Below are 143509 nucleotides of genomic sequence, written 5' to 3' on the forward strand. Positions count from 1 at the left end.
TGTTGAGTACGGACTGGTAGCCTGAGAAGGCGTGCTACCTCATAGAGACTTAGTCCCCTCTTAAAGGGGATGTTCATTTGTCGCACTTAAACTATGATATTGCTTTAAGATAGGTAGCAATAATGTTTGACGAAAGAAAATGATGATAATGTTTACATGAGTAAGTTATATGTGTTCAACTAGTTAATTGTGAAGAAATGCTGATGATGTTCTCTAAAAAGGAAAAGTGAAAGATAGTAGAAGGATGCAGTGGGCCCGTAGGGGTAGACGTGGTGTCCAGCATGCATGTTAGTGAGAAAAATAATGAGAAGGTTTGATGTTGTATAAAGAAAATGGTTGATTACGTTGATAGATAATTAGGATAGAAGGTAAACCCTGAGTCCTCATAGGAGCCATACAGAGATGGCTCAGTGCTCTTAAACTGAAAGTATGTTATGTTCTATACTGTGTATAGTAGCTGAAAAGACAGAAGGCTCGGGCTGAAAGGAGCGGTCCTGTAAGAAAGGAGAGGCAGTAGGTCTGGCGCCGTTAGGACAGGCGGTCCTGCAGATTTAAAGAAGGAGAATGAAAAAGTTAAATTACCTTATAATGTGATTATAGGAAGGTCTTTAGTGGATTTAGAGTGTATGTCCTTAAAGGCAATGTTAAATTATTGTTCAACAATTTTGCACTTAGTAGAATACCCGGTTGGGTAAGAAAAGTTATTTGTAGCATGTTGCTATGATATTTAACCGCGTTTGTAACGTTCAAGTGTCCTTACCTCCCATAAAGGGAAGCCTGTTTAAATATGCTTATTGTTATTACACTCAACAAAACTGTATGTCTTTTTGCTAACTTGTATTGTTGTTTTCTTCCCAGTCCCGGAGTACTGTGTTTAACCAGGGGGGAGTGCAGCGCCCCAGAGTCCTGGTCGTTGCAGTACTGTGGCTCCGCCACTAAGGGGAGCTATGGTGTGTCTGATGGCACTGAAGGAGTTCATCTGATCAGGTATCACAGACACCAATACATTTCACAGTCGGGCCTCCGGGGGGAGCTAAGGGTTCTATTCACTAGGCCACTCCCCACCATAGTGGGTAAACTGGGGGTCAGGCAGGAAGTTAGATCAGAAAGCTGACTGGGTTGGAACCAGGCAACACCTTGTGGCAGAGGGTGTTGTGGGGGAAGATACAGTAGGGTCTCTGTCAGGGGTGGGATCCTGACAGAGGCTTGGCAACTTGAACGAACGTAACGGGACCGTGCCTGCTCAGGATAGCGGCGGTGCCCAAGGAAGGACTAGAAGAGAGATAGATTGTGCTGAGTGAGAAACGAGATCACGCAAAAGGAGAAATACCAGTAGGGGTCGTGCTGTAAGACCGAGGCAACATCCTACTGAGGCGCACTACCGGTGGCCGGAACGCCGAGGGAGTATCATAACATTCAGCTTCAAGCAATACTTCAAACAGCGGCAGGACAGTCAGTCTAAGGCGGGCTGTCTAACTTAAATCACCTATGCAGTCTTGGGGGGCAACTTGTGGAGAGGGGCGACTCTAGGGTCCCGGAAGAGCTCCGAGCCTACCCGTCAAACGGGTGCCGTCCCAACCAGAACACCAGGGAGGGACGGAGGATTAGCAGAACATCATCTAATTGAGTTGTGAGGGAACTTAAGAAACAGACACAACAGTTGTGGGGACTTTCCGTAAGCACAGCAGGGAAGGACCACAACACATAGCGCTAGAAGGAAGGCACCGATTTCCACCTGTGAAGAGAACTCTGGAGGTGCCATTGGACCGGCCGGACTTGCGCAGCCTGGTGAACCGTATTCTGGACTGAGGACCCAGAGATCTTCAGTAAAGAGGTAAAGAGACTGCAACCTGGTGTCCTCGTTATTTACTGCACTGCACCACTACAGCCTCATCACCATCATCTGTTATACCTATTACACTGTGCGCCCCTCGGCAGGGTCACGGACCGGGCCTAGCCACCGTGACAACCCCGGAGCAGAGACTCAGAGGCCCGGCACCGGGTACCCCTCGGCCCTGCGGCAGTGGGGGCGCTACATTTCCCTTCCCCGTTTTTCTTTTCTATCTTTTATTTGGCAAAGGCTGTTCATCGATATGACAGCCCAATACAAGAAGCAGAGCAAAGAGGCTTTGACCGACCTCTGTGAGCAAAGAGGAATAGAGACGGTCGACAGATCCAGGGAGCTGCTGATACGCACCTTGGATGAGCAGGACATAGATCAAAGTGCTGGAACATCAGGGCAAGGAGACAGCCCACCTCAGAGAGACCCAGCAATGCCAGCTCTTGCACCGGAGATACCTAATGGAAATGCCAGTGGTGAGGAGCCTATGGACTGTACTTTACAAATGGACTTACAACAGCTGGGAACAAGTGATCCCAATCTGCGCATGCAGCTTTTTCTACAGTACCGACAGGCTGCAGAACGCCAGGCTGAGAGAGAGGCTGCAGAACGCCGGGAGGACAGAGCTTTCCAGCTTCAGATGGCTCAAATAGAGAGGGGTATCAGTCCTCCGCTAACCCCCTCCCAGGACATAAATCCGAGAAGACCACGGCTGGAAAACTTCCCTGTGATGGAGAATGATACGGACTTAGATACTTTCCTTCGGGAGTTTGAAAAAACCTGCAGGCAATACCATCTACCCGTGAGCAGTGGGCCCAGTACCTAACCCCAGGGCTGGAAGTTTTTGCTGGCCATAAAAGAGGCCCTGATCAGGAAATACAACCTAACACCAGAAGTGTATCGGAGAAAGTTCCGGAACCTAAAACGTGGATCAACTGACAGTTATGCGGATGTTGTGAGCACCTTGAGGCCCACGTTCCATCAATGGATCAGGGGACGTTCTGTTAACAGTATTGAGACTTAAGGGATTTTATGGTCAAGGATCAATTTCTTCACATGTGCCCCACGGATGTACGACAATTTGTGTGTGATCGGGAGCCACAAACTGCAGATCAGGCTGCAAGGATTGCGGACTGCTATGTGGCTAACAGGATGCCTGAGGTGCGGAAACCATCGGGATTCAGCTGGAGGGGAGGTAAGCCAAACGGGGACCCTTCTCCCTCTATCGGCCGATCACCAGTGCTGTCTAAGCCCACCTTCTATGGGGCCCCGGGAATAGACATTCTCTAGGCGATGCACGCCGGTGCTTCTCCTGCAACAAAGTGGGACATGTTAGCGCTGTCTGCCCTGAAAGGGAGAAACGCCCAACTACAGCCACAAAGCCATCTGTGTCCTCACCGTCTGTCCTCTTTGTGGCCGGCTCTGATGCGAGGGCTAATGAGAACTGTCAATCTGTCACTGTTGGCAATAACGTCACCATTGGTCTCAGGGACACTGGGGCAGAGGTGACCCTGGTGCGTCCAGCCATGATAACCCCTGCCGATATCATACCAGGAAAGACTATGTCTATAACCGGGATTGGATGGGTCAGCCCTGCCGTGCCCATGGCCCGTGTGTACCTGGACTGGGGAGCAGGGAAAGGATTGAGAGAAGTGGGAGTATCAGAGGCTATTCCCACCAATGCGTTGCTAGGCACGAACCTGGGGAGGATGGTGTCCCACTATGTTCCTCCCTTGCAAGTAAATGCTACAGAGAAGGTGGAATCAAGTGACCCACCTGAGATCCTGTGCGAGGAGGGAAAATGTCCCAATGCACAGGACTGTAAATATGTGTCAGCTGTGACCCGTAGTCAGGCTGCGGCTTAGACTCGGGCCCAGAGATTAGAGGATGAGTCTCAGACAGAACAGGAGGCCCATACTGTGGTCCCGGAGCCTCCTCACATGGCAGGCCCACCAAGGTCCCTGATAACAGACAATGAAGACTCAGCTTCAGACCAGCGCCTGGCAGTCACACTAGGCCAGGGCCTGCAGACTGACAGTCAGAGCTTCCAGGAGGCCCTAAGGACAGATGTCAGTCTGGAGAAGCTCAGATGTCTTGCAGGCCAGCCCCCTGCTGCTTTTGGCAAAGAGAGAGTATACTGGGACCAGGGCACAGTGACGTATCCAGGAGGGGCAGCCGGGGTATGTGCCCCGGGCGCAGCCGACAGGGGGGTGCCAGCGGGCCGCCTGATGATGCGGCGGTCCAAGGAGGGTGTTGGCAGGGCCAGGGAGCGGGTGCTGTCTTCATTATACTCACCTACTTCTGGCGAGGTCCCTGCAGGTCCCTGGCTGCCCGGCGCCCCGGCTTCTTCCTGTACTGAGCGGTCACATGGTACCGCTCATTACAGTAATGAATATGCGGCCCCACCTCCCATAGGGGTGGAGCTGCATATTCATTACTGTAATGAGCGGTAACGGTGACGGTTCAAGTACAGGGAGAAGCTGCCGGCGCCGGGGAAGCAGGGACTGCACCGCGCCAGGAGCAGGTGAGTATAACGGGGAAAGTGCCGAGGGCCTGAGCGACGGAGAGGTGAGTATGTGATTTTTTTTTTTTATCGCAGTAACAGCAAATGGGGCAAATATCTGTATGGAGCATCTATGGGGCCATAACATTTGTGCAGCACTATATGGGGGCCATAACGTTTGTGCAGCACTACATGGGGGCCATAATGTTTGTGCAGCACTATATGGGGGCCATAATGTTTGTGCAGCACTATATGGGGGCCATAACGTTTGTGCAGCACTATATGGGGGCCATAACGTTTGTGCAGCACTATATGGGGCCATAACGTTTGTGCAGTGCTATATGAGGGCCATAACCTTTGTGCAGCACTATTTGGGGCCATAACGTTTGTGCAGCACTATATGGGGCAAGTGTCTGTATAGGGCATCTTATGGGGCCATAATGTTTGTGCAGCAGTATATGGAGCAAGTGTCTGTATAGAGCATCTTATGGGGCCATAACGTTTGTGCAGCACTATATGGGGCAAGTGTCTGTATAGAGCATCTTATGGGGCCATAACGTTTGTGCAGCATTATATGGGGCAAATGTCTCTATGGAGCATCTTATGGGGCCATTATTAACCTTTATGCAGGATTATATGGGGCTCCTGATTCAATATGGATATTCAAAAACACTTAACCTACTGATGTCTCAATTAATTTTACTTTTATTGGTATCTATTTTAACATTATGGAGATTCAGGAATGTACCTTGGCTTGGTCATACAGTTTCAAAAGAGTTAAGGTTCAAATGGGGGAGGGTTTTGCCAAACTGATCCTTTGCCCCGGGTGATGGAAAAGCTAGATACACCTCTGCCAGGGCAGACTGTATACAGAGACTATCCCCACAGATACTACAGAACCTTGGGTCTATAAAAAGCGGCTGATCGTCCCTTATCCATTTAGGGAACAATTACAGAGAATTGCCCATGAAATTTCTCTGGCCGGACACATTGGAATACAAAAGACTAAAGCTCGCCTGACACATAACCATACCTCCCAACTTTCGAGGAAGGGAAAGAGGGACAAATTTCGCGGCGTGCACAGCGCACCGTGGCAAATTTTAGGCCACACCTCTGACCACACCCATTTCACAACTAGTCACACCCCAACCACACCCATTTAGCACTTCTGATCACAATGTTTCATAAACAATAATTTTAAACAAAAAAAAATATGGCCACACAGTGCTCCATACTGTATAATGGCCACACATGATGCTCCATACTGTATAATGGCCCCACATGATGCTCCATACTGTATAATAGCCCCAAATGATGCTGCGTAGTGTACTGGCCCCACGTGATGCTCTATACTGTATAATGGCCACACATGATGCTCCATACTGTATAAGGGCCCCAAATGATGCTGCGTAGTGTATTGGCCCCACGTGATGCTCCATACTGTATAATGGCCACACATGACGCTCCATACTGTATAATGGCCACACATGATGCTCCATACTGTATAATGGCCACACATGATGCTCCATACTGTATAATGGCCCCAAATGATGCTGCGTACAGTGTACTGGCCCCACGTGATGCTCCATACAGTATAATGGGCCCACATGATGCTGCATACTGTATAATGGCCACACATGATGCTCCATACTGTATAATGGCTCCACATGATGCTCCATACTGTATAATGGCCACATGATGCTCCATACTGTGTAATGGCCACATTATGCTCCATACTGTATAATAGCCCCACATGATGCTGCGTACTGTATAATGGCCACATGATGCTCCATGCTGTATAATGGCCACACATGATGCTCCATACTGTATAATGGCTACAGATGATGCTCCATACTGTGTAATGGCCACATTATGCTCCATACTGTATAATAGCCCCACATGATGCTGCATACTGTATAATGGCTACATGATGCTGCGTACTGTATAGTGGCCACACATGATGCTCCATACTGTATAATGGCCACACATGATGCTCCATACTGTATATTGGCCACACAGTGCTCCATACTGTATAATGGCCACACATGATGCTCCATACTGTATAATGGCCACATGATTCTCCATACTGTATAATGGCCACACATGATGCTCCATACTGTATAATGGCCACATTATGCTCCATACTGTATAATAGCCCCACATGATGCTTCGTACTGTATAATGGCCACACATGATGCTGCGTACTGTATAATGGCCACACATGATGCTCCATACTGTATAATGGCCACACAGTGCCCCATACTGTATAATGGCCACACATAATGTTCCTTACTGTATAATGGCTACATTATGCTCCATACTGTATAATGGCTTCACATGATGCTCCATACTGTATAATGGCCACACAGTGCCCCATACTGTATAATGGACACACATAATGCTCCATACTGTATAATGGCCACATTATGCTCCATATTGTATAATAGCCCCACATGATGCTTCGTACTGTATAATGGCCACACATGATGCTGCGTACTGTATAATGGCCACACATGATTCTCCATACTGTATAATGGCTTCACATGATGCTCCATACTGTATAATGGCCACACAGTGCCCCATACTGTATAATGGCCACACATAATGCTCCTTACTATATAATGGCCACATTATGCTCCATACTGTATAATGGCCCCACATGATGCTGCGTACAGTATACTTGCCCCCACGTGATGGTCCATACAGTATAATGGCCCCACACGATGCTCCATGCAGTATAATGGCCCCACACAATGCTGGGTACAGTATAATGGCCACACATGGTTACCCCACCCCCATCATTGCCTTCTTTATCACTACATACACACACTCCTTTCACCGCGCACCCTCACAGCAGCCGGCAGCTTCCACTCCCACGGCGCTGAATGGTGTCATCCAGCCGTGCCGCTGACTGCTCACGTCGCTGCAGCTGTGATACGCCACTGATAAAGACCTCTCCGTGTCTCCTGTGCCAGTCAGTGTCAGAGCGAGGAGCAATATCTGCTCCTATCCGACACAGCCAGCGTCCGCTCGGTACACCTCGTACACATGCGACTCCGCTCCATACACCTTGTACACATACGACTCCACTCCATACACCTTGCACATGTGGATCTGCTCCGTACACCTCGTACACACACAGCTCCGCTCCGTACACCTCATACACACACGGCTTCTCCCCATACACCTCGTACACACACGGCTCCACTCCGTACACCTCGTACACACACGGCTCCACTCCGTACACCTCATACACACACGGCTTCTCCCCATACACCTCGTACACACACGGCTCCACTCCGTACACCTCGTACACACACGGCTCCACTCCGTACACTTCATACACACACGGCTCCTCTCCATACATCTCGTACACACACGGCTCCACTCCGTACACCTTGTACACACACGACTGCGCTCCATACACCTTGCACATGCGGCTCCGCTCCGTACACCTCGTACACACACGGCTCCGCTCCGTACACCTCATACACACATGGCTCCACTCCGTACACCTCGTACACACACGGCTCCACTCCATACACCTCGTACACACATGGCTCCGCTCCGTACACATCATACACACACGGCTCCTCTCCATACATCTCGTATACACACGGCTCCACTCCGTACACCTCGTACACACATGGCTCCGCTCCATACACCTTGTACACACACGACTGCGCTCCATACACCTTGCACATGCGGCTCCGCTCCGTACACCTCGTACACACATGGCTCCACTCCGTACACCTCGTACACACACGGCTCCGCTCCATACACATTGCACACGCTGCTCCGCTCCATATACCTTGCACACACACGGCTCCGCTCCGTACACCTCATACACACACGGCTCCTCTCCATACATCTCGTACACACACGGCACCACTCCGTACACCTCGTACACACATGGCTCCACTCCATACACATTGCACACGCTGCTCCTCTCCGTATACCTTGTACACACATGGCTCTGCTCCGCACACCTCGTACACACGTGGCTCTGCTCCGTACACCTTGTACACACACGACTCTGCTCCATACACCTTTCACACTCTGCTCTGATAGGCACACCTCTTACACACATGGCTCCGCTCTGTACATGTCTTACACACATGACTCTGCTCCATACACCTTTCACATGCTGCTCCGCTCCGTACACCTCATACACATGCAGCTGTGCTCCGTACACCTCGTACACACGGCTCTGTACACCTCTTACACACACGACTCTGCTCCATACACCTTTCACACGCTGCTCCGATCCATACACCTCGTACACACACGGCTATGCTACATCCACACTGTAAACACCTCCTGACCTCACACATACACTGCCTTACCCTTGTCCAGTGCCATGACAACCAGCAGAGTCCTGTACACGGAGGTCCTCCCGATCATGTGACCCCGACGCCTCCCATCCTGTGACTTCATCACAGGTCCTGTGCGCACAGAGCAGCCAGTATGTGGTGTGCTGCTCTGCGGGTGCAGGGACTCAGGGAGCTGACCAGGTGATATTACACACCTCCCAACCAGTGCGGGATAACTAATGTCCCGCCCAGGATCGCGGGGCTGACTGTCAAAATCGGGACAGTCCCGCTGGATCCAGGACGGTTGGGAGGTATGCATAACTTCTATTGGCCCAAGATGGAGACAGATATTGCCAATTACTGTCGATCATGTGTAGTTTGTCAGAGAGTTGGAAAGTCCTGGAATATACAGAAAGCTCCATTGATACCACTGCCTGTGATCGATGACCCTTTCCAGCGAGTGGCTCTGGATATCATAGGGCCACTTGCAATCCCTAGCAGCTCTGGCAAAAAGTACATCCTCACAGTGGTGGACTATGCTACCCAATAACCGGAAGCTGTGGCACTGTCCTCCCTCCGAGCAGACAAAGTGGTGGATGCTTTACTGACTGTGTTCTCTCGTGTGGGTTTCCCCAGGGAAATGTTGACCGATCAGGGAACCCAGTTCATGTCTGATCTGATGGAAAGCCTCTGTGAAGAATACAAGTACAGCATTTTGTGGCCAGCGCCTATCATCCCCAAACCAACGGACTCTGCGAGCGTTTTAATGGAACATTAAAGCAAATGCTCAAAATGCTGGTGGAGACTAAAGGGAGAGACTGGGAGCGGTACCTCCCCCATCTGTTGTTTGCCTACAGAGAGGTACCCCAGGTGTCTACTGAATTCTCCCCCTTTGAACTGGTTTATGGGTGGAGGCTCAGGGGGCCACTTGATTTGATTAAGGACTGTTGGGAGGACGACCCCAGAACTACTGGAGTCTCAGTGGTTGAATATGTACTGCAGCTCAGAGAGAGAATGCAAAAACTGAGCAACCTAGCCCATGAGAACGTGACCCAGGCCCAAATCACCCAGAACATCTGTTATGACCGTAATGTCAGACTGAGGGCCTACGAGGAGGGGCAGAAGGTTTGGGTGTTGGTCCCTATGTTACAGAATAAATTGCAGGCCGCATGGGAGGATCCATACACTGTACATAAGCGGCTAAATGATGTTATTTATGTGGTGACTAGGGTTGAGCGAAACGGGTCGGCCATTTTCAGAAGTCGCGACTTTTGGCAAAGTCGGGTTTCATGAAACCTGACCCGACCCCTGTGTGGGGTCGGCCATGAGGTCGGCGATCTTCTGAATCTGGTATCGGAATTCCGATACCGAGTTCCGATATGTTTGCGATATCGGAAATCGGTATCGGAATCCACATTTAAGTGTAAAATAAAGAATTAAAATAAAAAATATTGATATCCTCACCTCTCCGGAGGCCCCTGGACATCGCCGCTGGTAACCGGCAGCCTTCTTTGCTTAAAATGAGCGCGTTCAGGGCCTTCCATGACGTCACGGCTTCTGATTGGTCGCGGCCGCCCATGTGACCGCCACGCGACCAATCACAAGCCGTGACGTAATTCTCAGGTCCTAAGTTCCTAGAATTAGGAATTTAGGACCTGAGAATTACGTCACGGCTTGTGAAAAGGACTGGTGCTTTGCGGTATGGGAGTCCAGGGTTCTAATCCCACCATGGATGACATCTGCAAGGAGTTTGTATGTTCTCCCTGTGCTCAGGTGGTGTGCCACCCATGATGTAAAGACATACATGTATGGAACAGTGAAACAAGTACTGTGGTGTTACCTGTGTCAAGCAGCTAACCTGTGTTTCTGAGGGCTGGAGGAAAATCGGGATTTAAAGAAATGAGGTTTTTACTAAGTGCAAAAAGGACTTTTCACAGCTGAGCTGCATATATAACAGTTCATTTGTTGCTATGCGTCAGAACATTTATCCACTCAGGATACTTGCCCAAAGGGGGGACAGGCAAGCAGCCCTCCTGGATGCTGCTCAGGTGACACATCATTAGCCACAGCACTTGTATGTCTTTTGAGAATGGGTGGCACACCACCTGAGCACAGGGAGAACATACAAACTCCTTGCAGATGTCATCCATGGTGGGATTAGAGCCCTGGACTCCCATGCCACAAAGCACCAGTCCTTTCCACTGGGCTACCATGCTGCTCAGAAGACCACCTTTGCTGAAGTCATTGATATTACTACCATCACCAATGGGAAGATCAGGAAAAACTAGAGCAGGTCCATTTGCAATGGTGGGATTTGAACTGTGGACTCCTATGCTACAAAGCGCCAGTGCTTTCCACTGGGCTACCGTGCTGCTCAGAACATAATGTTTGCCGAAGTCATAAATATTACTTTCAGCACCAGGAAAAACTAGAGAAATTCAATGTGCAATTTCCCATGGTGGGATTAGAACCATGGACTCTCACACTTCAAAGAACCAGTCATTTCCACTGGGCCACCGTGCTGCTCGGAAGATAATGTTTGCCGAAGTCATTGATATTACTACCAGCACAATGAAAAAATAGAGCAGGCTAATTTGGTATTTCCCATGGTGGGGTTTGAACTCTGGACTCCCATGCTTTCCACTGGACTACGTGCTGCTCAGAATATAACCTTTGGCAAAGTCATTGATATTACTACCAGCAGCTATGGGAAGATCAGGAAAAACTAGAGCAGGTCCATTTGCAATTTCTAAATCAAAGCTGTGATGAAGAATTAGGCTAGGTTCACATTGCATTAATGTGTGTGCAGCACCCCAGAGTCCTGGTTGTTGAAGTACTGTGGATGGGGAGCTATGGTACGTCTGATTGCACTAAGGAGTTTCTCTGACCAGGTACACTCACACCACACTTCACACTCCGGCCACCAGGGGGGGTGGTCCTATTTAGTAGGCCACTCCTCACAACTCTGGTAAAACTGGGGGTTGGACAGGAAGATAGTGAGAAGTAGCTGGGAAGAGCTAGTGAGAGGACCTGTCAGGGATGGGATCCTGGCAGACTCCTCAGAGCAGAACAAACCAGTGAACAACGGGAATACAGCAAAGAGGAATTAATACCAGAAGGAGTCGTGCTGTTAGACCGAGGCAACATCCTTCTGAGGCGCAAACAGTCGGTGGCCGGAACGCCGAGCAAGTAAGAGACTTTAAGTACACTGCAAACCACGGCCGGACAGCCAATTATAGGTTGGCTGTCTCACTTAACACCTAAGCAGACAACGGAGGCAGCTGTGGGAGAGGGGCGACTCTAGGGTCCCGGAAGAACTCCAGGCCTACCCCGTCATACGGGTGCGTCCTACCATATCATCTGGAGGACGGAGAAAACGAACATCAGAGACAGACAGAAACAGTTGTGAGGACTATCCCGGGAGCTCAGCAGGGAAGAACTACAACACCCAGCGCTAGCAGGTAGACACTGATTCCCACCTGTAAAGAGAACTCCTGATGTGCCTTTGGACCGGCCGGTCTCTGACAACCCAGTTAACAGCGCTCTGGACTGAGGTCTCCAAAAACCTTCAGTAAAGAGGTAAAGAGACTGCAACCTGGTGTCCTTGTTATTTACCGCGACCTGCACCTCACAACTGCACCGTTACAACACCACTTATTGCATCGGACGTCCCCCACTGACAGACAGGGCCACGGACCGGGTCTAGCCACCGTGACAACCCCAGGACTGAGACCTAGAGGCCCGGCTCCGGGTACCCCTCGGCCCTGCGGCGGTGTGGGGGCGCTCCATGTGCACGCTAACAGTGTTGCACGGCGAAAATGTCGCAATTAACGCCGTGCAACGGGTCCGTTAGCGCACCCATTGACAGTAATGTGAAGTTTCCCTGTAGCGCATCACTAGCGCGTGCCTTTTTCGGCTCGCGCTAGCGATGTGCCGTTCTTCTGTGGCGCGCCTCGGACGCTGCTTGCAGCGTCCGCGGCGCGCCCGAGGTCCGTTCCCCGCTCTCACAGATCGGGGATCTGCGAGAGCGGGGACGTTACCGCGACCCCTAAATAAACATTGCGTTAGCGCAATCCGCTAGCGCTAAACGGATTGCCCTAACGCAATGTGAACCTAGCCTTAGGGCTCCTTCTCACTTGCGAGAAATACGTCCGAGTCTCGCATGTTAAAACCAAGCTCCTGCACCTGCACTCCGGAGCGGAGCGTGCAGCTGCATAGCAATACATGGAGCTGCACGCTCTGCTCTGGAGTGCCGGCACCAGAGCAGGGTTTTAACCTGCGAGACTCGGACGTATTTCTCGCAAGTGAGAAGGAGCCCTTACTCCGACTTCAGTCAGGGTAGAACTAAGGACCAAGAATTGAAAGGTAATCAAGCTAACCACTGAGTCACCATTCTGCCTAAGGGTATGAGCACACATTGCGAATTTCCTGCGGATCCGCAGCGTTTTTTGCGGTGCAGAAACGTTGCAGATCCACAAGTGATTTACAGTACAATGTAAATCAATGGTAAAAAAAACCCCGCTGTGCTAATGGTGGAGAAAATTCCATGCGGAAACGCTACAGATTAAAAGAAGTAGCATGTCGCTTCTTTTTTGCGGATCTGCAGCGTTTTTGTACCCATTCCATTATAGAAATCTGTAGGGGTAAAAAACGCAGTAAATCCGTAGCAAATCCGCAATAAAAACGCACAAAATCCACGACAAATCCGCACCTGCGTTTTCTGCCAAGAGAATCTGCACCAGAAATTCCTAAGCCAAATCCACAACGTGGGCACATAGCCTAAGCATTACTTGATGGCTAGGTCATCAATATCAGTTCCCACCGATAGGTCTTGAAAAGCAAGAGCAGGTTCCCTTGTGGTCACTGATTTTATTTTCTAATATGTCTGAGAGGAGGAATCTCATTGACCTCAGAGTTAAACTAAGAACCCAAGTGTGGGAAGGCAATGGAGGTAACCTCTGAACCACTGTGCTGCCTGAGAGGACTCTCAACATTTATGAGAAGGTCCCATTACAATCACTGACTACAATTTCTAAAATGCACCTGAGAGGAGGAATCTCATCGCCCTCAGTCAGAGCTGAACCCAGGACACCAGCATTGCTAACCACTGCACCATCATGCTGCCTAAGTGCTAACCTCTGAGTAAGTCATCTATATCACTCCCGGCACTGATGGGAAGATCAGGAACATAGACATAGCTGCCAACACATCTATCCAATCTGTTCATTGATTTCAATTTGTAAAGTGAGGTGGAAAACAGGGCCGGACTGTCCATCTGACAATTCTGGCAAACGCCAGAAGGGCCAGTCTGGTCGTGGGCCGCCTTGTCTGCTACGTTAACAGAATTAGTGTTCTCAAGACACCCATACTGTTAAGAGTTGTGATGGCGCACACAGTCGCTGACTCCGTCACTTACCCCAGCAGCCAAGGGTATCATTACAAATATTGGTCTTGCAGTAATTCTTCCTTTCCCCCATCCAGGGTAATATTAGTAATATATCCCATCTGGTTCTTGTGGACGGGGACAACATGGGCCTGTGTGATTTCAAATCCCAGGGCTGATTTTCAGCCCCAGTCCGTACCTGGTGGTCGTCCCCCATATGAATTCAATAACCGCCCCTCCTTATATAGAGTGGCAGCCCCTCATATTAAGTCAATGACTGATCTCTCCCCTTATATTGAGTGCCCCCTCCCCATATATAGTCAATGACTGATACCCCTTAGGCTGGTTTCACACGTCAGTGTCTCCAGTACGTGAGGTGACAGTTTCCTCACGTACCGGAGCCACTGACACACGTAGACCCATTAAAAGCAATGCATCTGTGCAGATGTCATTGATTTTTTGCGGACCGTGTCTCCGTGTGCCAAACACGGAGACATGTCAGTGTTCGTGGGAGCGCACGTATTACACGGACCCATTAAAGTCAATGGGTCCGTGTAAAACACGGACGTTCTCCGTGTGCGGTCCCTGTGGCGTGCAGGAGACAGCGCTACAGTAAGCGCTGTCCCCCCCACATGGTGCTGAAGCCGCGATTCATATTTTCTGTGCAGCGTTTGCTGCATAGAAGATATGAATAATAGTGTTTAAATGAAAGATCTATCTGTCCGCCGCCCTCCCACCCCCTGTGCGTCCCCCGCTGTTCAGAAAATACTCACCCGCTTCCCTCGTTGGCTGTCGCTCCTTCCTGGTCTGGCCACGGCTTCTACTGTATGCGGTCACGTGAGGCCGCTCATTTACAATCATGAATAGTCGGCTCCGCCCCTATGGGAGGTGGAGCCGCCTATTCATGACTGTAAATGAGCGGCCCTACGTGACCGCATACAGTGGAAGCCGCGGTCAGACCAGGAAGCATCGACAGCCAACGAGGGATGCGGGTGAGTATTTTCTGAAGAGCGGGGGGCGGCGGACACATAGATCTTTCATTTAAACACTATTATTCATATCTTCTATGCAGCAAACGCTGCTGCACAGAAGATATGAATCGCGGCTTCAGCACGATGCAGGGGACAGCGCTAAACTTTAGCGCTGTCTCCTGCACGCTCCGTGTGGTACCCACTCGCCACACGGGCGGCACACGTGTGCCGCACGTATGGCCTACGTGAGCTCACGGGCACACGGACACCTCCGGTACCGATTTTTTCCCGTACCGGAATTATCTGGACGTGTGGGACAGCCCTTATATAGAGTGAGTGGCCGCCCATGTACCGTCAATGACTGATCCCCCTTATTTACAGTGAGGAGCCCCCTATATACTGTAAAGTAACTGACCCCCCCTTATATACAGTAAGTAGGAGCCCCCATATACAGTTAGTGACTGACCCCCTTATATACAGTAAGGAGCCCCTATACCCCGTCAGTTACTGACCCCCTTATATACAGTAAGTCGGAGCCCCATATACAGTTAGTAACTGACTCCCCTTGTATACAGTGAGTGGCAGCTCCCCCACCTGTTATACAGGGGGCTACCACTCACTGTATATATCGTCATTGACTGACCCCCTTATATACAGTGAGTAGGATCCCCCATATACTGTCAGTGACAGACCCTCTTATACAGTGACTGGCAGCTCCCTATATATTGTTAGCGACTGACCCTCCTTTATATAAAGCAAGTGGCAGCCCCCATACAGCCAGTGACTGACTCCCCCTTATACAGTGAGTGGCAACCCCCTCGTATACCTTCAGTAACTGGCTCTCCTTGTATACAGTGAACGGCAGCCCCCCCAGTTCGGACACTCAGGAGCGGACTTTTGGGGCTTTATGTGACACTTTTCCCATTAGTAAATGACAGGTCTGTCACCCCCATACAGTGGATTAGAAAAGTATTCACCCCCTTGGCTTTTTTGGAGTTGTGCAGTACGTGCCGACAACGGTGAACATTGGTTTTCTTTTTATTTTGAAGCAAACAACAAATAGGACAAAATAACAGAAAACTTCAGTGTGCACAACTATTCTCCCCCCTTAAGTTAGTACTTTGTAGAGCCTCCTTTTACGGCAATTACAGCTGCATGTCGCGTTGCATAAGTCTCTATGAGCTTTCCACATCTGGACACTGGGATTTTTGCCTGTTCCTCAAGGCAAAACTGCTCCAGATCCTTAGAGGGAACCTGTCACCTCCAAAATCGGAGGTGAGCTAAGCCCACCGGCATCAGGGGCTTATCAACAGCATTCTGTAATGCTGTAGATAAGGCCACGATGTATCCTGAAAGATGAGAAAAAGAGGTTATACTCACCCAGGGGCGGTCCCGGGCCTCCCATCTTCTTACGATGACATCCTCTTCTTGTCTTCAGGCTTCGGTGCAGGTGTACTGTGACTGCCCTGTTGAGGGCAGAGCAAAGTACTGCAGTGCGCAGGTGCTGGGCCTCTCCCGGCGCATGCGCACTGCAGTACTTTGCTCTACCCTCAACAGGGCAGACACAGTACATCTGCACCGGAGCCTGAAGACAAGAAGAGGACGTCATCGTAAGAAGATGGGAGGTCCCAGACCGGACCGCCCCTGGGTGAGTGTAATCTAACCTGTTTTTCTTATCTTTCAGGATACATCGGGGCTCACCTCCGATCTTGGGGCTGACAGGTTCCCTCTAAAGTTCGATGGTTTCCTCTGATGAACGGCCATCTTCACATCTGGGCTGTGACTCGGCCACTCCAGAACATTTACCTTCAAACCACTTGCGTGTTGCTTTAGCAGTATGTTTTGGGTCATGGTCTTGTTGGAAAGTAAACAGGTTTTGCTGAATATCACTGGATTTCGCACTATCCATCTTCTGCTCGACTTGGACCATTTCCCTTTCCCTGCTGCCGGAAAACATCCCAACATCATTATGCTGCCACCAACCTTTTTTTTAACTTTGGGGATGATGAGCTGTGTTGATTTAATGCCAGACATGGCGTTTACCTTGGTAGCCAAAAAGTTCAATTTTGGCCTCCTCTAACCACTGCACCTTCCTCCATACATTTGGAGAGTCTCCCACATATCTATTTGTGTGTAAGTAAAGGTATTTTTCTGAGATGTCACCTCTATGGAGTGTAAGGCTTATTGTGGTCGTATGGACAGATACTCCAGTGTCTGCTTGGGAGCTCTGCAGTTCCTTCAGGGTTCCCTTTGGTCTCTGTGCTCCCTCTCTCATTATTGCCCTCCTTGGACACGCAGAATTTTGGTGGGCGGACCTCTTGGCAGGTTTCTTGTGGTACAATGTTCTTTCCATTTTGATGGGGCTCTGAGTGATCATCAGAGATTGGGATACTTTTTTTATAACCCAACCCCGACTTGTACTTCTCAGAAACGCTGTCCCTGACTTGTTTGTATGGAAAGCTCCTCGGTCTTCATGGCGGCGTTCGGAGATCTCCTCGATCTTCATGGCGGCGTTTGGAGATCTCCTCGGTCTTCATGGCGGCGTTCGGAGATCTCCTCGGTCTTCATGGCGGCGTTTGGAGATCTCCTCGGTCTTCATGGTGGCGTTCGGAGATCTCCTCGGTCTTCATGGTGGTGTTCGGGGATCTCCTTGGTCTTTATGGCGGCGTTTGGAGATCTCCTCGGTCTTCATGGTAGTGTTTGGTTCCTCAGGTACATGGTGCCTCAGCCTCTACGACCTTTCAGAAAAGGTAAAGTGTATATACTGACAGACAAGTGACACTTGCACTGCACGCAGAGGACGTCCTGTCACTAAATAAGGGACTTATGGAGGGAATTGCTTGCACCAGGGGGCTACGAAGCAAAAGGGGTAAACATATGCACATGACAATTTTTTGTTATTTGATCCCATAAATTCAATTTCTGCCTTTATTTTTCTCACTTCTCTTCCCCAACTTAGACTATTCATGCTGATACATCACACACAAATAGGATTACTAAAATATTTACACACAGGCTGTAATGTAACAAAATAGGTAAAAAGCCAAACGAGTGAATACTTTTGCAAGCCACTATGTGCTACTGTTAAAGTTGCACCCAATCTTAACATATCTGGTAGTAGCAGCAGATGAGGGGTTAATTGCAGCTGTGCGGTTACATAAATACAGGCGCACAATGACAGTGTCCCAGCACAAAGCCAGAGCCGTGAGAACCCGTCTCTGAGCTGTGGGAACCAGCTCCCCCTCCCCCATCCTGACCCCGCTGTCCTCCCAGGCCCCACTGCCTACCATCTACGAAGGAACCAAACCCTGGAGGATGCTCCAGCCGCCTGTCCCAGCACCTCGGATACGCACAATAACAACCTGCAATCCGGCACGGGACGCTCGCGTTCTGGATCAGTGGCTAGGGCACAAGGTAACAGTCAGTGCTGCTCCTGCCAGAGGCGGATCATCAGATGCCGGATTATAGGAACCCAGATCCTGCTTCAATAACTTGTATTAGAATGGGAGGTGAGGGGTCCGAGAGGAAGACACAGAAGACACCGCTCAGACTTTAATCATAGAAAACGCAAGCGGAGAGCGCCTGCCATAGAGATGGCACCTGAGATCATCTGATGCCAATCACAGTTACGCCTCTGTGTCGGGGGGACTCATGCTATGTGCTGCCATCTCACAGAGGGAGAAACCTCCGGCAGCCCCAGACACGTCTGTCCTGCCCCCAGCATCTGCTCCGGAGCCTTGTGCTTCTACAGGATTGCACGTCCCCCCGAACCCTACACACAGCGCGAGCCTCTGCAGGTCCTTGGTGGCTGCTAAAGGTTAGGGTCCGGCCTGTGAGGGAGCAGGGATGACCCACAAACGCGTGGGAGACATCAGCGCCCCCTGGAGGGCATCACTGCCCCAAACGACGGTCCACAATGTCCCCGGCGCGCTGGTGTCTCACTTCCAGGTGCTTGTTCTGAACTTTCTCAAAGTGCTGCAGCAGCTCCATGTAGTCTATGCCCTCCGTATCTGCCGGCGGGGAGCTGAGGGGTGCGGGCTCACTGTGCCTGTGGAGAGAACAGAGCCCACAAGTGTTAATGCGCTCTGGCCCAGGAGGGCGGACGTGTGTCCTACTGACACTTACCCTGACCGCATCAGCTGTGGATTGGGGACGCACTGCAGCCGGTGTGACAGCAGCTGGAAGGCACTGCTCTGGGGCAGCAGCATGAGGAGGCCGTAGAGCGCGCGGATCAGGTACGGGTGATTCTCCACATCCAGGAGCTGCAGCCGCAGATCTACAGGAAAAAGACAGATCAGCGCCGATGGGCACCTGCTGCTGCACCGCATCTACGATCACCCCAAATCACCAAACATCCCCCACCTTCCATGTGCCGCAGCGCTATCCTGACTTGCACTCCTCAGAATCCCCCCACCCCGAGTCTCATCACTTCTGCTCTATTTCCCGCCGAGCACTGGGGGTGCTGTATAAGCGGCTGACGCTGGACGCGCTCACATGTGAAGATCGGGCATTCTATCAGCTGCACCAACTTGTCCACTTCAGTCAGGAAATCCACCGTGACCTCCAGGTCCCCACTGCAGGTGAAGAGTCAAGGAATAGGAGCATGAGATCAAAGCGCCTCCCCGCCTGCACCCCACCAGAGAAGAAGCGGGGCCATTCCTCTGTACCCCCCTCCCAGAGCAAAAAGGATACAATTTCTGGATGAGGTGATAAGCGTGCCGGTAATTCTGGGTGAGGAAGCAGAGAGACACGGTAGCCACCGGACTATGACACCAGGAGCGGTACAGGCAGCAGAACAAGTCACAGCTCTCCTGGAAGGAAACAAGAGTCAGTGCACCGGGGAGAGCGGGCACATAACAGGCGGGGGGCACATACCAGGCGGGGGGCAAAAGCTGGGGCTAGGGAGGGCTGGCACTTACTGGGGTCTGCAGATCTTTGAGCTGACTCCTCAATTGGAAGAGTTCAGAAGAGGTCAGTAAGATACTGTTCAGGTTTTGGACCATTGTGGAGGCAAATTTCAGATCCTCCTCCCGCAGCAGGATGTCCGCCATGGAGTGGAAGATGTTCTCAGCATTCAGGAGAAGACACAGCTGTCTGAGGGAAGAAGGGTTAGGAGGAGGACCTGATACCCCCGACAGACCCCCAAAGAAATTCCCCAAGTTCATGCAAAGCAACCAGTGAGGGGAAGCTGTGTGGGGGACCGATACACTGACTCATAGCTAAACTACAGGGCAGTGGTGTGTGTGGGGGGCAGAGACCCCCGACTGATCACTAGAATACGGGGCAGTGGTGTGTGTGGGGGGCAGAGACCCCGACTGATCACCAGAATACGGGGCAGCAGAGTATGTGGGGGGCAGAGACCCCGACTGATCACCAGAATACGGGGCAGCGGTGTGTGTGGAGGGCAGAGACCCCAACTGATCACCAGAATACGGGGCAGCGGAGCCATTGTTACCTGATGATGAATGCCCCCCTCGTCTCCAGGAGTTTGCGCTCGCTGCTGAACCTCTTCAGTAGATTCACCATAAAACGGTGGAAATAGGAGTTCATGGTGGGTGTAGAGGGCGAGATCTCCAGTCCCCGAGCACCTGGCGGAAATCATGAAGTTACACATGGTGCCACCATAGTCTGACTTCACTACTGGGCAGACATAGGGCAGATAATCCCAGCGGCCAATCAGGTCCATTGTTTCAGATTCACACTGTATTCTGATTGGCTGCTCATGTTCACATGTTCATGTTCATGGCCACACAATCCCCCCCCCCCCATGGGGAACCCGGAGACCCAAATAACACAGACGGGACTAACGAACCCCACCAGCTGCGGAGACTTGAGAGGAGGCCGGGTGTCTGCACCCAGCGGACCCTTCAGACACGGAGATTCCCTCCAAATCAGAGGAAAAACAACAACAACCTTGAGATTTTGGCCCTGATTTATGAAGTCGGGGGTCTCGTCTCAATGAATTCTCCACGGCTGGTGCCTGCACCCCGCCACATAAGTCAGGGACTTGAGTAATAGTCCTGGCGTGAGGAACGCCGCAGCCACTATTGGAGAACTTAATGCCCGGAAGTGGACGCCACCTCCATTCTGCCCGGCCTGGCCACCCCCCCATCCTGCCTGGCCGCCCCCCCCTATCCTGCCCTGTATGGCCGCACCCCCCCCCATCCTGCCCTGTATGGCCACCCCCCCATCCTGCCTGGCCCCCCCCTCCCCCCATCCTGCCCTGCATGGCCACCCCCCCATCCTGCTCGGCTCCTCCCAGCTCTGACCATTTAGGCGGAGCTGCTCAAAACTGGCGACAAACCAGAAAAAGTCGCAATGTTCTTGTTCAGCTTTTGTACAAAAATGTTGCAACCTTTTAAAGTGTCTCCAAGTGCTTAGTGAACAGAAGTGAATACCTGCTACTGACCACACAGCTGAGGGTTTGCTACAATGTATCAGTGCAGCCAATCCTGATACATTATGATAAAGCTCAGCTGCGACTCTAGATATCATCACTGACCGCAGAGACGATGACACAAAGGAGACAGAACAGGCAGCAAAAGAAACAGAGCGTCTGCTGCTGACAGTCACTGTGTGTTTTGGGGTCCCGCCCATCAGTATCTATTGTGCATTTTGCCCCAGATAGGAGTTGGGGTCTGTGTAGCCCCTCATGATGCCACCGCTCACCCTCACCACAGCTGCCGGGCAGCGCTCCTCTAGCCGGGGATGGCACCTGCAGCTTGGTGTGGACGGCCGCCGGCTCCTCAACGACTGCATCACTCTGTCCGGCGGGGGAGGAGGCGATCTCTGCTAACACCTCCAGATCCTTCAGGATGACCTAGACACAGGAGTCATCATCAGAGCGGGGACCCGGGACCCCCACCCATCAGAGCAGGGACCCCTACCCATCAGAGCGGGGACCCGGGACCCCCACCCATCAGAGCGGGGACCCGGGACCCCCACCCATCAGAGCGGGGACCCGGGACCCCCACCCATCAGAGCGGGCACCTGGGACTCCCACCCATCAGAGCGGGCACCTGGGACTCCCACCCATCAGAGCAGGGACCCGGGACCCCCACCCATCAGAGCGGGCACCTGGGACTCCCACCCATCAGAGCGGGCACCTGGGACTCCCACCCATCAGAGCGGGCACCTGGGACTCCCACCCATCAGAGCGGGCACCTGGGACTCCCACCCATCAGAGCGGGGACCCGGGACCCCCACCCATCAGAGCGGGCACCTGGGACTCCCACCCATCAGAGCGGGCACCTGGGACTCCCACCCATCAGAGCGGGGACCCGGGACCCCCACCCATCAGAGCGGGCACCTGGGACTCCCACCCATCAGAGCGGGCACCTGGGACTCCCACCCATCAGAGCGGGGACCCGGGACCCCCACCCATCAGAGCGGGCACCCGGGATTCCCACCCATCAGAGCGGGCACCCGGGACTCCCACCCATCAGAGCGGGGACCCGGGACCCCCACCCATCAGAGCGGGCACCTGGGACTCCCACCCATCAGAGCGGGCACCCGGGACTCCCACCCATCAGAGCGGGCACCCGGGACTCCCACCCATCAGAGCGGGCACCTGGGACTCCCACCCATCAGAGCGGGCACCTGGGACTCCCACCCATCAGAGCGGGGACCCGGGACCCCCACCCATCAGAGCGGGCACCTGGGACTCCCACCCATCAGAGCGGGGACCTGGGACCCCCACCCATCAGAGCAGGAACCTGGGACCCCCACCCATCAGAGCAGAGAGAGGGGGGTCCCAGGTCCCTAAACGCAGACCCCCTTTGAGTGCCGCTGACAGACAGTCACTATTATTGACATCATGGTGTTGGTCCGCAGCCCCCCGTCCCGCCGGGTCACATGTCACAGCCGCCATTCTGCTGAACTCGGGAACAGATCCGTAATGGTGAGACCTGCGAGCGCCCAACAATGTACATCTCCCCACAGGACAGGGCCCCCGAACATCAGCTCCAGAGCCCCCCACTGCACAAAGGGATACATGGTGACAAGTAGTGGGGCGGCCATTAACATTCAGGAGCCGCAGCCAGCCTGGTGCGATGCTCTGCAGCACAACCCGGCCTCCTGTCACCATGGAAACAAGCAGGCTGCCCGCAGCTCTGCTACAGGAGGGAGGAGCGGGCTCCAGCGCCATTAACTCCTTCCCGCCTGGACATCGCACACCAACATACAGGGGAAGATCAGCAGCGGGGGGCGCCGAGGAGACTCCAGAAACCGGGCTCTGCCCACTGCGCTAACAGCACCATGGTCACGTTACCGCCCAGTCCTCCAGCACAGAAGCGCTGACACACCGAGACGAGCTCCACTGCTGCTCACAGTGTCCAGTCACTGACAGCAAGCAAAGATCCTGAGCGAGTAGAGAGAACCAATCAGAGTCTATTACGGGCAGCATGGTGGTGCAGTGGTTAGCACAGCAGCCTTGCAGCGCTGGAGTCCTGGGTTCTAATCCCACCTTGGACAACATCTGTAAAGAGTTTGTATGTTCTCTCCGTGTTTGCATGGGTTTCCTCCCACATTCTAAAGACATACTGATAGGGAATTTAGATTGTGAGCCCCATCGGGGACAGCGATGATAATGTGTGCAAACTGTAAAGCGCTGCTTGCTTTGTGAGCCCCATCGGGGACAGCGATGATAATGTGTGCAAACTGTAAAGCGCTGCTTGCTTTGTGAGCCCCATCGGGGACAGCGATGATAATGTGTGCAAACTGTAAAGCGCTGCGGAATATGTTAGCGCTATATAAAAATAAAGATTATTATTACAAGCGCCATAAACCTAAATGTCACCGAGACCAAACACATCAAGGAATGAGACCTCGACCCAGCTCATAGGGGTGCTGCCAGATACTGGCACAGACAGCAGGGGGCGCTGCCAGATATCAGCACAGACAGCAGGGGGAGCTGCCAGATATCAGCACAGACAGCAGGGGGAGCTGCCAGATATCAGCACAGACAGCAGGGGGCGCTGCCAGATACCGGAACAGACAGCAGGGGGCTGTCACGATATTGTATGAAATGTTTTGGTCTCCCATTTCCAGCACCTATAGGGTGGGTGTTGACCCCCCTTTTACTTCAGGATTTAGCTTTTCTTTTCAATGGGGGTAGAAGAGCTTTTAGCCTGAGTTCACACGTAGCAGAATTGCCGCGGAAATTTCCGCGGTAATTCTGCGCCTCCTGCCACGGGTATATCGCATGCAGAATTTGCATGCATATACCCGCAGAAAACTAGCGTTTTGCAAGCATAATTAGCTTGCAGAGTGCTAGCGTTTTCCAAGCGATCTGTAGCATCGCTTGGAAAACTGTTTGACAGGTTGGTCACACTTGTCAAACATAGTGTTTGACAAGTGTGACCAACTTTTTACTATAGATGCTGCCTACGCAGCATCTATAGTAAAAGATAGAATGTTAAAAATAATAAAAAAAAATAAAAAAAAGGTTATACTCACCTCAGCGGCGTCCGTTCCTAATGCTGTGTGTTCAGGACCTTCCATTGACGTAGCGGTCACATGACCGCGGTCATGTGACCGCGACGTCATCGCAGGTCCTTCACACACACCTCGGAAGCCTTTGAGAAGGTCGGGCCGCCAGAAGGTGAGTATATCGCTATTTTTTATTTTAATTCTTTTTTTTTTACCACTTATATGGTGCCCAGTCCGTGGAGGAGAGTCTCCTCTCCTCCACCCTGGGTACTAACCGCACTTGATCTGCTTACTTCCCGCATGGTGTGCACAGCCCCGTGCGGTAAGTAAGCAGATCAATGCATTCCTATGTGTGCAGAATCGCAGCGATTCCGCAATTTTAATGAACATGCTGCGTTTTTTTCTGGATTGCGATTCCGCTCAGGAAATAGATGCACCATGTGCACAAAAAATGCGGATTGCAATCTGTTACATAGGATGCTTAATGTTAGCGTTTTTTTCGCGGTTTTATAGCGTTTTTATAGCGAAAAACCGCGAAAAAAACGCAAAAAATCTGCTACGTGTGCACACAGCCTTATTGCTCTGGCTGTAAATTCCTGACTTTGAGCAACTCACTCTTCATGCCCCTCCCAAAAGAATTTTTACGATCGCTTGTGTTGGCTCAAACTTTCCTCCAGCTAGAACTGGTATAGAAGTCTCCAGAATCCATGAGGGTCTTTGTTCTAATATGATAAGATATTGGGCCAATGGTTTAAGCTAGGAAAATAATACATCCAGTTTGTGAATCTCCATCGGCGGATCTATCGGCCACGGTAAACGCAGGCTTCTAGTTCCAACAGGGACAGAGTTTGGATTTCTCTGGAACTACGCATCCCATCAAACTCAAATTTGGTCTCATTAGAACGCCAATGTTAATACAAGATGAATGCTGGGTGTGTTATGATTCTGACATGTTCTGTAGCGGCGATACAGGCATTAGACAAACTTGTGTTAAATTTACTAAGACTGAAGAGATAGGAGGGTCTGAAGAAGCCAGCCCTGTTCGTGATGTCACAAGGCTGTGGTTATTTAAGTGACTACACTTTACCCAGCCTCCAGAGTCTGTGAGTCTGTCTGAGTCTTATCTGAGGAGTCCTGACTGCCAGTTCTGATGCATTGGGACATATGAGAACTCCAAGCACTAGCCTGGTTGCCTGCAATGTCCTGAGAACATGTGAGTGTTACCTTTTCTCATTTAATCCCTTTGTTTTATAATTACCTTGTACATTTTCAATTGTCTCATTTTGTAACATCTTTTATACCTTTTTATAAACACTGCCTTAATCTTTAATGGAGTAAAATATTTAACATACTAGATTCGTTCTTCATACTCTAAAACGTACCCTAAGGGAGTTACGCTACTGTTTTGTGTTAGCTTCGGACCCGTTTAATCGAAGCTGGTGGCAGCATACCGTGTGCTGTGCCTTCGGGAGTCATTGTAGCGACTGCAGCGTTGATAATTATCATTCCTGCCTGAGTGGGAGTAGTTATATCGCCTCGCTGCAGCGTGCCCAATAGCCAGTGCATAGCAGGCAGCCTTTCTGGCGACTAGTTACTCTAGGTGCAGTACCTAATCTAACCTGAGGGTAAGGGGGGCGCCAGAGAGCTGCAAGTTCTCAAGTGGAACTGTAAAGCGGGATATACATAAATCCCTGCAGTTCGTGGTATATTGAAGAGCAGTGGGATACCTAAAATAAGCCCCTGCTGTAAAACAAGAGGTCAATAACCTTGTGTGTGTTTTTTCATCACATGGTAGCAGTGGAAGGATAACTAAGATAAGCCCCCCTGCACATGTGATAGCCGTCTGTTGGCCTAAAGTCACCCCGATCCGTGACATAGGGGTGACGGTCACGGTGTGAATCGTGACAAATTGGTGGCAGCGGTGTGGATACCTGACAAATTGGTGGCAAGGCGGTGGGATCTTAGAGCATTAGTGATTTGGTTTGAGCAATCATTCCTCTCACTAAAAACTTGCAAAGTTCTTGCGAGAACTCTGCGCAAATAAGTTTGGAGAATGAACTCAGTGTTTATTAGTCCTGAGACAATTGTGTGAACTGGTAATTATCCCTTCCCTTTCTCTTCGTTTTTCTGTCCTATCTTTTATTTGGCAACCATGGTTGTGCTGGGAGAAACCTTTTATGAGCAGCAGACCAGAGACACCCTTATTGCCTTATGCAAGTCAGAGCTCATTGACTTGTAGGCAAAAACAAAGCCCAACTGGTCGCAGATCTGGTGCAATGGGAAGCCGCTCTAGACCACTCGAAGAGCCCAGTGGCCGCAGAAGCCAGCACAAGCGAACATGGTGCTGCAGCAGAGGTCCAACCACTGAATGCCGGCCCGATTAGCAACCAGGGCGGATTGGACCCCCACCTGCTGGCGGCCTTGGAAGAATTCCCCACTGACGACCATGAGGGACGTCGGCAGCTGATTCAGCAATACCGGCAGGAGGCCCAGGCCAAGGCCCGAGCCGAGCGGCAAGCAGAGCAAGAGTACCAGCTGCAGTTAGCCCGACTGCAAATGCAGGGGTTGTCCCAGTCCAGCCGTGAGCCCAACAGTGCTCAGATACTGAAGCCCCGGCCCGATCACTTTCCTGTTATGGAAAAGGATGGTGACTTGGACACTTTTCTGCGGGCCTTTGAGAAAGCCTGCAGGCAGTACCAGCTGCCTACACAAGAATGGGCACGATACCTGACCCCAGGGCTGAGAGGCAAAGCTCTGGAGCGTTTGCTGCCCTCCCTCAAGAACAAGATGGTGACTATGAGGCCATCAAGCAGGCTCAGATAGCCAAGTACCAGCTTACACCCGAGGTGTACCGTAGAAAGTTCCGGAACCGCCAACGTGGCCCACACGACAGTTACAGCGATGAGGCACATGGACTGGGGACCCACTTTGACCAGTGGACCCAAGGACTGTCAGTGACCACCTTTGCACAGCTGCGAGACCTAATGATCAAAGACCAGTTCTTACATCTTTGTCCAGCTGAGGTGCGACAGTTTGTGATGGACAGAGAACCCAAAGACGTGACGAAAGCAGCGCAAATAGCCGATGCCTATGAGGCCAACCGTAGATCGGAAGTGCGGAAGCCAGTCACCACCAGCTGGAGAGGGGGTAAGCCTGCAACCAACGCCAGTACCCCCCTGCCAGCCAACACACCAGAGGTCCTGGTCCCCGTGGCCAACAACATCAGACCTACCACCGAACCTCGCCAGTGCTACGTCTGCAAGCGGACTGGTCATATTAGTCCCCACTGTCCAGACAAGCCAAAGAACCCCTCATCCAAGGCCCCAGGGCCTAATGCAGCAGTTCTTTTGGTGGGTGGTGTGGCCGGGAGGGTGTGTGACAACGTACAGCACGTCACCGTGGGAGGCCATGTTGCTACAGGCCTCAAGGACACCGGGGCTGAACGAACCCTCATCCGACCCGAACTGGCGGCCCCTGAAGAAATCATTCCGGGGAAAACCCTAACTGTCACTGGGATTGGGGGCATCAGCTGTCCCTTGCCAATGGCCCGGATTTATATTGATTGGGGTGCCGGGAGCGGGGTAAAGGAAGTGGGGCTGTCTGATAATTTGCCCACTGAGGTTTTGTTGGGGACTGATTTGGGGAGGATGGTTGCATACTATGTTCCCGACACCGCTCCCCAATCTGCTAATAAGGGTAACGTTAACCCTGATGATGGGAAATTGCATGCGTTACCTGACCATGCTTTATCCAGTAATGATGCCTCTGATAACCATTTTTTCCCTAGGATTGATGGTGAAAATGTTGTACCTGTGCCAACTGAACCTGATAATGATTTTTCTGTGAAAGTTGATGTGTCCATAGGTACAGGAGTGCTCAGCCACGTCACTCTGCGGAGTGAGACGGCTGAGGAACCCCTAGCAGGGGCAAGTGTCGGTGCTACAGGAAATGGGGAGATACATGGGAACCGTGAGGAAGGTGATGCCATGCAATTGACCAGTGCCACCGAGGAAGGTAACTGGCCCATAAGTAGCAATGCTCCTGAGGTAATGGGGGTGGATTGGGAGGTAGAGCCCATAGCAGCGTCGGCTGATGGGTCTGTAGAAATCCCCGGGGAGACAGCCTACGTAGCTGCTGTCACCCGCAGTCAGAGTGCCCGGAACGCAGATAACTGTCTGCCTCCCGGACCCTCCTCAGTCATCATTGTGACTGAACCAGAGGTGGACCCAGAGCAGGTCCCAGAGGGTTCCCGTGGGGAAGGGACCCCGACATCGCTTCTGGCTTCCCCTAGCCAGGAGTTTCAGGCTGCTCTGCGCGCAGATGCGAGCCTAGAGTTTGAGACAACTCGCCGAGACGCCCATCTCCGAGACTGATAAGGAGAGGGTGTTCTGGGAAAGAGGAAGGCTGTACCGGGAGACAGTACCCGGAAAATCGCAAAAGCAGTGGTTGAGGGAAAGACAGCTGGTCGTCCCGCAGCAGTTCCGGGGTGAGTTGTTACGGATTGCCCATGAGATCCCGCTAGCTGGACACTTGGGGATCAGCAAAACAAAGGCCCGGCTGTCTCAACACTTCTATTGGCCTAAGATGGGGACAGATGTGTCAAACTACTGCCGCTCCTGTGTCACCTGTCAAAGAGTAGGGAAGGCGGGGCCTGCTCTTAAGGCTCCCCTGATCCCTTTGCCAGTGATAGAGGAGCCTTTCCAAAGGATCGCGGTGGACATTGTGGGCCCGCTGGTCGTCCCCAGCAGCTCTGGAAAGCAATACATCCTTACTGTGGTAGACTACGCTACCCGGTACCCAGAGGCAGTAGCTCTGTCGTCAACTAGGGCAGATAAGGTGGCGGATGCCCTGTTGGCTATCTTTTCACGTGTAGGATTTCCCAGGGAGATGCTTACTGATCAAGGGACCCAATTCATGTCTCGCCTAATGGAGACTCTCTGTAAGAGAATGCAGGTGAAGCACCTGGTATCGAGTGCGTATCACCCACAGACCAATGGCTTGTGTGAACGCTTCAATGGTACCCTCAAACAGATGCTACGCATGCTGGTTGAGACACAAGGGCGCGACTGGGAGCGGTACCTCCCACACCTGCTGTTCGCTTACCGAGAGGTTCCGCAGGCCTCGACGGGGTTCTCCCCCTTCGTGCTCCTGTACGGCAGGCGAGTACGGGGACCCCTTGGGTTGGTAAGAGAATCCTGGGAAGAGGAGCCGAACCCTTCTGAAGTGTCCATAGTGGAGTATGTCATGCGCTTCCGTGACAAGATGCAGACCTTGACGCAGTTGGTGCATGACAACATGACACAGGCTCAGGCTGATCAGAAGCGCTGGTACGACCAGAACGCCCGGGAGAGGACCTACCACGTGGGTCAAAAGGTGTGGGTGCTGGTCCTCGTGCCAACGGATAAGCTTCAGGCAGCCTGGGAGGGCCCGTACGTCGTCCACCAACAGCTCAACCCGGTCACCTACGTGGTCACACTTGACCACGCTCGGGGTAGGCGAAAGGCCTTTCACGTCAACATGATGAAGGCTCATCACGAACGTGAACCTTTCGTCCTACCGGTCTGCAGCTTGCCCGAGGACGGGGAGAAAGACACCCTCCTGGACATTCTGGCCCAAGCCAAGGCCGGTGGGTCCATTGAGGACGTGGAGGTAAGCGCCTCTTTAACCGAACCCCAGCGGTTGCAGTTGCAAACCATGCTGGAACCCTACCGGGCCGTGTTCTCCAACCGACCTGGAAGGACTGAGTTAGCAGTCCATGCGGTGGACACCGGGAATCATGCCCCACTACAGCGAACACCCTATTGAATCTCCGATAAGGTGCAGCAGGTTATGCGCCAGGAGATTGATGAGATGTTACAGCTGGGGGTGATTCGACGGTCAAAGAGTGCGTGGGCCTCACCTGTAGTTCTCGTGCCCAAGAAGGACCGGACCACCCGGTTCTGCGTGGACTACAGGGGGCTCAACGTCATCACAGCCTCTGACTCGCACCCAATGCCGCGCATTGAAGAGCTGCTTGAGAGGTTAGCTGGCGCAAAATACCTGACCATAATGGATCTGAGTCGAGGATACTGGCAGATTCCCCTGAGCCCCGAGGCGCAGGAGAAGTCCGCCTTTATCACACCCTTTGGACTGTACGAGTCCACGGTCATGCCCTTCGGCATGAAGAATGCCCCTGCCACTTTCCAGCGGATGGTCAATCTCCTGCTTCAGGGACTGGAGGAGTACGCCGTGGCGTACTTGGATGACATTGCCATATTCAGTTCCTCCTGGAAGGAACACCTGCAGCATCTTGAGGAGGTGCTCAGGCGAATTCACCAAGCTGGACTGACTATCAAGCCGGAAAGTGCCAGGTGGGCATGAGGGAGGTCCACTACCTGGAACACCGGGTAGGCGGAGGCACCCTAAAGCCAGAGCCTGAGAAAGTGGGAGCGATCGTGGACTGGCCCACTCCCAGGACCAAGAAACAGGTGATGTCCTTCCTGGGCACTGCAGCGTACTATAGGCGCTTCGTACAGCACTATAGTAGCCTGGCAAAACCTTTGACGGACCTCACCAGGAAGAAGCTACCCCACATCGTCAACTGGACCGATGGCTGTGAGGGGGCCTTCCAGGCATTGAAAACAGCACTGTGCAACGCCCCTGTGTTGAAAGCAGTCGACAGCAGTCGACCGTTCTTGGTACAGACCGACGCCAGCGAGTTTGGCCTTGGTGCTGTGCTCAGCCAGGTTGACTCGGAGAACCAAGAGCACCCCGTGTTGTACCTGAGCCGGAAACTTTTGCCGACGGAAGTGGCCTACTCCACCATCAAGAAAGAGTGCCTGGCCATAGTCTGGGCCCTGCAGCGCTTGCAGCCCTACTTGTACGGTCGCACCTTCAGTGTGGTGACCGATCACAACCCTCTGCGCTGGCTAAACATCATGTGTGGAACCAACAGCAGGTTGCTATGCTGGAGCCTTGCCCTTCAGCAGTTTGACTTCACCATTGAACACAAAACGGGCAGGGAGCATGGCAATGCAGATGGACTGTCCCACCAGGGTGAACCTACTGAGGTGCGCATGGAGGCATAGTGAGGGTTTCTGCCTCCGTAGCGCAGACCAAAAGGAGGTGTCACGATATTGTATGAAATATAATATAAGTTTTAGTCTCCCATTGCCAGCACCTATAGGGTGGGCGTTGACCCCCTTTTACTTCAGGATTTAGCTTTTCTTTTCAATGGGGGTAGAAGAGCTTTTATTGCTCTGGCTGTAAATTCCTGACTTTGAGCAACTCACTCTTCATGCCCCTCCCAAAAGAATTTTTACGATCGCTTGTGTTGGCTCAAACTTTCCTCCAGCTAGAACTGGTATAGAAGTCTCCAGAATCCATGAGGGTCTTTGTTCTAATATGATAAGATATTGGGCCAACGGTTTAAGCTAGGAAAATAATACATCCAGTTTGTGAATCTCCATCGGCGGATCTATCGGCCACGGTAAACGCGGGCTTCTAGTTGCAACAGGGACAGAGTTTGGATTTCTCTGGAACTACGCATCCCATCAAACTCAAATTTAGGGGGCGTGGCTTGGGCATGGAGCTGTGAGCACACATCTCTCCTGAGCTCCAGCGTGCCTGAGGCCTCTGCAGCAATTATATAGCCACCATCAGCTCCACTCACCCACCGATGTCGAAGAATAAGGCCGGGCTCCGCTCCCAGGGAGCTCACAGCAGGTCTGGCAGGCTCTAGTATCACCAGGTACATGTCGGTGTCTGGAAGCATGGGAAAGAGAGCAGCTCCTTCAGCCATGGTGGAGGGGGGAGGTGCCTCCTCCTCCATGCAGCAGCATGCACAGGAGCTCCCCATCTGGGACTGCAGGCACACAGAAGAATGGGGCCACAGCAGAGAAGACACAGGAGAGAGGACGAATGACTGCTGCACCAGGGACCAGCTGCTCACCACAGAAGCTGACAGGAGGGAGCCAAGTACAGAGCAAGGGAGAGGTGAGAGCTGTGACCTGCCCCTCCCCCCTGGACAGACCGTGTCACAGGCTGAGCTGGCTGAGGACCTGTCTCCCCCTATACTACACCCTTATCAGGCTCAGGAAACTGAAATGGGCCCCTCACTACTACCACCAGGGAGACATGAGAGAGGGGCTTCTCCCAGCCTAGTGCCCCAGGACATTGTGCCCACCATCACTGCATCTCATGGCCTCCCCACACAGGCTCCTGTTAGGTCCCTGGGCTCTGATGACTATATAACTGCCTCCGAGCTGAGAGCGCAGCTGAGTGCCTTCCCTACAAAGGCTGACATGGAGGGCTATATACAGCGTCTGGAGGCAGTGTGCAGGAGTGAAGTGGGGTCCCTTAAGGAGGACGTGTCCCATCTTACCACCACTGTCTCCGCATTAGAAGCTAAAGTGGAGTCGCTTTCCTCACAATTGCAGAGTCAGCAGCAGCTTCTGGATCTGCACGCGGAGACTTTCAATGTGGTCCTAGATATGCTGGAGGACTCTGAGAACAGGAACCGGAGGAATAATATCAGGCTCCGTGGGATCCGAGTCCGTAGCCCCACGTGAACTCTCCTCGGCCCTCCATGGCATTTTCAATTCTCTCTTAGGGATGTCACCCACTGAACACATTGAAATTGACAGAGCCCACCGCTCGCTAGGCCCAAAGAACCCCGATACATCCAAGCCGAGGGACATCATCTGTAGGATTCACTACTTCCAAACTAAGGATGACATCATGCGTAAGGCGAGGGACCACGATGCTATTGACTTTAATGGGTCTGATGTTCTTCTCTTGTCTGACCTCTCACGCTTCACCCTGGCTAAACGGAGGGCTCTGCGCCCCCTCCTGGAGGTGCTGTGGGAAAATAAGATCCCCTACAGTTGGGGTTACCCATTTCAGTTACAAGTACGCGGTGATAAAGGATTGATAATTCTGAGATCCCCATCAGATTTGCAGAACTTCACCGCTGCACTGGGCTTACCCATGGTCACACTGGGAGATTGGCCTCGCCTTACTGCGTCTGACCTATGGGGCCCACGCCGTGCTGGTAGTTCCCCCGCTGGGTCACTGGGAAAGAGGAAACGGGGCTCCCACCGTAGACGTGCCTGTTACTCATGCTGATGACACTTGATCACCTAATTCAGACCTTATGATCACTATCGCCCCTTTTCTCTTTTTGCTTTTTTGCCGCCTACATTGTCCCTACATGTTGCCGGGCTCCCACGGGGGGCTTGGTCATGACTTTGCTTTAGCCTGTTAATTGTGGATGGACTGGAGCCACATGTTTTGTAGCGGTGACATTTCTATTTGACTCTACCTGGGACTCCTGAGCGGGGTTCCTAGCATGGTTCATTTTGCACTATTTATGAATGTCCACCTACTTCAATTGACTCCTCATGTACTGTGCTCAACTGTTGCACTACAGCATTAATGTGCTAATGTTATTCTATGTTGGCTAACGCTGCTCTTTCTCCTGAAATGTGACTTTTGATGATACCCCTTCGGGGGCTTGTTATGACTCTGCTTATTTCGACAAATGTTCTTGGCCCACGATCCGCTGTTATGTTCGTTAACAATGTTTATGTTACCAGGGTCGTGGGCCTACTGGGTAGAGTTGGATTTTTGTATTTTCTTTTTTGCTGCAGAGGCTCGGCTGGTTGCTCTCTGCTCAATCACCTCCCCACTAGGGTGTGTCTCTGACACTACTTCTCAGAGTTTTCTCTGATATTGTCCTGTACCCTTGAGGCCTAGTGGCTTCTTGGTTTCTCTCTTTCTTTTTGGTCGGAACCCTGTCTCCCGGCTGAACTACTATCTTTCCTTGGTGCTTTACTTTCTCTGTTTCTATTTTTCCCCACTTTCTACCCCTACTACTCCTTTCTGGCCCGATTGTACCACCTGCAGGCCCGATAGTTCCTATGGCATCCCTACAACTCTGCTCGCTTAATGTCAGGGGGTTTAATGTCCCTGAAAAGCGATCGAAGGTTTTATACGGTATGCATAAGAAACGGGTTGACATACTTCTGCTGCAGGAGACACATTTCCGATCAGACAGAATCCCTAAGATTAACCATAAATACTACACACAGTGGTTCCATGACAGTAACTCTGACTCCAAGTCTAAAGGAGTCAGCATTGCATTGCACAAGTCTTTACAGGCTCAGGTAGTTGCCTCTAAAGCGGATTCTAATGGTCGATATGTGTTTTTGAAGCTTAAAATTGCCTATGATTTGTTCACCATAGCTAACATTTATCTCCTCAATCAAGACCAGGTCCGAGCGTGCAGAAAGTACCTACGGGACCTCTCGGCCTTTGCGGAAGACTATGTGATTATGGGAGGGGACTTCAATATGGTGTTGGACCGCGCTGTGGATTCCTGTTCGGGCAGGTCGGCGGTGTCCCTCTCTCAGCTGGAGAGACTGCGGCGGGCCCTGACGGACTCAAGGTTGGTGGATGTATGGAGGTTACTGCACCCCACTACCCGAGATTATACCTACTTCTCCACAGTACATAATTCCTATAGTAGATTGGATTATTTTTTGATCAGCCACGGGCTCCTGTCTCTTGACCCAAAGTCTGACATTGACACGATGTTGTGGTCAGACCATGCCCCAGTTTTGCTCTCCCTCCGGCTGCCGAGCCTTTCTCCGAGAGAATGGACCTGGTCCTTAAACCCTGGTCTCCTTGGAGATCTAACGTGTCAGGCGGCGGTGCGAACAGCAATCTTGGACTTTCTAGATTTTCACAAGCATGACCCCACGGCCATCCCGTACCAATGGGAGGCTTTGAAATGAGTTATACGGGGAGTATTTATACAACAGGGGGCCCGGTTGAAGAGAGAAAGGGAGACTAACATTGTGGGTTTGTTGACTCGTATCCAAACTCTGGAGTTGGATCATAGACGGACTAGAGATGCTGGGGTGCTGGCTGATCTCCTCCGGGCACGCTGTGAGTTTAGTGCCTTGTTGGACACGACGTTAGCACGACAGAGGGACCGCTTTCATAAATTTCTGTACAAGTACTCTGATAAACCCGGGAGAGCTCTAGCGAGGTTTTTGCACCCCCGTGCCCCCACCACTTATATCCATACCGTGAGGTCTGCTACGGGTGAACTGGTCCATTTTCCTGAGATTGTGGACTCATTCAGAGCATATTACGACTCTCTCTACAATTTAAGCGGCCCGTTGTCTGATATGTTCCCTTCCGAGTTTCAAGCACGGGTGGACGACTACATCCAGGACACTAAGCTCCCGCCTATGTCGGTGGAGGAGTCTGAGGCCCTGGAGAGTCCTCTCTCGGAACAGGAGGTTTTAGACACGATAACATCTTTGGCTAATGGTAAAAGCTCTGGTCCTGACGGATTCTCCGCCGCCTTCTATAAGTTATATGCGAATTCTCTGGTCCCCTTCATGACCAAACTGTTTAACTCCATCTCGGCCAGCTGCCCCTTTGCCCCCCAAAAGTTGATGGCCACAATCACCGTGATTCCTAAACCGGGAAAAGATCCCCTATTGTGTGCAAGCTATAGGCCCATATCCCTCATTAATGTGGATGTGAAGGTGTTCGCGAAAGTGTTAGCTGGTAGACTGAACCCTATTCTACCTGGGTCCATCCATAGTGATCAGGTGGGCTTTGTGCCGCACAGGGAGGCCAGGGATAACACGGTGAAGACGTTGCTTCTGACCTCGTACATGCGCACAGGAGGGGTACCAGCATGTTTATTATCTATTGACGCTGAGAAGGCGTTTGATCGCCTAGGCTGGACCTTCCTGTGCGCAAAAAACTAAGTAGAATGTTCAACTAAGGTTCAAAAAACTAAGCAAAATCAAAGGAAACCTTATATAAGGTTTCCTTTGATTTTACCTTCCTGTGCGCCTCTCTGAAGCAACTGGGAGTGGGACCTAACATGTTGGAGAGGATTTTTGCTCTGTACCATAGGCCTACGGCCCGTCTTAAGAGTGAACGGCACCCTTTCTCTGCCCATTGACATAAGAAATGGGACCCGTCAGGGTTGCCCCCTTTCCCCTTTACTTTATATCCTTGCGATGGAGCATCTGGCAGTGGCATTACGGAAGACACCTGATACTGAGGGTCTGCGGATTGGCCAACATGAGTTTAAGATATCCCTGTATGCGGATGATTTATTGCTGTACATTACCAACCCGACCGTGGCTTTTCCTGTACTCCTCCGAGAGTTCCGTAGGTTCGGGGAGGTTTCAAACTTTAAAGTCAACTACTCCAAGACGGAGGCGCTCAGTATCTCCCTGCCTGATGGTCTAGTCTCTCAGCTCCAGGCATCCTTCTCTTTTAAGTGGAAGACCGACGCCTTAAAATATTTAGGAGTCTTAATACCTGCTGACATTAGCGCAACATATGCTCTGAACTACGTCCTGCTCCTGCAGAAAATTATCTCAGACCTTAAACGGTATGGCACACCTCAGCTATCTTGGTTCGGACTGGTGGGAGTGGTCAAAATGGATATTTTACCACGGTTCCTCTATCTCTTTCAGACTGCTCCAGTGCAGGTTCCGGATTGCTTTTTCAGGCGCCTGCAGTCGGCCATCAATAGCTTTATTTGGGGAACTAAGAAGCCGCGGACTCGATTCTCAGTGTGAGACCCAAGACTAAAGGGGGGGTAGGCCTTCCTGATTTTAAACGTTATTATCAGGCAGTCTTGATCTCTAGGATTGTCGACTGGAGGTTCGGTGATGCTCATAAACAGTGGGTGCTCCTGGAGACACTTTTATCGCCCTTTTCTTTGTACTGGCTGCCTTGGCTGGGGGGGACCGGACGCCCACCTGTGTCGAGTTTTGCTCCACTCACACAGATTGTTTTGAGGTTTTGGGATAGATCCTATGTGAAATTACGCCTGACTTCCCGATTGAGCAGACTGAGTCCCCTTTTTGACAATCCGGCCTTTCCCCCAGCAATCTATGTATCTGTGTTGGTCATGACTTGATGGGGTGGGACTGGGTCAGGTGAAGGATAAGCTTGCGGGGCTCTCCGGCGTGCTGGGGTTACGAGGTTCTGGTCTTACAACACCGCTGTCCTGGCTAGAGTTTCTGAAATTGCGGAGCTTTCTTTCCAGTGTGCCGATTGGGGCGCTGATGCCATTTGAGTCCCTGATGCTCCCTACCGAAGGTCCCTCCCGCGTGGTTTCGGTGCTCTATGGCCTGGTCTTGAATTCACTTCCCCCTACTACGCTTGGATTTATGGAGGCTTGGGAGAGGGACCTGGGGATCACCTTTTCTGAGGCGGATAGTCTGAAAATCTTCACTCTTGCACATAAGATGACGATGTCCAGTCAGGCGCAGGAGAGGAATTATAAATTACTGACACGCTGGTATAGGTGTCCCACCCTTCTCCACAGGATTAACCCGGAGATCTCGAACGCCTGCTGGAGATGTGGCTCCGCCACGGGCTCTATGCTTCATGTTTGGTGGTCCTGTGGTCCCCTGCAACCCTTCTGGAACTCAGTCTTCGATGCCTTTCACTTGATGACTGGGGTCCGCCACGAACCCTCCTCCCAAATGGCCCTACTGTCCCTGATACCCAGTTCGATAGCTTCCGTTAAAAAGGGGATCCTGAGATTTTGCCTAATAGCTGCCAGGGCAGTTATTCCCCGACATTGGAGGTCCACTTAGGTCCCCTCCACAGAGGAATGGATAGCTGAAATGGATAGATTACATCATCTGGAGTCGCTGGTGGCGGGTGATGCTGCATATGACCAGGGACGCACCTGGTTCCTCTGGCAATCCTTCAAGGAGAGCATGGGATTCCTGACTTGGCTGCGTACATAGTTATAATTCTCAATACGTGGGCGTGTACATTGCTGGGTCTTCCTTAACCCCCCCCCCCTTCCGTCTCCCTCCTTACTCCCATTCCCCCCCTTTTTTCTTCTCTCTTTTTCTCTTTCTTTCCTTTTCTCCTATCTCTACAATTGCTTTTCTTACAGGTTCTGTATTCTGTATAGAAGGTCCATGTCCCGAGGTGATTCTCAAGATGAGAAGCATGTACCCTTTATGTGCCAGAGTCCTTGTTCAACTACACTTGTGCTGTGTTCTCAGAGACGTAATGTATAGCTCTGGACATTGTAATGATTCTTTTTATTGTTTTTCCTGTTTAAAATTTCAATAAATATATTTACTGAAAAAACCCCTCAAATTTAGTCTCATTAGAACGCCAATGTTAATACAAGATGAATGCTGGGTGTGTTATGATTCTGACATGTTCTGTAGCGGAGATACAGGCATTAGACAAACTTGTGTTAAATTTACTGAAGGCCCCGTCTCACTAAGCGATTTACCAACGATCACGACCAGCGATACTACCTGGCCGTGATCGTTGGTAAGTCGCTGTGTGGTCGCTGGGGAGCTGTCACACAGACCGCTCTCCCCAGCGACCAACGATCAGGGGAACGACTTCGGCATCGTTGAAACTGTCATCAACGATGCCGAAGTCCCCCTGCAGCACCCGGTAACCAGGGTAAACATCGGGTTACTAAGCGCAGGGCCGCGCTTAGTAACCCGATGTTTACCCTGGTTACCAAAAAAAACAAACACTACATACTCGCCTTTCGGTGTCCAGGTCCCTTGCCGTCTGCTTCCTGCTCTGACTGAGCCGCCGTACACTGAGAGCGCAGCGGTGACGTCACTGCTGTGCTCTCACTTCTCACTGTACGGCCGGGAGTCAGTGAGAGCAGGAAGCAGACGGCAAGGGACCTGACGGACATCAGAAGGCGAGTATGTAGTGTTTGTTTTTTTTTACATTTACGCTGGTAACCAGGGTAAACATCGGGTTACTAAGCGCGGCCCTGCGCTTAGTAACCCGATGTTTACCCTGGTTACCAGTGAAGACATCGCTGGATCGGTGTCACACACACCGATTCAGCAATGTCAGCGGGGCCTCAACGACCAAAAAAAGGTCCAGGCCATTCCGACACGACCAGCGATCTCGCAGCAGGGGCCTGATCGCTGGTACGTGTCACACATAGCGAGATCGCTATGGAGGTCGCTGTTGCGTCACAAAACTTGTGACTCAGCAGCGATCTCGCTAGCGATCTCGCTATGTGAGACGGGGCCTTAAGACTGAAGAGATAGGAGGGTCTGAAGAAGCCAGCCCTGTTCGTGATGTCACAAGGCTGTGGTTATTTAAGTGACTCCACTTTACCCAGCCTCCAGAGTCTGTGAGTCTGTCTGAGTCTTATCTGAGGAGTCCTGACTGCCAGTTCTGATGCATTGGGACATATGGGAACTCCACCCACTAGCCTGGTTGCCTGCAATGTCCTGAGAACATGTGAGTGTTACCTTTTCTCATTTAATCCCTTTGTTTTATAATTACCTTGTACATTTTTCAATTGTCTCATTTTGTAACATCTTTTATACCTTTTTATAAACACTGCCTTAATCTTTAATGGAGTAAAATATTTAAAATACTAGATTCGTTCTTCATGCTCTAAAAAGTACCCTAAGGCTTCTGAAGGGAGTTACTCTACTGTTTTGGGTTAGCTTCGGACCCGTTTAATCGAAGCTGGTGGCAGCATACTGTGTGCTGTGCCTTTGGGAGTCGTTGTAGCGACTGCGGCGTTGATAATTATTGTTCCTGCCTGAGTGGGAGTAGTTATATCGCCTCGCTGCAGCGTGCCCAATAGCCAGTACATAGCAGGCAGCCTTTCCGGCGACTAGTTACTCTAGGTGCAGTACCTAATCTGACCTGAGGGTAAGGGGGGCGCCAGAGAGCTGCAAGTTCTCAAGTGGAACTGTAAAGCGGGATATATATAAATCCCTGCAGTTCGTGGTATTTTGAAGAGCAGTGGGATACGTAAAATAAGCCCCTGCTGTAAAACAAGAGGTCAATAACCTTGTGTGTGTTTTTTCATCACATGGTAGCAGTGGAGGGATAACTAAGATAAGCCCCCCTGCACATGTGATAGCCGTCTGTTGGCCTAAAGTCACCCCGATCCGTGACGTAGGTGTGACGGTCACGGTGTGACTCGTGACAAATTGGTGGCAGCAGTGTGGATTCATGACAGGGGCGCTGCCAGATACCGGCACAGACAGCAGGGGGCGCTGCCAGATACCGGCACAGACAGCAGGGGGCGCTGCCAGATACCGGCACAGACAGCAGGGGGCGCTGCCAGATACCGGCACAGACAGCAGGGGGCGCTGCCAGATACCGGCACAGACAGCAGGGGGCGCTGCCAGATACCGGCACAGACAGCAGGGGGCGCTGCCAGATACCGGCACAGACAGCAGGGGGCGCTGCCAGATACCGGCACAGACAGCAGGGGGCGCTGCCAGATACCGGCACAGACAGCAGGGGGCGCTGCCAGATACCGGCACAGACAGCAGGGGGCGCTGCCAGATACCGGCACAGACAGCAGGGGGCGCTGCCAGATACCGGCAGACAGCAGGGGGCGCTGCCAGATACCGGCACAGACAGCAGGGGGCGCTGCCAGATACCGGCACAAACAGCAGGGGGCGCTTCCAGATACTGGCACAAACAGCAGGGGGCGCTGCCAGATACCGGCACAGACAGGTGGGGGCACTGCCAGATACCAGCACAGAGAGCAGGGGGCGCTGCAGGATGCAGATGAAAGTCATGCTGCCCCCCAAAGGGTATAACACCTCCAGAGCGGACTACTTACCTCATCAGACTCATCAGACAAAGTCTTCAGCAAGATGGGGAACAGGAGATCAGTGTGACGAAACATCTGCAGCAAGACAGAAAAGGGTGAGAATGACTGGAGCCCCCTATAGTGTCTGTGCCCCCTATAGTGTCTGTGCCCCCCATGTACACCAAGCATGTATAGTGTCTTTATCCTGCCGCCCAGCACATAAGGGGAGGGGTATACAGCTGTATATAGGTGCCTGAATATTGGGGTACGCACCTTGCGGGGGGTCTTGATGTACAGGTGATAGATCCACTTCAGCACACAGATCCGGGTCATCATGCCTGTGCTGGGCTCATGGAGGTAGCGGTCTAGGACTTGCACGATTCCGTCCAGGTTAAGGGTCACAGCTGCGGCAGTGGAACTGCGGACCACCAAGTAGCAAAGAGTGAGGATGCAGTACAGGGGCCAGCGCTGCGTATCCTGGGGAGTCCTGTGTATGGGGCGCGGAGCCGCTCACATCACTCACTGGCAGAGCCTCGCGTGCCCCCCGCGCCCCCATTCTGGCGGAGTAGGACGCCACTCTCTGTAGCAGAAGGCTCTGCAGGCTGGAGCACATACACATGGGTAATATCTTTGCTTGCTGCCACCAGATGGAAACAGTCTTTCATTCAGAGGCTAAATACAGACCTAATGTGTGTCAGAGCTGGGGGTTTGTTACACTCCCTCTGGTGCAGAACCTGTGATCCCCCTGGCCGGGGGTCCTGTGTGTGCTGGGTCCTCGGGTGGTCCTGACCTCTCCAGGGCATGGCACAAGTCACAGGCCGCCTTGGGGCTGAGACAATGACCTTCCTCCTCCTTCCTGCTACTTGCACTTTCCAGTCATTTTCTCTCACAGCTGAAGGTTTGTTACTATTGTATTCAATCCAGACAATCACTAAATAATGTGAGAGGATACTGATAACTTGTAACAAACCCTCAGCTGTGTGAGAAGGACAGGTTTCCAGCCCCTGAATGTTAGAATGTTCCTATGCACTGACAGCAAGCAGACATATACAGACGTCTATTAGGAAGCTGCATTATTCTGTGCTTTCCTCACGGATCTGCAGAATCAGCTGTGAAGTCAGGAGCCGAGGACGGGATCAGCGACAGTGGTGATGGGAGCTGTACAGACTGAGCCTCTGTACCCCCTGCAGCCATGGAGGGAAGGACGAGCCCAGATATTCTGCGCCTGAATCGTGCACCCATCTGGAGACGGAGCAGATTTCGGTATGTAAGGAGGAGGATGATGGACGGGGCAAGTGACTGCTCTCCGGCCTCATCCACAGTAATAATGGTGAAGAGCGAGACCAAACCATGAGGAATCCAGACCCGACCACAGGCAGAAAACTACGGCTCTCACTGCCACCTCCTGGCCAGCAGACAGTACTGAAGGGGCATGAACCCAGCCAAGTGCTGGATGCTTGTGTCATTAACCGCTCACCTTCTGGGTGCAAACAAGCTGATGCTGTCCAGAGTGGAGTCGTTGTCTGTATCAGGAGTTCCTGGAAAGAAGCAAAACAATCAATCGCCGCATGAAAAGCCAGACCATTCCCTGGACAATTGCTACACTGTGGATGAAAGATGCATCCAATTCATCCAAACAGCCGATTGGCCACATCGCCAGAGGTGCCACGCAGCCGACTCGCCACATCGCCAGAGGTGCCACGCAGCCGATTGGCCACATCGCCAGAGGTGACATACAACAAACCTATCCAGTCAGCAACCCAACACAATACAAAAAGAAAAGCTATGAGAAGATTGGAGCAGCGTCAGTAACACTTGATTTTGTGTTGTCAGTGAATGAAGTAACCCCTGTGGTGCTGGATTATGGGGGAATGACTGACCCCTGTGAAGACGGAAGCACCGCCGCAGCACCGGTGGGAGAGTGGAAGATTTAGCACCATGGGGAAAGTATAAGATGAACTCATCAGTGTATAGCAATCGTACTCCGGTCATGAATAAGCCAAACACATAGAAAACCCTTAAAACTCACTATTTCATTTTAATCTTAGACTTGATGCTGTACCGTACGGTGCGACCATCACATCCTGCGGAAAAGATGAAAAATAAGACAAAAAAGTGCACGGTACAGCATCAAGTCTAAGATGGATTCTTTAAGGACTCGGCTGTTATTTCACTCCCCCGTATCTATCTAGTAAGGAGACAACAGTCCATATACTAAATGTTGTTCCCTACTTGTAGGGTTATCGCAGGGATCTCCAGGCTACGCAGGGACAGCCGCCGTGGAGCGGGGCGCCATGTCTCATCTACATTAGGGTGCCAACCTCCGCTGCACGGCACACCTAGTGATGGGGAAACGTAGATTTTTATTATGGTTTAGTTATAGTGCTTTGGAACAAAGCACTATACTGTTATTCCATCGTGGTAAACTTTTTCTTATTATAGTGCTTTGGAACAAAGCACTATACTGTTATTCCACCGTGGTAAACTTCTTCTTATTCTTATTATTCAGTCCGCACGTAATGCGGCCCGAACCGCTAAACTCACAGACTCCAGTGAGGTGTCATTTCGAAGCCAGCGTTCCTGAGAGGTGTGCTAAGTATTTTTCGTGCCGATCGGATTTGTAGTTTTTGCGCAATTTGTGTTTGAAAAAAGTCTTTCAATGCGTTTCAATAGGGAAATTGTCCCATACGTTTATAATGGGCTGGTTTCTGAGGCAATTTCTAAAAATAACTGCCACCTGGCTGATTAGCTGATTGATATGCGCAGTCAGACACAGTTACTATGCCAACTCCTATGAAGTCTACATCAGCTCACCAGGTCACAAGTTTTGTCAGATAATATCAGCTCTTAAAGTGACAGTACAGCACAATTCCAAACCACTATCTGTAGTCTTATGATTATTAGACTGTGGCCCGATTCTAACTCATCGGGTATTCTAAAATATGTATGTCCACGTAGTATATTGCACAGCCACACAGTATACAGTGCAGAGCCGTGCAGTACACAGCGCAGAGCCGCGCAGTACACAGCGCAGAGCCGCGCAGTACACAGCGCAGAGCCGCGCAGTACACAGCGCAGAGCCGCGCAGTACACAGCGCAGAGCCGCGCAGTACACAGCGCAGAGCCGCGCAGTACACAGCGCAGAGCCGCGCAGTACAAAGCGCAGAGTCGCGCAGTATAAAGCGCAGAGCCACGCAGTACACAGCGCAGAGCCGCGCAGTACACAGAGCAGAGCCGCGCAGTATACAGCGCAGAGCCGCACAGTACACAGCGCAGAGCCGCGCAGTACACAGCGCAGAGCCGCGCAGTACACAGCGCAGAGCCGCGCAGTACACAGCGCAGAGCCGCGCAGTACACAGCGCAGAGTCGCGCAGTATAAAGCGCAGAGCCGCGCAGTACACAGCGCAGAGCCGCGCAGTACACAGCGCAGAGCCGCGCAGTACACAGCGCAGAGCCGCGCAGTATACAGCGCAGAGCCGCGCAGTACACAGCGCAGAGCCGCGCAGTACACAGCGCAGAGCCGCGCAGTACACAGCGCAGAGCCGCGCAGTACACAGCGCAGAGCCGCGCAGTACACAGCGCAGAGCCGCGCAGTACACAGCGCAGAGCCGCGCAGTACAAAGCGCAGAGTCGCGCAGTATAAAGCGCAGAGCCGCGCAGTACACAGCGCAGAGCCGCGCAGTACACAGCGCAGAGCCGCGCAGTATACAGCGCAGAGCCGCGCAGTACACAGCGCAGAGCCGCGCAGTACACAGCGCAGAGCCGCGCAGTACACAGCGCAGAGCCGCGCAGTACACAGCGCAGAGTCGCGCAGTACAAAGCGCAGAGTCGCGCAGTACAAAGCGCAGAGCCGCGCAGTACACAGCGCAGAGCCGCGCAGTATACAGCGCAGAGCCGCGCAGTACACAGCGCAGAGCCGCGCAGTACACAGCGCAGAGCCGCGCAGTACACAGCGCAGAGCCGCGCAGTACACAGCGCAGAGCCGCGCAGTATAAAGCGCAGAGCCGCGCAGTACACAGCGCAGAGCCGCGCAGTACACAGCGCAGAGCCGCGCAGTATAAAGCGGAGAGCCGCGCAGTACACAGCGCAGAGCCGCGCAGTACACAGCGCAGAGCCGCGCAGTACACAGCGCAGAGCCGCGCAGTACACAGCGCAGAGCCGCGCAGTACACAGCGCAGAGCCGCGCAGTATACAGCGCAGAGCCGCGCAGTACACAGCGCAGAGCCGCGCAGTACAGAGCGCAGAGCCGCGCAGTATACCGCGCAGAGCCGCGCAGTACACAGCGCAGAGCCGCGCAGTATAAAGCGCAGAGCCGCGCAGTGTAAAGCGCAGAGCCGCGCAGTACACAGCGCAGAGCCGCGCAGTACACAGCGCAGAGCCGCGCAGTACACAGCGCAGAGCCGCGCAGTACACAGCGCAGAGCCGCGCAGTACACAGCGCAGAGCCGCGCAGTACACAGCGCAGAGCCGCGCAGTACACAGCGCAGAGCCGCGCAGTACACAGCGCAGAGCCGCGCAGTATACAGCGCAGAGCCGCGCAGTATACAGCGCAGAGCCGCGCAGTATACAGCGCAGAGCCGCGCAGTACACAGCGCAGAGCCGCCCAGTATACAGCGCAGAGCCGCGCAGTATACAGCGCAGAGCCGCGCAGTACACAGCGCAGAGCCGCCCAGTATACAGCGCAGAGCCGCGCAGTATACAGCGCAGAGCCGCGCAGTATAAAGCGCAGAGCCGCGCAGTGTAAAGCGCAGAGCCGCCCAGTACACAGCGCAGAGCCGCCCAGTATACAGCGCAGAGCCGCGCAGTATACAGCGCAGAGCCGCGCAGTATAAAGCGCAGAGCCGCGCAGTGTAAAGCGCAGAGCCGCGCAGTACACAGCGCAGAGCCGCGCAGTACACAGCGCAGAGCCGCGCAGTACACAGCGCAGAGCCGCGCAGTACACAGCGCAGAGCCGCGCAGTACACAGCGCAGAGCCGCGCAGTACACAGCGCAGAGCCGCGCAGTACACAGCGCAGAGCAGCGCAGTATACAGCGCAGAGCCGTGCAGTATACAGCGCAGAGCCGCGCAGTATACAGCGCAGAGCCGCGCAGTACACAGCGCAGAGCCGCCCAGTATACAGCGCAGAGCCGCGCAGTATACAGCGCAGAGCCGCGCAGTACACAGCGTAGAGCCACGCAGTATACAGCGCAGAGCCGCGCAGTATACAGCGCAGAGCCGCGTAGTATACAGCGCAGAGCCCCGCAGTATACAGTGCAGAGCCCCGCAGTATACAGCGCAGAGCCGTGCAGTACACAGTGCAGAGCCGCGCAGTACACAGCGCAGAGCCGCGCAGTATACAGCGCAGACACACGCAGTACACAGCACGGACACGCGCAGTACACAGCGCAGAGCCGCGCAGTACACAGCGCAGAGCCGCGTAGTATACAGCGAAGAGCCACGCAGTATATAGCGCAGAGCCGCGCAGTACAAAGCGCAGAGCCGCGCAGTATACAGCGCAGAGCCGCGTAGTATACAGCGCAGAGCCGCGTAGTATACAGCGCAGAGCCACGCAGTATACAGCGCAGAGCCACGCAGTATACAGCGCAGAGCCACGTAGTTATACTGCCCAGTCACGTAGTATATTGTCCAGTCACATAGTATACTGCATATCCCTGTTAAAAAAAAAAAAAAGAATTAAAATAAAAAAGTTACATACTCACCTCCTGGAGCGGCCGGTATCTGATGGTTGTTGCACCTCCTAGAGCGGCCGGTACACGATGCTTGTTGCACCTGGAGTGGCCGGTACCCGATGCTTGTTGCGCGCTCCGGTCCCAAGAGTGCATTGCGGTCTCATGAGATGATGACGTAGCGGTGTTGTGAGACAGAAAGACGGAAGTGCCCTTAGACAATTATATAGTAGATTACCCCGCTCACCAAATCGGACCCCGAGGGGCCCGGCTCACCAAATCGGACCCAGAGTGACCCCGCCCACCAAATCGGACCCAGAGTGACCCCGCCCACCAAATCGGACCCAGAGTGGCTCCGCCCACCAAATCGAACCCAGAGTGACCCCTTCCACCAAATCAGACCCAGAGTGACCCCTTCCACCAAATCGGACCCAGAGTGACCCCACCCACCAAATCGGACCCTGAGGTGCCCAGCCCACCAAATGAGACCCTGAGGTGCCCAGCCCACCAAATCGGACCGAGTGACCCCACCCACCAAATTGGTCCCTAAGGTGCCCCGCCCACCAAATCAGACCCAGAGTGGCTCAGCCCACCGAATCGGACCCAGAGTGGCCGCGCCCACAGAATCGGACCAAAAGTGACCCCGCCCACCGAATCGGACCTAGATTTACCCCGCCCACAAAATCAGACCCAGATTGACCCAACCCACCAAATCGGACCGCCTGAGGGGCACCCAAGTGTGAAAGTCTTGCAGGGGCAGCCCGGGCACCATTCCAAAGCACTATCTGTAGTTCCTTCAGGAAATACCCATCTAGTTCTTCTTATTATTATTAGGCTTTTTTCCGCAATTAATGCGGCCCGAACCGCTGAACGCACAGACTCCAGTGAGGTGTCATTTCGAAGCCAGCGTCCACGAGAGGTGTGCTAAGTATTTTTTGTGTCGATCGGATTTGTAGTTTTGGCGCAATTTGCGTTTGAAAATTGTTTTCCCCTCATTGGAAAGCATTGTCTCAATGCGGTTCAATAGGGAAATTTCCTCATAGGGTATAATCGGACCCAGAGTGACCCGGGCCACCAAATCGGACCCAGAGTGACCCGGGCCACCAAATCGGACCCAGAGTGACCCGGGCCACCAAATCGGACCCAGAGTGACCCGGCCCACCAAATCGGACCCAGAGTGACCCGGCCCACCAAATCGGACCCAGAGTGACCCGGCCCACCAAATCGGACCCAGAGTGACCCGGCCCACCAAATCGGACCCAGAGTGACCCGGCCCACCAAATCAGACCCAGAGTGACCCGGGCCACCAAATCAGACCCAGAGTGACCCGGCCCACCAAATCGGACCCAGAGTGACCCGGCCCACCAAATCGGACCCAGAGTGACCCGGCCCACCAAATCGGACCCAGAGTGACCCGGCCCACCAAATCAGACCCAGAGTGACCCGGGCCACCAAATCGGACCCAGAGTGACCCGGGCCACCAAATCGGACCCAGAGTGACCCGGGCCACCAAATCGGACCCAGAGTGACCCGGGCCACCAAATCGGACCCAGAGTGGCCTCAACCCTGAGGGGCTACAACTACCAAACCAGCGCCTGAGGGGCACCTAAGTGTGAAAGTCTTGCAGGGGCAGCCCGGGCACCATTCCAAAGCACTATCTGTAGTTCCTTCAGGAAATACCCATCTAGTTTTATTTTGTGACCCGTTTGTTGTTCTATTTTAGAATACATCAAATAAAATATTGAGTTTTAAGGGATTTCTATGTTTTTGGCTTCAAGTATAAGATGAGCACAAATATCATCAGAGTGGACATCTCGTTAGAGGTGCGGAGCTCCACCGGGGCACCGGCTAACGCTCACATCTATAGGGGGCTCACCATGGTCAGTAGCCTCTTGATAAGATGGCAGCTCTTCCTGACTTGGCAACTGACTTGTGTCATCACTCTCATCATCTTCTGGGGTCACCAGCTTCATCAGGCTCAGGTTGCACACATTGGCCACCTCCTTAATACCTGGAGTGACAAGATGTAAGGAAGACGCAGGAGGAGAAGGCATCATGCATGAACAGCAGGGTGCGGTACGCCACAAAGGATACTCTTCTTCCGATCGTCGTACGACAGACATGGCAGCACGGCGGTCAGGATGCCGGAGGAATATGGAAGCATCACTCTGCCGGCCAACTGCAGGAACTCCCGCATCCAGGACATGGCCGTCAGCTGGATCAGGTCATCTGTCAACAGGGACATCGTGGGAGACAGTCGTCACTGCCGCCCACATCCAGAGCCAGGACGGGGCGAGATGGCACTCACCTGACGACTGGCAGTGGATCACCAGAATATTGGCCATTTCTGCAAACTTAACACTGTCTGGCATCTTCTTAATCTCCTTCAGGAACTCGCCCAGAGACACCTCACACCTGCAGGAGCAACAGCCACAGCTCAAGGAGCTCTTAGGGGCCCATGCACCACTACACCCATCATCCTCCTGAGAACAAGCGTCAAATAACATGGCCTAACTCAGTGGAGCCTGCAATGCTGCCGGAGGACAGGGGTCACATGGACGAACAGTGATAGAAAAGCTGAAAGGGAATGTCTACAAAAATAAAAAACTCCTAAGGTCTCAAGAACGAAGGGGGTGACATCATCTCTACAGGACCAGTATGGCCGACCGGAGCCGCGGGGTATGATTAGACAAGTGAGGCAATATAATTGATAACGGCCTATTCCAATGAAAGGACATCAACACCGAGTAATGAAAAATTCCTTTAACACTAAGGCCCCTGTATACAGAAATGCATGATAAGATCCTGTCTGCAGCCACCACTAGGGGGAGCTCCCTGTATACAGAGATACATGATAAGATCCTGTCTGCAGCCACCACTAGGAGGAGCTCCCTGTATACAGAGATACATGATAAGATCCTGTCTGCAGCCACCACTAGGGGGAGCTCCCTGTATACAGAGATACATGATAAGATCCTGTCTGCAGCCACCACTAGGGGAGCTCCCTGTATACAGAGATACATGATAAGATCCTGTCTGCAGCCACCACTAGGGGGAGCTCCCTATATAGAGATGCATGATAAGATCCTGTCTGCAGCCACCACTAGGGGGAGCTCCCTGTATACAGAGATACATGATCAGATCCTGTCTGCAGCCACCACTAGGGGAGCTCCCTGTATACAGAGATACATGATAAACTCCTGTCTGCAGCCACCACTAGGGGGAGCTCCCTATATAGAGATGCATGATAAGATCCTGTCTGCAGCCACCACTAGGGGGAGCTCCCTGCATACAGAGATACATGATAAGATCCTGTCTGCAGTCACCACTAGGGGGAGCTCCCTATATACAGAGATGCATGATAAGATCCTGCCTGCAGCCACCACTAGGGGGAGCTCCCAGTATACAGAGGTACATAAGATCCTGTCTGCAGTCACCACTAGGGGGAGCTCCCTGTATACAGAGATACATGATAAGATTCTGCCTGCAGCCACCACTAGGGGGAGCTCCCTGTATACAGAGGTACATAAGATCCTGTCTGCAGCCACCACTAGGGGGAAATCCCTGTATACAGAGATACAGGATAATATATTGTCTGCAGCCACTCCCATAAGTAATGTGATAAAGGACAAAAACTCAGACAAGATTACTCACATCTTCCGGATCTCTTTACTGTTATCTCCAAGTATTTGAAAAAGACCGTCCAGAATCTCAGGTAGATACTCCAGCAAGTTGATGTCAGGAACATTCTCCAGAACAAGAATCTAGGAAAGAAATATTGTCAGATAAGCCCCAACTAGTGACAGAAATGAGCGATAAGGTCCTGTCTGCAGCCACCACTAGGGGGAGTTCCCTGTATACAGAGATACATGATAAGATAACGTCTGCAGCCACCACTAGGGGGAGCTCCCTGTATACAGAGATACATGATAAGATAATGTCTGCAGCCACCACTAGAGGGAGCTCCCTGTATATAGAGATACATAAGATCCTGTCTGCAGTCACCACTAGGGGGAGCTCCCTGCATACAGAGATACATAAGATGATCTCTGCAGCCACCACTAAGGGGAGCTCCCTGTATACTGAGATACATGAGATCCTCTCTGCAGCCACCACTAGGGGGAGCTCCCTGTATACAGAGATACATAAGATCCTGTCTGCAGCCACCACTAGGAAGAGCTCCCTGTATAAATAAGATCCTGTCTGCAGCCACCACTAGGGGAGCTCTCGGATCTTGCTGCTCACCCAGGAGATGATGAATTGTCGGGCATACTGGTTGTTGGAGTAAATTCTTTCCCTCAGAAGTGGGACAAACCCAATCAAGTCAAACTTGCTGCTTTCTGTCACAATATCCTAAAAGGAGGAAGCAAGTGACATTATAGAAGTACAACCCTCATCATGCAGTCTGCAGTGTATGACTTCTCTGGCCAGTACGGCATGGGGGCTATGCTCATGCTCACACACCAAATGATGATGGGCACTAACCTTCAGCAGTCGGTCCAGGAGCTCGGAGCCACTTTTCACATTGGGGTCCGGATCTGCAGCGAGCTGTCAAATAGAGAGGTAAGTCACATATGCTGGAGAAGCCCCCAGATCCTCTGAATGGAGCCCCCACTGCCTGAGCAGATGGAAGCAGATCACTGTTAGGCAATCCCTGCATGTGTTGTGTGCAGTCGCGGGTACTCTGGCGTGCTCGATAAATATGTTGAAGACATCAGGATTTTTGGGTACTCACAGTATTCTCTATCGCTTCATTGTGGGACACAGGAAACCATTGCGGTGTATGCTGCTGACACTATGCATAAAAAAGTTATCTCTTCTTCCGCAGTATATACGCCACCGACCGGCACTAGGATATTCCGTTAGGGAGAAAGCAGTAGGAGAAGCAACAAATAAAAGAGAAAGGAAACACACAAACTCAAACTGTAACAATAGAATACAGTAAACAGAACTGTTAACCTTGTGAGGGTGCGGTGTCTCCCAATGAAGGCTCCGAGAAACAGATTTTACGGTGAGTAGCCCAAAAATCCAGTTTTCTCTATTCATTGGGGGACACAAGAAACCATGGGACGTCCCAAAGCAGTACCCAAGGGGAGGGAACAGCTGAAAACTCCATTCAGGTCAGAGAACTCACCACTGCCGCCTGCAAGGTCTTTCCACCTAAGGCCTCTTTCACACTTCAGTCTTTTTGTTTCCGTCAAAATCCGTCGTTTTGTGAAAAAAACGGATCCAGCGAATTTGCCCGGTATCCACCGAAGTGTAGGCATGGTCCCTGAAAAATGTGCAAACATGTGAATGGAGGACCAATTAGTGCTCTGCAGAGCTTCATGGCGGAGGTCCTACGAGTACAGCCAGGAGGCGCACACTGCCCAGGCAGCGAGTGCCTTAAACCCAGGAGAAGGCGCTCTGTTCTGACCCAGTAAACCTCCAGTTGCAGTCCAGATCCAGCAAGCAATCGTTGTCCTGGAGGACCTCTATACGCACGAGTCCGTGTTCCAAAAAGAAAGGTGGCGGCCTTAGCCGGATAGACGCACGTCACCCTGACCAGGAAACCCGATGAGAGAATGCCATGGAGGATGAATGTGAGCCAGACGAAAAGGAAAGGTGTGATGAGGGAGCAGCCGCCATCTTGGATACGGGCATACTAACAGAGATTGGCGTGACTCCATTTTGTCTCCTGGTCACAGGTCTGCAGAGATGAGCACTCCTGGCCCCCACCTTTTCTCATGAATAAAGTTCCTTTTAGCATGGTAATGGCATTAAGCTCAGTGTAGCAGGCAGAATGTACTTCAAAGCTCAATGAGGAAGCCACACCAGCAGGGGACAAGGAGGTGCCTGAGGGCTCAATTAAAGCATGCATATCAAGTGGCCACAGGATACACGTCTATTGTGGCCTTCCAGTCAAACCGTCTCCAACATGGAATCATGAATTATGGACGCATCATCCGAGGTACAGGCTCATAAAAAATATCCCCCTCGCCATAAAGAAATTGCGCATCTGACAGTGCAACTCCCGGGTCCGTGGGAGTTCTGGAACCTGAGATATGGAGATCAGCCTCCCACAGCGACCGAATGGGTCCGGGTTTGGTCCCTGTGCGACCGGCAGAACAAACCTCATGCGCTGGTACCACCCGTGTACTGATCCGATCATCCTGAGAGAAGTTATCCCATTTATTAGATATTGGATACAGATCTTGCAGGGAAGCTGAGGGGTGGAGATTCTTAGCCCGCTCAGGTACAGGGGGGAGGGACACAGCAGGGTTAAGAGCTGGGACACTTGGAGAGTGGGTGAGAACAGAGGAAGATGACTAAGGAACTAATGGAGAGGGTATGCCAGCCAGAGGGGAGCAAGCACACGCTTTCTGGGGGCTGCCCGGCAACTAAGTCTTGGATCTGCGTAACGCTGAGCCCCCCGGCTTCCACAAGCGACCTTCAACCTGGTAAATTGACCTCCAGCTTTATACCTCTAAGCCTTGCCTTGTGATTGTTATATTTTACTCTGACTAACTCTTGATATGTTTTAACTGTATATTTCTTGTAATTGCCTAGTGCGCCCTTAAGGAAATTAAATCATAAATTAATTTGGGCTGATCCTTTTACTCTGATTGCGAATCTTAGAATACCCAGCGTGGGTAACAGGGCAGTCTCACCGGCGGTCATTTGTTCAGGTGCAGTTTCCTTATTGACCTGAGAGACAAAGGGGGCGCCGGAGAGCTGTGCCTGTGTAGTTACGTCACGGATTGGTGACGTGGGAGGAACGGGGCTTCCTTCACATTGGTGGCAGCGTGTGGGATCAGAGTAATAGTGTGCGTGGGACCCTACTCCCAGACACTAATGACTACCAGCAGTAACTTTCACTGCTGGGGTCTTAAGGTCAGCCCAGCACTAGACGGTCAGAGTGTACATATAATAAGTTGTGTGCAAGGTCAGGGTTACAGCTGTGTTAGTAACCAGAGGTTCCAAAGATGGCGGATGGCACCAGGAGTGCAGTGAGGGAGCAGGCCAGTGCTATGGTCTATGAGGAGGTCGTGGTGGATGGTACCGTTCAAGGCGAGGGAGAGCTCAGCCCGGACTCCCAAGGAGCTAGCCACCCGTGCTTAGTCCGGCAAGGGACTACCTGCCCCAGCCTGTCCACATCAGAGGCCCTTGTTGCAGCGGCAGTGGCACGTCTCGAGGCGGGTAATGAAGACGCCTATGAGACTCATGGCAGCTGCAGAGAAAGCAGCAGAGGCCGAGCGTGCAGAACGCCATGAAGCGGCGGAGCGAGAGCGTGCAGAACGCCGTGAAGCAGCGGAGCAAGCAGGGGCAGAGAGAACAGCGGAGCGCCAGCACCGACTGGAGATGGCTCAACACGGGCTCCCGCTGGACGCCCCAGCACCACCAGAGTCCAGGGCTTCCAAAGTCCGGGCCGAGGACTTCCCTCTGCTTGAGAAGGATGGAGACCTGGATTCCTTCTTGCTGGCCTCTGAAAGGACCTGCCTTCAACACCATCTGGCCCCGGATCAGTGGCAAGATATCTGACCCCGTTTGATGGTTAAGTCCCTGGTAGTTTTGGGGGACTTACCTGCTGGGGCAGAGCAGGACTACAGCAGCATCAAGCGGGCCCTGATCCAGCACTACAACCTCACCCCGGAGTCCTACTGCAGGAAGTTCCGGAGCCTGCAGCGGTGCCCGAAGGACACCTGGACCGACCACATGCGGGTGTTGCTGAGAGCTGCAGAGCACTGAACCTCGGGTCTAGCGCTCACCACCCGCCAGGAGGTCCAGGAACTGTTCGTCACGGAGCAGTTCTTGTGGAACTGCCCAGAGGACCTCCAGCAGTTCCTCCGTAACCGGAAACCGAAGGGGGCTTCTGCTACAGCAGCCCTGGCAGACGAGTATGCCAATAACAGGGCGCCTGAGCCGAAGAAGCCTGCCAGCAGCACCTGGAGAGGGGGTAAGCCCAATCCTGCCCGTTTCCCCAGCCCCCAGAGTGCAAGGGGTGTACCCCCCTGCTGCCCTCTCCAGGCCAGGCGCAGAACCCCGACGTTGTCATCACTGCAACTAGCTGGGACACTTCAAGGCTGTATGTCCCCAGCGTCTTAAGGCCCCATCCCTGTCCCCGAAACCGTCCGCTGTTTTATGTGTGGGAGGGGGTGGTGGGAGGTCCCTGGACAATTACCAACCCGTCACCATCGGCCGCTCAGCGGTCATGGGACTGCGGGACCAGGCACTGAACGAACCCTGGTACGTCCTGAGGTGGTGTCCCCTCAAGACTTGGTACCGGGGAAAACCCTTTCAGTCTCTGGAATTGGAGGCGTGGAACCGGCGCTGCCTGTCGCCAAGGTGTTTTTGGACTGGGGCGCCGGGAGGGGAATGCAGGAGGTGGGAGTAACGTCAAATATTCCTGCCAATGTATTACTTGGGACCGATTTGGGGCGGCTAGTGTCTCAGTATGTGGCCTCTGAACCCCCAAGTTCGGCTCCCCAAGAATGTCATGACTCTACTGAGAATGTTGATGTGTTGAACGTGCCTCCAACAGTGGAGGAGGGAGTGAAACCTGAGGGTAATCCATGCACTGACACCACATACACAGGGCTCACAGGGAGGACAGGTGAGGAGACTGTAGGGGAGAGCTCAGAGGTGGAGGGAGGGGCTGCTATGGGCAGTGTAGGGCCCCTAAGTGAATCCAGGCTGCCGAGTCTAGGGCCCCCTGCAGGAAGAGGAACCGGCCATGGGGGGAGGGGGAGTCCCGGGAGAGGAGCCACCAGGTAAGACCCCAGGGCAGGAGTTCCCCACACCCGGGATGTCAGGAGTGCAGGGAAGTCTGCCTGACCTGGCGACTTGGTCAGGAGCCGGGGGGAAGCAGGTGCTACCCGTGGGCACAGCGGTCGTGGCCGCTGTCACCAGGAGTGGGAGCGCCGGAGCCCAAGGAGCCTCGTAGAGGTCCGACGGCTTCCCCCTCTCTGACCAAGTGGCTGCCGAGTCAGACAGCGGCCAGGAGACAGATCCCGGGGAGCTGACAGCGGATGTGGCAGTGTCGTCTATTCTCGCCACATCGAGTCAGGGATTTCAGGCAGCGTTGGAAGCGGACGCTAGCCTGAAAGCTCTCAAGGAGCAGGCAGCACAGCCTCCCATGGAATCAGACCGTGAGCGGGTGGTCTGGGACCAGGGACGGCTGTACTGGGTAATGGTCCAGCAGGGTTCACCGAAGGCGTGGTCCAGGGACCGACAGTTATTGGTGCCCTATCCGTTCAGGGCGGAATTGTTGCGGATAGCACACGAGATTCCCATGGCCGGACACCTAGGGAACGCTAAAACCAGTGCCAGGCTAGCGCAGCATTTCTACTGGCCTGGAATGAGGACCGAGGTACCGTAATTGCCTACTGCCGTTCATGTGACACCTGTCAGAGGGTAGGGAAGGCGGGGCGGCGCCCCAAAGCCCCACTGGTAACTCTGCCCATCATTGAAGAGCCTTTCTCAAGGGTGGCTGTGGATCTCATTGGACCTCTGTCCACGCCCAGCCGCTCCAGAAAATGCTTCATATTAACGGTAGTGGACTATGCCACTCGGTACCCGGAGGCGGTAGCTTTGTTGTCCATTGGGGATGACAAAGTGGCCACTGCCTTACTGGAGATCTTCTCCAGAGTGGGGTTTCCCCAGGAAATGCTCACCGACCGAGGGACCCAGTTCATGTCACAGCTGATGGAGTCTCTCTGTAAGCAGATACAGGTGCAACATCTGGTAGCCAGCCCGTATCACCCACAGACCAATGGCCTGTGTGAGCGCTTCAACGGCACCTTAAAGCAGAGGCTTAAGATGTTGGTCGACTCCCACAGGAGAGACTGGGAGCGGTATCTCCCACACCTATTTGCCTACCGGGAGGTTCCACAGGCCTCAACCGGGTTCTCCCCTTTTGAGCTCCTGTATGGGCGACGTGTTCGGGGGCCCCTTGCCCTGGTGAAGGAAGCATGGGAAGGAGATTTGGCCACCCCTGGAGTGTCGGCCATTGAGTATGTTGTGCACTTCTGGGACAAAATGATGGCCTTGACAAGGCTGGTGCATGACAATATGGCCCAGGCTCAAGCTGACCAGAAGCGGTGGTACGACCAGAATGCTTGTGAGAGGACTTACCAGGTGGATCAAAAGGTGTGGGTACTGGTCCCCATCCCACAAAACAAGCTGCAGGCGGCCTGGGAGGGTCCATACCTCGTGCACCAGCAGCTCAACGCCGTCACCTCTCTGGTCACCCTGGACCACGCCCGTGGAAGGAGGAAGGCCTTCCACATGAACATGATGAAGGCACATCATGAGCAGGAGGATTGTGCCCACGCAGTGTGCAACCTCCCCTAGGAAGGGGAGGTAGAAACCCTCCTGGATCTGCTCACCCAAGCCAAGGCGGGTGGATCCATCGAGGATGTGGGGGTTGGCCCCCAGCTCTCGGGAGGACCAACGTTCCCAGCTGGGGGTCACCCTACTCCCCTTTCGGGGGCTGTTCAGCAGCCTGCCCGGAAGGACTGAGGCAGGCGTCCATGAGGTGGACACTGGCAGTCACCCCCCGATCCGGCGTTCAGCATATCGGGTCTCTCTCGAGGTACAGCAGCACAAGCGCCAAGAGATAGACGAGATGCTGAAGCTGGGGGTGATCCAAGCATCCAACAGCGCTTGGGCTTCGCCTGTAGTCCTCGTCCCTAAAAAGGACTTAACTACGCGGTTCTGCGTGGACTACCGGGGGCTCAACGCTGTGACGGTCACCGATGCGTACCCAATGCCGCGCATCGATGACCTGCTAGATCAGCTGGCCGGGGCCAAGTACCTGACCATCATGGATCTGAGCAGGGGATATTGGAAGATTCCCCTGACCCCTAAGGCACGGGAACGCTCTGCCTTTATCACCCCATTTGGACTGTACGAGTCCATGGTGATGCCCTTCGGCATGAAGAATGCCCCTGCCACTTTTCAGTGAATGGTCAACACGCTGCTCGTGGGACTGGAAGGGTATGCGACCGCGTACCTGGATGACATTGCCATCTTCAGTCCCACCTGGGAGGATCACCTACAGCACTTGGCGCAGGTGTTAGGGCGGATCCAGAGAGCAGGGTTGACCATTAAGCAGGAAAAGTGCCAGCTGGGTATGAGTGAGGTCCACTACCTGGGACACTGGGTAGGTGGGGGAGCTCTGAAGCCAGAGCCCGGGAAGGTGGATGCCATCACCTCCTGGCCCTCCCCTAGGACCAAGAAGCAGGTGTCCTTCTTGGGGACTGCTGGGTACTATAGGAGGTTTGTTCCACACTATAGCACCCTGGCCAAGCCCCTGACGGACCTCACCAAGGAGAAGCTGCCCGTCGCAGTCGACTGGACAGTCGCCTGCGAGACAGCCTTCCAGGCGCTCAGAACGGCCCTTTATAGGTCTCCCATACTACAGGCAGCCGACTTCGCACGGCCGTTCGTAGTACAGACCGACGCCATCGACTTTGGCCTCAGGGCTTTGCTCAGCCAGGTCGACACTACGGGACATGAACACCCCATTTTGTACCTGAGCCTGAAGCTCCTGCCGAGGGAAGTGGCCTATTCCATGGATGGAGAAGGAATGTCTGGCAATTGTATGGGCCCTGCAGTGTCTGCAGCCATACTTGTACGGACGCCACTTCACCGTGGAAACAGACCACAACCCCCTCAGCTGGTTACACTCGGTCTCTGGGACGAATGGGAGGTTGCTACGCGGGAGCCTCGCTCTCCAGCAGTATCACTTCACCATTCGCCACCGAAGAGGCAGCGACCATGGTAATGCTGATGGGTTGTCCCGGCAAGGAGAAGGTGCGGAAGGGCGCATGGGGGAACACAGGAATGTGATGCCCCCTCTAAAACAGGGAGGTGTGATGAGGGAGCAGCCGCCATCTTGGATACGGGCATACTAACAGAGATTGGCGTGACTCCATTTTGTCTCCTGGTCACAGGTCTGCAGAGATGAGCACTCCTGGCCCCCACCTTTTCTCATGAATAAAGTTCCTTTTAGCATGGTAATGGCATTAAGCTCAGTGTAGCAGGCAGAAGGTACTTCAAAGCTCAATGAGGAAGCCACACCAGCAGGGGACAAGGAGGTGCCTGAGGGCTCAATTAAAGCACGCATGTCAAGTGGCCACAGGATACACGTCTATTGTGGCCTTCCAGTCGAACCGTCTCCAACATGGAATCATGAATTATGGACGCATCGTCCGAGGTACAGGCTCATAAAAAATATCCCCCTCGCCCTAAAGAAATTGCGCATCTGACAGTGCAACTCCCGGGTCCGTGGGAGTTCTGGAACCTGAGATATGGAGATCAGCCTCCCACAGCGACCGAATGGGTCCGGGTTTGGTCCCTGTGCGACCGGCAGAACAAACCTCATGCGCTGGTACCGCCCGTGTACTGATCCGATCATCCTGAGAGAAGTTATTCCATTTATTAGATATTGGATACAGATCTTGCAGGGAAGCTGAGGGGTGGAGATTCTTAGCCCGCCCAGGTACAGGGGGAGGGACACAGCAGGGTTAAGAGCTGGGACACTTGGAGAGTGGGGAGAACAGAGGAAGATGACTAACTAAGGAACTAAGGGAGAGGGTTAACCAGCCAGAGGGGAGCAAGCACACGCTTTCTGGGGGCTGCCCGGCAACTAAGTCTTAAACCTGCGGAACGCTGAGCCCCCCCCCCCCCCCCCGGCTTCCACAAGCGACCTTCAACCTGGTAAATTGACCTCCAGCTTTATACCTCGCCTTGTCTTGTGATTGTTATATTTTACTCTGACTGTAACTCCTGATATGTTTTTACTGTATATTTCTTGTAATTACCTAGTGCGCCCTTAAAGGGACTCTGTCACCTGAATTTGGAGGGAACAATTTTCAGCCATAGAGGCGGGGTTTTCGGCTGTTTGATTCACCCTTTCCTTACCCGCTGGCTGCAATATTGGATTGAAGTTCATTCTCTGTCCTCCATAGTACACGCCTGCGCAAGGCAAGATTGCCTTTTGTGCAGGCATGTACTAAGTAGGACAGAGAATGAACTTCAATCCAATATTGCAGCCAGCATGCAGCCAACAGATAAGGAAAGGGTGAATCAAACAGCCGAAAACCCCACCTCTATGGCTGAAAATTGTTCCCTCCAAATTCAGGTGACAGAGTCCCTTTAAGGCAATTAAATCATAAATTAATTTTGGGCTGATCCTTTTACTCTAATTGCGAATCTTAGAATACCCAGCGTGGGTAACGGCAGTCTCACCGGCGGTCATTTGTTCAGGTGCAGTTCCCTTATTGACCTGAGAGACAAAGGGGGCGCTGGAGAGCTGTGCCTGTGTAGTTACATCACGGATTGGTGACGTGGGAGGAACGGGGCTTGCTTCACAAAAGGAATCAAGAATGACGGGCAGAGCCATGATGAGAACGTCGGTGAGGTACGGGAAGAGCAGTGAACCTGTGATCCGCAGAATGTGCAAAAACCAGTCACAGTCTCTGCGAAGTCTCTGGGAGTGGTCAAGAGCCCGAAAGGGAAGGCAACAAACTGAAAATGGACCCGCCCATTGCAAAACGAAGGAATCTCTGATGCCCTGAAGAAATAAGAACATGGATAAAGAGTTCCATGGAACAAAAGCACCTGCAATTCCCAGGAAGCAATTACTGAACGAAGAGACTCCATCTTGAGAAAACAAAGATGGACTCCTCAGTTCAGAAATCTAAGATCCATGATGAGTCACGTGGACGAAAATCTACGAGGACAGGTCCTGGTGGATTTACCCCTTGAGTCACGGAAAAGCCCGGAGGATTTAAAGGAAACCTTATTTCTTACCTGGCGAGCCTGTGGCTTCTCTTGGTGGGAAAACTCCTCTGTAGAAGGGAAACATTGAAAGTACTGAAACTCATGTGACAAAGGAGAACAGCAAGGCTTGGCCCGAGGAAGGAGAGAGCTCGTCCCTTCAGTGACCCTCCTTAATAATTTTGTCCAACTTGGAGTCAAACAGATGGGAGCCCTGGAAAGGCAAGTAGGTAAGGGACTTTCAGGATAAGTCTGCCTGCCACGCTTTAAGCCAAACGGTCCTTTGGATGGCCACTATATTGCTGGTCGCCTTGAGCAGCACAGTCCAGGGAGGCGGATACCATGCACTACCCTGCATGAGCAATTTTGTCCGCGAGGTCGGCCAATTCCTCCAGTCGGGCTCCAGAAAGAATGCCCTGATGGAGCTGATTAATCCATGCCGTTATTGACTTGGCCACCCAGGTGGAGGCAAAGGCAGTGCACAATGACTAGGCGGATGCTTCAAAGGCTGACCTTGCAAAGGACTCTATGAGCCTCTCATTGGTGTCCTTGAAAGATGATCCATCCGGAAGAGGAAGGACTGTATTGGTGGACAGTCTGGAAACCGGAGGGTCCACAGTGAGAGAAGTGGTCCAGTTAGCAGTAAAATGGCGACTGCAGGGAGGAAGAGGAGGGCGCGTAGGGAGAAAGTGGGCGCAGAAGGAGTTTACTTCAAAAGCCAGCTCGGCGAGGCTGAAAGTGGGCGGAGCTTAAGGAAGTGAGCAGAGCTAGCGGCTGCAAAGAGGAGGGAGAGAGACGGCGACATCCGGGAACAATGCATGTCCGAGATGAAGGGGCAGAACTAACCGACAGAAAAAGTAGGAGAGGGCGTGCCATCAACGGGTGGGAGAAAAGCCCGCCCAAAGATGCCGAGAAGGGGGCGGAGCTAACTGCTGGAGCTAGGCCGCGCTGAAGCCGGGTCCTAAATTTATATTTAAGCTGGTTTTTATTGAAAAGAAATTCAGAACAATCAAGTAACAAAGGATTCAGCAACATAATTACTGAGTACAAAAAGAAATCTCATTTACAACTGTATATCAAGACCTGGAGCCAACAAGTCCCAAAATAATAACTGAGGCCCCGGACACAGGAGAGGGCGGCGCGGAGGCCCGGACTGCCTGTCAGGTAACCCAGAAAGAAGGAGAAAAACAGGCTCCTTATAGACCAAAAACGGCATATACCTAAAAGGAAGGCCCCTCTAACTACAGACCCTCTAACAAAAAAACTATAAAAAAAAAAAACTAGGGGGATAGGGGGGCAGCAAACTCATCCATCTTGATCTTCCTCCACCTTTTCATTATCTTCATACTTCTGCTTTTCTTCTTGTTTATCTTCTCCTTTGTCCGGATTTTCTCCCCTGACATCGCTGGGCACCTGACAGAGAGAGAATAAAGGGAGATGTCCCTCTCCATCCAGACCTTCACTGGCCGTCCGAGCCTCTTGGGAATGTGGGACGTCCATGTCTCCAGGAGATCGATAGGCTCTGGTGGACCAGTGGGTGGGACACAGTGCCAGGACCACCTAAACACTCTTCTGTGTTAGGGTCCTGCCGACTAGACCTATGAGGATATGGGGTGGCAGTACGCGCTGTACTCATAGTCTCTTACGTGAGAGTACAGTGTGACTGTTCACACTGCATCCCTCCTGAGGTAAGGAAAAGATCCAACTGAAAAAGAAGAGACGCTACTGGAAAACGACGAAAACTGAGGTAGAAATGGGTCTAGTAAGAGATCCACCTCCTACTGTCACCAAACTACACTGATTATCCTAGTGCCAGTCAGTGCACACTGCGGGGGAGGAGAGAACGCTTTTTGTGCACTGTGTCATCCTCCTAGTGTCAGCAGCATACACCCCCATGGTTCTGGTGTCCCCCAATGATAGAGAAACTGGGGTAGCACCAGACCGTGCTCGGATGACATCTTATAACACCTTATCCGAGCTCGCTCATTGCTAATCAGAACCCTTGAAAAACAGAACTCGGGCGTCTGTGCTGACGGGGCCATAGGCTGTAATGGTGCCGGCAGAGCGCATCACTTTCAGACACCCAGCTGTAGCAGACTGTGCAATGTGAACGCACCCTAAGGGATTGTGATCTGACCTGTGGAGTAGGGGACGGACGGACCACAGAGCCGGTGTGTCCGACCCCCACTGATCAATAAGGGTAAGGCCATCAATATCCACATCCTGCAGGATCCCAATAATCCCAGGAAAGAAAAAGGAGCAAAGAAAACATAGCGCCATCACGTGACAGTCATTCACACTGCATGTTGGCAGAGGACACAAGACAGGAAGTCTATTGTTGTTACCATGGTGACCTCAGATCGAGCACAACACACGGAGGAGCCACAGGTCACTGCCCATCTCTTTACCTTACTGAGTCCATCAAACAACACGTTGAAGTGTGGCAGGACGGCGCCACGGGCCACCTTCACGATGTTGTAAAGCGCCTCGCAGGCGTAGTACCGCAGCCGGCTGTCCGCATCGTTAAAGCAAGTCAGGACGGGTTCAATGAGCTCCCGCAGGTACTGGCCCGAGTCCTGCAGTGAGAGGAGAGGGTTAATGCAGGCCCGGCCCCCCACCACCACCATCCTCCGCAGCCCTCACCTTGCCCAGCGCGATGGAGCAGGCGGCCAGCCCGATCAGACCTCCCTTCCTGCTGTGCGGATGCTGCGAGAGCGCAAACTCCTGTGACAGGATCAGGATGACGTGTTTAATCTGCGCCGCATTATTCTGCGCCACAAACTCGCGCACCAACCTGCGGAGACAGAATCAAGACGTGGTCAACGGAAAGACCCCCGGGGGTATCCATTTATCCCCCTATTCCCACCTACTAATTTCTAGTATCCAAACCCCACCAGGGTGACTCGTGTCCCCCCATTCTGTGTCCCACGTGTCTATAGACTCCAACCTCTCTCTCTTGGGCGTCTACAGTGTCCCCCAGTCCTCTCTCTTCGGCGTCTGCATGGCCCACCGCCCTCTCTCTGGCGTCCGCCATGTCCCCCCCTGCACTCTCTGGCATCTCCCGTGTCCCCCCCCCCCCCCGCCCCCTTTCTCGTGCGTCTCCTATGTCTCTCAGATGTCTCCCGTGTCCCCCCCACCCTCTCTCGGGCATCTCCCGTGTCTCTCCTGTCCTCTCTCTCTCGGGCATCTCCCAAGTCCCCCCGCCCTCTCTCGGATGTCTCCGGTGTTCCCCCCGCCCTCTCAGATGTCTCCCGTGTCCCCCCCGCCCTCTCTTGGATGTCTCCTGTGTCCCCCCGCCCTCTCTAAGATGTCTCCCGTGTCCCCCCGACCCTCTCTCAGATGTCTTCCGCGTCCCCCCCTCTCTCTCAGGCGTCTCTCACTTCTCTATCTCCAGCGCCGCCACCTTCCTCTTCTCGTACATTTTGTCGTTCAGCGCCCGCACGATGTTCGGGGTCAGGGGACTCAAGTCCCGCTCCGCGTTCATCTTCTCGGCTCTCACCACAACAACCGGGCACAGCGGCCGTAGTCACATGTCCCGGACACGAACCTCCGTCATGTGACTCCCGACGCGATGCATTATGGGAGATGTAGTTCTTAGATGAAACCTGGTTCTCACGTGACCATGATAGCGGCGAGACAATTGTGTAGACCTGAGGACCATCCCTCCCTAACTGACAACTGAGGATTCCCCCTTCCCTGACCTACAACTGAGGACTCCCCCCTCCCCGACTGACAACTGAGGAACGTCCCTCCCCGACTGACAACTGAGGACCATCCCTCCCCGACTGACAACTGTGAACTCCCCCCTCCCCAACTGACAACTGAGGACCATCCCTCCCCGGCTGACAACAGAGGACCATCCCTCCCCGACTGAGGACTCCCCCCTCCCCGGCTGACAACTGAGGACCATCCCTCCCCGGCTGACAACAGAGGACCATCCCTCCCCGACTGACAACTGAGGACTCCCCACCTCCCCGACTGACAACAGAGGACCATCCCCCCCCGGCTGACAACTGGGGACTCCCCCCTCCCCGACTGACAACTGAGGACTCCCCCCTCCCCGACTGACAACTGAGGACCATCCCTCCCCGACTGACAACTGAGGACTCCCCCCTCCACGACTGACAACTGAGGACCATCCCTCCCCAACTGACAACTGGGGACTCCCCCCTCCCCGACTGACAACTGAGGACCATCCCTCCCCGACTGACAACTGAGGACCATCCCTCCCCGACTGACAACTGAAGACCATCCCTCCCCAACTGACAACTGGGGACCATCCCTCCCTGGCTGACAACTGAGGACCATCCCTCCCCGACTGACAACTGAGGACCATCCCTCCCCGACTGACAACTGAAGACCATCCCTCCCCGGCTGACAACTGAGGACCATCCCTCCCCGACTGACAACTGAGGACCATCCCTCCCCGACTGACAACTGAGGACCATCCCTCCCCGACTGACAACTGAGGACCATCCCTCCCCGGCTGACAACAGAGGACCATCCCTCCCCGACTGACAACTGGGGACTCCCCCCTCCCCGACTGACAACTGAGGACTCCCCCCTCCCCGACTGACAACTGAGGACTCCCCCTTCCCCGACTGACAACTGAGGACTCCCCCCTCCCCGACTGACAACTGAGGACCATCCCTCCCCGACTGACAACTGAAGACAATCCCTCCCCGACTGACAACTGGGGACCATCCCTTCCCGGCTGACAACTGAGGACCATCCCTCCCCGGCTGACAACTGAGGACCATCCCTCCCCGACTGACAACTGAGGACCATCCCTCCCCGACTGACAACTGATGCCTCCCCCCTTCCCCGACTGACAACTGAAGACCATCCCTCCCCGGCTGACAACTGAGGACCATCCCTCCCCGGCTGACAACTGAGGACCATCCCTCCCCGACTGACAACTGAGGACCATCCCTCCCCGACTGACAACTGAGGACCATCCCTCCCCGACTGACAACTGAGGACCATCCCTCCCCGACTGACAACTGAGGACCATCCCTCCCCGACTGACAACTGAGGACCATCCCTCCCCAACTGACAAAAGAGGACCATCCCTCCCCGACTGACAACTGATGCCTCCCCCCTTCCCCGACTCACAACTGAAGACCATCCCTCCCCGGCTGACAACTGAGGACCATCCCTCCCCGACTGACAACTGAGGACCATCCCTCCCCGACTGACAACTGATGCCTCCCCCCTCCACGACTGACAACTGATGCCTCCCCCCTCCCCGACTGACAACTGGGGACTCCCCCCTCCCCGACTGACAACTGAGGACCATCCCTCCCCGACTGACAACTGAGGACCATCCCTCCCCGACTGACAACTGAGGACCATCCCTCCCCGACTGACAACTGAGGACCATCCCTCCCCGACTGACAACTGATGCCTCCCCCCTCCACGACTGACAACTGATGCCTCCCCCCTCCCCGACTGACAACTGGGGACTCCCCCCTCCCCGACTGACAACTGAGGACCATCCCTCCCCGACTGAGTGATTCTATGTCTCTGGCCATTCAGATTGATCGGCGCTTGCGTGAGCGCAGAGTTGTGCACACTATGGCATTGTCTTCCGAGCGGAGTCCTGAGCCTATGCAGTGTGATAGGATTGTGTCTAGAGCTGAACGACAAGGATTCAGACGTCAGAATAGGTTGTGTTTTTACTGCGGCGATTCTACTCATGTTATTTCTGATTGCCCTAAGCGTACCAAAAGAATCGCTAGTTCCGTTACTATCAGTACTGTACAACCTAAATTTCTGTTATCTGTGACCCTGATCTGCTCATTGTCGTCATTTTCTGTCATGGCATTTGTGGATTCAGGCGCCGCTCTAAACTTAATGGACTTAGAATTTGACAGACGTTGTGGTTTCCCCTTACAGCCTTTGCAGAGTCCTATTCCTTTGAGGGGCATTGATGCTACACCGTTGGCTAAAAATAAACCTCAGTTTTGGACACAGCTGACCATGTGCATGGCGCCAGCCCATCAGGAAGATTGTCGTTTTCTGGTGTTGCATAATTTGCATGATGCTATTGTGCTGGGTTTCCATGGTTACAGGTGCATAATCCGGTATTAGATTGGAAATCTATGTCTGTGACTAGTTGGGGTTGTCAGGGGGTTCATGGTGACGTTCCTTTGATGTCAATTGCCTCCTCCCCCTCTTCTGAAATTCCTGAGTTTTTGTCAGATTTCCAGGATGTATTCGATGAGCCCAAGTCCAGTTCCCTTCCACCGCATAGGGACTGTGATTGTGCTATTGACTTGATTCCAGGTTGTAAGTTCCCTAAGGGCCGACTTTTCAACCTGTCTGTGCCAGAACATACGGCCATGCGGAGCTATGTTAAGGAGTCTTTGGAAAAGGGGCATATTCGGCCATCTTCTTCACCATTGGGAGCAGGTTTTTTTTTTGTTGCCAAGAAGGATGGCTCCTTGAGACCCTGTATTGATTATCGCCTCTTGAATAAGATCATTGCTTTCTGATTTGTTTGCTAGGATTAAGGGGGCTAGTTGGTTTACTAAGATTGACCTTCGAGGGGCATATAATCTTGTTCGTATTAAGCAGGGTGACGAATGGAAAACTGTGTTTAATACTCCCGAAGGCCATTTTGAATACCTTGTGATGCCATTCGGACTCTCTAATGCTCCATCTGTGTTTCAGTCCTTCATGCATGATATATTTCGGAATTATCTTGATAAATTCATGATTGTATATTTGGATGATATTTTGATTTTTTCAGATGATTGGGAGTCTCATGTGAAACAAGTCAGGATGGTATTTCAGATCCTTCGTGATAATGCCTTGTTTGTGAAGGAGTCTAAGTGCCTCTTTGGAGTACAAAAGGTTTCTTTTTTGGGCTTCATTTTTTCTCCCTCATCTATAGAAATGGATCCGGTTAAGGTTCAGGCCATTCATGATTGGATCCAGCCCACATCCGTGAAGAGCCTTCAGAAATTTTTGGGCTTTGCTAATTTTTATTGCCGTTTCATTGACAACTTCTCCAGTGTGGTTAAACCCTGACCGATTTGACAAAGAAAGGCGCTGATGTGACGAATTGGTCCTCTGCGGCTGTTTCTGCCTTTCAGGAGCTTAAACGCCGATTTACTTCTGCCCCTGTGTTGCATCAGCCGGATGTTTCTCTTCCTTTTCAGGTTGAGGTTGACGCTTCTGAGATTGGGGCAGGGGCCGTTTTGTCTCAGAGGAATTCTGATGGTTCCTTGATGAAACCGTGTGCCTTCTTTTCTCGAAAGTTTTCGCCTGCGGAACGCAATTATGATGTCGGCAATCGTGAGTTGTTGGCTATGAAGTGGGCATTTGAGGAGTGGCGACATTGGCTTGAGGGGGCCAAGCAAAGTATTGTGGTCTTGACCGATCATGAGAATCTGATTTACCTCGAGTCTGCCAAACGGCTGAATCCTAGACAGGCCCGATGGTCCCTGTTTTTCTCCCGTTTTGATTTTGTGGTCTCGTATCTTCCGGGTTCTAAGAATGTTAAGGCTGATGCCCTTTCTAGCTTTTTGCCTGATTCTCCTGGGGTCCTTGAGCCGGTCGGCATTCTGAAGGAAGGGGTGATTCTTTCTGCCATCTCCCCTGATTTACGACGGGTTCTTCAGGAATTTCAGGCTGATAAACCTGACCGCTGTCCAGTGGGGAAACTGTTTGTTCCTGACAGATGGACTAGTAAAGTGATTTCTGAGGTTCATTGTTCGGTGTTGGCTGGTCATCCTGGGATTTTTGGTACCAGAGATTTGGTTGGTAGGTCCTTTTGGTGGCCTTCTTTGTCACGGGATGTGCGTTCTTTTGTGCAGTCCTGTGGGACTTGTGCGCGGGCCAAGCCTTGCTGTTCCCGCGCTAGTGGGTTGCTTTTGCCTTTGCCGGTCCCTGAGAGGCCTTGGACGCATATTTCTATGGATTTTATTTCGGATCTTCCGGTTTCCCAGAGGATGTCGGTTATCTGGGTGGTTTGTGACCGGTTTTCTAAGATGGTTCATTTGGTACCTTTGCCTAAATTGCCTTCCTCTTCTGATTTGGTTCCGTTGTTTTTTCAGCATGTGGTTCGTTTGCATTGCATTCCGGAGAATATTGTGTCCGATAGAGGTTCCCAGTTTGTTTCTAGGTTTTGGCGGGCCTTCTGTGCTAGGCTGGGCATTGATTTGTCTTTTTCTTCCGCATTTCATCCTCAGACAAATGGCCAAACCGAGCGAACTAATCAGACTTTGGAAACTTATTTGAGATGCTTTGTGTCTGCTTATCAGGATGATTGGGTGGCTTTCTTGCCATTGGCCGAGTTTGCCCTTAATAATCGGGCTAGTTCTGCTACCTTAGTTTCACCCTTCTTTTGTAACTCTGGTTTTCATCCTCGTTTTTCTTCAGGGCAGGTTGAGCCTCCTGATTGTCCTGGGGTGGACTCTGTGGTTGACAGGTTGCAGCAAATTTGGGCTCATGTTGTTGACAATTTGGTGTTGTCTCAGGAGGGGGCTCAGCGTTTTGCTAACCGTCGTCGGTGTGTTGGTTCCCGGCTTCGGGTTGGGGATTTGGTCTGGTTATCTTCCCGTCATGTTCTTATGAAGGTTTCTTCCCTTAAGTTCAAGCCTCGGTTTATTGGCCCTTATAGGATTTCTGAGATTATCAATCCAGTGTCTTTTCGTTTGGCCCTTCCAGCCTCTTTTTCCATCCATAATGTTTTTCATAGATCTTTGTTGCGGAAATATGTGGTGCCCGTTGTTCCCTCTGTTGATCCTCCTGCCCCGGTGTTGATTGATGGGGAGTTGGAGTATGTGGTTGAGAAGATTTTGGATTCTCGTTTTTCGAGGCGGAAGTTTCAGTATCTTGTCAAATGGAAGGGTTATGGCCAGGAGGATAATTCTTGGGTTGTTGCCTCCGATGTTCATGCTGAGGATTTGGTTCGTGCCTTTCATTTGGCTCGTCCAGATCGGCCTGGGGGCTCTGGTGAGGGTTCGGTGACCCCTCCTCAAGGGGGGGTACTGTTGTGAATTCTGCTCTTGGGCTCCCTCCGGTGGTTATAAGTGGTAGCGCTGCTGTCTCTGGATCGCAGCATTTATCAGGTGTGTCCACTTTTTGCAATTCTGACTGGGCTATTTAGTCTTGCTTGACCCTTTAGTCAGTGCCAGTTGTCCATTGTTCCTGGAGGATTCACATCCCTGCCTGGTCTCTCCTGCTTTGCTGTTCATTTCAACAAAGATAAGTTCTGGCCTTGATTTTTGCAGTCCACATGCTGTGGGCCTTATTGTTCAGTTCTTTTCCATGTTTTGTCTTGTCCAGCTTGGTCTGTATAGGATTTGTTTAGCCAAGCTGGTATCTCTGGAGATGCAGATATACCCTCAATATCTTTAGTTAGATGTGGAGATTTTGTATTTTCTGTGGTGGATATTTTCTAGTGTTTTAATACTGACCGCATAGTACTCTGTCCTATCCTTTCTATTTAGCTAGAGTGGCCTCCTTTGCTAAATCCTGATTTCAGTCTGCGTATGTCATTTCCCTCTCCTCTCACAGTCAATATTTGTGGGGGGCTGTCTATCCTTTGGGGATTTTCTCTGAGGCAAGATAGTTTTCCCTTTTTTATCTCTAGAGGTATTTAGTCTTCCAGCTGTGTCGAGATGTCTAGGGAGTGTTAGGTACATTCCACGGCTACTTCTAGTTGTGGTGTTAAGTTCAGGGTCTGCGGTCAGTACAGGTACCACCTTCTCCAGAGTACGTCTCATGCTGCTCCTAGGCCACCAAATCATAACACATCCCTCCCCGACTGAGAACTGATGCCTCCCCCCACCCCGACTGAGAACTGAAGACAATCCCTCCCCGGCTGACAACTGAGGACCATCCCTCCCCGACTGACAACTGGGGACTCTCCCCTCCCCGGCTGACAACTGAAGACCATCCCTCCCCGACAGTCAACTGAGGACCACCCCTCCCCGACTGACAACTGAGGACCACCCCTCCCCGACTGACAACTGAGGACCATCCCTCCCCGACTGACAACTGAGGACCATCCCTCCCCGGCTGACAACAGAGGACCATCCCTCCCCGACTGACAACTGAGGACCATCCCTCCCCGACTGACAACTGAGCACCATCCCTCCCCGACTGACAACTGAGGACTCCCCCTTCCCTGACAGTCGGGGAGGGATGGTCCTCAGTTGTCAGTCAGGGAAGGGGGAGTCCTCAGTTGTCAGTCGGGGAGGGATGGTGCTCAGTTGTCAGTCGGGGAGGGATGGTCCTCAGTTGTCAGTCGGGGAGGGATGGTCCTCTGTTGTCAGCCGGGGAGGGATGGTCCTCAGTTGTCAGTCGGGGAGGGATGGTCCTCAGTTGTCAGACAACTGAGGACTCCCCCCTCCCCGACTGACAACTGAGGACCATCCCTCCCCGACTGACAACTGAGGACCATCCCTCCCCGGCTGACAACTGAGGACCATCCCTCCCCGGCTGACAAAAGAGGACCATCCCTCCCCGACTGACAACTGAGGACCATCCCTCCCTGACTGACAACTGAAGACAATCCCTCCCCGACTGACAACTGAGGACCATCCCTCCCCGACTGACAACTGAAGACCATCCCTCCCAGGCTCACAACTGAGGACCATTCCTCCCCAACTGGCAACTGGGGACTCCCCCCTCCCCGACTGACAACTGAGGACCATCCCTCCCCGGCTGACAACAGAGGACCATCCCTCCCCGACTGACAACTGAGGACTCCCCCTTCCCCGACTGACAACTGAGGACCATCCCTCCCCGGCTGACAACTGAGGACCATCCCTCCCCGACTGACAACTGAGGACTCCCCCCTCCCCGACTGACAACTGAGGACTCCCCCCTCCCCGACTGACAACTGAGGACTCCCCCTTCCCCGACTGACAACTGAGGACCATCCCTCCCCGGCTGACAACTGAGGACCATCCCTCCCCGACTGACAACTGAGGACCATCCCACCCCGACTGATGAGGACCATCCCTCCCGGGCTGACAACTGAGGACCATCCCTCCCCGGCTGACAACTGAGGACCATCCCTCCCAGGCTGACAACTGAGGACCATACCACCCCGACTGACAACAGAGGACCATCCCTCCCAGGCTGACAACTGAGGACCATCCCTCCCCGACTGACAACTGAGGACCATCCCTCCCCGACTGACAACTGAGGACCATCCCTCTCCGACTGACAACTGATGCCTCCCCCCTCCCCGACTCACAACTGAAGACCATCCCTCCCCGGCTGACAACTGAGGACCATCCCTCCCCGACTGACAACTGAGGACTCCCCCCTCCCCGACTGACAACTGAGGACTCCCCTTTCCCCGACTGACAACTGAGGACCATCCCTCCCCGACTGACAACTGAGTACTCCCCCCTCCCCGACTGACAACTGAGGACTCCCCTTTCCCCGACTGACAACTGAGGACCATCCCTCCCCGACTGACAACTGAGGACCATCCCTCCCCGGCTGACAACTGAGGACCACCCCTCCCCGGCTGACAACAGAGGACCATCCCTCTCCGACTGACAACTGGGGACACCCCCCTCCCCAACTGACAACAGAGGACCATCCCTCCCCGGCTGACAACTGAGGACCATCCCTCCCCGGCTGACAACAGAGGACCATCCCTCCCCGGCTGACAACAGAGGACCATCCCTCCCCGACTGACAACTGAGGACCATCCCTCCCAGGCTGACAACTGAGGATCATCCCTCCCCGACTGACAACTGAAGACCATCCCTCCCCGGCTGACAAATGAGGACCATCCCACCCTGACTGACAACTGAGGACCATCCCTCCCCAACTGGGGACTCCCGCCTCCCCGACTGACAACTGAGGACCATCCCTCCCCGGCTGACAACTGAGGACCATCCCTCCCCAACTGACAACTGAGGACCATCCCTCCCCGGGTGACAACTGAGGCCTCCCCCCTCCCCGACTAACAACTGAAGACCATCCCTCCCCGACTAACAACTGAGGACCATCCCTCCCCGACTGACAACTTAGGACCATCCCTCCCCGACTGACAACTGAGGACTCCCCCCTCCCCGACTGACAACTGAGGACCATCCCTCCCCGACTGAGAACTGATGCCTCCCCCCACCCCGACTGAGAAATGAAGACAATCCCTCCCCGGCTGACAACTGAGGACCATCCCTCCCCGACTGACAACTGGGGACTCCCCCCTCCCCGACTGACAACTGAGGACCATCCCTCCCCGACTGACAACTGAGGACCATCCCTCCCCGACTGACAACTGAGGACCATCCCTCCCCGACTGACAACTGAGGACCATCCCACACCGGCTGACAACAGAGGACCATCCCTCCCCGGCTGACAACAGAGGACCATCCCTCCCCGGCTGACAACTGAGGACCATTCCTCCCCAACTGACAACTGAGGACCATCCCTCCCCGACTGACAACTGAGGACCATCCCTCCCCGACTGACAACTGATGCCTCCCCCCTCCCCGGCTGACAACTGAGGACCATCCCTCCCCGACTGACAACTGGGGACTCCCCCCTCCCCGACTGACAACTGAGGACTCCCCCTTCCCCGACTGACAACTGAGGACCATCCCTCCCCGACTGACAACTGAGGACTCCCCCCTCCCCGACTGACAACTGAGGACTATCCCTCCCCGACTGACAACTGAGGACCATCCCTCCCCGGCTGACAACTGAGGACCATCCCACCCCGGCTGACAAAAGAGGACCATCCCTCCCCGGCTGACAACTGAGGACCATTCCTCCCCAACTGACAACTGGGGACTCCCCCCTCCCCGACTGACAACTGAGGACCATCCCTCCCCGACTGACAACTGATGCCTCCCCCCTCCCCAACTGACAACAGAAGACCATCCCTCCCCGGCTGACAACAGAGGACCATCCCTCCCCGCCTGACAACAGAGGACCATCCCTCCCCGCCTGACAACAGAGGACCATCCCTCCCCGGCTGACAACAGAGGACCATCCCTCCCCGGCTGACAACAGAGGACCATCCCTCCCCGGCTGACAACTGAGGACCATGCCTCCCCGGCTGACAACTGAGGACCATCCCTCCCCGACTGACAACTGAGGACCATCCCTCCCCGACTGACAACTGGGGACTCCCCCCTCCCCGACTGACAACTGAGGACTCCCCCTTCCCCGACTGACAACTGAGGACTCCCCCCTCCCCGACTGACAACTGAGGACCATCCCTCCCCGACTGACATCTGAGGACCATGCCTCCCCGGCTGACAACTGAGGACCATCCCTCCCCGGCTGACAACTGAGGACCATCCCTCCCCGGCTGACAACAGAGGATCATCCCTCTCCGGCTGACAACTGCGGACCATCCCTCCCCGACTGACAACTGGGGACTCCCCCCTCCCCGACTGACAACTGAGGACTCCCCCTTCCCCGACTGACAACTGAGGACCATCCCTCCCCGACTGACAACTGAGGACTCCCCCCCCTCCCCGACTGACAACTGAGGACGATCCCTCCCCGGCTGACAACTGAGGACCATCCCTCCCCGGCTGACAACAGAGGATCATCCCTCCCCGGCTTACAACAGAGGATCATCCCTCCCCGGCTGACAACTGAGGACCATGCCTCCCCGGCTGACAACTGAGGACCATCCCTCCCCGACTGACAACTGAGGACCATCCCTCCCCGACTGACAACTGAGGACCATCCCTCCCCGACTGACAACTGAGGACCATCCCTCCCCGGCTGACAACTGAGGACCATCCCTCCCCGGCTGACAACTGAGGACCATCTCTCCCCAACTGACAACTGGGGAATCCCCCCTCCCCGACTGACAACTGAAGACCATCCCTCCCCGGCTGACAACAGAGGATCATCCCTCCCCGGCTGACAACTGAGGACCATGCCTCCCCAACTGACAACTGAGGACTCCCCCCTCCCCGACTGACAACTGAGGACTCCCCCTTCCCTGACGGACAACTGAGGACCATCCCTCCCCGGCTGACAACTGAGGACCATCCCTCCCCGACTGACAACTGAGGACCATCCCTCCCCGACTGACAACTGTGAACTCCCCCCTCCCCAACTGACAACTGAGGACCATCCCTCCCCGGCTGACAACAGAGGACCATCCCTCCCCGACTGAGGACTCCCCCCTCCCCGGCTGACAACTGAGCACCATCCCTCCCCGGCTGACAACAGAGGACCATCCCTCCCCGACTGACAACTGAGGACTCCCCACCTCCCCGACTGACAACAGAGGACCATCCCCCCCCGGCTGACAACTGGGGACTCCCCCCTCCCCGACTGACAACTGAGGACTCCCCCCTCCCCGACTGACAACTGAGGACCATCCCTCCCCGACTGACAACTGAGGACTCCCCCCTCCACGACTGACAACTGAGGACCATCCCTCCCCAACTGACAACTGGGGACTCCCCCCTCCCCGACTGACAACTGAGGACCATCCCTCCCCGACTGACAACTGAGGACCATCCCTCCCCGACTGACAACTGAAGACCATCCCTCCCCAACTGACAACTGGGGACCATCCCTCCCTGGCTGACAACTGAGGACCATCCCTCCCCGACTGACAACTGAGGACCATCCCTCCCCGACTGACAACTGAAGACCATCCCTCCCCGGCTGACAACTGAGGACCATCCCTCCCCGACTGACAACTGAGGACCATCCCTCCCCGACTGACAACTGAGGACCATCCCTCCCCGACTGACAACTGAGGACCATCCCTCCCCGGCTGACAACAGAGGACCATCCCTCCCCGACTGACAACTGGGGACTCCCCCCTCCCCGACTGACAACTGAGGACTCCCCCCTCCCCGACTGACAACTGAGGACTCCCCCTTCCCCGACTGACAACTGAGGACTCCCCCCTCCCCGACTGACAACTGAGGACCATCCCTCCCCGACTGACAACTGAAGACAATCCCTCCCCGACTGACAACTGGGGACCATCCCTTCCCGGCTGACAACTGAGGACCATCCCTCCCCGGCTGACAACTGAGGACCATCCCTCCCCGACTGACAACTGAGGACCATCCCTCCCCGACTGACAACTGATGCCTCCCCCCTTCCCCGACTGACAACTGAAGACCATCCCTCCCCGGCTGACAACTGAGGACCATCCCTCCCCGGCTGACAACTGAGGACCATCCCTCCCCGACTGACAACTGAGGACCATCCCTCCCCGACTGACAACTGAGGACCATCCCTCCCCGACTGACAACTGAGGACCATCCCTCCCCGACTGACAACTGAGGACCATCCCTCCCCGACTGACAACTGAGGACCATCCCTCCCCAACTGACAAAAGAGGACCATCCCTCCCCGACTGACAACTGATGCCTCCCCCCTTCCCCGACTCACAACTGAAGACCATCCCTCCCCGGCTGACAACTGAGGACCATCCCTCCCCGACTGACAACTGAGGACCATCCCTCCCCGACTGACAACTGATGCCTCCCCCCTCCACGACTGACAACTGATGCCTCCCCCCTCCCCGACTGACAACTGGGGACTCCCCCCTCCCCGACTGACAACTGAGGACCATCCCTCCCCGACTGACAACTGAGGACCATCCCTCCCCGACTGACAACTGAGGACCATCCCTCCCCGACTGACAACTGAGGACCATCCCTCCCCGACTGACAACTGATGCCTCCCCCCTCCACGACTGACAACTGATGCCTCCCCCCTCCCCGACTGACAACTGGGGACTCCCCCCTCCCCGACTGACAACTGAGGACCATCCCTCCCCGACTGAGTGATTCTATGTCTCTGGCCATTCAGATTGATCGGCGCTTGCGTGAGCGCAGAGTTGTGCACACTATGGCATTGTCTTCCGAGCGGAGTCCTGAGCCTATGCAGTGTGATAGGATTGTGTCTAGAGCTGAACGACAAGGATTCAGACGTCAGAATAGGTTGTGTTTTTACTGCGGCGATTCTACTCATGTTATTTCTGATTGCCCTAAGCGTACCAAAAGAATCGCTAGTTCCGTTACTATCAGTACTGTACAACCTAAATTTCTGTTATCTGTGACCCTGATCTGCTCATTGTCGTCATTTTCTGTCATGGCATTTGTGGATTCAGGCGCCGCTCTAAACTTAATGGACTTAGAATTTGACAGACGTTGTGGTTTCCCCTTACAGCCTTTGCAGAGTCCTATTCCTTTGAGGGGCATTGATGCTACACCGTTGGCTAAAAATAAACCTCAGTTTTGGACACAGCTGACCATGTGCATGGCGCCAGCCCATCAGGAAGATTGTCGTTTTCTGGTGTTGCATAATTTGCATGATGCTATTGTGCTGGGTTTCCATGGTTACAGGTGCATAATCCGGTATTAGATTGGAAATCTATGTCTGTGACTAGTTGGGGTTGTCAGGGGGTTCATGGTGACGTTCCTTTGATGTCAATTGCCTCCTCCCCCTCTTCTGAAATTCCTGAGTTTTTGTCAGATTTCCAGGATGTATTCGATGAGCCCAAGTCCAGTTCCCTTCCACCGCATAGGGACTGTGATTGTGCTATTGACTTGATTCCAGGTTGTAAGTTCCCTAAGGGCCGACTTTTCAACCTGTCTGTGCCAGAACATACGGCCATGCGGAGCTATGTTAAGGAGTCTTTGGAAAAGGGGCATATTCGGCCATCTTCTTCACCATTGGGAGCAGGTTTTTTTTTTGTTGCCAAGAAGGATGGCTCCTTGAGACCCTGTATTGATTATCGCCTCTTGAATAAGATCATTGCTTTCTGATTTGTTTGCTAGGATTAAGGGGGCTAGTTGGTTTACTAAGATTGACCTTCGAGGGGCATATAATCTTGTTCGTATTAAGCAGGGTGACGAATGGAAAACTGTGTTTAATACTCCCGAAGGCCATTTTGAATACCTTGTGATGCCATTCGGACTCTCTAATGCTCCATCTGTGTTTCAGTCCTTCATGCATGATATATTTCGGAATTATCTTGATAAATTCATGATTGTATATTTGGATGATATTTTGATTTTTTCAGATGATTGGGAGTCTCATGTGAAACAAGTCAGGATGGTATTTCAGATCCTTCGTGATAATGCCTTGTTTGTGAAGGAGTCTAAGTGCCTCTTTGGAGTACAAAAGGTTTCTTTTTTGGGCTTCATTTTTTCTCCCTCATCTATAGAAATGGATCCGGTTAAGGTTCAGGCCATTCATGATTGGATCCAGCCCACATCCGTGAAGAGCCTTCAGAAATTTTTGGGCTTTGCTAATTTTTATTGCCGTTTCATTGACAACTTCTCCAGTGTGGTTAAACCCTGACCGATTTGACAAAGAAAGGCGCTGATGTGACGAATTGGTCCTCTGCGGCTGTTTCTGCCTTTCAGGAGCTTAAACGCCGATTTACTTCTGCCCCTGTGTTGCATCAGCCGGATGTTTCTCTTCCTTTTCAGGTTGAGGTTGACGCTTCTGAGATTGGGGCAGGGGCCGTTTTGTCTCAGAGGAATTCTGATGGTTCCTTGATGAAACCGTGTGCCTTCTTTTCTCGAAAGTTTTCGCCTGCGGAACGCAATTATGATGTCGGCAATCGTGAGTTGTTGGCTATGAAGTGGGCATTTGAGGAGTGGCGACATTGGCTTGAGGGGGCCAAGCAAAGTATTGTGGTCTTGACCGATCATGAGAATCTGATTTACCTCGAGTCTGCCAAACGGCTGAATCCTAGACAGGCCCGATGGTCCCTGTTTTTCTCCCGTTTTGATTTTGTGGTCTCGTATCTTCCGGGTTCTAAGAATGTTAAGGCTGATGCCCTTTCTAGCTTTTTGCCTGATTCTCCTGGGGTCCTTGAGCCGGTCGGCATTCTGAAGGAAGGGGTGATTCTTTCTGCCATCTCCCCTGATTTACGACGGGTTCTTCAGGAATTTCAGGCTGATAAACCTGACCGCTGTCCAGTGGGGAAACTGTTTGTTCCTGACAGATGGACTAGTAAAGTGATTTCTGAGGTTCATTGTTCGGTGTTGGCTGGTCATCCTGGGATTTTTGGTACCAGAGATTTGGTTGGTAGGTCCTTTTGGTGGCCTTCTTTGTCACGGGATGTGCGTTCTTTTGTGCAGTCCTGTGGGACTTGTGCGCGGGCCAAGCCTTGCTGTTCCCGCGCTAGTGGGTTGCTTTTGCCTTTGCCGGTCCCTGAGAGGCCTTGGACGCATATTTCTATGGATTTTATTTCGGATCTTCCGGTTTCCCAGAGGATGTCGGTTATCTGGGTGGTTTGTGACCGGTTTTCTAAGATGGTTCATTTGGTACCTTTGCCTAAATTGCCTTCCTCTTCTGATTTGGTTCCGTTGTTTTTTCAGCATGTGGTTCGTTTGCATTGCATTCCGGAGAATATTGTGTCCGATAGAGGTTCCCAGTTTGTTTCTAGGTTTTGGCGGGCCTTCTGTGCTAGGCTGGGCATTGATTTGTCTTTTTCTTCCGCATTTCATCCTCAGACAAATGGCCAAACCGAGCGAACTAATCAGACTTTGGAAACTTATTTGAGATGCTTTGTGTCTGCTTATCAGGATGATTGGGTGGCTTTCTTGCCATTGGCCGAGTTTGCCCTTAATAATCGGGCTAGTTCTGCTACCTTAGTTTCACCCTTCTTTTGTAACTCTGGTTTTCATCCTCGTTTTTCTTCAGGGCAGGTTGAGCCTCCTGATTGTCCTGGGGTGGACTCTGTGGTTGACAGGTTGCAGCAAATTTGGGCTCATGTTGTTGACAATTTGGTGTTGTCTCAGGAGGGGGCTCAGCGTTTTGCTAACCGTCGTCGGTGTGTTGGTTCCCGGCTTCGGGTTGGGGATTTGGTCTGGTTATCTTCCCGTCATGTTCTTATGAAGGTTTCTTCCCTTAAGTTCAAGCCTCGGTTTATTGGCCCTTATAGGATTTCTGAGATTATCAATCCAGTGTCTTTTCATTTGGCCCTTCCAGCCTCTTTTTCCATCCATAATGTTTTTCATAGATCTTTGTTGCGGAAATATGTGGTGCCCGTTGTTCCCTCTGTTGATCCTCCTGCCCCGGTGTTGATTGATGGGGAGTTGGAGTATGTGGTTGAGAAGATTTTGGATTCTCGTTTTTCGAGGCGGAAGTTTCAGTATCTTGTCAAATGGAAGGGTTATGGCCAGGAGGATAATTCTTGGGTTGTTGCCTCCGATGTTCATGCTGAGGATTTGGTTCGTGCCTTTCATTTGGCTCGTCCAGATCGGCCTGGGGGCTCTGGTGAGGGTTCGGTGACCCCTCCTCAAGGGGGGGTACTGTTGTGAATTCTGCTCTTGGGCTCCCTCCGGTGGTTATAAGTGGTAGCGCTGCTGTCTCTGGATCGCAGCATTTATCAGGTGTGTCCACTTTTTGCAATTCTGACTGGGCTATTTAGTCTTGCTTGACCCTTTAGTCAGTGCCAGTTGTCCATTGTTCCTGGAGGATTCACATCCCTGCCTGGTCTCTCCTGCTTTGCTGTTCATTTCAACAAAGATAAGTTCTGGCCTTGATTTTTGCAGTCCACATGCTGTGGGCCTTATTGTTCAGTTCTTTTCCATGTTTTGTCTTGTCCAGCTTGGTCTGTATAGGATTTGTTTAGCCAAGCTGGTATCTCTGGAGATGCAGATATACCCTCAATATCTTTAGTTAGATGTGGAGATTTTGTATTTTCTGTGGTGGATATTTTCTAGTGTTTTAATACTGACCGCATAGTACTCTGTCCTATCCTTTCTATTTAGCTAGAGTGGCCTCCTTTGCTAAATCCTGATTTCAGTCTGCGTATGTCATTTCCCTCTCCTCTCACAGTCAATATTTGTGGGGGGCTGTCTATCCTTTGGGGATTTTCTCTGAGGCAAGATAGTTTTCCCTTTTTTATCTCTAGAGGTATTTAGTCTTCCAGCTGTGTCGAGATGTCTAGGGAGTGTTAGGTACATTCCACGGCTACTTCTAGTTGTGGTGTTAAGTTCAGGGTCTGCGGTCAGTACAGGTACCACCTTCTCCAGAGTACGTCTCATGCTGCTCCTAGGCCACCAAATCATAACACATCCCTCCCCGACTGAGAACTGATGCCTCCCCCCACCCCGACTGAGAACTGAAGACAATCCCTCCCCGGCTGACAACTGAGGACCATCCCTCCCCGACTGACAACTGGGGACTCTCCCCTCCCCGGCTGACAACTGAAGACCATCCCTCCCCGACAGTCAACTGAGGACCACCCCTCCCCGACTGACAACTGAGGACCACCCCTCCCCGACTGACAACTGAGGACCATCCCTCCCCGACTGACAACTGAGGACCATCCCTCCCCGGCTGACAACAGAGGACCATCCCTCCCCGACTGACAACTGAGGACCATCCCTCCCCGACTGACAACTGAGCACCATCCCTCCCCGACTGACAACTGAGGACTCCCCCTTCCCTGACAGTCGGGGAGGGATGGTCCTCAGTTGTCAGTCGGGGAGGGATGGTGCTCAGTTGTCAGTCGGGGAGGGATGGTCCTCAGTTGTCAGTCGGGGAGGGATGGTCCTCTGTTGTCAGCCGGGGAGGGATGGTCCTCAGTTGTCAGTCGGGGAGGGATGGTCCTCAGTTGTCAGACAACTGAGGACTCCCCCCTCCCCGACTGACAACTGAGGACCATCCCTCCCCGACTGACAACTGAGGACCATCCCTCCCCGGCTGACAACTGAGGACCATCCCTCCCCGGCTGACAAAAGAGGACCATCCCTCCCCGACTGACAACTGAGGACCATCCCTCCCTGACTGACAACTGAAGACAATCCCTCCCCGACTGACAACTGAGGACCATCCCTCCCCGACTGACAACTGAAGACCATCCCTCCCAGGCTCACAACTGAGGACCATTCCTCCCCAACTGGCAACTGGGGACTCCCCCCTCCCCGACTGACAACTGAGGACCATCCCTCCCCGGCTGACAACAGAGGACCATCCCTCCCCGACTGACAACTGAGGACTCCCCCTTCCCCGACTGACAACTGAGGACCATCCCTCCCCGGCTGACAACTGAGGACCATCCCTCCCCGACTGACAACTGAGGACTCCCCCCTCCCCGACTGACAACTGAGGACTCCCCCCTCCCCGACTGACAACTGAGGACTCCCCCTTCCCCGACTGACAACTGAGGACCATCCCTCCCCGGCTGACAACTGAGGACCATCCCTCCCCGACTGACAACTGAGGACCATCCCACCCCGACTGATGAGGACCATCCCTCCCGGGCTGACAACTGAGGACCATCCCTCCCCGGCTGACAACTGAGGACCATCCCTCCCAGGCTGACAACTGAGGACCATACCACCCCGACTGACAACAGAGGACCATCCCTCCCAGGCTGACAACTGAGGACCATCCCTCCCCGACTGACAACTGAGGACCATCCCTCCCCGACTGACAACTGAGGACCATCCCTCTCCGACTGACAACTGATGCCTCCCCCCTCCCCGACTCACAACTGAAGACCATCCCTCCCCGGCTGACAACTGAGGACCATCCCTCCCCGACTGACAACTGAGGACTCCCCCCTCCCCGACTGACAACTGAGGACTCCCCTTTCCCCGTCTGACAACTGAGGACCATCCCTCCCCGACTGACAACTGAGTACTCCCCCCTCCCCGACTGACAACTGAGGACTCCCCTTTCCCCGACTGACAACTGAGGACCATCCCTCCCCGACTGACAACTGAGGACCATCCCTCCCCGGCTGACAACTGAGGACCACCCCTCCCCGGCTGACAACAGAGGACCATCCCTCTCCGACTGACAACTGGGGACACCCCCCTCCCCAACTGACAACAGAGGACCATCCCTCCCCGGCTGACAACTGAGGACCATCCCTCCCCGGCTGACAACAGAGGACCATCCCTCCCCGGCTGACAACAGAGGACCATCCCTCCCCGACTGACAACTGAGGACCATCCCTCCCAGGCTGACAACTGAGGATCATCCCTCCCCGACTGACAACTGAAGACCATCCCTCCCCGGCTGACAAATGAGGACCATCCCACCCTGACTGACAACTGAGGACCATCCCTCCCCAACTGGGGACTCCCGCCTCCCCGACTGACAACTGAGGACCATCCCTCCCCGGCTGACAACTGAGGACCATCCCTCCCCAACTGACAACTGAGGACCATCCCTCCCCGGGTGACAACTGAGGCCTCCCCCCTCCCCGACTAACAACTGAAGACCATCCCTCCCCGACTAACAACTGAGGACCATCCCTCCCCGACTGACAACTTAGGACCATCCCTCCCCGACTGACAACTGAGGACTCCCCCCTCCCCGACTGACAACTGAGGACCATCCCTCCCCGACTGAGAACTGATGCCTCCCCCCACCCCGACTGAGAAATGAAGACAATCCCTCCCCGGCTGACAACTGAGGACCATCCCTCCCCGACTGACAACTGGGGACTCCCCCCTCCCCGACTGACAACTGAGGACCATCCCTCCCCGACTGACAACTGAGGACCATCCCTCCCCGACTGACAACTGAGGACCATCCCTCCCCGACTGACAACTGAGGACCATCCCACACCGGCTGACAACAGAGGACCATCCCTCCCCGGCTGACAACAGAGGACCATCCCTCCCCGGCTGACAACTGAGGACCATTCCTCCCCAACTGACAACTGAGGACCATCCCTCCCCGACTGACAACTGAGGACCATCCCTCCCCGACTGACAACTGATGCCTCCCCCCTCCCCGGCTGACAACTGAGGACCATCCCTCCCCGACTGACAACTGGGGACTCCCCCCTCCCCGACTGACAACTGAGGACTCCCCCTTCCCCGACTGACAACTGAGGACCATCCCTCCCCGACTGACAACTGAGGACTCCCCCCTCCCCGACTGACAACTGAGGACTATCCCTCCCCGACTGACAACTGAGGACCATCCCTCCCCGGCTGACAACTGAGGACCATCCCACCCCGGCTGACAAAAGAGGACCATCCCTCCCCGGCTGACAACTGAGGACCATTCCTCCCCAACTGACAACTGGGGACTCCCCCCTCCCCGACTGACAACTGAGGACCATCCCTCCCCGACTGACAACTGATGCCTCCCCCCTCCCCAACTGACAACAGAAGACCATCCCTCCCCGGCTGACAACAGAGGACCATCCCTCCCCGCCTGACAACAGAGGACCATCCCTCCCCGCCTGACAACAGAGGACCATCCCTCCCCGGCTGACAACAGAGGACCATCCCTCCCCGGCTGACAACAGAGGACCATCCCTCCCCGGCTGACAACTGAGGACCATGCCTCCCCGGCTGACAACTGAGGACCATCCCTCCCCGACTGACAACTGAGGACCATCCCTCCCCGACTGACAACTGGGGACTCCCCCCTCCCCGACTGACAACTGAGGACTCCCCCTTCCCCGACTGACAACTGAGGACTCCCCCCTCCCCGACTGACAACTGAGGACCATCCCTCCCCGACTGACATCTGAGGACCATGCCTCCCCGGCTGACAACTGAGGACCATCCCTCCCCGGCTGACAACTGAGGACCATCCCTCCCCGGCTGACAACAGAGGATCATCCCTCCCCGGCTGACAACTGCGGACCATCCCTCCCCGACTGACAACTGGGGACTCCCCCCTCCCCGACTGACAACTGAGGACTCCCCCTTCCCCGACTGACAACTGAGGACCATCCCTCCCCGACTGACAACTGAGGACTCCCCCCCCTCCCCGACTGACAACTGAGGACGATCCCTCCCCGGCTGACAACTGAGGACCATCCCTCCCCGGCTGACAACAGAGGATCATCCCTCCCCGGCTGACAACAGAGGATCATCCCTCCCCGGCTGACAACTGAGGACCATGCCTCCCCGGCTGACAACTGAGGACCATCCCTCCCCGACTGACAACTGAGGACCATCCCTCCCCGACTGACAACTGAGGACCATCCCTCCCCGACTGACAACTGAGGACCATCCCTCCCCGGCTGACAACTGAGGACCATCCCTCCCCGGCTGACAACTGAGGACCATCTCTCCCCAACTGACAACTGGGGAATCCCCCCTCCCCGACTGACAACTGAAGACCATCCCTCCCCGGCTGACAACAGAGGATCATCCCTCCCCGGCTGACAACTGAGGACCATGCCTCCCCAACTGACAACTGAGGACTCCCCCCTCCCCGACTGACAACTGAGGACTCCCCCTTCCCTGACGGACAACTGAGGACCATCCCTCCCCGGCTGACAACTGAGGACCATCCCTCCCCGACTGACAACTGAGGACCATCCCTCCCCGACTGACAACTGAGGACCATCCCACCCCGACTGATGAGGACCATCCCTCCCAGGCTGACAACTGAGGACCATCCCTCCCCGACTGACAACTGAAGACCATCCTTCCCCGGCTGACAACTGAGGACCATCCCTCCCAGGCTGACAACTGAGGACCATCCCACCCCGACTGACATCTGAGGACCATCCCTCCCCGACTGACAACTGAGGACCATCCCTCCCCGACTGGCAACTGAGGACCATCCCTCCCCGACTGACAACTGAGGACCATCCCTCCCCGGCTGACAACTGAGGACCATCCGACACCGGCTGACAACAGAGGACCATCCCTCCCCGGCTGACAACTGAGGACCATTCCTCCCCAACTGACAACTGAGGACCATCCCTCCCCGACTGACAACTGAGGACCATCCCTCCCCGACTGACAACTGATGCCTCCCCCCTCCCCGGCTGACAACTGAGGACCATCCCTCCCCGACTGACAACTGGGGACTCCCCCCTCTCCGACTGACAACTGAGGACTCCCCCTTCCCCGACTGACAACTGAGGACCATCCCTCCCCGACTGACAACTGAGGACTCCCCCCTCCCCGACTGACATCTGAGGACCATCCCTCCGCGACTGACAACTGAGGACCATCCCACCCCGGCTGACAAAAGAGGACCATCCCTCCCCGGCTGACAACTGAGGACCATTCCTCCCCAACTGACAACTGGGGAGTCTCCCCTCCCCGACTGACAACTGATGCCTCCCCCCTCCCCAACTGACAACAGAAGACCATCCCTCCCCGGCTGACAACAGAGGACCATCCCTCCCCGCCTGACAACAGAGGACCATCCCTCCCCGGCTGACAACAGAGGACCATCCCTCCCCGGCTGACAACTGAGGACCATGCCTCCCCGGCTGACAACTGAGGACCATCCCTCCCCGACTGACAACTGAGGACCATCCCTCCCCGACTGACAACTGAGGACCATCCCTCCCCGACTGACAACTGAAGCCCATCCCTCCCAGGCTGACAACTGAGGACCATCCCTCCCCAACTGAGAACTGGGGACTCCCCCCTCCCCGACTGACAACTGAGGACTCCCCCTTCCCCGACTGACAACTGAGGACCATCCCTCCCCGACTGACAACTGGGGAATCCCCCCTCCCCGACTGACAACTGAGGACTCCCCCTTCCCCGACTGACAACTGAGGACCATCCCTCCCCGACTGACAACTGAGGACTCCCCCCTCCCCGACTGACAACTGAGGACCATCCCTCCCCGACTGACAACTGAGGACCATCCCTCCCCGGCTGACAACTGAGGACCATCCCTCCCCGGCTGACAACTGAGCACCATCCCTCCCCAACTGACAACTGAGGACCATCCCTCCCAGGCTGACAACTGAGGACCATCTCTCCCCGGCTGACAACTGAGGACCATCCCTCCCCGGCTGACAACAGAGGACCATCCCTCCCCGGCTGACAACTGAGGACCATCCCTCCCCGACTGACAACTGGGGACTCCCCCCTTCCCGACTGACAACTGAGGACTCCCCCTTCCCCGACTGACAACTGAGGACCATCCCTCCCCGACTGACAACTGAGGACCATCCCTCCCCGGCTGACAACTGAGGACCATCCCTCCCCGACTGACAACTGAGGATCATCCCTCCCCGGCTGACAACTGAGGACCATCCCTCCCCGACTGACAACTGGGGACTCCCCCCTCCCCGACTGACAACTGAGGACGATCCCTCCCCGACTGACAACTGAGGACTCCCCCCTCCCCGACTGACAACTGAGGACGATCCCTCCCCGGCTGACAACTGAGGACCATCCCTCCCCGGCTGACAACACAGGATCATCCCTCCCCGGCTGACAACTGAGGACCATCCCTCCCCGACTGACCACTGGGGACTCCCCCCTCCCCGACTGACAACTGAGGACTCCCCCTTCCCCGACTGACAACTGAGGACCATCCCTCCCCGACTGATAACTGAGGACTCCCCCCTCCCCGACTGACAACTGAGTACTCCCCCCTCCCCGACTGACAATTGAGGACCATCCCTCCCCGACTGACAACTGAGGACCTTCTCTCCCCGGCTGACAACTGAGGACCATCCCTCCCCGACTGACAACTGAGGACCATCCCTCCCCGACTGACAACTGAGGACCATCCCTCCCCGACTGACAACGGAGGACCATCCCTCCCCGGCTGACAACTGAGGACCATCCCACCCCGACTGACAACTGAGGACCATCCCTCCCCGACTGACAACTGATGCCTCCCCCCTCCCCGACTCACAACTGAAGACCATCCCTCCCCGGCTGACAACTGAGGACCTTCCCTCCCCGACTGACAACTGAGGACTCCCCCCTCCCCGACTGACAACTGAGGACTCCCCCTTCCCTGACGGACAACTGAGGACCATCCCTCCCCGGCTGACAACTGAGGACCATCCCTCCCCGGCTGACAACTGAGGACCATCCCTCCCCGACTGACAACTGAGGACCATCCCTCCCCGACTGACAACTGATGCCTCCCCCCTCCCCGACTCACAACTGAAGACCATCCCTCCCCGGCTGACAACTGAGGACCTTCCCTCCCCGACTGACAACCGAGGACTCCCCCCTCCCCGACTGACAACTGAGGACTCCCCCTTCCCTGACGGACAACTGAGGACCATCCCTCCCCGGCTGACAACTGAGGACCATCCCTCCCCGACTGACAACTGAGGACCATCCCTCCCCGACTGACAACTGAGGACCATCCCACCCCGACTGATGAGGACCATCCCTCCCAGGCTGACAAATGAGGACCATCCCTCCCCGACTGACAACTGAAGACCATCCCTCCCCGACTGACAACTGAGGACCATCCCTCCCCGACTGACAACTGAGGACCATTCCTCCCCGACTGACAACTGAGGACCATCCCACCCCGACTGATGAGGACCATCCCTCCCAGGCTGACAAATGAGGACCATCCCTCCCCGACTGACAACTGAAGACCATCCTTCCCCGGCTGACAACTGAGGACCATCCCTCCCAGGCTGACAACTGAGGACCATCCCACCCCGACTGACATCTGAGGACCATCCCTCCCCGACTGACAACTGAGGACCATCCCTCCCCGACTGACAACTGAGGACCATCCCTCCCCGGCTGACAACTGAGGACCATCCCACACCGGCTGACAACAGAGGACCATCCCTCCCCGGCTGACAACTGAGGACCATTCCTCCCCAACTGACAACTGAGGACCATCCCTCCCAGACTGACAACTGAGGACCATCCCTCCCCGACTGACAACTGATGCCTCCCCCCTCCCCGGCTGACAACTGAGGACCATCCCTCCCCGACTGACAACTGAGGACTCCCCCTTCCCCGACTGACAACTGAGGACCATCCCTCCCCGACTGACAACTGAGGACCATCCCTCCCCGGCTGACAACTGAGGACCATCCCTCCCCGACTGACAACTGAGGATCATCCCTCCCCGGCTGACAACTGAGGACCATCCCTCCCCGACTGACAACTGGGGACTCCCCCCTCCCCGACTGACAACTGAGGACGATCCCTCCCCGACTGACAACTGAGGACTCCCCCCTCCCCGACTGACAACTGAGGACGATCCCTCCCCGGCTGACAACTGAGGACCATCCCTCCCCGGCTGACAACAGAGGATCATCCCTCCCCGGCTGACAACTGAGGACCATCCCTCCCCGACTGACCACTGGGGACTCCCCCCTCCCCGACTGACAACTGAGGACTCCCCCTTCCCCGACTGACAACTGAGGACCATCCCTCCCCGACTGATAACTGAGGACTCCCCCCTCCCCGACTGACAACTGAGTACTCCCCCCTCCCCGACTGACAATTGAGGACCATCCCTCCCCGACTGACAACTGAGGACCTTCTCTCCCCGGCTGACAACTGAGGACCATCCCTCCCCGACTGACAACTGAGGACCATCCCTCCCCGACTGACAACTGAGGACCATCCCTCCCCGACTGACAACGGAGGACCATCCCTCCCCGGCTGACAACTGAGGACCATCCCACCCCGACTGACAACTGAGGACCATCCCTCCCCGACTGACAACTGATGCCTCCCCCCTCCCCGACTCACAACTGAAGACCATCCCTCCCCGGCTGACAACTGAGGACCTTCCCTCCCCGACTGACAACTGAGGACTCCCCCCTCCCCGACTGACAACTGAGGACTCCCCCTTCCCTGACGGACAACTGAGGACCATCCCTCCCCGGCTGACAACTGAGGACCATCCCTCCCCGGCTGACAACTGAGGACCATCCCTCCCCGACTGACAACTGAGGACCATCCCTCCCCGACTGACAACTGATGCCTCCCCCCTCCCCGACTCACAACTGAAGACCATCCCTCCCCGGCTGACAACTGAGGACCTTCCCTCCCCGACTGACAACTGAGGACTCCCCCCTCCCCGACTGACAACTGAGGATTCCCCCTTCCCTGACGGACAACTGAGGACCATCCCTCCCCGGCTGACAACTGAGGACCATCCCTCCCCGACTGACAACTGAGGACCATCCCTCCCCGACTGACAACTGAGGACCATCCCACCCCGACTGATGAGGACCATCCCTCCCAGGCTGACAAATGAGGACCATCCCTCCCCGACTGACAACTGAAGACCATCCCTCCCCGACTGACAACTGAGGACCATCCCTCCCCGACTGACAACTGAGGACCATCCCACCCCGACTGATGAGGACCATCCCTCCCAGGCTGACAAATGAGGACCATCCCTCCCCGACTGACAACTGAAGACCATCCTTCCCCGGCTGACAACTGAGGACCATCCCTCCCAGGCTGACAACTGAGGACCATCCCACCCCGACTGACATCTGAGGACCATCCCTCCCCGACTGACAACTGAGGACCATCCCTCCCCGACTGACAACTGAGGACCATCCCTCCCCGGCTGACAACTGAGGACCATCCCACACCGGCTGACAACAGAGGACCATCCCTCCCCGGCTGACAACTGAGGACCATTCCTCCCCAACTGACAACTGAGGACCATCCCTCCCAGACTGACAACTGAGGACCATCCCTCCCCGACTGACAACTGATGCCTCCCCCCTCCCCGGCTGACAACTGAGGACCATCCCTCCCCGACTGACAACTGAGGACTCCCCCTTCCCCGACTGACAACTGAGGACCATCCCTCCCCGACTGACAACTGAGGACCATCCCTCCCCGGCTGACAACTGAGGACCATCCCTCCCCGACTGACAACTGAGGATCATCCCTCCCCGGCTGACAACTGAGGACCATCCCTCCCCGACTGACAACTGGGGACTCCCCCCTCCCCGACTGACAACTGAGGACGATCCCTCCCCGACTGACAACTGAGGACTCCCCCCTCCCCGACTGACAACTGAGGACGATCCCTCCCCGGCTGACAACTGAGGACCATCCCTCCCCGGCTGACAACAGAGGATCATCCCTCCCCGGCTGACAACTGAGGACCATCCCTCCCCGACTGACCACTGGGGACTCCCCCCTCCCCGACTGACAACTGAGGACTCCCCCTTCCCCGACTGACAACTGAGGACCATCCCTCCCCGACTGATAACTGAGGACTCCCCCCTCCCCGACTGACAACTGAGTACTCCCCCCTCCCCGACTGACAATTGAGGACCATCCCTCCCCGACTGACAACTGAGGACCTTCTCTCCCCGGCTGACAACTGAGGACCATCCCTCCCCGACTGACAACTGAGGACCATCCCTCCCCGACTGACAACTGAGGACCATCCCTCCCCGACTGACAACGGAGGACCATCCCTCCCCGGCTGACAACTGAGGACCATCCCACCCCGACTGACAACTGAGGACCATCCCTCCCCGACTGACAACTGATGCCTCCCCCCTCCCCGACTCACAACTGAAGACCATCCCTCCCCGGCTGACAACTGAGGACCTTCCCTCCCCGACTGACAACTGAGGACTCCCCCCTCCCCGACTGACAACTGAGGACTCCCCCTTCCCTGACGGACAACTGAGGACCATCCCTCCCCGGCTGACAACTGAGGACCATCCCTCCCCGGCTGACAACTGAGGACCATCCCTCCCCGACTGACAACTGAGGACCATCCCTCCCCGACTGACAACTGATGCCTCCCCCCTCCCCGACTCACAACTGAAGACCATCCCTCCCCGGCTGACAACTGAGGACCTTCCCTCCCCGACTGACAACTGAGGACTCCCCCCTCCCCGACTGACAACTGAGGACTCCCCCTTCCCTGACGGACAACTGAGGACCATCCCTCCCCGGCTGACAACTGAGGACCATCCCTCCCCGACTGACAACTGAGGACCATCCCTCCCCGACTGACAACTGAGGACCATCCCACCCCGACTGATGAGGACCATCCCTCCCAGGCTGACAAATGAGGACCATCCCTCCCCGACTGACAACTGAAGACCATCCCTCCCCGACTGACAACTGAGGACCATCCCTCCCCGACTGACAACTGAGGACCATTCCTCCCCGACTGACAACTGAGGACCATCCCACCCCGACTGATGAGGACCATCCCTCCCAGGCTGACAAATGAGGACCATCCCTCCCCGACTGACAACTGAAGACCATCCTTCCCCGGCTGACAACTGAGGACCATCCCTCCCAGGCTGACAACTGAGGACCATCCCACCCCGACTGACATCTGAGGACCATCCCTCCCCGACTGACAACTGAGGACCATCCCTCCCCGACAGACAACTGAGGACCATCCCTCCCCGGCTGACAACTGAGGACCATCCCACACCGGCTGACAACAGAGGACCATCCCTCCCCGGCTGACAACTGAGGACCATTCCTCCCCAACTGACAACTGAGGACCATCCCTCCCAGACTGACAACTGAGGACCATCCCTCCCCGACTGACAACTGATGCCTCCCCCCTCCCCGGCTGACAACTGAGGACCATCCCTCCCCGACTGACAACTGGGGACTCCCCCCTCTCCGACTGACAACTGAGGACTCCTCCTTCCCCGACTGACATCTGAGGACCATCCCTCCCCGACTGACAACTGAGGACCATCCCACCCCGGCTGACAAAAGAGGACCATCCCTCCCCGGCTGACAACTGAGGACCATTCCTCCCCAACTGACAACTGGGGAGTCTCCCCTCCCCGACTGACAACTGAGGACCATCCCTCCCCGACTGACAACTGATGCCTCCCCCCTCCCCGACTGACAACAGAAGACCATCCCTCCCCGGCTGACAACAGAGGACCATCCCTCCCCGCCTGACAACAGAGGACCAACCCTCCCCGGCTGACAACAGAGGACCATCCCTCCCCGGCTGACAACTGAGGACCATGCCTCCCCGGCTGACAACTGAGGACCATCCCTCCCCGACTGACAACTGAGGACCATCCCTCCCCGACTGACAACTGAAGCCCATCCCTCCCAGGCTGACAACTGAGGACCATCCCTCCCCAACTGAGAACTGGGGACTCCCCCCTCCCCGACTGACAACTGAGGACTCCCCCTTCCCCGACTGACAACTGAGGACCATCCCTCCCCGACTGACAACTGAGGACTCCCCCCTCCCCGACTGACAACTGAGGACCATCCCTCCCCGACTGACAACTGAGGACCATCCCTCCCCGGCTGACAACTGAGGACCATCCCTCCCCGGCTGACAACTGAGGACCATCCCTCCCCGACTAACAACTGAGGACCATCCCTCCCCGGCTGACAACTGAGGACCATCCCTCCCCCGCTGACAACTGAGGATCATCCCTCCCCGGCTGACAACTGAGGACCATCCCTCCCCGACTGACAACTGGGGACTCCCCACTCCCCGACTGACAACTGAGGACTCCCCCTTTCCCCGACTGACAACTGAGGACCATCCCTCCCCGACTGACAACTGAGGACTCCCCCCTCCCCGACTGACAACTGAGGACGATCCCTCCCCGGCTGACAACTGAGGACCATCCTTCCCCGGCTGACAACTGAGGACCATCCCTCCCAGGCTGACAACTGAGGACCATCCCACCCCGACTGACATCTGAGGACCATCCCTCCCCGACTGACAACTGAGGACCATCCCTCCCCGACTGACAACTGAGGACCATCCCTCCCCGACTGACAACTGAGGACCATCCCTCCCCGGCTGACAACTGAGGACCATCCCACACCGGCTGACAACAGAGGACCATCCCTCCCCGGCTGACAACTGAGGACCATTCCTCCCCAACTGACAACTGAGGATCATCCCTCCCCGACTGACAACTGAGGACCATCCCTCCCCGACTGACAACTGATGCCTCCCCCCTCCCCGGCTGACAACTGAGGACCATCCCTCCCCGACTGACAACTGGGGACTCCCCCCTCTCCGACTGACAACTGAGGACTCCCCCTTCCCCGACTGACAACTGAGGACCATCCCTCCCAGACTGACAACTGAGGACTCCCCCCTCCCCGACTGACATCTGAGGACCATCCCTCCCCGACTGACAACTGAGGACCATCCCACCCCGGCTGACAAAAGAGGACCATCCCTCCCCGGCTGACAACTGAGGACCATCCCTCCCCGACTGACAACTGATGCCTCCCCCCTCCCCAACTGACAACAGAAGACCATCCCTCCCCGGCTGACAACAGAGGACCATCCCTCCCCGCCTGATAACAGAGGACCATCCCTCCCCGGCTGACAACAGAGGACCATCCCTCCCCGGCTGACAACTGAGGACCATGCCTCCCCGGCTGACAACTGAGGACCATCCCTCCCCGACTGACAACTGAGGACCATCCCTCCCCGAATGACAACTGAAGCCCATCCCTCCCAGGCTGACAACTGAGGACCATCCCCCCCCCACAGAGACCTGGGGACTCCCCCCTCCCCGACTGACAACTGAGGACTCCCCCTTCCCCGACTGACAACTGAGGACCATCCCTCCCCGACTGACAACTGGGGACTCCCCCCTCCCCGACTGACAACTGAGGACTCCCCCTTCCCCGACTGACAACTGAGGACCATCCCTCCCCGACTGACAACTGAGGACTCCCCCCTCCCCGACTGACAACTGAGGACCATCCCTCCCCGACTGACAACTGAGGACCATCCCTCCCCGACTGACAACTGAGGACCTTCTCTCCCCGGCTGACAACTGAGGACCATCCCTCCCCGACTGACAACTGAGGACCATCCCTCCCCGACTGACAACTGAGGACCATCCCTCCCCGACTGACAACTGAGGACCATACCTCCCCGGCTGACAACTGAGGACCATCCCACCCCGACTGACAACTGAGGACCATCCCTCCCCGACTGACAACTGATGCCTCCCCCCTCCCCGACTCACAACTGAAGACCATCCCTCCCCGGCTGACAACTGAGGACCTTCCCTCCCCGACTGACAACTGAGGACTCCCCCCTCCCCGACTGACAACTGAGGACTCCCCCTTCCCTGACGGACAACTGAGGACCATCCCTCCCCGGCTGACAACTGTGGACCATCCCTCCCCGACTGACAACTGAGGACCATCCCTCCCCGACTGACAACTGAGGACCATCCCTCCCCGACTGACAACTGAGGACCATCCCACCCCGACTGATGAGGACCATCCCTCCCAGGCTGACAAATGAGGACCATCCCTCCCCGACTGACAACTGACGACCATCCCTCCCCGGCTGACAACTGAGGACCATCCCTCCCAGGCTGACAACTGAGGACCATCCCACCCCGACTGACATCTGAGGACCATCCCTCCCCGGCTGACAACTGAGGACCATCCCTCCCCGACTGACAACTGAGGACCATCCCTCCCCGACTGACAACTGAGGACCATCCCTCCCCGACTGACAACTATGGACCATCCCTCCCCGACTGACAACTGATGCCTTCCCCCTCCCCGACTCACAACTGAAGACCATCCCTCCCCGGCTGACAACTGAGGACCATCCCTCCCCGACTGACAACTGAGGACTCCCCCCTCCCCGACTGACAACTGAGGACTCCCACTTCCCTGACTGACAACTGAGGACCATCCCTCCGGCTGACAACTGAGGACCATCCCTGCCCGGCTGACAACTGAGGACCATCCCTCCCCGACTGAGAACTGAGGACCATCCCTCCCCGACTGACAACTGAGGACCATCCCTCCCCGACTGACAACTGAGGACCATCCCTCCCCGACTGACAACTGAGGACCATCCCTCCCCTTCTGACAACTGAGGACCATCCCACACCGGCTGACAACAGAGGACCATCCCTCCCCAGCTGACAACTGAGGACCATTCCTCCTTAACTGACAACTGAGGACCATCCCTCCCCGACTGACAACTGAGGACCATCCCTCCCCGACTGACAACTGATGCCTCCCCCCTCCCCGGCTGACAACTGAGGACCATCCCTCCCCGACTGACAACTGGGGACTCCCCCCTCCCCGACTGACAACTGAGGACTATCTCTCCCCGGCTGACAACTGAGGACCATCCCTCCCCGGCTGACAACAGAGGATCATCCCTTCCCGGCTGACAACTGAGGACCATCCCTCCCCGACTGACCACTGGGGACTCCCCCCTCCCCGACTGACAACTGAGGACTCCCCCTTCCCCGACTGACATCTGAGGACCATCCCTCCCCGACTAACAACTGAGGACTCCCCCCTCCCCGACTGACAACTGAGTACTCCCCCCTCCCCGACTGACAACTGAGGACCATCTCTCCCCGACTGACAACTGAGGACCATCCCTCCCCGACTGACAACTGATGCCTCCCCCCTCCCCGACTCACAACTGAAGACCATCCCTCCCCGGCTGACAACTGAGGACCATCCCTCCCCGACTGACAACTGAGGACTCCGCCTTCCCTGACGGACAACTGAGGACCATCCCTCCCCGGCTGACAACTGAGGACCATCCCTCCCCGACTGACAACTGAGGACCATCCCTCCCCGACTGACAACTGAGGACCATCCCACCCCGACTGATGAGGACCATCCCTCCTAGGCTGACAACTGAGGACTCCCCCCTCCCCGACTGACAACTGAGGACCATCCCTCCCCGACTGACAACTGAGGACCATCCCTCCCCGGCTGACAACTGAGGACCATCCCTCCCCGGCTGACAACTGAGGACCATCCCTCCCCAATTGACAACTGAGGACCATCCCTCCCAGGCTGACAACTGAGGACCATCCCTCCCCGGCTGACAACTGAGGACCATCCCTCTCCGACTGACAACTGAGGACCATCCCTCCCCGACTGACAACTGAGGACCATCCCACCCCGACTGATGAGGACCATCCCTCCCCGACTGACAACTGAGGACTCCCCCCTCCCCGACTGACAACTGAGGACCATCCCTCCCCGACTGACAACTGAGGACCATCCCTCCCCGGCTGACAACTGAGGACCATCCCACCCCGGCTGACAACAGAGGACCATCCCTCCCCGGCTGACAACTGAGGACCATTCCTCCCCAACTGACAACTGAGGACCATCCCTCCCCGACTGACAACTGAGGACCATCCCTCCCCGACTGACAACTGATGCCTCCCCCCTCCCCGGCTGACAACTGAGGACCATCCCTCCCCGACTGACAACTGGGGACTCCCCCCTCCCCGACTGACAACTGAGGACTCCCCCTTCCCCGACTTACAACTGAGGACCATCCCTCCCCGACTGACAACTGAGGACTCCCCCCTCCCCGACTGACAACTGAGGACCATCCCTCCCCGACTGACAACTTAGGACCATCCCTCCCCGGCTGACAACTGAGGACCATCCCTCCCCGGCTGACAACAGATGACCATCCCTCCACGGCTGACAACAGAGGACCATCCCTCCCCGGCTGACAACTGAGGACCATCCCTCCCCGGCTGACAACAGAGGACCATCCCTCCCCGGCTGACAACTGAGGACCATCCCTCCCCGACTGACAACTGAGGACCATCCCTCCCCGACTGACAACTGAGGACCATCCCTCCCCGACTGACAACTGAGGACCATCCCTCCCCGACTGACAACTGAGGACCATCCCTCCCCGACTGACAAATGAGGACCATCCCTCCCCAACTGACAAATGAGGACCATCCCTCCCCGACTGACAACTGTGGACCATCCCTCTCCGACTGACAACTGAGGACCATCCCTCCCCGGCTGACAACTGAGGACCATCCCACCCCGAATGACAACTGAGGACCATCCCTCCCCGACTGACAACTGATGGGAATGGGGGAATTCCCGACTCAAAACTGAAGACCATCCCTCCCCGGCTGACAACTGAGGACCATCCCTCCCCGACTGACAACTGAGGACTCCCACTTCCCTGACTGACAACTGAGGACCATCACTCCCAGGCTGACAACTGAGGACCATCCCTCCTCAGCTGACAACTGAGGGCCATCCATCCCAGGCTGACAACTGAGGACCATCCCACCCCGACTGACAACTGAGGACCATCCCTCCCAGGCTGACAACTGAGGACCATCCCTCCCCAGCTGACAACTGAGGACCATCCATCCCAGGCTGACAAGTGAGGACCATCCCACCCTGACTGACAACTGAGGACCATCCATCCCAGGCTGACAACTGAGGACCATCCCTCCCAGGCTGACAACTGAGGACCATCCCTCCCCGACTGACAACTCAGGACCATCCCTCCCCGACTGACAACTGAGGACCATCCCTCCCTGACTGACAACTGATGCCTCCCCCCTCCCCGACTCACAACTGAAGACCATCCCTCCCCGGCTGACAACTGAGGACTCCCCCCTCCCCGACTGACAACTGAGGACTCCCCCTTCCCCGACTGACAACTGAGGACCATCCCTCCCCGACTGACAACTGAGGACCATCCCTCCCCGGCTGACAACAGAGGACCATCCCTCCCCGGCTGACAACAGAGGACCATCCCTACCCGGCTGACAACTGAGGACCATCCCTCCCCGACTGACAACTGGGGACTCCACCCTCCCCGACTGACAACTGAGGACTCCCCCTTCCCCGACTGACAACTGAGGACCATCCCTCCCCGACTGACAACTGAGGACTCCCCCCTCCCCGACTGACAACTGAGGACCATCCCTCCCCGACTGACAACTGAGGACCATCCCTCCCCGGCTGACAACTGAGGACCATCCCACCCCGACTGACAACTGAGGACCATCCCTCCCCGACTGACAACTGAGGACCATCCCTCCCCGACTGACAACTGAGGACCATCCCTCCCCGACTGACAACTGAGGACCATCCCTCCCCGACTGACAACTGAGGACCATCCCTCCCCGGCTGACAACTGAGGACCGTCCCACCCCGACTGACAACTGAGGACCATCCCTCCCCGACTGACAACTGATGCCTCCCCCCTTCCCGACTCACAACTGAAGACCATCCCTCCCCGGCTGACAACTGAGGACCATCCCTCCCCGACTGACAACTGAGGACTCCCTCCTCCCCGACTGACAACTGAGGACTCCCACTTCCCTGACTGACAACTGAGGACCATCCCTCCCCGGCTGACAACTGAGGACCATCCCTCCCCGACTGACAACTGAGGACCATCCCTCCCCGACTGACAACTGGGGACTCCACCCTCCCCGACTGACAACTGAGGACTCCCTCTTCCCCGACTGACAACTGAGGACCATCCCTCCCCGACTGACAAATGATGCCTCCCCCCTCCCCGACTCACAAATGAAGACCATCCCTCCCCGGCTGACAACTGAGGACCATCCCTCCCCGACTGACAACTGAGGACTCCCCCTTCCCTGACTGACAACTGAGGACCATCCCTCCCCGGCTGACAACTGAGGACCATCCCACCCCGACTGATGAGGACCATCCCTCCCAGGCTGACAACTGAGGACCATCCCTCCCCGACTGACAACTGAAGACCATCCCTCCACGGCTGACAACTGAGGACCATCCCTCCCAGGCTGACAACTGAGGACCATCCACCCCGACTGACAACTGAGGACCTTCCCACCCCGACTGATGAGGACCATCCCTCCCAGGCTGACAACTGAGGACCATCCCTCCCCGACTGACAACTGAAGACCATCCCTCCGAGGCTGACAACTGAGGACCATCCCTCCCAGGCTGACAACTGAGGACCATCCACCCCGACTGATAACTGAGGACCATCCCTCCCCGGCTGGCAACTGAGGACCATCCCTCCCCGACTGACAACTGAGGACCATCCCTCCCCGACTGACAACTGTGGACCATCCCTCCCCGACTGACAACTGAGGACCATCCCTCCCTGGCTGACAACTGAGGACCATCCCTCCCCGGCTGACAACTGAGGACCATCCCTCCCCGACTGACAAGTGAGGACTCCCCCTTCCCTGACTGACAACTGAGGACCATCCCTCCCCGGCTGACAACTGAGGACCATCCCTCTCCGACTGACAACTGAGGACCATCCCACCCCGACTGATGAGGATCATCCTCCCAGGCTGACAACTGAGGACCATCCCACCCCGACTGACAACTGAGGACCATCCCTCCCCGACTGACAACTGAGGACCATCCCACCCCGACTGATGAGGACCATCCTCCCAGGCTGACAACTGAGGACCATCCCTCCCCGACTGACAACTGAGGACCATCCCACCCCGACTGATGAGGACCATCCCTCCCAGGCTGACAACTGAGGACCATCCCTCCCCGACTGACAACTGAAGACCATCCCTCCCCGGCTGACAACTGAGGACCATCCCTCCCAGGCTGACAACTGAGGACCATCCCACCCCGACTGACATCTGAGGACCATCCCTCCCCGGCTGACAACTGAGGACCATCCCTCCCCGACTGACAACTGAGGACCATCCCTCCCCGACTGACAAATGAGGACCATCCCTCCCCGACTGACAAATGAGGACCATCCCTCCCCGACTGACAACTGTGGACCATCCCTCCCCGACTGACAACTGAGGACCATCCCTCCCCGGCTGACAACTGAGGACCATCCCACCCCGAATGACAACTGAGGACCATCCCTCCCCGACTGACAACTGATGCCTCCCCCCACCCCGACTGAGAACTGAGGACCATCCCTCCCCGACTGACAACTGAGGACCATCCCTCCCCGACTGAGAACTGATGCCTCCCCCCACCCCCACCCCGACTGAGAACTGAGGACCATCCCTCCCCGGCTGACAACTGAGGACCATCCCTCCCCGACTGACAACTGGGGACTCCCCCCTTCCCGGCTGACAACTGAAGACCATCCCTCCCCGACAGACAACTGAGGACCATCCCTCCCCGACTGACAAATGAGGACCATCCCTTCCCGACTGACAACTGATGCCTCCCCCCTCCCCGACTGGCAACTGAAGACCATCCCTCCCCGGCTGACAACTGAGGACCATCCCACCCAGGCTGACAACTGAGGACCATCCCTCCCCGACTGACAACTTAGGACCATCCCTCCCCGACTGACAACTGAGGATCATCCCTCCCCGACTGACAAATGATGCCTCCCCCCTCCCAGACTCACAACTAAAGACCATCCCTCCCCGGCTGATAACAGAGGACCATCCCTCCCCGGCTGACAACAGAGGACCATCCCTCCCCGGCTGACAACAGAGGACCATCCCTCCCCGGCTGACAACAGAGAACCATCCCTCCCCGGCTGACAACAGAGGACCATCCCTCCCCGACTGACAACTGAGGACCATCCCTCCCCGACTGACAACTGACGACCATCCCTCCCCGACTAATAACTGAGGACCATCACTCCCCGACTGACAACTGATGCCTCCCCCTTCCCGACTGACAACTGAAGACCATCCCGCCCCGACTGACAACTGAGGACCATCCCTCCCAGGCTGACAACTGAGGACCATCCCTCCCCGGCTGACAACTGAGGACCATCCCTCCCCGGCTGACAACTGAGGACCATCCCTCCCTGGCTGACAACAGAGGATCATCCCTCCCCGGCTGACAACTGAGGACCATCCCTCCCCGACTGACAACTGAGGACTCCCCCCTCCCCGACTGACAACTGAGGACGATCCCTCCCCGGCTGACAACTGAGGACCATCCCTCCCCGGCTGACAACTGAGGACCATCCCTCCCCAACTGACAACTGAGGACCATCCCTCCCCGGCTGACAACTGAGGACCATCCCTCCCCGGCTGACAACAGAGGACCATCCCTCCCGGCTGGCAACTGAGGACCATCCCTCCCCGACTGACAACTGGGGACTCCCCCCTCCCCGACTGACAACTGAGGACTCCCCCTTCCCCGACTGACAACTGAGGACCATCCCTCCCCGACTGACAACTGAGGAGCATCCCTCCCCGACTGACAACTGTGGACCATCCCTCCCCGACTGACAACTGAGGACCATCCCTCCCCGGCTGACAACTGAGGACCATCCCACCCAGACTGACAACTGAGGACCATCCCTCCCCGACTGACAACTGAGGACCATCCCTCCCCGACTGACAACTGTGGACCATCCCTCCCCGACTGACAACTGAGGACTCCCCCTTCCCCGACTGACAACTGAGGACCATCCCTCCCCGACTGACAACTGAGGACTCCCCCCTCCCCGACTGACAACTGAGTACTTCCCCCTCCCCGACTGACAACTGAGGACCATCCCTCCCCGACTGACAACTGAGGACCTTCTCTCCCCGGCTGACAACTAAGGACCATCCCTCCCCGACTGACAACTGAGGACCATCCCTCCCCGACTGACAACTGAGGACCATCCCTCCCCGACTGACAACTGAGGACCATCCCTCCCCGGCTGACAACTGAGGACCATCCCACCCCGACTGACAACTGAGGACCATCCCTCCCCGACTGACAACTGATGCCTCCCCCCTCCCCGACTCACAACTGAAGACCATCCCTCCCCGGCTGACAACTGAGGACCATCCCTCCCCGACTGACAACTGAGGACTCCCCCTTCCCTAAACGGACAACTGAAGACCATCCCTCCCCGGCTGACAACTGAGGACCATTCCTCCCCGACTGACAACTGAGGACCTTCCCTCCCCGACTGACAACTGAGGACCTTCCCTCCCCGACTGACAACTGAGGACCATCCCACCCCGACTGATGAGGACCATCCCTCCCAGGCTGACAACTGAGGACCATCCCTCCCCGACTGACAACTGAAGACCATCCCTCCCCGGCTGACAACTGAGTACCATCCTTCCCAGGCTGACAACTGAGGACCATCCCACCCTGACTGACATCTGAGGACCATCCCTCCCCAGCTGACAACTGAGGACCATCCCTCCCCGACTGACAACTGTGGACCATCCCTCCCCGACTGACAACTGAGGACCATCCCTCCCCGGCTGACAACTGAGGACCATCCCACCCCGACTGACAACTGATGCCTCCCCCCTGCCCGACTCACAACTGAAGACCATCCCTCCCCGGCTGACAACTGAGGACCATCCCTCCCCGACTGACAACTGAGGACCATCCCTCCCCGACTGACAACTGAGGACCATCTCACCCCGACTGATGAGGACCATCCCTCCCAGGCTGACAACTGAGGACTATCCCTCCCCGGCTGACAACTGAGGACCATCCCTCCCAGGCTGACAACTGAGGACCATCCCACCCCGACTGATAACTGAGGACCATCCCTCCCAGGCTGACAACTGAGGACCATCCCTCCCCGACTGACAACTGAGGACCATCCCTCCCCGACTGACAACTGAGGACCATCCCTCCCCGACTGACAAATGAGGACCATCCCTCCACGGCTGACAACAGAGGACCATCCCTCCCCGGCTGACAACAGAGGACCATCCCTCCCCGGCTGACAACTGAGGACCATCCCTCCCCGACTGACAACTGGGGACTCCACCCTCCCCGACTGACAACTGAGAACTCCCCCTTCCCCGACTGACAAATGAGGACCATCCCTCCCCGACTGACAACTGAGGACTCCCCCCTCCCCGACTGACAACTGAGGACCATCCCTCCCCGACTGACAACTGAGGACCATCCCTCCCCGGCTGACAACTGAGGACCATCCCACCCCGACTGACAACTGAGGACCATCCCTCCCCGACTGACAACTGATGCCTCCCCCCTCCCCGACTCACAACTGAAGACCATCCCTCCCCGGCTGACAACTGAGGACCATCCCTCCCCGACTGACAACTGAGGACTCCCCCTTCCCTGACGGACAACTGAAGACCATCCCTCCCCGGCTGACAACTGAGGACCATCCCTCCCCGACTGACAACTGAGGACCTTCCCTCCCCGACTGACAACTGAAGACCATCCCTCCCCGGCTGACAACTGAGTACCATCCTTCCCAGGCTGACAACTGAGGACCATCCCACCCTGACTGACATCTGAGGACCATCCCTCCCCAGCTGACAACTGAGGACCATCCCTCCCCGACTGACAACTGTGGACCATCCCTCCCCGACTGACAACTGAGGACCATCCCTCCCCGGCTGACAACTGAGGACCATCCCACCCCGACTGACAACTGATGCCTCCCCCCTGCCCGACTCACAACTGAAGACCATCCCTCCCCGGCTGACAACTGAGGACCATCCCTCCCCGACTGACAACTGAGGACCATCCCTCCCCGACTGACAACTGAGGACCATCTCACCCCGACTGATGAGGACCATCCCTCCCAGGCTGACAACTGAGGACTATCCCTCCCCGGCTGACAACTGAGGACCATCCCTCCCAGGCTGACAACTGAGGACCATCCCACCCCGACTGATAACTGAGGACCATCCCTCCCAGGCTGACAACTGAGGACCATCCCTCCCCGACTGACAACTGAGGACCATCCCTCCCCGACTGACAACTGAGGACCATCCCTCTCCGACTGACAAATGAGGACCATCCCTCCCCGGCTGACAACAGAGGACCATCCCTCCCCGGCTGACAACAGAGGACCATCCCTCCCCGGCTGAAAACTGAGGACCATCCCTCCCCGACTGACAACTGGGGACTCCACCCTCCCCGACTGACAACTGAGGACTCCCCCTTCCCCGACTGACAACTGAGGACCATCCCTCCCCGACTGACAACTGAGGACTCCCCCCTCCCCGACTGACAACTGAGGACCATCCCTCCCCGACTGACAACTGAGGACCATCCCTCCCCGGCTGACAACTGAGGACCATCCCACCCCGACAGACAACTGAGGACCATCCCTCCCCGACTGACAACTGATGCCTCCCCCCTCCCCGACTCACAACTGAAGACCATCCCTCCCCGGCTGACAACTGAGGACCATCCCTCCCCGACTGACAACTGAGGACTCCCCCTTCCCTGACGGACAACTGAAGACCATCCCTCCCCGGCTGACAACTGAGGACCATCCCTCCCTGACTGACAACTGAGGACCTTCCCTCCCCGACTGACAACTGAGGACCATCCCACCCCGACTGATGAGGACCATCCCTCCCAGGCTGACAACTGAGGACCATCCCTCCCCGACTGACAACTGAAGACCATCCCTCCCCGGCTGACAACTGAGTACCATCCTTCCCAGGCTGAGAACTGAGGACCATCCCACCCTGACTGACATCTGAGGACCATCCCTCCCCAGCTGACAACTGAGGACCATCCCTCCCCGACTGACAACTGTGGACCATCCCTCCCCGACTGACAACTGTGGACCATCCCTCCCCGACTGACAACTGAGGACCATCCCTCCCCGGCTGACAACTGAGGACCATCCCACCCCGACTGACAACTGATGCCTCCCCCCTGCCCGACTCACAACTGAAGACCATCCCTCCCTGGCTGACAACTGAGGACCATCCCTCCCCGACTGACAACTGAGGACCATCCCTCCCCGACTGACAACTGAGGACCATCTCACCCCGACTGATGAGGACCATCCCTCCCAGGCTGACAACTGAGGACTATCCCTCCCCGGCTGACAACTGAGGACCATCCCTCCCAGGCTGACAACTGAGGACCATCCCACCCCGACTGATAACTGAGGACCATCCCTCCCAGGCTGACAACTGAGGACCATCCCTCCCCGACTGACAACTGAGGACCATCCCTCCCCGACTGACAACTGAGGACCATCCCTCCCCGACTGACAAATGAGGACCATCCCTCCCCGACTGACAAATGAGGACCATCCCTCCCCGACTGACAACTGTGGACCATCCCTCCCCGACTGACAACTGAGGACCATCCCTCCCCGGCTGACAACTGAGGACCATCCCACCCCGAATGACAACTGAGGACCATCCCTCCCCGACTGACAACTGATGCCTCCCCCCACCCCGACTGAGAACTGAGGACCATCCCTCCCCGACTGACAACTGAGGACCATCCCTCCCCGACTGAGAACTGATGCCTCCCCCCACCCCCACCCCGACTGAGAACTGTGGACCATCCCTCCCCGGCTGACAACTGAGGACCATCCCTCCCCGACTGACAACTGGGGACTCCCCCCTTCCCGGCTGACAACTGAAGACCATCCCTCCCCGACAGACAACTGAGGACCATCCCTCCCCGACTGACAAATGAGGACCATCCCTTCCCGACTGACAACTGATGCCTCCCCCCTCCCCGACTGGCAACTGAAGACCATCCCTCCCCGGCTGACAACTGAGGACCATCCCACCCCGTCTGACGACTGAGGACCATCCCTCCCAGGCTGACAACTGAGGACCATCCCTCCCCGAATGACAACTTAGGACCATCCCTCCCCGACTGACAACTGAGGATCATCCCTCCCCGACTGACAAATGATGCCTCCCCCCTCCCAGACTCACAACTAAAGACCATCCCTCCCCGGCTGATAACAGAGGACCATCCCTCCCCGGCTGACAACAGAGGACCATCCCTCCCCGGCTGACAACAGAGGACCATCCCTCTCCGGCTGACAACAGAGAACCATCCCTCCCCGGCTGACAACAGAGGACCATCCCTCCCCGACTGACAACTGAGGACCATCCCTCCCCGACTGACAACTGACGACCATCCCTCCCCGACTAATAACTGAGGACCATCACTCCCCAACTGACAACTGATGCCTCCCCCTTCCCGACTGACAACTGAAGACCATCCCGCCCCGACTGACAACTGAGGACCATCCCTCCCAGGCTGACAACTGAGGACCATCCCTCCCCGGCTGACAACTGAGGACCATCCCTCCCCGGCTGACAACTGAGGTCCATCCCTCCCTGGCTGACAACAGAGGATCATCCCTCCCCGGCTGACAACTGAGGACCATCCCTCCCCGACTGACAACTGAGGACTCCCCCCTCCCCGACTGACAACTGAGGACGATCCCTCCCCGGCTGACAACTGAGGACCATCCCTCCCCGGCTGACAACTGAGGACCATCCCTCCCCGAGTGACCACTGGGGACTCCCCCCTCCCCGACTGACAACTGAGGACTCCCCCTTCCCCGACTGACAACTGAGGACCATCCCTCCCCGACTGACAACTATGGACTCCCCCCTCCCCGACTGACAACTGAGTACTTCCCCCTCCCCGACTGACAACTGAGGACCATCCCTCCCCGACTGACAACTGAGGACCATCCCACCCCGACTGACGACTGAGGACCATCCCTCCCAGGCTGACAACTGAGGACCATCCCTCCCCGACTGACAACTGAGGACCATCCCTCCCCGACTGACAACTGAGGACCATCCCTCCCCGACTGACAACTGAGGACCATCCCTCCCCGGCTGACAACTGAGGACCATCGCACCCCAACTGACAACTGAGGACCATCCCTCCCCGACTGACAACTGATGCCTCCCCCCTCCCCGACTCACAACTGAAGACCATCCCTCCCCGGCTGACAACTGAGGACCATCCCTCCCCGACTGACAACTGAGGACTCCCCCCTCCCCGACTGACAACTGAGGACTCCCCCTTCCCTGACGGACAACTGAGGACCATCCCTCCCCGACTTACAACTGAGGACCATCTCTCCCCGGCTGACAACTGAGGACCATCCCTCCCCGACTGACAACTGAGGACCATCCCTCCCCGACTGACAACTGAGGACCATCCCTCCCCGACTGACAACTGAGGACCATCCCTCCCCGGCTGACAACTGAGGACCATCCCACCCCGACTGACAACTGAGGACCATCCCTCCCCGACTGACAACTGATGCCTCCCCCCTCCCCGACTCACAACTGAAGACCATCCCTCCCCGGCTGACAACTGAGGACCATCCCTCCCCGACTGACAACTGAGGACTCCCCCTTCCCTGACGGACAACTGAGGACCATCCCTCCCCGGCTGACAACTGAGGACCATCCCTCCCCGACTGACAACTGAGGACCTTCCCTCCCCGACTGACAACTGAGGACCATCCCACCCCGACTGATGAGGACCATCCCTCCCAGGCTGACAACTGAGGACCATCCCTCCCCGACTGACAACTGAAGACCATCCCTCCCCGGCTGACAACTGAGTACCATCCTTCCCAGGCTGACAACTGAGGACCATCCCACCCTGACTGACATCTGAGGACCATCCCTCCCCAGCTGACAACTGAGGACCATCCCTCCCCGACTGACAACTGTGGACCATCCCTCCCCGACTGACAACTGAGGACCATCCCTCCCCGGCTGACAACTGAGGACCATCCCACCCCGACTGACAACTGATGCCTCCCCCCTGCCCGACTCACAACTGAAGACCATCCCTCCCCGGCTGACAACTGAGGACCATCCCTCCCCGACTGACAACTGAGGACCATCCCTCCCCGACTGACAACTGAGGACCATCTCACCCCGACTGATGAGGACCTTCCCTCCCAGGCTGACAACTGAGGACTATCCCTCCCCGGCTGACAACTGAGGACCATCCCTCCCAGGCTAACAACTGAGGACCATCCTACCCCGACTGATAACTGAGGACCATCCCTCCCAGGCTGACAACTGAGGACCATCCCTCCCCGACTGACAACTGAGGACCATCCCTCCCCGACTGACAACTGAGGACCATCCCTCCCCGACTGACAAATGAGGACCATCCCTCCCCGACTGACAACTGTGGACCATCCCTCCCCGACTGACAACTGAGGACCATCCCTCCCCGGCTGACAACTGAGGACCATCCCACCCCGAATGACAACTGAGGACCATCCCTCCCCGACTGACAACTGATGCCTCCCCCCACCCCGACTGAGAACTGAGGACCATCCCTCCCCGACTGACAACTGAGGACCATCCCTCCCCGACTGAGAACTGATGCCTCCCCCCACCCCCACCCCGACTGAGAACTGTGGACCATCCCTCCCCGGCTGACAACTGAGGACCATCCCTCCCCGACTGACAACTGGGGACTCCCCCCTTCCCGGCTGACAACTGAAGACCATCCCTCCCCGACAGACAACTGAGGACCATCCCTCCCCGACTGACAAATGAGGACCATCCCTTCCCGACTGACAACTGATGCCTCCCCCCTCCCCGACTGGCAACTGAAGACCATCCCTCCCCGGCTGACAACTGAGGACCATCCCACCCCGACTGACGACTGAGGACCATCCCTCCCAGGCTGACAACTGAGGACCATCCCTCCCCGACTGACAACTTAGGACCATCCCTCCCCGACTGACAACTGAGGATCATCCCTCCCCGACTGACAAATGATGCCTCCCCCCTCCCAGACTCACAACTAAAGACCATCCCTCCCCGGCTGATAACAGAGGACCATCCCTCCCCGGCTGACAACAGAGGACCATCCCTCCCCGGCTGACAACAGAGGACCATCCCTCCCCGGCTGACAACAGAGAACCATCCCTCCCCGGCTGACAACAGAGGACCATCCCTCCCCGACTGACAACTGAGGACCATCCCTCCCCGACTGACAACTGACGACCATCCCTCCCCGACTAATAACTGAGGACCATCACTCCCCAACTGACAACTGATGCCTCCCCCTTCCCGACTGACAACTGAAGACCATCCCGCCCCGACTGACAACTGAGGACCATCCCTCCCAGGCTGACAACTGAGGACCATCCCTCCCCGGCTGACAACTGAGGACCATCCCTCCCCGGCTGACAACTGAGGTCCATCCCTCCCTGGCTGACAACAGAGGATCATCCCTCCCCGGCTGACAACTGAGGACCATCCCTCCCCGACTGACAACTGAGGACTCCCCCCTCCCCGACTGACAACTGAGGACGATCCCTCCCCGGCTGACAACTGAGGACCATCCCTCCCCGGCTGACAACTGAGGACCATCCCTCCCCGAGTGACCACTGGGGACTCCCCCCTCCCCGACTGACAACTGAGGACTCCCCCTTCCCCGACTGACAACTGAGGACCATCCCTCCCCGACTGACAACTATGGACTCCCCCCTCCCCGACTGACAACTGAGTACTTCCCCCTCCCCGACTGACAACTGAGGACCATCCCTCCCCGACTGACAACTGAGGACCATCCCACCCCGACTGACGACTGAGGACCATCCCTCCCAGGCTGACAACTGAGGACCATCCCTCCCCGACTGACAACTGAGGACCATCCCTCCCCGACTGACAACTGAGGACCATCCCTCCCCGACTGACAACTGAGGACCATCCCTCCCCGGCTGACAACTGAGGACCATCCCACCCCGACTGACAACTGAGGACCATCCCTCCCCGACTGACAACTGATGCCTCCCCCCTCCCCGACTCACAACTGAAGACCATCCCTCCCCGGCTGACAACTGAGGACCATCCCTCCCCGACTGACAACTGAGGACTCCCCCCTCCCCGACTGACAACTGAGGACTCCCCCTTCCCTGACGGACAACTGAGGACCATCCCTCCCCGACTTACAACTGAGGACCATCTCTCCCCGGCTGACAACTGAGGACCATCCCTCCCCGACTGACAACTGAGGACCATCCCTCCCCGACTGACAACTGAGGACCATCCCTCCCCGACTGACAACTGAGGACCATCCCTCCCCGGCTGACAACTGAGGACCATCCCACCCCGACTGACAACTGAGGACCATCCCTCCCCGACTGACAACTGATGCCTCCCCCCTCCCCGACTCACAACTGAAGACCATCCCTCCCCGGCTGACAACTGAGGACCATCCCTCCCCGACTGACAACTGAGGACTCCCCCTTCCCTGACGGACAACTGAGGACCATCCCTCCCCGGCTGACAACTGAGGACCATCCCTCCCCGACTGACAACTGAGGACCTTCCCTCCCCGACTGACAACTGAGGACCATCCCACCCCGACTGATGAGGACCATCCCTCCCAGGCTGACAACTGAGGACCATCCCTCCCCGACTGACAACTGAAGACCATCCCTCCCCGGCTGACAACTGAGTACCATCCTTCCCAGGCTGACAACTGAGGACCATCCCACCCTGACTGACATCTGAGGACCATCCCTCCCCAGCTGACAACTGAGGACCATCCCTCCCCGACTGACAACTGTGGACCATCCCTCCCCGACTGACAACTGAGGACCATCCCTCCCCGGCTGACAACTGAGGACCATCCCACCCCGACTGACAACTGATGCCTCCCCCCTGCCCGACTCACAACTGAAGACCATCCCTCCCCGGCTGACAACTGAGGACCATCCCTCCCCGACTGACAACTGAGGACCATCCCTCCCCGACTGACAACTGAGGACCATCCCACCCTGACTGATGAGGACCATCCCTCCCAGGCTGACAACTGAGGACCATCCCTCCCCGGCTGACAACTGAGGACCATCCCTCCCAGGCTGACAACTGAGGACCATCCCACCCCGACTGATAACTGAGGACCATCCCTCCCAGGCTGACAACTGAGGACCATCCCTCCCCGACTGACAACTGAGGACCATCCCTCCCCGACTGACAACTGAGGACCATCCCTCCCCGACTGACAACTGAGGACTCCCCCCTCCCCGACTGACAACTGAGGACTCCCCCTTCCTTGACTGACAACTGAGGACCATTCCTCCCCGGCTGACAACTGAGGACCATCCCTCCCCGACTGACAACTGAGGACCATCCCTCCCCGACTGACAACTGAGGACCATCCCACCCCGACTGATGAGGACCATCCCTCCCAGGCTGACAACTGAGGATCATCCCTCCCCGGCTGACAACAGAGGACCATCCCTCCCCGGCTGACAACTGAGGACCATCCCTCCCAGGCTGACAACTGAGGACCATCCCACCCCGACTGATAACTGAGGACCATCCCTCCCAGGCTGACAACTGAGGACCATCCCTCCCCGACTGACAACTGATGCCTCCCCCCTCCCCGACTCACAACTGAAGACCATCCCTCCCCGACTGACAACTGAGGACTCCCCCCTCCCCGACTGACAACTGAGGACTCCCCCTTCCTTGACTGACAACTGAGGACCATTCCTCCCCGGCTGACAACTGAGGACCATCCCTCCCCGACTGACAACTGAGGACCATCCCTCCCCGACTGACAACTGAGGACCATCCCACCCCGACTGATGAGGACCATCCCTCCCAGGCTGACAACTGAGGATCATCCCTCCCCGGCTGACAACAGAGGACCATCCCTCCCCGGCTGACAACTGAGGACCATCCCTCCCCGACTGACAACTGGGGACTCCCCCCTCCCCGACTGACAACTGAGGACTCCCCCTTCCCCGACTGACAACTGAGGACCATCCCTCCCCGATTGACAACTGAGGACTCCCCCCTCCCCGACTGACAACTGAGGACCATCCCTCCCCGACTGACAACTGAGGACCATCCCTCCCCGGCTGACAACTGAGGACCATCCCTCCCCGGCTGACAACTGAGGACCATCCCTCCCTGGCTGACAACAGAGGATCATCCCTCCCCGGCTGACAACTGAGGACCATCCCTCCCCGACTGACAACTGGGGACTCCTCCCTCCCCGACTGACAACTGAGGACTCCCCCTTCCCCGACTGACAACTGAGGACCATCCCTCCCCGACTGACAACTGAGGACTCCCCCCTCCCTGACTGACAACTGAGGACCATCCCTCCCCGACTGACAACTGAGGACTATCCCTCCCCGGCTGACAACTGAGGACCATCCCTCCCCGGCTGACAACTGAGGACCATCCCTACCCAACTGACAACTGAGGACCATCCCTCCCCGGCTGACAACTGAGGACCATCCCTCCCTGACTCACAACTGGGGACTCCCCCCTCCCCGACTGACAACTGAGGACTCCCCCTTCCCCGACTGACAACTGAGGACCATCCCTCCCCGACTGACCACTGAGGACTCCCCCCTCCCCGACTGACAACTGAAGACCATGCCTCCCCGACTGACAACTGAGTTCCATCCCTCCCCGGCTGACAACTGAGGACCATCCCTCCCCGACTGACAACTGGGGACTCCACCCTCCCCGACTGACAACTGAGGACTCCCCCTTCCCCGACTGACAACTGAGGACCATCCCTCCCCGACTGACAACTGAGGACTCCCCCCTCCCCGACTGACAACTGAGGACCATCCCTCCCCGACTGACAACTGAGGACCATCCCTCCCCGGCTGACAACTGAGGACCATCCCACCCCGACTGACAACTGAGGACCATCCCTCCCCGACTGACAACTGATGCCTCCCCCCTCCCCGACTCACAACTGAAGACCATCCCTCCCCGGCTGACAACTGAGGACCATCCCTCCCCGACTGACAACTGAGGACTCCCCCCTCCCCGACTGACAACTGAGGACTCCCCCTTCCCTGACTGACAACTGAGGACCATCCCTCCCCGGCTGACAACTGAGGACCATCCCACCCCGACTGATGAGGACCATCCCTCCCAGGCTGACAACTGAGGACCATCCCTCCCCGACTGACAACTGAAGACCATCCCTCCCCGGCTGACAACTGACGACCATCCCTCCCAGGCTGACAACTGAGGACCATCCACCCCGACTGACAACTGAGGACCTTCCCACCCCGACTGATGAGGACCATCCCTCCCAGGCTGACAACTGAGGACCATCCCTCCCCGACTGACAACTGAGGACCATCCCTCCCCGGCTGACAACTGAGGACCATCCCACCCCGAATGACAACTGAGGACCATCCCTCCCCGACTGACAACTGATGCCTCCCCCCACCCCGACTGAGAACTGAGGACCATCCCTCCCCGACTGACAACTGAGGACCATCCCTCCCCGACTGAGAACTGATGCCTCCCCCCACCCCCACCCCGACTGAGAACTGTGGACCATCCCTCCCCGGCTGACAACTGAGGACCATCCCTCCCCGACTGACAACTGGGGACTCCCCCCTTCCCGGCTGACAACTGAAGACCATCCCTCCCCGACAGACAACTGAGGACCATCCCTCCCCGACTGACAAATGAGGACCATCCCTTCCCGACTGACAACTGATGCCTCCCCCCTCCCCGACTGGCAACTGAAGACCATCCCTCCCCGGCTGACAACTGAGGACCATCCCACCCCGTCTGACGACTGAGGACCATCCCTCCCAGGCTGACAACTGAGGACCATCCCTCCCCGAATGACAACTTAGGACCATCCCTCCCCGACTGACAACTGAGGATCATCCCTCCCCGACTGACAAATGATGCCTCCCCCCTCCCAGACTCACAACTAAAGACCATCCCTCCCCGGCTGATAACAGAGGACCATCCCTCCCCGGCTGACAACAGAGGACCATCCCTCCCCGGCTGACAACAGAGGACCATCCCTCTCCGGCTGACAACAGAGAACCATCCCTCCCCGGCTGACAACAGAGGACCATCCCTCCCCGACTGACAACTGAGGACCATCCCTCCCCGACTGACAACTGACGACCATCCCTCCCCGACTAATAACTGAGGACCATCACTCCCCAACTGACAACTGATGCCTCCCCCTTCCCGACTGACAACTGAAGACCATCCCGCCCCGACTGACAACTGAGGACCATCCCTCCCAGGCTGACAACTGAGGACCATCCCTCCCCGGCTGACAACTGAGGACCATCCCTCCCCGGCTGACAACTGAGGTCCATCCCTCCCTGGCTGACAACAGAGGATCATCCCTCCCCGGCTGACAACTGAGGACCATCCCTCCCCGACTGACAACTGAGGACTCCCCCCTCCCCGACTGACAACTGAGGACGATCCCTCCCCGGCTGACAACTGAGGACCATCCCTCCCCGGCTGACAACTGAGGACCATCCCTCCCCGAGTGACCACTGGGGACTCCCCCCTCCCCGACTGACAACTGAGGACTCCCCCTTCCCCGACTGACAACTGAGGACCATCCCTCCCCGACTGACAACTATGGACTCCCCCCTCCCCGACTGACAACTGAGTACTTCCCCCTCCCCGACTGACAACTGAGGACCATCCCTCCCCGACTGACAACTGAGGACCATCCCACCCCGACTGACGACTGAGGACCATCCCTCCCAGGCTGACAACTGAGGACCATCCCTCCCCGACTGACAACTGAGGACCATCCCTCCCCGACTGACAACTGAGGACCATCCCTCCCCGACTGACAACTGAGGACCATCCCTCCCCGGCTGACAACTGAGGACCATCGCACCCCAACTGACAACTGAGGACCATCCCTCCCCGACTGACAACTGATGCCTCCCCCCTCCCCGACTCACAACTGAAGACCATCCCTCCCCGGCTGACAACTGAGGACCATCCCTCCCCGACTGACAACTGAGGACTCCCCCCTCCCCGACTGACAACTGAGGACTCCCCCTTCCCTGACGGACAACTGAGGACCATCCCTCCCCGACTTACAACTGAGGACCATCTCTCCCCGGCTGACAACTGAGGACCATCCCTCCCCGACTGACAACTGAGGACCATCCCTCCCCGACTGACAACTGAGGACCATCCCTCCCCGACTGACAACTGAGGACCATCCCTCCCCGGCTGACAACTGAGGACCATCCCACCCCGACTGACAACTGAGGACCATCCCTCCCCGACTGACAACTGATGCCTCCCCCCTCCCCGACTCACAACTGAAGACCATCCCTCCCCGGCTGACAACTGAGGACCATCCCTCCCCGACTGACAACTGAGGACTCCCCCTTCCCTGACGGACAACTGAGGACCATCCCTCCCCGGCTGACAACTGAGGACCATCCCTCCCCGACTGACAACTGAGGACCTTCCCTCCCCGACTGACAACTGAGGACCATCCCACCCCGACTGATGAGGACCATCCCTCCCAGGCTGACAACTGAGGACCATCCCTCCCCGACTGACAACTGAAGACCATCCCTCCCCGGCTGACAACTGAGTACCATCCTTCCCAGGCTGACAACTGAGGACCATCCCACCCTGACTGACATCTGAGGACCATCCCTCCCCAGCTGACAACTGAGGACCATCCCTCCCCGACTGACAACTGTGGACCATCCCTCCCCGACTGACAACTGAGGACCATCCCTCCCCGGCTGACAACTGAGGACCATCCCACCCCGACTGACAACTGATGCCTCCCCCCTGCCCGACTCACAACTGAAGACCATCCCTCCCCGGCTGACAACTGAGGACCATCCCTCCCCGACTGACAACTGAGGACCATCCCTCCCCGACTGACAACTGAGGACCATCTCACCCCGACTGATGAGGACCATCCCTCCCAGGCTGACAACTGAGGACTATCCCTCCCCGGCTGACAACTGAGGACCATCCCTCCCAGGCTAACAACTGAGGACCATCCTACCCCGACTGATAACTGAGGACCATCCCTCCCAGGCTGACAACTGAGGACCATCCCTCCCCGACTGACAACTGAGGACCATCCCTCCCCGACTGACAACTGAGGACCATCCCTCCCCGACTGACAAATGAGGACCATCCCTCCCCGACTGACAAATGAGGACCATCCCTCCCCGACTGACAACTGTGGACCATCCCTCCCCGACTGACAACTGAGGACCATCCCTCCCCGGCTGACAACTGAGGACCATCCCACCCCGAATGACAACTGAGGACCATCCCTCCCCGACTGACAACTGATGCCTCCCCCCACCCCGACTGAGAACTGAGGACCATCCCTCCCCGACTGACAACTGAGGACCATCCCTCCCCGACTGAGAACTGATGCCTCCCCCCACCCCCACCCCGACTGAGAACTGTGGACCATCCCTCCCCGGCTGACAACTGAGGACCATCCCTCCCCGACTGACAACTGGGGACTCCCCCCTTCCCGGCTGACAACTGAAGACCATCCCTCCCCGACAGACAACTGAGGACCATCCCTCCCCGACTGACAAATGAGGACCATCCCTTCCCGACTGACAACTGATGCCTCCCCCCTCCCCGACTGGCAACTGAAGACCATCCCTCCCCGGCTGACAACTGAGGACCATCCCACCCCGACTGACGACTGAGGACCATCCCTCCCAGGCTGACAACTGAGGACCATCCCTCCCCGACTGACAACTTAGGACCATCCCTCCCCGACTGACAACTGAGGATCATCCCTCCCCGACTGACAAATGATGCCTCCCCCCTCCCAGACTCACAACTAAAGACCATCCCTCCCCGGCTGATAACAGAGGACCATCCCTCCCCGGCTGACAACAGAGGACCATCCCTCCCCGGCTGACAACAGAGGACCATCCCTCCCCGGCTGACAACAGAGAACCATCCCTCCCCGGCTGACAACAGAGGACCATCCCTCCCCGACTGACAACTGAGGACCATCCCTCCCCGACTGACAACTGACGACCATCCCTCCCCGACTAATAACTGAGGACCATCACTCCCCAACTGACAACTGATGCCTCCCCCTTCCCGACTGACAACTGAAGACCATCCCGCCCCGACTGACAACTGAGGACCATCCCTCCCAGGCTGACAACTGAGGACCATCCCTCCCCGGCTGACAACTGAGGACCATCCCTCCCCGGCTGACAACTGAGGTCCATCCCTCCCTGGCTGACAACAGAGGATCATCCCTCCCCGGCTGACAACTGAGGACCATCCCTCCCCGACTGACAACTGAGGACTCCCCCCTCCCCGACTGACAACTGAGGACGATCCCTCCCCGGCTGACAACTGAGGACCATCCCTCCCCGGCTGACAACTGAGGACCATCCCTCCCCGAGTGACCACTGGGGACTCCCCCCTCCCCGACTGACAACTGAGGACTCCCCCTTCCCCGACTGACAACTGAGGACCATCCCTCCCCGACTGACAACTATGGACTCCCCCCTCCCCGACTGACAACTGAGTACTTCCCCCTCCCCGACTGACAACTGAGGACCATCCCTCCCCGACTGACAACTGAGGACCATCCCACCCCGACTGACGACTGAGGACCATCCCTCCCAGGCTGACAACTGAGGACCATCCCTCCCCGACTGACAACTGAGGACCATCCCTCCCCGACTGACAACTGAGGACCATCCCTCCCCGACTGACAACTGAGGACCATCCCTCCCCGGCTGACAACTGAGGACCATCCCACCCCGACTGACAACTGAGGACCATCCCTCCCCGACTGACAACTGATGCCTCCCCCCTCCCCGACTCACAACTGAAGACCATCCCTCCCCGGCTGACAACTGAGGACCATCCCTCCCCGACTGACAACTGAGGACTCCCCCCTCCCCGACTGACAACTGAGGACTCCCCCTTCCCTGACGGACAACTGAGGACCATCCCTCCCCGACTTACAACTGAGGACCATCTCTCCCCGGCTGACAACTGAGGACCATCCCTCCCCGACTGACAACTGAGGACCATCCCTCCCCGACTGACAACTGAGGACCATCCCTCCCCGACTGACAACTGAGGACCATCCCTCCCCGGCTGACAACTGAGGACCATCCCACCCCGACTGACAACTGAGGACCATCCCTCCCCGACTGACAACTGATGCCTCCCCCCTCCCCGACTCACAACTGAAGACCATCCCTCCCCGGCTGACAACTGAGGACCATCCCTCCCCGACTGACAACTGAGGACTCCCCCTTCCCTGACGGACAACTGAGGACCATCCCTCCCCGGCTGACAACTGAGGACCATCCCTCCCCGACTGACAACTGAGGACCTTCCCTCCCCGACTGACAACTGAGGACCATCCCACCCCGACTGATGAGGACCATCCCTCCCAGGCTGACAACTGAGGACCATCCCTCCCCGACTGACAACTGAAGACCATCCCTCCCCGGCTGACAACTGAGTACCATCCTTCCCAGGCTGACAACTGAGGACCATCCCACCCTGACTGACATCTGAGGACCATCCCTCCCCAGCTGACAACTGAGGACCATCCCTCCCCGACTGACAACTGTGGACCATCCCTCCCCGACTGACAACTGAGGACCATCCCTCCCCGGCTGACAACTGAGGACCATCCCACCCCGACTGACAACTGATGCCTCCCCCCTGCCCGACTCACAACTGAAGACCATCCCTCCCCGGCTGACAACTGAGGACCATCCCTCCCCGACTGACAACTGAGGACCATCCCTCCCCGACTGACAACTGAGGACCATCCCACCCTGACTGATGAGGACCATCCCTCCCAGGCTGACAACTGAGGACCATCCCTCCCCGGCTGACAACTGAGGACCATCCCTCCCAGGCTGACAACTGAGGACCATCCCACCCCGACTGATAACTGAGGACCATCCCTCCCAGGCTGACAACTGAGGACCATCCCTCCCCGACTGACAACTGAGGACCATCCCTCCCCGACTGACAACTGAGGACCATCCCTCCCCGACTGACAACTGAGGACTCCCCCCTCCCCGACTGACAACTGAGGACTCCCCCTTCCTTGACTGACAACTGAGGACCATTCCTCCCCGGCTGACAACTGAGGACCATCCCTCCCCGACTGACAACTGAGGACCATCCCTCCCCGACTGACAACTGAGGACCATCCCACCCCGACTGATGAGGACCATCCCTCCCAGGCTGACAACTGAGGATCATCCCTCCCCGGCTGACAACAGAGGACCATCCCTCCCCGGCTGACAACTGAGGACCATCCCTCCCAGGCTGACAACTGAGGACCATCCCACCCCGACTGATAACTGAGGACCATCCCTCCCAGGCTGACAACTGAGGACCATCCCTCCCCGACTGACAACTGATGCCTCCCCCCTCCCCGACTCACAACTGAAGACCATCCCTCCCCGACTGACAACTGAGGACTCCCCCCTCCCCGACTGACAACTGAGGACTCCCCCTTCCTTGACTGACAACTGAGGACCATTCCTCCCCGGCTGACAACTGAGGACCATCCCTCCCCGACTGACAACTGAGGACCATCCCTCCCCGACTGACAACTGAGGACCATCCCACCCCGACTGATGAGGACCATCCCTCCCAGGCTGACAACTGAGGATCATCCCTCCCCGGCTGACAACAGAGGACCATCCCTCCCCGGCTGACAACTGAGGACCATCCCTCCCCGACTGACAACTGGGGACTCCCCCCTCCCCGACTGACAACTGAGGACTCCCCCTTCCCCGACTGACAACTGAGGACCATCCCTCCCCGATTGACAACTGAGGACTCCCCCCTCCCCGACTGACAACTGAGGACCATCCCTCCCCGACTGACAACTGAGGACCATCCCTCCCCGGCTGACAACTGAGGACCATCCCTCCCCGGCTGACAACTGAGGACCATCCCTCCCTGGCTGACAACAGAGGATCATCCCTCCCCGGCTGACAACTGAGGACCATCCCTCCCCGACTGACAACTGGGGACTCCTCCCTCCCCGACTGACAACTGAGGACTCCCCCTTCCCCGACTGACAACTGAGGACCATCCCTCCCCGACTGACAACTGAGGACTCCCCCCTCCCTGACTGACAACTGAGGACCATCCCTCCCCGACTGACAACTGAGGACTATCCCTCCCCGGCTGACAACTGAGGACCATCCCTCCCCGGCTGACAACTGAGGACCATCCCTACCCAACTGACAACTGAGGACCATCCCTCCCCGGCTGACAACTGAGGACCATCCCTCCCTGACTCACAACTGGGGACTCCCCCCTCCCCGACTGACAACTGAGGACTCCCCCTTCCCCGACTGACAACTGAGGACCATCCCTCCCCGACTGACCACTGAGGACTCCCCCCTCCCCGACTGACAACTGAAGACCATGCCTCCCCGACTGACAACTGAGTTCCATCCCTCCCCGGCTGACAACTGAGGACCATCCCTCCCCGACTGACAACTGGGGACTCCACCCTCCCCGACTGACAACTGAGGACTCCCCCTTCCCCGACTGACAACTGAGGACCATCCCTCCCCGACTGACAACTGAGGACTCCCCCCTCCCCGACTGACAACTGAGGACCATCCCTCCCCGACTGACAACTGAGGACCATCCCTCCCCGGCTGACAACTGAGGACCATCCCACCCCGACTGACAACTGAGGACCATCCCTCCCCGACTGACAACTGATGCCTCCCCCCTCCCCGACTCACAACTGAAGACCATCCCTCCCCGGCTGACAACTGAGGACCATCCCTCCCCGACTGACAACTGAGGACTCCCCCCTCTCCGACTGACAACTGAGGACTCCCCCTTCCCTGACTGACAACTGAGGACCATCCCTCCCCGGCTGACAACTGAGGACCATCCCACCCCGACTGATGAGGACCATCCCTCCCAGGCTGACAACTGAGGACCATCCCTCCCCGACTGACAACTGAAGACCATCCCTCCCCGGCTGACAACTGACGACCATCCCTCCCAGGCTGACAACTGAGGACCATCCACCCCGACTGACAACTGAGGACCTTCCCACCCCGACTGATGAGGACCATCCCTCCCAGGCTGACAACTGAGGACCATCCCTCCCCGACTGACAACTGAAGACCATCCCTCCCCGGCTGACAACTGAGGACCATCCCTCCCAGGCTGACAACTGAGGACCATCCACCCCGACTGACAACTGAGGACCATCCCTCCCCGGCTGGCAACTGAGGACCATCCCTCCCCGACTGACAACTGAGGACCATCCCTCCCCGACTGACAACTGAGGACCATCCCTCCCCGACTGACAACTGAGGACCATCCCTCCCCGACTGACAACTGAGGACCATCCCTCCCCGACTGACAACTGAGGAACATCCCTCCCCGGCTGACAACTGAGGACCATCCCACCCCGACTGACAACTGAGGACCATCCCTCCCCGACTGACAACTGATGCCTCCTGTTGTGAATTAGACTTTTTTGGCTCCCTCTTGTGGTCACTAGTGATATGACTCTGGGATTGTCTTTCCTCAGTTTGGCACCCACCTGGGTCGTTAGTCCAGGGGTGTTGCTATATAAACTTCCTGGATTCTCAGTCCAGTGCCTGGCATCGTTGTAATCAGTTCCTTTCTGTTTGCTCCTGTCTGCTGGTCCTGGATCTTGCAAAATTAAGCTAAGTCTTGCTTCCTTGTTTTTTGGTTATTTGCATTGCTATTATTTTTTGTCCAGCTTGTACTAAATGTGATTCCTGATTCTGCTGGAAGCTCTAGGGGGCTGGTGTTCTCCCCCCGGGCCGTTAGACGGTTCGGGGGTTCTTGAATATCCAGCGTGGAAATTTTGATAGGGTTTTTGCTTACCGTATAAGTCATCTTACTATATTCTGCTATTAGTCAGTGGGCCTCTCTTTGCTAAATATCTAGTTCATTCTTACGTTTGTCTTTTCTCCTTACCTCACCATTATTATTTGTTGGGGGCTTGTATCCAACTTTTGGGGTATTTTCTCTGGAGGCAAGAAAGGTCTATCTTTTCCCTTCTAGGGTTAGTTAGTTCTCCGGCTGGCGCGAGACGTCTAGAACCAACGTAGGCACGTTCCCCGGCTGCTGCTATTTGTGGTGCTAGGATTAGATATATGGTCAGCCCAGTTACCACTGCCCTATGAGCTGGTTTTTTGTGTTTGCAGACTTGGTATGTATTTTTGAGACCCTCTGCCATTGGGGTCATAACAGCCTCCCCCTCCCCGACTCACAACTGAAGACCATCCCTCCCCGGCTGACAACTGAGGACCATCCCTCCCCGACTGACAACTGAGGACTCCCCCCTCCCCGACTGAAAACTGAGGACTCCCCCTTCCCTGACTGACAACTGAGGACCATCCCTCCCCGGCTGACAACTGAGGACCATCCCTTCCCGACTGACAACTGAGGACCATCCCACCCCGACTGATGAGGACCATCCTCCCAGGTTGACAACTGAGGACCATCCCTCCCCGGCTGACAACTGAGGACCATCCCTCCCCGACTGACAACTGAGGACCATCCCTCCCCGACTGACAACTGAGGACCATCCCTCCCCGACTGACAACTGAGGACCATCCCTCCCCGACTGACAACTGAGGACCATCCCTCCCCGACTGACAACTGAGGACCATCCCTCCCTGACTGACAACTGATGCCTCCCCCCTCCCCGACTCACAACTGAAGACCATCCCTCCCCGGCTGACAACTGAGGACCATCCCTCCCCGACTGACAACTGAGGACTCCCCCTTCCCCGAATGACAACTGAGGACCATCCCTCCCCGACTGACAACTGAGTACTCCCCCCTCCCCGACTGACAATTGAGGACCATCCCTCCCCGACTGACAACTGAGGACCATCCCTCCCCGGCTGACAACTGAGGAACATCCCTCCCAGGCTGACAACAGTGGACCATCCCTCTCCGATTGACAACTGGGGACTCCCCCCTCCCCGACTGACAACTGAGGACCATCCCTCCCCGGCTGACAACTGAGGACCATCCCTCCCCGGCTGACAACAGAGGACCATCCCTCCCAGACTGACAACTGAGGAACATCCCTCCCAGGCTGACAACTGAGGACCATACCTCCCCGACTGACAACTGAAGACCATCCCTCTCTGGCTGACAACTGAAGACCATCCCTCCCCGGCTGACAACTGAGGACCATCCCTCCCAGGCTGACAACTGAGGACCATCCCTCCCCAACTGACAACTGGGGACTCCCCCCTCCCCGACTGAGAACTGAGGACCATCCCTCCCCGGCTGACAACTGAGGACCATCCCTCCCCGACTGACAACTGGGGACTCCCCCCTTCCCGGCTGACAACTGAGGACCATCCCTCCCCGACAGACAACTGAGGACCATCCCTCCCCGACTGACAAATGAGGACCATCCCTTCCCGACTGACAACTGATGCCTCCCCACTCCCCGACTGACAACTGAGGACCATCCCTCCCCGGCTGACAACTGAGGACCATCCCACCCCGACTGACGACTGAGGACCATCCCTCCCAGGCTGACAACTGAGGACCATCCCTCCCCGACTGACAACTTAGGACCATCCCTCCCCGACTGACAACTGAGGATCATCCCTCCCCGACTGACAAATGATGCCTCCCCCCTCCCAGACTCACAACTAAAGACCATCCCTCCCCGGCTGACAACAGAGGACCATCCCTCCCCGGCTGACAACAGAGGACCATCCCTCCCAGACTGACAACTGAGGACCATCCCTCCCAGGCTGACAACTGAGGACCATACCTCCCCGACTGACAACTGAGGACCATACCTCCCCGACTGACAACTGAGGACCATCCCTCCCCGGCTGACAACTGAGGACCATCCCTCCCAGGCTGACAACTGAGGACCATCCCTCTCCAACTGACAACTGGGGACTCCCCCCTCCCCGACTGACAACTGAGGACCATCCCTCCCCGGCTGACAACTGAGGACCATCCCTCCCCAACTGACAACTGAGGACCATCCCTCCCCGACTGACAAATGATGCCTCCCCCCTCCCAGACTCACAACTAAAGACCATGCCTCCCCGGCTGACAACAGAGGACCATCCCTCCCCGGCTGACAACAGAGGACCATCCCTCCCCGGCTGACAACAGAGGACCATCCCTCCCCGGCTGACAACAGAGAACCATCCCTCCCCGGCTGACAACAGAGGACCATCCCTCCCCGACTGACAACTGAGGACCATCCCTCCCCAACTGACAACTGACGACCATCCCTCCCCGACTAATAACTGAGGACCATCCCTCCCCGACTGACAACTGATGCCTCCCCCCTCCCCGATTGACAACTGATGCCGTCCCCCTCCCCGACTCACAACTGAAGACCATCCCTCCCCGGCTGACAACAGAGGACCATCCCTCCCCGGCTGACAACTGAGGACCATCCCTCCCCGACTGACAACTGAGGACCATCCCTCCCCGACTGACAACTGATGACCATCCCTCCCCGACTAATAACTGAGGACCATCCCTCCCCGACTGACAACTGATGCCTCCCCCTTCCCGACTGACAACTGAAGACCATCCCGCCCCGACTGACAACTGAGGACCATCCCTCCCAGGCTGACAACTGAGGACCATCCCTCCCAGGCTGACAACTGAGGACCATCCCTCCCCGGCTGACAACAGAGGACCATCCCTCCCCGGCTGACAACAGAGGACCATCCCTCCCCGGCTGACAACTGGGGACTCCCCCCTCCCCGACTGACAACTGAGGACTCCCCCTTCCCCGACTGACAACTGAGGACCATCCCTCCCCGATTGACTACTGAGGACTCCCCCCTCCCCGACTGACAACTGAAGACCATCCCTCCCCGACTGACAACTGAGGACCATCCCTCCCCGGCTGACAACTGAGGACCATCCCTCCCTGGCTGACAACAGAGGATCATCCCTCCCCGGCTGACAACTGAGGACCATCCCTCCCCGACTGACAACTGGGGACTCCCCCCTCCCCGACTGACAACTGAGGACGATCCCTCCCCGGCTGACAACTGAGGACCATCCCTCCCCGGCTGACAACAGAGGATCATCCCTCCCCGGCTGACAACTGAGGACCATACCTCCCCGACTGACCACTGGGGATTCCCCCCTCCCCGACTGACAACTGAGGACTCCCCCTTCCCAGACTAACAACTGAGGACCATCCCTCCCCGACTAACAACTGAGGACTCCCCCCTCCCCGACTGACAACTGAGTACTCCCCCCTCCCCGACTGACAACTGAGGACCATCCCTCCCCGACTGACAACTGAGGACCATCTCTCCCCGGCTGACAACTGAGGACCATCCCTCCCCGACTGACAACTGAGGACCATCCCTCCCCGACTGACAACTGAGGACCATCCCTCCCAGGCTGACAACTGAGGACCATCCCTCCCCAACTGACAACTGAGGACCATCCCTCCCCGGCTGACAAATGAGGACCATCCCACCCCAACTGACAACTGAGGACCATCCCTCCCCAACTGACAACTGATGCCTCCCCCCTCCCCGGCTGACAACTGAGGACCATCCCTCCCCGGCTGACAACTGAGGACCATCCCTCCCCGACTGACAACTGATGCCTCCCCCCTGCCCGACTCACAACTGAAGACCATCCCTCCCCGGCTGACAACTGAGGACCATCCCTCCCCGACTGACAACTGAGGACTCCCCCCTCCCCGACTGACAACTGAGGACTCCCACTTCCCTGACTGACAACTGAGGACCATCCCTCCCCGGCTGACAACTGAGGACCATCCCTCCCCGACTGACAACTGAGGACCATCCCTCCCCCCTCCCCGACTCACAACTGAAAACCATCCCTCCCCGGCTGACAACTGAGGACCATCCCTCCCCGACTGAAACTGAGGACTCCCCCCTCCCCGACTGACAACTGAGGACTCCCCCTTTCCCGACTGACAACTGAGGACCATCCCTCCCCGACTGACAAGTGAGGACCATCCCTCCCCGGCTGACAACTGAGGACCATCCCTCCCCGGCTGACAACTGAGGACCATCCCACCCCGACTGATGAGGACCATCCCTCCCAGGCTGACAACTGAAGACCATCCCTCCCCGGCTGACAACTGAGGACCATCCCTCCCCGGCTGACAACTGAAGACCATCCCTCCTCGGCTGACAACTGAGGACCATCCCTCCCAGGCTGACAACTGAGGACCATCCCACCCTGACTGACATCTGAGGACCATCCCTCCCCGGCTGACAACTGAGGACCATCCCACCCCGACTGACAACTGAGGACCATCCCTTCCCGACTGACAACTGATGCCTCCCCCCTGCCCGACTCACAACTGAAGACCATCCCTCCCCGGCTGACAACTGAGGACCATCCCTCCCCGACTGACAACTGAGGACTCCCCCCTCCCCGACTGACAACTGAGGACTCCCACTTCCCTGACAGACAACTGAGGACCATCCCTCCCCGACTGACAACTGAGGACCATCCCTCCCCGACTGACAACTGAGGACCATCCCACCCCGACTGATAACTGAGGACCATCCCTCCCCGACTGACAAGTGAGGACCATCCCTCCCCGGCTGACAACTGAGGACCATCCCTCCCCGGCTGACAACTGAGGACCATCCCTCCCCGACTGACAACTGAGGACTCCCCCCTTCCCGACTGACAACTGAGGACTCCCCCTTCCCTGACGGACAACTGAGGACCATCCCTCGCCGGCTGACAACTGAGGACCATCCCTCCCCGACTGACAACTGAGGACCATCCCTCCCCGACTGACAACTGAGGACCATCCCACCCCGACTGATGAGGACCATCCCTCCCAGGCTGACAACTGAGGACCATCCCTCCCCGACTGACAACTGAAGACCATCCCTCCTCGGCTGACAACTGAGGACCATCCCTCCCAGGCTGACAACTGAGGACCATCCCACCCTGACTGACATCTGAGGACCATCCCTCCCCGGCTGACAACTGAGGACCATCCCTCCCCGACTGACAACTGTGGACCATCCCTCCCCGACTGACAACTGAGGACCATCCCTCCCCAGCTGACAACTGAGGACCATCCCACCCCGACTGACAACTGAGGACCATCCCTCCCCGACTGACAACTGATGCCTCCCCCCTGCCCGACTCACAACTGAAGACCATCCCTCCCCGGCTGACAACTGAGGACCATCCCTCCCCGACTGACAACTGAGGACTCCCCCCTCCCCGACTGACAACTGAGGACTCCCACTTCCCTGACTGACAACTGAGGACCATCCCTCCCCGGCTAACAACTGAGGACCATCCCTCCCCGACTGACAACTGAGGACCATCCCTCCCCGACTGACAACTGAGGACCATCCCACCCCGACTGATGAGGACCATCCCTCCCAGGCTGACAACTGAGGACCATCCCTCCCCGGCTGACAACTGAGGACCATCCCTCCCCGACTGACAACTGAGGACTCCCCCCTCCCCGACTGACAACTGAGGACTCCCACTTCCCTGACTGACAACTAAGGACCATCCCTCCCCGACTGACAACTGAGGACTACCCCTTCCCTGACTGACAACTGAGGACCATCCCTCCCAGGCTGACAACTGAGGACCATCCCTCCCCGACTGACAACTGAAGACCATCCCTCCCCGGCTGACAACTGAAGACCATCCCTCCCAGGCTGACAACTGAGGACCATCCATCCCGACTGACAACTGAAGACCATCCCTCCCCGGCTGACAACTGAGGACCATCCCTCCCAGGCTGACAACTGAGGACCATCCACCCCGACTGACAACTGAGGACCATCCCACCCCGACTGATGAGGACCATCCCTCCCAGGCTGACAACTGAGGACCATCCCTCCCCGACTGACAACTGAAGACCATCCCTCCCCGGCTGACAACTGAGGACCATCCCTCCCAGGCTGACAACTGAGGACCATCCACCCCGACTGATAACTGAGGACCATCCCTCCCCGGCTAACAACTGAGGACCATCCCTCCCCGACTGACAACTGAGGACCATCCCTCCCCGACTGACAACTGAGGACCATCCCTCCCCGACTGACAACTGTGGACCATCCGTCCCCGACTGACAACTGAGGACCATCCCTCCCCGGCTGACAACTGATGCCTCCCCCCTCCCCGACTCACAACTGAAGACCATCCCTCCCCGGCTGACAACTGAGGACCGTCCCTCCCCGACTGACAACAGAGGACTCCCCCCTCCCCGACTGACAACTGAGGACTCCCCCTTCCCTGACTGACAACTGAGGACCATCCCTCCCCGGCTGACAACTGAGGACCATCCCTCTCCGACTGACAACTGAGGACCATCCCTCCCCGACTGACAACTGAGGACCATCCCACCCTGACTGACAATGAGGACCATCCCTCCCCGACTGACAACTGTGGACCATCCCTCCCCGACTGACAACTGAGGACCATCCCTCCCCGGCTGACAACTGAGGACCATCCCTCCCCGACTGACAACTGATTCCTCCCCCCTCCCCGACTCACAACTGAAGACCATCCCTCCCCGGCTGACAACTGAGGACCATCCCTCCCTGACTGACAACTGAGGACTCCCTCTTCCCTGACTGACAACTGAGGACCATCCCTCCCCTTCTGACAACTGAGGACCATCCCTCTCCGACTGACAACTGAGGACCATCCCGCCCCGACTGACAACTGAGGACCATCCCACCCCGACTGATGAGGACCATACTCCCAGGCTGACAACTGAGGACCATCCCTCCCCGGCTGACAACTGAGGAACATCCCTCCCCGACTGACAACTGAGGACCATCCCTCCCCAACTGACAACTGAGGACCATCCCTCCCCGACTGACAACTGAGGACCATCCCTCCCCGACTGACAACTGAGGATCATCCCTCCCTGACTGACAACTGATGCCTCCCCCCTCCCCGACTCACAACTGAAGACCATCCCTCCCCGGCTGACAACTGAGGACCATCCCTCCCCGGCTGACAACTGAGGACCATCCCTCCCCGACTGACAACTGAGGACCATCCCTCCCCGACTGACAACTGATGCCTCCCCCCTCCCCGACTGATAACTGAGGACCATCCCTCCCCGACTGACAACTGAGGACCATCCCTCCCCGACTCTCAACTGAAGACCATCCCTCCCCGGCTGACAACTGAGGACCATCCCTCCCCGGCTGATGAGGACCATCCCTCCCAGGCTGACAACTGAGGACCATCCCTCCCCGACTGACAACTGAAGACCATCCCTCCCCGGCTGACAACTGAGGACCATCCCACCCCGACTGACAACTGAGGACCATCCCTCCCCGACTGACAACTGAGGACTCCCCCTCCCCGACTGACAACTGAAGACCATCCCTCCCCGGCTGACAACTGAGGACCATCCCTCCCCGACTGACAACTGAGGACTCCCCCTCCCCGACTGACAACTGAGGACTCCCCCTTCCCTGACTGACAACTGAGGACCATCCCTCCCCGGCTGACAACTGAGGACCATCCCTCTCCGACTGACAACTGAGGACCATACCTCCCCGACTGACAACTGAGGACCATCCCACCCCGACTGATGAGGACCATCCTCCCAGGTTGACAACAGGACTATCCCTCCCCGGCTGACAACTGAGGACCATCCCTCCCCGACTGACAACTGAGGACCATCCCTCCCCGACTGACAACTGAGGACCATCCCTCCCCGACTGACAACTGAGGACCATCCCTCCCCGACTGACAACTGAGGACCATCCATCCCTGACTGACAACTGATGCCTCCCCCCTCCCCGACTCACAACTGAAGACCATCCCTCCCCGGCTGACAACTGAGGACCATCCCTCCCCGACTGACAACTGAGGACTCCCCCTTCCCCGACTGACAACTGAGGACCATCCCTCCCCGACTGACAACTGAGTACTCCCCCCTCCCCGCCTGACAATTGAGGACCATCCCTCCCCAACTGACAACTGAGGACCATCCCTCCCTGGCTGACAACTGAGGACCATCCCTCCCCGGCTGACAACAGTGGACCATCCCTCTCAGATTGACAACTGGGGACTCCCCCCTCCCCGACTGACAACAGAGGTCCATCCCTCCCCGGCTGACAACAGAGTACCATCCCTCCCAGACTGACAACTGAGGACCATCCCTCCCAGGCTGACAACTGAGGACCATCCCTCCCCAACTGACAATTGAGGACCATCCCTCCCCGGCTGACAACTGAGACCTCCCCCCTCCCCGACTGACAACTGAGGACCATCCCTCCCCGGCTGACAACTGAGGACCATCCCTCCCCGACTGACAACTGATGCCTCCCCCCTCCCCGACTGATAACTGAGGACCATCCCTCCCCGACTGACAACTAAGGACCATCCCTCCCCGACTCTCAACTGAAGACCATCCCTCCCCGGCTGACAACTGAGGACGATCCCTCCCCGGCTGATGAGGACCATCCCTCCCCGGCTGACAACTGAGGACCATCCCTCCCCGACTGACAACTGAAGACCATCCCTCCCCGGCTGACAACTGAGGACCATCCCACCCCGACTGACAACTGAGGACCATCCCTCCCCGACTGACAACTGAGGACTCCCCCTCCTCGACTGACAACTGAAGACCATCCCTCCCCGGCTGACAACTGAGGACCATCCCTCCCAGGCTGACAACTGAGGACCATCCCTCCCTGACTGAGAACTGAGGACCATCCCTCCCCAACTGACAACTGAGGACCATGCCTACCCGATTGACAACTGATGCCTCCCCCCTCCCCGATTGACAACTGATGCCGTCCCCCTCCCCGACTCACAACTGAAGACCAGCCCTCCCCGGCTGACAACAGAGGACCATCCCTCCCCGACTGACAACTGAGGACCATCCCTCCCCGACTGACAACTGAGGACCATCCCTCCCTGACTGACAACTGATGCCTCCCCCCTCCCCGACTCACAACTGAAGACCATCCCTCCCCGGCTGACAACTGAGGACCATCCCTCCCCGACTGACAACTGAGGACTCTCCCTTCCCCGACTGACAACTGAGGACCATCCCTCCCCGACTGACAACTGAGGACCATCCCTCCCCGGCTGACAACTGAGGACCATCCCTCCCCGGCTGACAACAGTGGACCATCCCTCTCCGATTGACAACTGGGGACTCCCCCCTCCCCGACTGACAACAGAGGTCCATCCCTCCCCGGCTGACAACAGAGGACCATCCCTCCCCGGCTGACAACAGAGGACCATCCCTCCCAGACTGACAACTGAGGACCATCCCTCCCACACTGACAACTGAGGACCATACCTCCCCGACTAACAACTGAAGACCATCCCTCCCCGGCTGACAACTGAGGACCATCCCTCCCAGGCTGACAACTGAGGACCATCCCTCCCCATCTCACAACTGAGGACCATCCCTCCCTGACTGACAACTGAGACCTCCCCCCTCCCCGGCTGACAACTGAGGACCATCCCTCCCCGACTGACCACTGGGGACTCCCCCTTCCCCGACTGACAACTGAGGACCATCCCTCCCCGACTGACAACTGAGGACTCCCCCCTCCCCGACTGACAACTGAGACCTCCCCCCTCCCCGGCTGACAACTGAGGACCATCCCTCCCCGGCTGACAAATGAGGACCATCCCTCCCTGGCTGACAACAGAGGATCATCCCTCCCCGGCTGACAACTGAGGACCATCCCTCCCCGACTGACAACTGGGGACTCCCCCCTCCCCGACTGACAACTGAGGACTCCCCCTTTCCCCGACTGACAACTGATGACCATCCCTCCCCGACTGACAACTGAGGACTCCCCCCTCCCCGGCTGACAACTGAGGACGATCCCTCCCCGGCTGACAACAGAGGATCATCCCTCCCCGGCTGACAACTGAGGACCATCCCTCCCCGACTGACCACTGGGGACTCCCCCCTCCCCGACTGACAACTGAGGACTCCCCCTTCCCCGACTGACAACTGAGGACCATCCCTCCCCGACTGACAACTGAGGACTCCCCCCTCCCCGACTGACAACTGAGTACTCCCCCCTCCCCGACTGACAACTGAGGACCATCCCTCCCCGACTGACAACTGAGGACTCCCCCCTCCCCGACTGACAACTGAGGACTCCCCCTTCCCTGACGGACAACTGAGGACCTTCCCTCCTCGGCTGACAACTGAGGACCATCCCTCCCCGAATGACAACTGAGGACCATCCCTCCCCGACTGACAACTGAGGACCATCCCTCCCCGACTGACAACTGAGGACCATCCCACCCCGACTGATGAGGACCATCCCTCCCAGGCTGACAACTTAGGACCATCCCTCCCCGACTGACAACTGAAGACCATCCCTCCCCGGCTGTCAACTGAGGACCATCCCTCCCAGGCTGACAACTGAGGACCATCCCACCCTGACTGACAACTGAGGACCATCCCTCCCTGACTGACAACTGATGCCTCCCCTCTCCCCGACTCACAACTGAAGACCATCCCTCCCCGGCTGACAACTGAGGACCATCCCTCCCCGACTGACAACTGAGGACTCTCCCTTCCCCGACTGACAACTGAGGACCATCCCTCCCCGACTGACAACTGAGGACCATCCCTCCCCGGCTGACAACTGAGGACCATCCCTCCCCGGCTGACAACAGTGGACCATCCCTCTCCGATTGACAACTGGGGACTCCCCCCTCCCCGACTGACAACAGAGGTCCATCCCTCCCCGGCTGACAACAGAGGACCATCCCTCCCCGGCTGACAACAGAGGACCATCCCTCCCAGACTGACAACTGAGGACCATCCCTCCCACACTGACAACTGAGGACCATACCTCCCCGACTAACAACTGAAGACCATCCCTCCCCGGCTGACAACTGAAGACCATCCCTCCCCGGCTGACAACTGAGGACCATCCCTCCCAGGCTGACAACTGAGGACCATCCCTCCCCATCTCACAACTGAGGACCATCCCTCCCTGACTGACAACTGAGACCTCCCCCCTCCCCGGCTGACAACTGAGGACCATCCCTTCTCGACTGACCACTGGGGACTCCCCCTTCCCCGACTGACAACTGAGGACCATCCCTCCCCGACTGACAACTGAGGACTCCCCCCTCCCCGACTGACAACTGAGACCTCCCCCCTCCCCGGCTGACAACTGAGGACCATCCCTCCCCGGCTGACAACTGAGGACCATCCCTCCCTGGCTGACAACAGAGGATCATCCCTCCCCGACTGACAACTGGGGACTCCCCCTTCCCCGACTGACAACTGAGGACCATCCCTCCCCGACTGACAACTGAGGACTCCCCCCTCCCCGACTGACAACTGAGACCTCCCCCCTCCCCGGCTGACAACTGAGGACCATCCCTCCCCGGCTGACAACTGAGGACCATCCCTCCCCGGCTGACAACTGAGGACCATCCCTCCCCGACTGACAACTGGGGACTCCCCCCTCCCCGACTGACAACTGAGGACTCCCCCTTTCCCCGACTGACAACTGATGACCATCCCTCCCCGACTGACAACTGAGGACTCCCCCCTCCCCGGCTGACAACTGAGGACGATCCCTCCCCGGCTGACAACAGAGGATCATCCCTCCCCGGCTGACAACTGAGGACCATCCCTCCCCGACTGACCACTGGGGACTCCCCCCTCCCCGACTGACAACTGAGGACTCCCCCTTCCCCGACTGACAACTGAGGACCATCCCTCCCCGACTGACAACTGAGGACTCCCCCCTCCCCGACTGACAACTGAGGACTCCCCCCTCCCCGACTGACAACTGAGGACCATCCCTCCCCGACTGACAACTGAGGACTCCCCCCTCCCCGACTGACAACTGAGGACTCCCCCTTCCCTGACGGACAACTGAGGACCTTCCCTCCTCGGCTGACAACTGAGGACCATCCCTCCCCGACTGACAACTGAGGACCATCCCTCCCCGACTGACAACTGAGGACCATCCCTCCCCGACTGACAACTGAGGACCATCCCACCCCGACTGATGAGGACCATCCCTCCCAGGCTGACAACTGAGGACCATCCCTCCCCGACTGACAACTGAGGACTCCCCCCTCCCCGGCTGACAACTGAGGACGATCCCTCCCCGGCTGACAACTGAGGACCATCCCTCCCCGGCTGACAACAGAGGATCATCCCTCCCCGGCTGACAACTGAGGACCATCCCTCCCCGACTGACCACAGGGGACTCCCCCCTCCCCGACTGACAACTGAGGACTCCCCCTTCCCCGACTGACAACTGAGGACCATCCCTCCCCGACTGACAACTGAGGACTCCCCCCTCCCCGACTGACAACTGAGTACTCCCCCCTCCCCGACTGACAACTGAGGACCATCCCTCCCCGACTGACAACTGAGGACCATCTCTCCCCGGCTGACAACTGAGGACCATCCCTCCCCGACTGACAACTGAGGACCATCCCTCCCCGACTGACAACTGAGGACCATCCCTCCCCGACTGACAACTGAGGACCATCCCTCCCCGGCTGACAACTGAGGACCATCCCACCCCGACTGACAACTGAGGACCATCCCTCCCCGACTGACAACTGATGCCTCCCCCCTCCCCGACTCACAACTGAAGACCATCCCTCCCCGGCTGACAACTGAGGACCATTCCTCCCCGACTGACAACTGAGGACTCCCCCCTCCCCGACTGACAACTGAGGACTCCCCCTTCCCTGACGGACAACTGAGGACCATCCCTCCCCGGCTGACAACTGAGGACCATCGCTCCCCGACTGACAACTGAGGACCATCCCTCCCCGACTGACAACTGAGGACCATCCCTCCCCGACTGACAACTGAGGACCATCCCACCCCGACTGATGAGGACCATCCCTCCCAGGCTGACAACTGAGGACCATCCCTCCCCGACTGACAACTGAGGACTCCCCCCTCCCCGGCTGACAACTGAGGACGATCCCTCCCCGGCTGACAACTGAGGACCATCCCTCCCCGGCTGACAACAGAGGATCATCCCTCCGCGGCTGACAACTGAGGACCATCCCTCCCCGACTGACCACAGGGGACTCCCCCCTCCCCGACTGACAACTGAGGACTCCCCCTTCCCCGACTGACAACTGAGGACCATCCCTCCCCGACTGACAACTGAGGACTCCCCCCTCCCCGACTGACAACTGAGTACTCCCCCCTCCCCGACTGACAACTGAGGACCATCCCTCCCCGACTGACTACTGAGGACCATCTCTCCCCGGCTGACAACTGAGGACCATCCCTCCCCGACTGACAACTGAGGACCATCCCTCCCGGACTGACAACTGAGGACCATCCCTCCCCGACTGACAACTGAGGACCATCCCTCCCCGGCTGACAACTGAGGACCATCCCACCCCGACTGACAACTGAGGACCATCCCTCCCCGACTGACAACTGATGCCTCCCCCCTCCCCGACTCACAACTGAAGACCATCCCTCCCCGGCTGACAACTGAGGACCATCCCTCCCCGACTGACAACTGAGGACTCCCCCCTCCCCGACTGACAACTGAGGACTCCCCCTTCCCTGACGGACAACTGAGGACCATCCCTCCCCGGCTGACAACTGAGGACCATCGCTCCCCGACTGACAACTGAGGACCATCCCTCCCCGACTGACAACTGAGGACCATCCCACCCCGACTGATGAGGACCATCCCTCCCAGGCTGACAACTTAGGACCATCCCTCCCCGACTGACAACTGAAGACCATCCCTCCCCGGCTGACAACTGAGGACCATCCCTCCCAGGCTGACAACTGAGGACCATCCCACCCTGACTGACAACTGAGGACCATCCCTCCCTGACTGACAACTGATGCCTCCCCCCTCCCCGACTCACAACTGAAGACCATCCCTCCCCGGCTGACAACTGAGGACCATCCCTCCCCGACTGACAACTGAGGACTCTCCCTTCCCCGACTGACAACTGAGGACCATCCCTCCCCGACTGACAACTGAGGACCATCCCTCCCCGGCTGACAACTGAGGACCATCCCTCCCCGGCTGACAACAGTGGACCATCCCTCTCCGATTGACAACTGGGGACTCCCCCCTCCCCGACTGACAACAGAGGTCCATCCCTCCCCGGCTGACAACAGAGGACCATCCCTCCCCGGCTGACAACAGAGGACCATCCCTCCCAGACTGACAACTGAGGACCATCCCTCCCACACTGACAACTGAGGACCATACCTCCCCGACTAACAACTGAAGACCATCCCTCCCCGGCTGACAACTGAAGACCATCCCTCCCCGGCTGACAACTGAGGACCATCCCTTCCAGGCTGACAACTGAGGACCATCCCTCCCCATCTCACAACTGAGGACCATCCCTCCCTGCCTGACAACTGAGACCTCCCCCCTCCCCGGCTGACAACTGAGGACCATCCCTCCCCGACTGACCACTGGGGACTCCCCCTTCCCCGACTGACAACTGAGGACCATCCCTCCCCGACTGACAACTGAGGACTCCCCCCTCCCCGACTGACAACTGAGACCTCCCCCCTCCCCGGCTGACAACTGAGGACCATCCCTCCCCGGCTGACAACAGAGGACCATCCCTCCCTGGCTGACAACAGAGGATCATCCCTCCCCGGCTGACAACTGAGGACCATCCCTCCCCGACTGACAACTGGGGACTCCCCCCTCCCCGACTGACAACTGAGGACTCCCCCTTTCCCCGACTGACAACTGATGACCATCCCTCCCCGACTGACAACTGAGGACTCCCCCCTCCCCGGCTGACAACTGAGGACGATCCCTCCCCGGCTGACAACTGAGGACCATCCCTCCCCGGCTGACAACTGAGGACCATCCCTCCCCGGCTGACAACAGAGGATCATCCCTCCCCGGCTGACAACTGAGGACCATCCCTCCCCGACTGACCACTGGGGACTCCCCCCTCCCCGACTGACAACTGAGGACTCCCCCTTCCCCGACTGACAACTGAGGACCATCCCTCCCCGACTGACAACTGAGGACTCCCCCCTCCCCGACTGACAACTGAGTACTCCCCCCTCCCCGACTGACAACTGAGGACCATCCCTCCCCGACTGACAACTGAGGACTCCCCCCTCCCCGACTGACAACTGAGGACTCCCCCTTCCCTGACGGACAACTGAGGACCTTCCCTCCTCGGCTGACAACTGAGGACCATCCCTCCCCGACTGACAACTGAGGACCATCCCTCCCCGACTGACAACTGAGGACCATCCCTCCCCGACTGACAACTGAGGACCATCCCACCCCGACTGATGAGGACCATCCCTCCCAGGCTGACAACTGAGGACCATCCCTCCCCGACTGACAACTGAGGACTCCCCCCTCCCCGGCTGACAACTGAGGACGATCCCTCCCCGGCTGACAACTGAGGACCATCCCTCCCCGGCTGACAACAGAGGATCATCCCTCCCCGGCTGACAACTGAGGACCATCCCTCCCCGACTGACCACAGGGGACTCCCCCCTCCCCGACTGACAACTGAGGACTCCCCCTTCCCCGACTGACAACTGAGGACCATCCCTCCCCGACTGACAACTGAGGACTCCCCCCTCCCCGACTGACAACTGAGTACTCCCCCCTCCCCGACTGACAACTGAGGACCATCCCTCCCCGACTGACAACTGAGGACCATCTCTCCCCGGCTGACAACTGAGGACCATCCCTCCCCGACTGACAACTGAGGACCATCCCTCCCCGACTGACAACTGAGGACCATCCCTCCCCGACTGACAAGTGAGGACCATCCCTCCCCGGCTGACAACTGAGGACCATCCCACCCCGACTGACAACTGAGGACCATCCCTCCCCGACTGACAACTGATGCCTCCCCCCTCCCCGACTCACAACTGAAGACCATCCCTCCCCGGCTGACAACTGAGGACCATCCCTCCCCGACTGACAACTGAGGACTCCCCCCTCCCCGACTGACAACTGAGGACTCCCCCTTCCCTGACGGACAACTGAGGACCATCCCTCCCCGGCTGACAACTGAGGACCATCGCTCCCCGACTGACAACTGAGGACCATCCCTCCCCGACTGACAACTGAGGACCATCCCACCCCGACTGATGAGGACCATCCCTCCCAGGCTGACAACTTAGGACCATCCCTCCCCGACTGACAACTGAAGACCATCCCTCCCCGGCTGACAACTGAGGACCATCCCTCCCAGGCTGACAACTGAGGACCATCCCACCCTGACTGACATCTGAGGACCATCCCTCCCCGGCTGACAACTGAGGACCATCCCTCCCCGACTGACAACTGTGGACCATCCCTCCCCGGCTGACAACTGAGGACCATCCCACCCCGACTGACAACTGAGGACCATCCCTCCCCGACTGACAACTGAGGACCATCCCTCCCCGACTGATAACTGATGCCTTCCCCCTGCCCGACTCACAACTGAAGACCATCCCTCCCCGGCTGACAACTGAGGACCATCCCTCCCCGACTGACAACTGAGGACTCCCACTTCCCTGACTGACAACTGAGGACCATCCCTCCCCGGCTGACAACTGAGGACCATCCCTCCCCGACTGACAACTGAGGACCATCCCTCCCCGACTGACAACTGAGGACCATCCCACCCCGACTGATGAGGACCATCCCTCCCAGGCTGACAACTGAGGACCATTCCTCCCCGGCTGACAACTGAGGACCATCCCTCCCAGGCTGACAACTGAGGACCATCCCACCCCGACTGACAACTGAGGACCATCCCTCCCAGGCTGACAACTGAAGACCATCCCTCCCAGGCTGACAACTGAGGACCATCCACCCCGACTGACAACTGAGGACCATCCCTCCCCGGCTGACAACTGAGGACCATCCCACCCCGACTGATGAGGACCATCCCTCCCAGGCTGACAACTGAGGACCATCCCTCCCCGGCTGACAACAGAGGACCATCCCTCCCCGGCTGATAACTGAGGACCATCCCTCCCCGACTGACAACTGGGGACTCCCCCCTCCCCGACTGACAACTGAGGACTCCCCCTTCCCCGACTGACAACTGAGGACCATCCCTCCCCGACTGATAACTGAGGACTCCCCCCTCCCCGACTGACAACTGAGGACCATCCCTCCCCGACTGACAACTGAGGACCATCCCTCCCCGGCTGACAACTGAGGACCATCCCACCCCGACTGACAACTGAGGACCATCCCTCCCCGACTGACAACTGATGCCTCCCCCCTCCCCGACTCACAACTGAAGACCATCCCTCCCCGGCTGACAACTGAGGACCATCCACCCCGACTGACAACTGAGGACCATCCCTCCCCGACTGACAACTGAGGACTCTCCCCTCCCCGACTGACAACTGAGGACCATCCCTCCCCGACTGACAACTGAGGACCATCCCTCCCCGACTGACAACTGAGGACCATCCCACCCCGACTGATGAGGACCATCCCTCCCAGGCTGACAACTGAGGACCATCCCTCCCCGACTGACAACTGAAGACCATCCCTCCCCGGCTGACAACTGAAGACCATCCCTCCCAGGCTGACAACTGAGGACCATCCACCCCGACTGACAACTGAGGACCATCCCTCCCCGGCTGACAACTGAGGACCATCCCACCCCGACTGATGAGGACCATCCCTCCCAGGCTGACAACTGAGGACCATACCTCCCCGACTGACAACTGAAGACCATCCCTCCCCGGCTGACAACTGAGGACCATCCCACCCCGACTGACAACTGAGGACCATCCCTCCCAGGCTGACAACTGAGGACCATCCCTCCCCAACTGACAACTGGGGACTCCCCCCTCCCCGACTGACAACTGAGGACCATCCCTCCCGGGCTGACAACTGAGGACCATCCCTCCCCAACTGACAACTGAGGACCATCCCTCCCCGACTGACAACTGAGACCTCCACCCTCCCCGACTGACAACTGAGGACCATCCCTCCCTGCCGTCCCCGGCTGACAAATGAGGACCATCCCTCCCCGGGTGACAACTGAGGCCTCCCCGACTAACAACTGAAGACCATCCCTCCCCGACTGACAACTGAGGACCATCCCTCCCCGACTGACAACTGAGGACCATCCCTCCCCGACTGACAACTGAGGACTCCCCCTTCCCCGACTAACAACTGAGGACCATCCCTCCCCGACTGAGAACTGAGGACCATCCCTCCCCGACTGACAACTGAGGACCATCCCTCCCCGACTGACAACTGAGGACCATCCCTCCCCGACTGACAACTGGGGACTCCCCCCTCCCCGGCTGACAACTGAAGACCATCCCTCCCCGACAGACAACTGAGGACCATCCCTCCCCGACTGACAAATGAGGACCATCCCTTCCTGACTGACAACTGATGCCTCCCCCCTCCCCGACTGACAACTGAAGACCATCCCTCCCCGGCTGACAACTGAGGACCATCCCACGCCGACTGACGACTGAGGACCATCCCTCCCAGGCTGACAACTGAGGACCATCCCTCCCCGACTGACAACTTAGGACCATCCCTCCCCGACTGACAACTGAGGATCATCCCTCCCCGACTGACAAATGATGCCTCCCCCCTCCCAGACTGACAACTGAGGACCATCCCTCCCCGACTGACAACTTAGGACCATCCCTCCCCGGCTGACAACAGAGGACCATCCCTCCCCGGCTGACAACAGAGGACCATCCCTCCCCGGCTGACAACAGAGGACCATCCCTCCCCGGCTGACAACAGAGGACCATCCCTCCCCGGCTGACAACAGAGGACCATCCCTCCCCGACTGACAACTGAGGACCATCCCTCCCCGACTGACAACTGACGACCATCCCTCCCCGACTAATAACTGAGGACCATCCCTCCCCGACTGACAACTGAGGACCATCCCTCCCCGACTGACAACTGAGGACCATCCCTCCCCGACTGACAACTGAGGACCATCCCTCCCCGACTGACAACTGAGGACTCCCCCCTCCCCGACTCACAACTGAAGACCATCCCTCCCCGGCTGACAATTGAGGACCATCCCTCCCCGACTGACAACTGAGGACTCCCCCCTCCCCGACTGACAACTGAGGACTCCCGCTTCCCCGACTGACAACTGAGGACTCCCCCCTCCCCGACTGACAACTGAAGACCATCCCTCCCCGGCTGACAACTGAGGACCATCCCTCCCCGGCTGACAACAGAGGACCATCCCTCCCCGGCTGACAACAGAGGACCATTCCTCCCCGACTGACAACTGAGGACCATCCCTCCACGGCTGACTACAGAGGACCATTCCTCCCCGACTGACAACTGAGGACCATTCCTCCCCGACTGACAACTGAGGACCATCCCTCCCCGACTGACAACTGAGGACCATCCCTCCCCGACTGACAACTGAGGACTCCCCCCTCCCCGACTGACAACTGAGGACTCCCGCTTCCCCGACTGACAACTGAGGACTCCCCCCTCCCCGACTGACAACTGAGGACCATCCCACCCCGACTGACAACTGAGGACCATCCCTCCCCGACTGACAAATGAGGACCATCCCTCACCGACTGACTACTGATGCCTCCCCCCTCCCCGACTGACAACTGAAGACCATCCCTCCCCGGCTGACAACTGAGGACCATCCCACCCCGACTGACAACTGAGGACCATCCCTCCCAGGCTGACAACTGAGGACCATCCCTCCCCGACTGACAACTGAGGACCATCCCTCCCCGACTGACAACTGATGCCTCCCCAGTCCCCGACTGACAACTGAGGACCATCCCTCCCCGACTGACAACTGAAGACCATCCCTCACCGGCTGACAACTGAGGACCATCCCTCCCCGACTGACAACTGGGGACTGCCCCCTCGACGACTGACAACTGAGGACCATCCCTCCCCGACTGACAACAGAGGACCATCCCTTCCCGGCTGACAACAGAGGACCATCCCTCCCCGGCTGACAACTGAGGACCATCTCTCCCCGGCTGACAACTGGGGACTCCCCCTTCCCCGACTGACAACTGGGGACTCCCCCTTCCCCGACTGACAACTGAGGACCATCCCTCCCCGACTGACAACTGAAGACCATCCCTCACCGGCTGACAACTGAGGACCATCCCTCCCCGACTGACAACTGAGGACCATCCCTCCCCGACTGACAACTGAGGACCATCCCTCCCCGACTGACAACTGAGGACCATCCCTCCCCGGCTGACAACTGAGGACTATCCCACCCCGACTGATGAGGACCATCCCTCCCCGACTGACAACTGAAGACCATCCCTCACCGGCTGACAACTGAGGACCATCCCTCCCCGACTGACAACTGGGGACTGCCCCCTCGACGACTGACAACTGAGGACCATCCCTCCCCGACTGACAACAGAGGACCATCCCTTCCCGGCTGACAACAGAGGACCATCACTCCCCGGCTGACAACTGAGGACCATCCCTCCCCGGCTGACAACTGGGGACTCCCCCTTCCCCGACTGACAACTGGGGACTCCCCCTTCCCCGACTGACAACTGAGGACCATCCCTCCCCGACTGACAACTGAAGACCATCCCTCACCGGCTGACAACTGAGGACCATCCCTCCCCGACTGACAACTGAGGACCATCCCTCCCCGACTGACAACTGAGGACCATCCCTCCCCGGCTGACAACTGAGGACCATCCCTCCCCGACTGACAACTGAAGACCATCTGTCACGATCCCTTAGCCGCGGCCAGCAGTTTTCTGGGATTCCTGACCACTGTCACCAATATGTCACGGATTGGGGTGACTTTAGACCAACAGACGGCTATCACATGTGCAGGGGGCTTATCTTAGTTATCCCTCCACTGCCACAATGTGATAAAAAAGAAACACACACAAGGCTAGGGACCTCTTAGTTTACAGCTGGGGCTTATTTTAGGTATCCCACTGCTCTTCAATATACCATGAACTGCAGGGATTTGTGTATATCCCGCTTACAGTTCCACTTAACACTTGCAGCTCTCTGGCGCCCCCCTTTCTGTCAGGTCAGATTAGGTACTGCACCTAGGGTAATTAGTCGCCAGAAAGGCTGCCTGCTATGTACTGGCTATTGGGCACGCTGCAGCGACGCGATAACCTACTCCCACTCAGGCAGGAACAATAATTATCAATGCCGCAGTCGCTGCAAAGTCACCCAAAGGCCTGCACACGGTAGTGCCGCCACCAGCTTCGATTAAACGGGTCTGAAGCTAACCCAAAACAGTAGCGTAAATTCCCTTCAAGAGACAGGGTACGTTTAGAGCATGGAGAATGAACTAGTATTAAATATTATAGTTATAAAGTTTATGCAGTGTTTATAAAATGTTCTATAAAGAGGTTACAATATGAGACAATTGCAATTATGTACAAGGTAATTATAACATAATGAGGATTAAAGGAGAAAAGATAACATTCACATGTTCTTAGTTCATATCAGTTCAGGCAAAACCCATGCTGGTGGGCGGAGCTCCCAAAAATCCCAATGCATGAGGTACAGCTCTTCAGATCAGACTCACATGTTCTTCCAGCAACAGACTCACTGCTGGAGTCCGGCCAAAACAGTTATAGCTCAGCTTGGTGACATCACCAGAAAGGGCTGGCTATCCCAGACCCTCCTACCTTTTCAGTTTTACTAACTGTGCATTAAATATATCTGATGCCCGTAACTTCGCTACCGAACATGTCATCATCATACCTGTTGTGGATTCTGTTTGTGGGCTCCCTCTGGTGGTTACTGCTGGTACTGGGTGACTTTGGTGGGTTGCGGCCTTTGGTTTCCACCTGTCCATCAGAGGCTGGGTGTTTCCTATTTTACCTGGCCTTTCTGTCATTCCCTTGCCGGCTATCAATGTATTCAGATGTGCTCTGTTTGGTTCCTGCCTACCTGCTCCCAGATCTTTCAGGATAAGCTAAGTGCTGATTTTCAGTTGTTTGGTTTTTTTGTCCAGCTTGCTTATTATGTCTCTATGCTAGCTGGTAGCTCTAGTGGACTGAGGTTCTCCCCATGTGCCATGAGTTGGCACATGGGTTCTTGTAATCTCAGGATGGTTTTTTTTGATTAGGGTTTTTTGCTGACAGCTCAGTCCCCTTTTGTATCGTTCTGCTTTCTAGTTTACAGCGGGCCTCAATTTGCTAAAGCTATATATATCATCTCTATGTGTGTGCCTTCCTCTCATTTCACCGT

At 56.4% G+C, this 143509-nt stretch overlaps 1 protein-coding gene across 2 annotated transcripts; it reads right to left on the reverse strand.

Annotated features, from left to right (window-relative positions):
* Nucleotides 1-18549: 18549 nt before the first annotated feature.
* VAC14 (VAC14 component of PIKFYVE complex) lies at nucleotides 18550-64036 on the reverse strand. 2 transcript variants are annotated; one of them, XM_077288944.1, is made up of 19 exons: nucleotides 63847-64036; nucleotides 63110-63260; nucleotides 62875-63042; nucleotides 51188-51250; nucleotides 50948-51055; nucleotides 50357-50466; nucleotides 49011-49117; nucleotides 48797-48931; nucleotides 48579-48713; nucleotides 42514-42574; nucleotides 41310-41454; nucleotides 41067-41132; nucleotides 21686-21830; nucleotides 20466-20598; nucleotides 19930-20104; nucleotides 19703-19821; nucleotides 19505-19584; nucleotides 19136-19286; nucleotides 18550-19058 (listed from the first exon to the last, which is right to left on the reverse strand). In XM_077288944.1, exons 1-19 carry the CDS (start codon nucleotides 63948-63950, stop codon nucleotides 18902-18904), a joined length of 2313 nt encoding a protein of 770 aa, XP_077145059.1. In that variant the 5' UTR covers nucleotides 63951-64036; the 3' UTR covers nucleotides 18550-18901. The 2 variants fall into 2 exon arrangements, with proteins under 2 accessions (XP_077145059.1, XP_077145058.1); XM_077288943.1 differs by having other exon boundaries at nucleotides 21680-21830.
* Nucleotides 64037-143509: the final 79473 nt, after the last annotated feature.

The sequence above is a fragment of the Ranitomeya variabilis genome, chromosome 2 (genome assembly GCF_051348905.1).
Source record: "Ranitomeya variabilis isolate aRanVar5 chromosome 2, aRanVar5.hap1, whole genome shotgun sequence".
Classification (NCBI taxonomy): domain Eukaryota; kingdom Metazoa; phylum Chordata; class Amphibia; order Anura; family Dendrobatidae; genus Ranitomeya; species Ranitomeya variabilis.

Coding starts and splice junctions, on each gene's coding strand:
- VAC14 (XM_077288943.1), bottom strand. CDS start 63,950: ATGAACGCGGAGCGGGACTTGAGTCCCCTGACCCCGAACATCGTGCGG. Junction 63,261..63,846: donor GCGGCGCTGGAGATAGAGAA/GTGAGAGACGCC, acceptor CTGTCTCCGCAG/GTTGGTGCGCGAGTTTGTGG. Junction 20,599..21,679: donor GCCCGGCAGCTGTGGTGAGG/GTGAGCGGTGGC, acceptor GATTTCCGCCAG/GTGCTCGGGGACTGGAGATC.